General features: G+C 39.9%; 2 protein-coding genes, 1 long non-coding RNA gene, 1 other non-coding gene and 2 pseudogenes across 8 annotated transcripts in view; 2 read left to right on the forward strand and 4 right to left on the reverse strand.

The window, feature by feature from the left end:
• Window positions 1-22,577: 22,577 nt before the first annotated feature.
• On the reverse strand, window positions 22,578-22,681 carry LOC140515079 (U6 spliceosomal RNA). The gene has a single exon (XR_011970839.1). It is a non-coding gene; the product is annotated as a U6 spliceosomal RNA (small nuclear RNA).
• Window positions 22,682-41,524: 18,843 nt separating this feature from the next.
• Window positions 41,525-99,881, forward strand: BUB1B (BUB1 mitotic checkpoint serine/threonine kinase B). 2 transcript variants are annotated; one of them, XM_072624701.1, is made up of 24 exons: window positions 41,525-41,627; window positions 42,551-42,598; window positions 44,669-44,811; window positions 46,671-46,730; window positions 46,930-47,074; window positions 56,591-56,787; window positions 57,958-58,127; window positions 59,199-59,398; window positions 59,669-59,763; window positions 63,528-63,757; window positions 72,078-72,190; window positions 73,459-73,547; window positions 73,918-73,964; window positions 74,925-74,985; window positions 75,091-75,196; window positions 78,199-78,473; window positions 86,341-86,492; window positions 86,726-86,866; window positions 88,921-89,021; window positions 90,565-90,726; window positions 92,875-93,017; window positions 94,703-94,874; window positions 95,764-95,870; window positions 99,351-99,881. In XM_072624701.1, the coding sequence occupies exons 3-24, from the start codon at window positions 44,678-44,680 to the stop codon at window positions 99,583-99,585; spliced, it is 3,135 nt and encodes a 1,044-aa protein (XP_072480802.1). In that variant the 5' UTR covers window positions 41,525-41,627; window positions 42,551-42,598; window positions 44,669-44,677; the 3' UTR covers window positions 99,586-99,881. The 2 variants fall into 2 exon arrangements, with proteins under 2 accessions (XP_072480802.1, XP_072480803.1); XM_072624702.1 differs by having other exon boundaries at window positions 59,672-59,763.
• LOC140514399 (protein unc-50 homolog pseudogene) lies at window positions 79,765-80,506 on the reverse strand (annotated as a pseudogene).
• Window positions 99,882-110,759: 10,878 nt separating the features above from the next.
• On the reverse strand, window positions 110,760-137,899 carry LOC140514641 (cyclin-G1 pseudogene; annotated as a pseudogene).
• The window catches only part of PAK6 (p21 (RAC1) activated kinase 6), a 77,777-nt gene continuing 70,998 nt past the window's right edge, over window positions 137,401-144,179 (forward strand). For 2 of the 4 annotated variants that reach the window (XR_011970441.1, XM_072624138.1), the window contains exons 1-2: window positions 138,221-138,308; window positions 140,404-140,517. The gene's annotated coding sequence lies outside the window, so the exon portion shown is untranslated. Of the gene's footprint in view, window positions 137,505-137,973; window positions 138,061-138,220; window positions 138,309-140,403; window positions 140,518-144,179 lie in introns of those variants that run through there. The other 2 variants (XM_072624139.1, XM_072624140.1) reach the window with 2 other exon arrangements.
• LOC140514117 (uncharacterized) overlaps window positions 138,195-144,179 on the reverse strand; it is a 12,047-nt gene continuing 6,062 nt past the window's right edge. Inside the window, exon 4 of the long non-coding RNA XR_011970442.1 lies at window positions 138,195-138,269. This is a non-coding gene — a long non-coding RNA (uncharacterized lncRNA). The remainder of the gene's footprint in view (window positions 138,270-144,179) is intronic.

Here is a 144,179-nt window from a genome sequence, read left to right on the forward strand (position 1 = left end):
TCAGAGGTAATCTAATCCAATCCTTTCATTTTACAGATGAGGAAACTGAGGTCTAGAGAGGTTAAGCAACTTGTTCAAAGTCACATCTTTCCACTATCCCATGGTACTCCTCTAAAACTCACAACATCTCAGAGCTGGAAGCAGACATATATATTCTTACTGGCTCTCTAGAACTGATAAATTTTCAGTGTGAGCATTTACTCCTCAGAAATTAATAAAGGGTAGCCAGGTGGACAGTGGATAGAGTGCTGGGACTGAAGTCAGGAAGACTCATCTCCCTGCTTAGTAGTAGGACAGCTAGGTGGTGCAGTGGATAGAAGCCTTACCTATAGTCAGGAAAACCTGAGTTCAAATCCAACCTCAGACAGTTGCTAGTTGTGTGACCCTGGGCAAGTCATTGAATCCTGTTTACCTCGGTTTCCTCTTCTGTAAAATGAGCTAGGGAAGAGTCAGACATCACTGAAAAAACGACTGAACAACAAAAGCCTTTAGCACCATGCCTGGCACATAATAAGCACAAATTAAATGGCTAATGACTGACTGGCCCTTCTCCTGCTCCCTTCAAGGCAAGAATCATAGTCTCCCTTCAAGAGTACTTGATAAGCTTCCAGAGTTACCTATTAATACCTCCCCTAAAGCTGGGTATCTATGTATTTGGACATGTCATGTGGATATACGCATCTTATATAGAAAGCCCACACCTCACATATATGCACATATAAAAATACATGTATGTTGTCTCCCCCAATAAAAAGTTAGGTCCTTGAATTGTTTCACTATTGTCTGCATCCCGGAGTGCCTAGCATAGTGCCTACACCGTAAGCATTTTTTCAATGCCAGTGAATTGATTGAGCACACTGAACCTGGGGCCTCATCCTCAGGGGAATCAACCAAACCTGTGATTCCAAGTTGTAGAGGGGGTACCCAAAATGGCCTCGAACAACCCTCTCTTGCTGTATATACTTTTAATCATATTATGGAAAAACTTCTATTTCTATATTTCTCTATGCTTTTTATCATAAATGAGTAACTTTTCATGGAGCCTTTCATCACATCTCATCCCATGATCGTGCAGTGTCCGTTATCTTATTGTTTGAATAAGGTATTTTTAGTATGTCGATGATTTGATTTATATTAACCTGTGCTTGTACTCTACTTAGAAATACTACTTGGTCATGAAAGACTTGTTATGACTACTATATCATATTTTAAAGGCCTTCATTTGAAAATGGTAAGCTATGTACATTCATTTCATTAGTTCGTAGTTCTCTTTCTTAGTTTTGTCTGGTTTAGGAGTCAACATGGTATTGGTTTTGTAGAGAGAGCTGGTGGCTTACTATCTCTTTCTATGTTTAGAAACATTCTAGATAACACCGGGTTTACTTGTTCTTAGAATTCACTTGTAAATGAGGCCCCAGTGAGGTCAGGGAAACTCACAGGAAGGGACCGAGAAGCCAGGCACCCCCTGCTCTTCACACTGTCATCATCCTTGTGTCCTGGGAAGAGCCCAGTGTCTGGACCTGTTGTGGCTGTGGGACTGAAGTCACATCCAACAGGTACCAGGGAAGGATTATTAAATTTTCAGTGTGAGAGTTTACACTTAAGAAATCAGCAAATCCTACACACCAGGGCTTGACATATTGTTTGCTGACTGTTTAGATGTAAGTGATGAAGGGGAGCAGCTAGGTGGTGAAGTGGATAGAACATTGACCCTGGAGTCAGGAGGACCTGAGTTCAAATACAACCTCAGACACCTGCTAGGTGTGCGACCCTGGGCAAGTCACTTAATCGCAATTGCCTTGGGGGGAAAAAAGAAAGAAATGAAGGAAATGTTAACAATGCAGATTAAATTTAAAGGACACCCATATTTTTGTGTTTTTTCTAGCCTGTTGCTAAATATTTGCCAGCACACTCCTGGACTGGCATTACCTGATGGGCGCCCTGCTGCTGCTACTATTGTAACCTGATGCCCATCTGCATGCTGGGATGCCCTAGAGCCAACTTTGAGGCTTCATCCTCTCAGAAGAAAATCTAAGCCTCCTGAGCTGCTTTGCTGGGGGTGTTTTTCTGACCATCAGACTCCTGGCCTTGCTTCTGGATTACCCAGCTGCCACTCATGATGCCCTGACTGCCCTAGGAGTCTTGCTTCAGTTCCTGGCCACTGGCTTTTTTTTGGTCCCAGTGATAGAAATCATACTGACATAAAATGAGCAATCAGGACCCTTTTTGAAGGAATCAAGTCAACCAGCATGTGCCAGGCTCAGTGCCAAGTGCTGGGGATATAAAGAAAGGCACAAAACGGTCCCTACTCTCAAGGAATCTCAAACATTATAATGGGGAAAACTCAGGTACTCCTGGGCATAGTGGTAAGTGCATCTCTTCACTGGTGTAATGGGCCTATGGCAGGTGTGACCTTTCCTAGCCTCTTAGCCCTCAGAGCCCGCGGCCTGGACTCACTTTTCCTGACCTTGGTATCTGGGAAGCTCAAGAAACATGAGCGAGCCAGGACAATGAAGCTATACCTGGCAATGCTTCTGCCCGACAGAGTCCTCAATGTGGATCTGACCCTGTGGCTTCTGCAGAGCCAGTCAGCTTGGGGGCTGGGGTCATGGTCATTTGTGAAGTCTTTCTTCCTTCTTGATGCCATCAGGAGGATGAACTGGAGGCTGCACTAACAAGGTCAATCAAGCACAATTCATGCTGTCGGATATGGCAGCAGAGTCCTTCTGGGTCATTCTTTCAGAGCTCACACCCCAGGAGCTTGCTGCTTCCAAGCAGAGGATTCTCAAGTCATCCTACTTCTCTCTAGCTTTATTCTGGTCACCACCTTTTCCCCTTAAAAACATTTTTATTCTGAACTTAAACATCATAAAAAGAACATTTCCATATACCCAGCAGAACGCAAAAAGAGAATTCTATATGAACCAAAAATCTCTATTTCACATTGCTTGTTTTAAAGTATATAGTACATGTTATATATGTTCATATATGTAGAATATGTATATAATATGTTATATATACACATACATATATACTTTATCATACATTATATATATACATCCTATATACACATAATGTAAAGGTGGTATGTGCATGTATACACACACACAATTATATATGTTACATACATAGTACATATATCCTATGTGGATATACACATGAGTTATACATGCATTATACATCATATACATACTTTATATACACAGTGTATACCTACATAGCACATATGTGATGTGTAGATATACATACATATCACATATATGGTATGTGTATATATACACAGATTTTATGTATAGTTTACATACCTATGTAGTATGAATATATGATGCATATATATACAAATTCTGTATATTACTCTCTATACATAGCTATATAATTCATAGTATATGTGTAATATGTATATACATATACATATATTGTATAAAGTGAGTGTGTGTGTGTGTGTGTGTGTGTGTGTGTGTGTGTGTGGAGGAGAAAACTACTGGACAGGACCAAGGGACATGTGAACAAGTGACAAAGCACAAGGAATGCCAGATATTAAGCACAGATGGACAAAACATGGAAAGTCCAGGGGCAAGACAGGACCATCCCAGGGAGAGTATTGACATGGGTATCCTACGCTCTCTCTTACAGAGAGAGGTCTTCTCCTTCTCCCTTTGTCCAAGGTCATAGTGCCAGAAGATCTCTTCAGGCCAAGTTTCAGGTGGTCAGCTGTACTTCCATCCCTCCTAGACTTTAAAGTGCCAAATAACCTCCCCTCCCCCCACCCCAAATCTTGTCAGGTGGCTGATTTCCAGTGCTAAGGATGGGGGTGGGGAGGAGAGAAAGAGAAGTTTTTGCCTGGTTTGGGGGACAGAGAAGTGGAAAGTAAATTGACATAGCTTCAAATGCCTTGACCTTTCACCTTCCCTGGGACACATCTGGTCTAAGCCCTTGCCTGGGTGCCGTAGACTGAACTTTCTGGAAGAGGGAAGCAAGACCTAGAGAGCCTGTCTCTCAGGGACAATTTTAGAGAAAGGTAGATGGAGGTGAGGGGAGAGTGGAAAAGGAGAAGAAAAGGGCTAAGCTAAAATAACCGTTTTCTGATGAGGTTTCCAAATAAAAGGTTCTCCTATTTTAGAAAAAAAAAATTTACCTGAGAATCCCTCTGGACTCAGTGTCTTTTTGCAGGCTAGCTTTTTAATGGCCTACTTAATTTCCCCTTCCAAGACCCATTTCCTAAAGCTGTCCATCCCCTCTTTAGATATTTTATATTTTTGTTGATAATCATCCATTTCTTTTTTATTCTCAAATTTGTTAGGATGTAGGCAAGCAGAATAATCTGATAATTTTCTTGATTTCTTTTTCCCTTGTGATCAATTTCATTTCTACTTTAGTAGTTTCAGTCTGATGTCTTTGTAAAATTAGGCTTGCCAATTAACAATTTTACTGGGTTTTTTTTAAGCCCCTCATGAGTTGTTTCAATTATTTTCTTTCTCATGGTATTGACCTTTGTTATTTCTATTCTGTTTCCTGTTGATTTTTCAGCTTACTCCTTTGTTAAATTTTTGGTAATTTGTTTTGGCAACTTTGTCTCAATTTGTTAATTCTTTCTCCCTGCCTTTAACTACTGTAGACATTCAGGCCATGAATTTGCCTCTGAGCACTCCTTTAGCTGTATCCCATCATGATGATGATGATGATGGACAGAAGCACTGATATAACTTTAAGGTTTACAAAGAACTTTACGTATGTTGCTTTATTTGATCCTCAAAACAACTCTATAAGTTAGATGCTATTTCTAAAATAATCTGAATTTTGAAGAGGGGGAAACTGAAGTTGAAACAAGTTAAGTGACTTACCTAGAGTCACACTAATACAGGATTTGAGGTCTCCCAGCCCAGAACTCTATCAGTTATGTCACCCAAATTTTCATATATAATATCTTGTACAGCTTTGCTGTAATCTGGTGTTTTAAAAATTATTTGTTCCATTATTTATTAATTCACTTTAAAATTTACATTAGAGTCTAACCTTTTTATTCATTGTTTCACTGCGTATTACTTGTTTTAGTGAATGATGGTCTAGAAATATAGTGTATAGAATCCCTGCATTTCTCTCTCTACATATATCTCTATTCTTTGCACTAGGTGTCCCTTTTGCCTGGATTGCTTTACCTTGGCTTCCCTGGTTGATATCTCTGACTTCCTTCAAGACTCAACTCAAACTTAATCGCTGAATTGCCTCAGATAAACTGAGATAAACTGGGAAAGACAGCCTAAAAAGACCATGATCTCCCACTGCATCCATCTCCAGTCATCCTTATCTATGTCTTGCCACTGGATCCAGATGGCTCCGTAGGAGAGGGTGAGGCTGGTGACTTTGTTCAGCCCTGTCTCTCTTAAGTCCAATTCAAATCAAGGCAATCACCTTCCTAAAGACTTTGGCCCTCCTCCAGACTGAAGGACAAACAACACCTTCTGCAAGAGACCTCTCCCCTCCCATGCTCCACAGTCTATTAAAGGTCACTCTCCAAACTCGCAGACATTTAAGGTTAACTTTCTTCCCCTCTGTATTTACCTTGTATGGACCTATTTACCTGTTGACCTCATTAGAGCATAAGTTCCTTGAAATCAGGGACTGCTTTTTTGTGTTATCCTTTCTTTGTATCCTGAGCTTGGTCTAATGCCTGACACTTAGCATAAATAGAAGCTTGTTGATTCATTCATTCATTCATATTCATCTCTTTTGTGATCTAGCAGCTAATTTTGGTTTGGCAGCACTCAGTGTCAATAGCTATCCTATTCCCAGCATCCTTGTTAAGTACTTTTCCTTTAGGTGAGATTCTAGCCTTATCTGAGCCTCATTTAAGACATTTTTCTTGGAGCACTGGGGTGGGGGCCATGAGCCAGAGAGTACAAGAAAAACCTAATCCCTTCTCTTTGGGGTAAGGCACCTGGTTCATCTAAGCCCAGCACCAGAGCCATTTGTGAGAGGGGTGTATTCTCGGCCAGTATCATCTACTAAAAAGTTTACCTGCTGAGCTACAAGAGAAATACCTAGAAGATGCATAAGTGGCCATTAACAAGTACCTGAAAAGTGAAACAATAACCCATCTCTGATTATACTTTCCCCCAAAAGTAAAGACATTTTGTGGACTGTGGCGCAAATATTTCCCTTTCCCTTTGTTTTGTACAATGTGTATGACTCCTCAGTCTGTATCTCCTGACAAGCCAGAGCATGGCATGGGCTTTCTTGGTCCTTTTGGCTACAGTATCTTCCTGATGGTGGCAAACTTTTGAAATTCATGCAGTAGCTACCAAGGCTGGAAACATCCCTCTCTCAGGATCAATATTCAGGATCTTGGCCCAGGAAAAGGTCCAATCTCAGGCTCACCTAGGCAAGCACATATTCTTGCTGCTAAGTACCTCTAATTTACATGGCTGTGGGGGTTATGAAGGGAGTAGGAGAAGAAAAATTCCCTTCTTCTATCTCCCAACCCCCAGGCTGAAAGCCCAGGGCAAAGCTGGAAGAGAAAGAGGAAGCTGCTTCTCCTCAGTTCCTCTTACATTCTTTTGAACAGTCAGCTTGTCTTGTATCGGCCATCAGTCGTCTTTGACACAGATGAACCAACCAACTGAGAGCTCCTAGCTCTTTATATCCTTTAGCAAGGGGCCAAAACATTTTCCCCAATAGAAGAGGCCAGAGCACATGTCCAGGAAAATGTTCTAGTTATAACTTTGCTCTATATTTCCCTGAGTATTGAGGGGGAAAAATATATTCTTTGCTTGTCAGATTGAGTTCGCTCTATATAGTTCATTTATTAGCTTGAGTTAACTTAATGTTCTCTGAAGTTAGGTGATTACTCTCTTAGCAATGTTTTCATTGTATTTATCATATACTGATAATAGACTGAAATCTTCAATTACTTTTGTTTTTCAAATCTATTTCTTTTTGTGAGACTGTGAAGTTTTCGGCTATGGATTCTGTTCCCAAACTGTATATATGATACATATATACATATACACACACACTCATATATATATATATATATATATATATATATATGAGTGTGTGTGTGTGCGTGCTCACATACACACATTTAAGAATGATATCCTCTCCCTTTGTGCAGAGCATTTCATCACAGTTTAATGTTTTTTTATCTCTTTTAATACTGTAGCACTGGCCTCACATAACTCTGGAATTCCTTGTTATCTCAGGTTCAGTATGGGATGCTTAGGATAATTGTAGTTTTGCAGATACAGCTTAATCTTCTATCTTTTTCATTCTCTACCAACAGACCAAGTAGGAACCAACTGTCAAATAGCAAAGCATTTAATTAGGACAGAATAGTAAAGAAAATAACAAGTGAATCACATAGTAGAATCACTCTCTGCAGTTGATACACAGAGGACCACAATTTTTTTTTCAGATTCCCATACTGATAGGAGAGGAAACACTTCCCTAAAAAACTCACACTCTTAAGGTTGTTCTGGAATACTTCTCATGGCCCCATCTCTTGGCTGTGCATCACCATTTTTTCCCACTCTGCCTTAACAACCTCCAGTGACTACTTCTCCATTTGGCTGCTGCCATCTAATGGTACAACTTCTCTTCTAGTAAGCTGCTGCTACCACTTCCTGGAGTGCCGTCTGCTGCTGCAATTTCTTCCACACAGGGAGGTTCATTTTTGTGGAACTATGCCACCCCCCCCCAAAAAAAAATCAATGATTTTCAGGTTTATTGTATATCAGGTTCTCAAGCATGATCAACTAGCATGCAGAAAGGCTCTAAGCCTAAAACTAGAGCTGAGTCCCATGAGGAGAAGATATCCTCATCTCTGGACTAAATCTCAGACTGAGTTCAGTCATGGAAGAGCCTACACTTTAAAGAGATAGGTCCTTTTCTTGTCCTCCCTGGCTCTCTATACCTCCATCTCATCTCAGAAGATCCAAGGAAAATCATTTAACGAAAGTTAGGCTTGGTTCATACAAAGGTACCTCCAAAGGGAATAGGAGGATACTTACTGTATGATATAGATGAGGTATAGGACCATTATTTATTTCTTCCACACAAAAGAAATGCTTAAAGCACACAAAAAGCCCTCATAAATAATCATGGACAAACACTTAAAACATGATAGAGTTTCCTATACTCCTCTTATACTCTTCTGGGAGGTTGATACTTAAAATCTTAAAACATAAAGCACTAACTTCACCTCAGCTCTGTTCTGCTTGAATAATTCCCCCATGATTCATGTCTTCTAGCAATGCTGACCAGGGCTTGGGCTCCTCCTTCTATCTCTGGTTATCTTCTTTGAGGAGTATATAGTTACCAAAAGCTTCATACCAGTTAGCTCCAACTAAGAGATTCGGGATGTCTCAGACTCATGATGTTGCCTCTAACGCCAAAAATGTCCATCCCATGATTGCTATTCCAATCATCGATGCTCAGGGAAAGAAACACAACGTAAAAGAAGCATGCAGCCTCCTGAGGTCTACGTTCAGGCTTGTCTGGGCATTGCACGTATGTGCTTACTGGCCTGTGCAAGTACCTATGATATTTGCTGGGGATGGGAGAGAGGATGTCTCTCACAGAAAATCCTAGAGAAATATTTCCATGTCCACTTAGGAGAGAGGAAGAAAAGTAGAAGATGCCTATCTTTTAAAGTCTACTCAGAGGACACTTCTTGACTCAATGGACAATACTTTTTGAAAAAGCTTTCTCCTCCTTACCCACTGAGGGGGACCAAAGTATTTCTGTGTCATCCCAAAGTCCTTCAGTGCTAAGACTATGTCCCTGAAAATGACCAGGGGAACTCAACTCAGTTCTTTACATATATGTTTCAATGGGGGGAAGGAAAAACAAGAAAATAAGCATTTATTAAGAACTTATAATGTGAACTGATGCTCAGTGAAAGGAGCAGAACCAGGAGAATTTTGTACACAGCAACAACCACAGTGTGGGGGGAGGGAAGGGATAAAATTTACATGATGACTATTATATATTTAAAATAAATAGCAAGTTGTATACATGATAGACTTTCAGTTTCATGTGCAATCATCTTTTTTATTATATTATGTTATGAAATTGTTTGTTTTATTACATAAACAAAAATAAAATAAAGAAAAACTTTTAAAAACAAGAAAAGAAAAAAGATTCATCTCAATTGCCATCATTTTCTGCATGAAGCCTTTCTGATCCAACTGCCAATGCCCTGTCTCCTACACTAGCTTGAATTTAACCACTTTGGATATGTAACAAGGGATGGGCCCATGAGTCCAGTCTTTGTGATTATGTACAGAGTGCCACTGATGCAATACCCCACATAGAAGAGGCTAGGGAGCCTGCTTCTGAGAGAATTCTGATGACCTGTAATGGAACTTCTTTGGAGAGAGTTGGAGCATTTCAAGATTTCTGTAACTGTTTTCAGTCTACTAGCCACATCTGCTAACCCATGACCATTATATGGCCCATGAAGATGGACCTCAATCCTCTGCCTTTGCATTTTTCTTTAATTTCGATTAAGGATATTAGAAGCTTATGTATTTCACAACATCCAGGTGTCAAATCTGTACCTAGTTTTGTAAATAATCAGCCTAAACAAACTTTGGAACCCAGCCCATCAGTAGCTGAGATTGGGACTCATCCACCAGCCATTCTAAATTTGGACACAACCTGGGTGGGACAAATGCTGGGTTGATTTAAGATTGAGCCCATTCTCCCCAGAGACAGGTGGTATAGGGGAGAGTTTGTTCCTGAGGTGGGGGAGGAAGGAAGGATGTTTGTATCCTTGTTCTTGCTTTATCTTCAAATTAAATTAAATTTTAAACATATATTACATATGCAAATATAATATATATAAATATAATATGTAAATTATTTATATAGATTAAATTATCTTTAAATTAAATATCTCATTGTAAAAGTGAATTGATGTTCATTGGTTAAATGGAACTGGGACACTAGTCACTGTAGGCAACAGTGAAATAGACCATGCAAAAATGGAGTTAGATCATGAGAGAAAGATAGCAGATAGTATTAGTACCCCTAGAATCCTGAGTGTTAACTTAAATATTTGTGGAGTGAGTGATAATTTTTTCCTTTCCCTGTCATTACTTTGTTGTTTTTCAGTTGTGTCCAACTCTTTGTGACTCCCTTTTGGAGTTTTCTTGGCTAAGATACGAGTGGTTTGCCATTTCCTTCTCTAGCTCGTTTTACAGATGAGGAAACTGAGGAAAACAGGGTTAAGGGCCTTGTTCAGCTAGTGAGTGTCTGAGGCTGGATTTTTACTCAGGTCTTCTGACTCCAGACCCAGCAAGGACCTCAGGTTAAGAACTCCTGAATTAAATGGTCTCTGAAGTCCCTTCTAGGTTTGGGATCTGTGATACTATATGATCCCTTACTCTGCTATTTTCCCCTCCCCACACCCTCTCTTTGCCTCACAACAAAGATAGTGGGTTGGGGTTTGAAGGGTTTATTATTCATGCATCCTTTCCTTTCCTTTCCTTTCCTTTCCTTCTTTCCTTTCCTTTCCTTTCCTTTCCTTTCCTTCATTTCCTTTTTCCTTTCCTTTCCTTTTTCCTTTCCTTTCCTTTCCTTTTTCCTTTCCTTTCCTTTCCTTTTTCCTTTCCTTTTCTTCCCTTTTTCCTTTCCTTTCCTTTTTCCTTTCCTTTCCTTTTTCCTTTCCTTTCCTTTTCTTCCCTTTTTCCTTTCCTTTCCTTTTTCCTTTCCTTTCCTTTCCTTTTTCCTTTCCTTTCCTTTTTCCTTTCCTTTCCTTTTTCCTTTCCTTTCCTTTCCTTTTTCCTTTCCTTTCCTTTTTCCTTTCCTTTCCTTTTTCCTTTCCTTTCCTTTCCTTTCCTTTTTCCTTTCCTTTTCTTTCCTTTTTCCTTTCCTTTCCTTTCTTTTTTCCTTTCCTTTCCTTCTCTTTTCTTTTCTTTTTTCTTTTCTGTATCCACATAGGACACAGACTTCCAAATTTATTTGGCCTACTGTCCCCTTTTCTAAAAAATTACTCAGCGCCCCCCCATCTACTTCTTTTAACCTTTTAATGGGTTTTTTTTTTGAAATTTGCATCATTTCAAAATAAATGGGTTTTTTTTAATGATGCATCTTAAGTTTAATAATTTTTTGTAAACTTGTGAAGTTTTTTCCTGCACTGAAATTTTGATGATGCAATCTTGAGGTCATGTAACTATATAGTATCATACTGTAAACAAGTCATTATGTGCACATATTCCTGCCAACTACACACTCACCTGCCAACGCTTGCTTGTTAAGACCTGTCAGCTCAGCAGACTTGAACACTGATCAGTTAGAACTCGCATTTTGCATATTTATTTGGAAAATAATGTAGTCACTATGACTTTAACTCTGTTACACAACAGATGAAACATGTATGAAAGGTTTTTAACTTTTTTCTTCTCTTCTTTCCTTATGCTTATGCAGACCCCTTATTTTTATTCAATGCCCCCCAATTTTACCCAGGGATACTACCACCCAGACCACATCTCAAAGCAAAACTGCACAATCTGCTGCCTGCAGGCTGCCAAAGGATTTAGGGGGGGGCCATTGAAAAATGTAGAGGAAAACATCCACTAGAGGGAGCAGGTTGTGTGTATTAAACCCAGATCACTCTGGCTCTCATTGATTGACCAACAGTAGGTCCCAGGCTAAGCCCCACTTGATCATTATTTGGGCCCAGACTGGCTCAGAGTAAATGCAAATAACAATTGTTTCTGTTTCGGTCAGAAATCCTGAGTCTTCGCCTCCCAGATTGATTTTTTTTTTTTTGACTAGGTAAAAGAGGCCATTCTCCGCCTCATTTCTTATCTAGCCTTAATCACTGATTGGGCGTTGCCTCAGTCAAACTGAGACCTGGGCTTAGAAAGGTCAAGGTCTCCCACTGCCACCTAGGGCATCTCCAGTCATCCTGTTGAATATCTGGCCACTGGACCCAGATGGCTCTGGAGGGAAAAGGGAGGCTGGTGACTCTGCACAGCCCTCCCTCACTTAAATCTAATTCACTTGCATGCCATGGCATCACCTCCCTGATGTCCTGGACCCCTTTGAGAACAAAGGACAAGCAACATTCATGCAACTGTAGCTGGCTGGTGACAGAGGATTGTTACATTTTCTGTTCGAGCATTTACACCTTAGCAAACGCTGCAAATCAGGATTTGATTTATTGTTTTATTAACTGTTTTGACTTAAGGTATTAGTGAATAAGGCAGCTAAGTGGCAGAGTAGAGAGAGCACTGGCCTTGGAATTGAGAAGACTCATCTTCCTGAGTTCAAATCCAGCCTCAGACGCGTATTTGACCCTGGACAAATCACTTATATCTATTTGCCTCAGTTTCCTCATCTGTAAAATGAGCTCGAGAAAGAAAAGGCAAACCCCTATAGTATCTCTGACAAGAAAACCTCAGAAAGGGCCATGAAGAGTCAGACAAGACTAAAATGACTCAACTAAAACACCAAAGTATTAAATGATGCAAATTAAAATTTAAAATCTGTCATGGGCATTTTTTTTTTGGACAACTGGTTGTTAAATATTTATCATCACACCTTTGCTCATCATCTTTATCATTTTTCTCCTTGTTGAAAGAGTATCAAGAAGGGCCAAGAGAAACTTGACCTGTAGCCCAATTAGCGGAATTATACATAGGGCACCAGGGATCAAATAGGATAAGGTATTTATTCTTCTTACAAAGGCCCTACTAGAATGGCCAAGTCGAAAAAGGAAATGGTTAAGAAAACAAAAAAGAAAAATGATGAATGGTACATTATTCTAAAATGTGAATTATTTTAGGGAGGGGAGGGGCACACCCAATCCTATATCAAGCCAACTTTGAGGGTGGTGCTTTAATGTTCTGGAGGACACAACTTTAAGTTGTTTTGTTGATTTAATTATGTCCAACTCTTTGTGACGCCATTGGGGGGCTTTCTTGGCAAAGACACTGAGATCATTTGCCCTTTCATTCTCTAGCTCATTTTACAGATGAGGAAATTGGTGCAGAGTTAAAATGACTTGACCAGGGTCACACAGTAAGTGTCTAGGGTTGGATTCGAACTCAGATCTTCCTGATTCCAGATCCAATGCTCTAACTACTGTACTACCTAGCTGTCCCCCAACAAACTGTAAACATTACTCTAATCCCAACTAAAAGCCCTAGCCTTAAAGTTTGAGTGATTCTTTGTGAAGTGCTAGCTAATGCAGTTACAGTTACATGATCCAGAAGGAATCTTTTGGATCTTCTAGCATCATCTACCCATTTTATAAATAAAGAGACAGAGGTACAGTTAAGTTTCAGAGTAGGTGCTGATTTGCATTGGAAGAGAAAGTATCCTCATCGGGAGTTCTTCATGCCAATGAAATCGCAGGTTTGTACCCTCCCCCACCAAAAAAAAACCCAAAAGTAAATGCATCACTGGCTTTCTTAGTGCCTGGGGAGGAGATGGAGGGAAATCAAAGGACATTCTAAAGCAGCAGTCTCCAAATTCTAAAGCAGCAGTCTCCAAACTTTTTCGCATCCCAAAATTTTAAAAATACACATATGATCTTGAGATATATCCTGCAATATGTCTATATTTATAAAGTATATACATGTACTAATAATTGTTCACATTTTAAAACAAAAATAGCCATTTTTAAAAGAGTGACATAAGTGTAAAATAACGTTTGATTTTGGAGTTAATAGGCACTAGACTTTATAGAATAGAGGAATGGCATGACCCTGCCTGAGTTTTAGGAAAATCACTTTGGTACCTATATAAAGGATAGACTTTGAGGAAAGGAGACCAATTTGGAGATTGTTGCGGTAGATCAGATGGGAGGTAATGAGGATATTGGGTACAAGAATAAAGGGAAGAGAAGAGAGGTGAGAGGGCAGGGGTTGAACCCACAAGATATGGTGGCTGATTAGATATGGGCGTAGTAGATTAAATGGCGAGAGAGAAGGAGGAGAAAAGCTGGATCTAAGGTTATGAGAAACCTGGGTGTCTGGAAAGAATGGTGATGCCCTCAAAAATGACAGAGAAATTCAGAAAAGGAATGGTTTGAAGGAAAAGAAAATATAATGAAACCTACAATGCATATCCCAATCCATCTGTACCTCTACATCTTGTGTGACTCACTGTATCTCACCCAAAAGAAAAAGAAAATGGGGGGATGTGGGCCTCTTATTCACTGGTCACTGCCCCCAACAAAGATCCCATCAATCCTCTGTTGGCACCTGCTGCAGGCAGCCATGAGGTATGATAGGAAGGAGGGAATATGTCTTCCAGCAGCACTCTGCAGCTGCTGCTGTGGGTGGGTCCCTAGGACCCCTTAGGGGCTTACCCCTGGCTTAGAAGGGGAAATCAGAGGGAGGTGTGGGAGTAGGGGAAAGTTGAGGAGTAAAAGTAGGTGTGGGGTATGTTGGGGGCAAGCTTTCTTGATGGGTATGACAGTAGGCATTTTTACCTACACTTCATCCAAATAATTGATCATATAGCCCCTAGAATTCAGTTCACTGACTGCCTGGGAAAAGGCCAGGGCTAGGCATAAGAGCCCTCACTTTAGACACCATTGTTTGAAAGAACCACAGCACTAGAGATGATCTGAGAGGACAGGATGTGCAAATGATAACTCTGGGCTTTTGGAAATTTGCACGAGTTCTAAGAGAGACAAAGTGGCCTCATCCACAGCCAAAGAGCCATAACTCAGGTGGGTGATATGGGTTTTGTCTCAGAACACCAGAATTTAGAAAGGACTGCAACATTCCTTCAGAAGTGTTGAAACAATTAGCTTTAGATCATAAGTAGCAAGAATAATTAGTTAAAATAGGAACGTACCAAACGTCTGACTTTCTACAACTCCAAGTCACACAAACAGGTTGTTGTTGCATGTGGTTTGTCCTTCGTTCTCAAAGAGGGCTATGGCATCAGGCAAATGATGACAGGACCTGCAGTTGATTTGGATTTGAGTGAGGAAGGGCTGTGCATGGTCACCAACCTCACTCTCTCCTCCAGAGTCATCTGGGTCCAGCGGCCAGATATTCATCAGGATGACTGGAGATGGCCTGGATACAATGGGAGACCCTGGCCCTTTTAAGCTAAGGTCTTTTCAGTTCTCACTTTGAGTGAGGCAACATGAGCTTTGTCTAGATATGATACTGAATTACTGTACATACGAGGTAGGCGCTGCAGAGGCAACAAGGTGCTGCAGTGGTTAGAGGCTTAGTATCAGGAAGACTTGAATTCAAATTCCAGCCTCAGACATTTACTGGGAGCAAGTCACTTAACCTCTGTAAGCCTCAATTTCCTCACATGTAAAATGGAGAGAATAGCAACAACCTGAAGGATTATTGTGAGGATAAAATGAGATAATATCTGTAAAGTGTTTAGCATAGTACCTAGCACATAGTGGGTGCTTAATAAATATTTTCTTCCTTCCTTCTTTCCTTCCTTTCTTCTATCCATCTTTCTATCCTTCCTTCCTTCCTTCCCAACTACAGGCTTTACAACAACAGCTTCAAGATATTCCAAACTCCATTTCCTAACCATGGGGCAAAGTACCAAGTTCTTTCCTCCACTATATGCATAGGAATATGCATTAGATCTGAAAGAAATCTGAGAAGACATCATCTCCAACTTCTTCATCTTACAGATGGGGAAACAAGGCTCAAGGAGATCTATGATTTACCAAAGTTCGTGCAGCAGTGTTACAGCTAGAATTTGAACTCAGGTCTTCTGACTCGAAATCTAGTACTCTAGTACATGCCTCCTATGTAATTTAGATAGCCCACTCCTACCCACACCCGGGGCAGTTTCCTGAGGAACAGCCTGAAGATACTGTGCATACTGGAGGGGGAGGGGGGTTGACTCCTGATTGGATGAGAGATAACTGAGCCTGAGATGCTGTATAACCTACTTAAGTGGAAAAGAACCTTCTTCAGATTTGGAGGGATTGCTGGGATAAGGGAGGAGTTCAGGAAAAGCTTGCATGAACTTTTGAATGGTGAACAATAATAGATCCTAGGAGTCAGACTTGGGAAGCCAATCCCCTCTATGTGGCTTGCTTCTCATTGCCTGCAACCCTAGAGAGCTCATTTACTCTGATGTATTCTATTGTCTGCCCTAATCTACTTTCTCCAATTTCCATTCACTGTTTACTTTGATAAAGAGGCTTACTGGCTATTCTTAATTGTCTTTTGTGTAGCCAGCATAGTGGAAAGGAGCTAAGCTGGTGAGAATAAACTATTATCCTCTCTGTGAGAGTCAACAGGGAAAGTCGTATTTCTCCTGAGTCTCAACAAATCATATTCCTAGACTATCAGTACTTGGGGTATGGTAGACAGATACAAGTCTAGTTCAACACTTGTCTTGGAGAAAGGCAAGTATAGTGGGTGCCCAGCCTTGGCCACCCTCTTGTTCCTCACAAATGTAGGAGTTGGGGCTTCCTTTGAAGGCCTCCCTTGTCCAAGGTAGATCAGATACCATGCCACACATGGACCAGTCATCTGTCAAGCACACATACATGAAATTAGGAAATCCATGTTTCCTACTCTAGTTCCACCCTTTATAGAGCAATTTTCAGTCCTATTTGGAAGCAAAAAGGATTAAATAAAATGTGGTTCTTTCCTCATCATAAGAATAATAACAATTTATTTTTCCATAATGCTTTGAAGTTCATAAAACACTTACCAAAAATATCTTAAAAGTCTGATTTCATGGCTAACTAAAATATAATGGCTAAACAAATTCTACATGATTTTAATGGGCCCAAAGAAACTGTGAATATGAAAATTACAGAGAAATATGGAATTATAAGAACTTATTTAAGAATGCATTGGCAAAACCAAGAAAACTATATACTGCTAGACCCTACCTTCCAAACTACATTGTATTTAACCACTTTGTATCTATTTGCATATATTCATTTGTATAATTGCTGTTTTCCCCATTTGAATGTAAAATTATTGCCAATAGGGATTGTTTCATTCTTTGCATTTGTACCCCCCCACCCTTCCCCCCAAAACCTGAGTCATGGGAGGTGTTTAATGAATACTTCTTGATTTACTGAATAAATGGGAAAGAACCACAACAAAATAACAGAAATTTAATAGTATGAAATTATAATAACCAAGCTCAACCTCAAAGAAGAGAGGAGAAAATGAACCTTTTCCCCTTCTTTGAAGAAGAGTAGGGGTATGGATGAGGAACATGGCACATTCTGTCAGATTTAATTGACTCATTGGCTAGCTTTCCTGAACTAATTTTTTTATTTAAAAAAATTCTTTGTTCTAAAAGATGACCCTCTAGGGAGGAAAGAAGAGATCTATTTGGGAAAGAAAGTGCTATATACACAAAAGATATGGATAAAAATGTTAAGAAAAAAACGTTAAAGCTGATTTTAGAGAAGGTTTTATGTTGCTTATTTCTCAAGATGACCCTAGGAGTCCAAAGAACTGGTTATAGATCTATCCTCAGCTATTCTGGCAGATGACTTATGACCTTGAGGGGCCAATAGGTAAGACATAGGAGATGGCCTTGATCCGCTGCCCAGGAAGGACTTCTTTAAAAAGTATACCCTGGGAACTAGGCCAAGGGGTGTCATAGGTAAGACATAGGTGCTCTTGGTTCAGGACCAGGCATTTAGAGCTAGTGTTTACTGATTTTTCCCCTTTTTAATTGTTATTGATATCTTTTGTTTTTGCATCACCTTTACTTCCAAATATATCTTTCATCCTTCCCTACTCAGTTAACCTTCCTTTATAACAAAAAATAAAAAAGAAAGAAGGAAAGGAAGCAGTTTAAGAAAACTAGCCAACATTTCAACCATTTCTGACAGTGTTTGCCACATTCCATACCCATAGTTCTCCACCTTAGAGTTCTTTTTCAAAATCAGAAATTTTTTCTGACACATGGCACAAATGTTTCTAGTCAAGGAAGTTGCTTCTTTCTCCCCTCCCCCACTTTCAAGACCATTCATTGGGGTCTACATAGGGATAGTCCTGGGAGAAGAGCCATCTGGGCCGGGTGAATTGAAGTGGAATCTGGAATACAGACCACCTCTGGGGAATACACATGTCTCTGAGATAACTGACAGGAGCATCTGACGGGTACTAGAGGTAACAGAGAAGAGACCAGCAAATCTCACCTCATTAGCTCAGAGTATCTGCTTGGAAAGGCAGGGAGAAGCAGTAAGCAGAGCACCAGGCCCAGCGATCTAGCCCCTTTGAACTCTACCATTACTGAAACTTACCCAAAGTGAACTTCAGTCTCCTCATCTGCAAAATGGGAATGATAATCATGCTTATGTACCTTCACTGGTTAATGGGAAGGAAAGCTTCGTAAACTTCAAAGGGCTATATAAAGGTATAACATTATTGTTATTATTTTTATCCATCCCTCTTAGAGCTTTCCTTTTCTGATCCCTATGAAGCAGTACAGTTACCTCCACAAAGCCAGAATCTGTGCATCTGACTATCCCAGATATTTACTAGTTGTGTGATCATGGGCAAACATTTCAGAGCCTCAGTCTTAGGGGCAGCTAGGTGGTACAGGGGATATCACATGGGGCCTGGGATCTGAAATATCTGAATTCAAATCTGGCCTCAGACATTTACTAGCTGTGTGACCTGGGCAAGTCACTTAATCCTTGGTTGTCTCAGCTCCTCATCTGTAAAATGGGGACACACCGGAGAAGGAAATAGCGAAGCACTCTGGTATTTTTGCCAAGAAAATTTCAGGATGGACAAGTCCGTGGTATCAGGAAGAGTCTGACACAACTGAATAACAAAAGTGGGTATCACAATTGTACCAGGTTGTACCAGGATCACACGCAATAACATGTAATTATATGTAATAATATATAAACTATATTGCAGATCTCAGAGCACTATATACTGTGAGTTACTAGAGATGGTGCCGGATCTGGAGGGAAGTGGATGTGGAGGATTTACTCTGAAGTCCTTTCTGGCCCTATATCACATGATCTCTGAAGGAGCACAGGGAGGTGCAGGGTAGTCCCCAAGTCAGGTTCGATACTATTGATCTGGGGAGGACTCTGGAGCTGACTCAAGATTTGAGGTTATTCTAGGGTAGGCAGGTCTTTGGTGACCTCTGTCTTCACTGGCCCATACCCTGTCTTCTAAAGCAAACTCAGCTCTCCAGTGACAGGATAAAACAGAGCTTGGGGAACAAGGCAAAGTTCACGTGGGCATTCCCCACTATTCTATCTGCTTTCTGTTTGGTAACTGTTGTCTATGACCCTAGAAGTGAAGTCAGTGGAGTTTAGGAGCACCCCAGTCTGAGGGGCTGCAGGATGAGCTCCACTCCTCCTAAAGGCCCAGAAAATTAGAAAAATCTTGAGGATCCAGTGTTTACTGAGGCATCCAGAAGCTGTAACATATAATTCACACCAGATGACTTTTCATGATTCAGTCATCCTGATCAATATCTGGCCACTGGACCCAGATGGCTCTGGAGGAGAAAGTGAGGCTAGTGACCTTGCACAACCCTCCCTCCCTCAAATCCAAGTCAGCTATAAGTAATATCATCATCTCCCCAGTGTCATGGTCCTCTTTGAGAACAAAGAATAAACCATGACCTGTGAGTGGTCTGAGATGCCTGAATGGGGACCTAGCTGGCCAATTCCATATAGGCAACTCAGCTCATTCCCTTCCCTTCCCTCTTCTCCCCTCCCCTCTCTTTGACTCTCCTCTCCTTTACTTTCCTGTCTCTTTACCTGAGGGTAAATTTTGATGGCTGAAAGCTACTTAGTTCAGTTGGGATTTACTGGCTAGCTTTCTTTCTCAAAAACCAAGCTTTAAACTGAAATCACTCTGGATCTCATGGAACGGACAAAGAGATACCTGCCCAAGCACCAGTTAATGGCTGTATTTTGGGCCCACCTGGCTCAGAGTGAATGTCCATAATAACTGTTTCTCTTTTGACCAACAACCCTGAGGGTCTTCCCCTCCTAATTTGATTATTTTTTCTTTTTTTCTAATAAAAGGGGCCATCCTTTGACTCACTTCTTAAAGAGGCCTGTTCACTGAATGGGAGTTACCTCACTCAAAGTGAGAACCTGAAAAGGCCTTAGCCTAAAGGGGCCAGGGTCTCCCATTGCATCCTGGGCCATCTCCAGTAGTCCTGATGAATATCTGGTCACTAGATCCAGATGGTTCTGGAGGAGAAAGTGAGGCAGTAAGGTTGCACAGCCCTCCCTCAATCAAATCAAAGTCAATGTCATCATTTCCCTGACATCACGGTCCTGTTTCAGAATGAAGGACAAACCATAACCTGCTGTAAAGCAAGCCTTGGTACATCAAGGTACCATAAGCCTGGAGCTAATTGTATCCCTATATCTGTTTGCCTGTGACACTGATGCACAGATGTCAAGCGCGGGGAAAAATAGCACAGGCCTTCCCCAAACCCTTTCTTAAGCCCTGGGTAGACAGACAGAGAATCAAAATGCTGAGATGAGGCCACTATTTGGACTTAAAGAGAAAGTATAGGTTGGAAGGTGCTAACTTGAATCTTAACAACAGCCTGGAAGATATCCCTTCCCCAACACACACACACACACACACACACACACACACACACACTTACATACACACATACATACATATACACTCACACATTTGACACGAACTTCATTTTTTATGTGAAGCCTTTCAGGATCCCCTCCACCAGATGCTTGTGTACACACTCTCCTCTTCCACCCCCGTTACCTGGTATATATTGCATATATGTAGTGGAAAGGAGAATGAGCTCTTTTATCTCAGTCCTGTTCATGTAATTAATCATAGAAAGTAAGAAGCAGATAAGAGAAATGAGGCATTAATGTATTAAACTTGCAAAGATGTATCTCTAACCTGTTATCTCATTACAAAGTATGAGGAAATTTTCCTGTTGGAATTGGAGAGATAGCTTTCCAGCATCTGGCTAAAGACTGACACTGACCCTGATGGCTTTTGAGTAGCAACCTTTGCCAGCCATCAAGTCAGTTGAGAATCAGGAATCAGTATGGACTTTAGCACCTCTCTCTAATCTTTCTCTCCCTCCATCGGTCATGGAATCATGCAGCAAAGCTACTGGCCCAATAGAAAACAGAGCATTCATCAGAGATGAATCCAGAGATTTCAGGGGATGTAACTGCTAGTTCTGACAGTTAAAAGTTGAGCTAACGGCTGCAAAGGCCCAATTGAAAGATCCACCCAGCAGATATGCTGTGCTGGGGGTAAAGGATGAAGTTGGGAAAGAAAAGTAGTGTGTAGATACCATCATAACAGAAGAACATTATTGCCTTTAAGTGCCACAGGTTAGAATTGACTCAGTCATACGTGGCTCACGTGTGAAGGGTTCACCACCAGTGAACTTTAATTTTGTGTCCCCTGTGGACACCATGTGCATTTGTGGGACAGTTCATCCTAGGTTTGGGTGGGGAGATGTTTTAGAGCTATTTTCCTTACAATGGTCTTTGTTGTTCCTCAGTTGTGTTATCTCTTTGTGGCCCCATTTGGGGTTTTCTTGGCAAAGATATTGCAGTAGTTTGTCATTTCCTTCTCCAGCTCATCTGACAGATGAGGAAATTAAAGCAGAGTTAAGTAACTTGCCCAGGGTCACACAACTAGTAAGATTCTGAGGCTAGATTTGAACTCAGATCTTCATTTGAACTCAGATCTGGTGTGCTAGCCACTGCACCACCTATCTACTCAATTATCCTCTTACAGTCTTTGTAAATGCTTTTGCTTCGTGCTAGTTGTTTATTGGCTGACTATTAAAGGGAAGGCCCATGGGTGGGCCCTAATGAGCTATGGCTTTAAGCAAAAAGACAGAATATCTTTGAGCCTAATGGGGTAGTAGTCACTCCCTGGGGGCCCAAACCATGAATATAAGTGGCAAGTTAGAAGGAGTAAGGAGCTACCATATATACTGCACATATTATATATACAGAGCTCTTTCTGGATCACTGCCTTGTCCAGAGGTACTTGTGCAGCTCAGCAAAACTATTAACTATGGTGTGCAGGGTTAGCCAAGATGGACAGATCATAAGTGAGGAGTTCTGACAAAAGATGATCCACTGGAGAAGGAAAAGACAAACCATTCCAATATCAGTGTCCAATGGCCCTTCCAGCTCGACAAAAGAGTAGGAGGAAGTGTCTTCTCTTATCTCTTCTCTGGAATGGCAACATTTACTTTTGATTGTTTTATGATTGTTTTTTTTCATTTATATTGTTAATATAACATTATTGCCTATCTTGTTTTCTTGGCATCACTTTCACTTTGCATCAATTCATATAGATCTTTCCGTGCTTCTCTGTGTTGATCACACACATCATTTTGCAACATAGTAACATTTGATTATATCCATATACCACAATTTGTTTTGCCATTTCCTACTTGAAAGGCATCTACTTTGTTTCTGATTCTTTGCACAAAAAGTGCTACTAAAGTTTTTTGGTGTATCTGGGGATTTGCTTATTATTAATGACCTCTAATCTCAGTCCTAGAAATTCTATTAAATTTAAAAATTTTTTAAAGCACAGACTTTTTTAAGGGTTTTTTTTTTCAGCTCCAAATTCTCCCTTTCCTCCCCTATTCAATGAGAATGCCAGAAAAACACAAATTTGTGTGTTATCCTTGCTCAAGGGCCATGCTGATCTCTGTGTCATTCCAGTTTTAATCTATATGTTGCCAAAGAGAGCACAGTCCTTGAAATTCTGTCTGCGATCCAATTGGCATTACCCATGAGGCATCATGGCTCATAAAGGGCTCCCAGCATAGATGTAACAGAACTGGTACTAGAGACACAAGGTAGGTAACCTGTTATCCTGCCTCCTATTCTTGGAACAGAAAGGTGGAATTGGAATCACCATCATATCCTGTAAAGAGTACCTTATTTAAAGTCAGGAGGATAGAGGTTCAACTCCCGTTTATATAATGAATCTATTTTCAAACCATGTAATTCTAAACACGTCATTGGTAGCATGCACAATGCAAAGAGGTACTCTATATTTGGGGTCAGAAGACCTGAATGCAAAGTCCAGCTCTGCAACTTATGTATCTGCTTATCTACATGTCATCTCCTCAATTAGAATGGGAGCTCCTTGAGGACAGAGCTTGTTTTTGACTTTCTTTGAATACCCAGTCCTGGCACATAGTAGTATGCAGTTAGAATGTTTGTTGTTCAGATCATTTGTAGGATTTGGAACAAATTACTTAACCTCTGGGCCTTAGTTTCCTCATCTATAAAATGAGAGAGTGTGACTAGATGACCTTTAAGGTCCCTTCCACCTCCATGATCATTTTTCTTATTTATATGATGCAGATAAAATCCAGAAGTAATATAAACGTGAGTTGAGTACCCCCATGGCAGACCTGGAAAACCTATAGCAGATCTCTTTGTTTTGCTGTCCCATCCACCGCCTAGTTTGCCTCAAACTCTTGGCAAGTTGCCCACCCCATGCTAAGGGGGTGAGTAAGTGGGCCCCATAGCTCTTGCTAGTGGAAGAGGTGAGGTTGCCTATGGTGGGATCCCTTTGTAACAGACCTTGCCCTATGATGAACATTAGCCCCTGGTTCTCCCTATACTCTTTGAAAGGAGGAATCCAGGCCTTTTCTCTCTGTGTTCATTAACAAGAAAAAGTCTGGCTCTGAGCTCCTGCCCCAGTTTGAGGCCTATTTGCATCTGTGCCCCTGCCAGAGTCTCAACCTCTGTGGCATGCCCAGGTGGCTGGCGCTGGGTGGTGCCAGCAGAGTCTGGAGGGGGATGAGGTCCATGAGGCACATAAATAAATGAGAGGGATAGAAACAGCAGCTGGCAGCCCATCACCTCTCAGGCAGTCATGCGTACCTGAGGCCAATGGGGGGCACAGTGTCTGGGAACAAAATGGGCAATTAATTAAACAAACTGCTGGTAGGTAAGAAAGGCAGCAGAGCCAGGAATGGGCAGTGGATGGCAGAGCTTCTGGCCCGGGCCACAGATAAGTCCGAGGTGGGAGTGTCAAATGTAGCCTCTCTTTGTATCAGTACAATAAACATGAATAAACGAATGAATGAATGAATGAATGAATGAATGAATGAATGAAAAAATACTAAGTTGCTCACCACGTGCCAAGCACTGTGTTAAGTGCTAGAAATACAAAAACAAATACAAAAATAAAGACAGTCCTTACCCTTAAGGAGTTTATATTCTAATACAGGAAGACAATGTACATAATGAAGTTACAAGAAGATCCTTTTGATATAGAATGTTGTTGGGATGGTGATGGAGATCCAGCTCAAAACTGCTCCAGGAAGCTAGCTGTTAAACATTCAGGGCAAGCATTTACACCTTAGGAATCAGTGAACACTACAAATCAGGCCTTGATTGTTTATTGTCAATACTTTTCAAGGATGGAGGAAATGTTAAGAATACAGATTAAAGCATTTCTGGTGGAAAATGTCATTCACATCTACAGAAAGAACTGATGGAGTCTGAATGCAGATCAATGCATACTATTTTCATTTTGCTTATTTTTTTATAGTTCTTTTCTTTTGCTCCTTTCATTGTGAAACTCAAGTATCACAACATGACTAATATGGAAATGTGGTTTACATGATTACACATATAAAATCTATATCAAATTTCTTACTGTCTTAGGGAGGCAAGGAGAAAAATATGGAACTCAAAATCTTAAAAAAAATGGAGAAATGTTAAAAAAATAAAAATTTAAAAAAAGAATACAGATTAAACTTAAAAGGATATCATGTAAAAAAAAATTTCCCCAGAGAGCTGGTTATTAAATATTTACAAGCACAAAAAAAATGGAGAAATGTTAAAAAAATAAAAATTTAAAAAAAGAATACAGATTAAACTTAAAAGGATATCATGTAAAAAAAAATTTCCCCAGAGAGCTGGTTATTAAATATTTACAAGCACACCAATGGAGGGGAGTAGATTGACACCCTTACAGAAACAATGGCAGAGCTGATTTGATAATGATTTCAGAACTGGAGCATGAAAGTGGGTGGGATAGGGATGGAGGAGGAAAGAAGGAGAAATGTGTATTTCAACAATGTATCTCAATAGTGTAATTCAATAATTCAACAGTGTACAGCAGGGGAGGGGAGGAACAATCTTAAAAGCCAATGAACAATTGCATCCATTTTATCTTTGCCCCAAATGAAAAATGTTCCTACTTAGAACTCTTCATGTCACAGGCCTTTATTTAACAGATTTCGTCCTTCTGATGTGTCTGGCCTCAGTTACTTTAGGTAAAGGATCTGGATTAGACATGCCTTTAAGGTCCTGTCCAGCTTGAACATCTTGGGAATAGCTGGCTAAAGCCATGTTTCTATAGTGATCCAAGGGGTCCTCTTGAAAGGCCTGTCTCTTTCTCCAACCTTCCTCATCTCCAAAATACCTTCACTCTTCTGCAGAGCCTGAAATTTCCACCTTTGGAGGCCCTTCTTTAAATGACGTTGTAAAGTATTTCATCATGATCAAATGTGAAAGGCTTAGAGACTGATCAAAATAATGATCCAAGACAATTCCAAAGGACCCATAATGAACATGCTATCCACTTCCAGAGAGAAGGAACTGAGGAACTCTGAATGGAAATTGAAGCATACTTTTTTTACTTTATTTTTTGTGTGTGGAATGTTTATGTGTATCTGTGTTTTTGTTTGCAACATGGCTAATATGGAAATGTTTTGCAAGAATTCAGATGTATAGTGGATATCCTACTGCTTGCTTTCTCAATGGGCAGGAGAGGGGTAGGAGGAAGGGAGAGAATTTAGAACTCAAAATTTTAAAAAAGGAATGTTAAAAAAATTTGCGTGTAATTGGGAAATATTTAACAAGATATATAAAAATACTCAATCATACCAATATATGTTGGTTGATCGATTACAGTTATGTTCATCAATAAGGCACTGAATAAAACCTTAGAATTTTAAAATTCAAAAAGTATTTCGTCATCATTCCAAAGTCTTGCTACAATGCTTGTTTTTTTTTTCTTTTTAAACGTGGGAGGGCTTTATGTTAATAACCCAGTCAGCATGGATTTATTTGTCAAATTAGCTAGTCTCTCTGAAAGCAAAGTCATGAGGAAATTGGGTAAATTTGGACATGGGGAAGGGTGTGATGCTGGCTGCCTGGGGAGCTCAGGCTTGGAGGGATACAAGGGCCTTAAAGGAGAGGGTGTCAGGGAGGGTGATGGAACCTTAAGGGAATATGGAGGAGATACAAAAATTAAAATTAGCCTCTTTCATAGTTTTTGCCCAGGGCCAGCACTGCATATCAGGAAACTGACAGAAGAGTTGTTGAACGTGGACTGCTTGACTGTTCCAATTCTGAGGATAGACTTATTTTAGGAGAAAAGGAAGTTCCTCTGCTTTAGATGGACCAGAGATAGCTAGGAAGTCAGCTTCCTGGGGAGAAAAAGGTTATTCAGGTACACAGCTATAATCATAGAATCAGCGCCAGAAGGAATCACAGAAATCATTTAGTCAAACGCTCTCATTTTATGGATGAGGAAAATCATCCATAAAATAACCCAGTTCCTTTGACTCTGCATCCAATGTCCTTTCCACTGAGAAAGCTGTACCTTTCCCACTAGCCAGGACCTCATTCTATACCTGGCGACCTCCCATCATTGGGAATATTGATCTACAAGTCATCAGAGTCACCATGTGGTTGAATGAAGATAAAAGGGGAAATAGTTTCCTGATGCCCAGAGCCTAAGACAATATGACATTATAATAACAACCGACATTAACATAATACTTGAAAACTGCAAATTGCTTCACATACATTATCTCTTGCTTGGTCTTCCCCACAATCCTATAAGGGAATTGCTATAGGAATTATTATCATTCCCACTTTTACAGATGAAGAAACTGAGTCTGAGAGAGGTTAAGTAACTTGTTTAGTTAGGGTCAAACAGCTAATATTTGAAGCAAGATTTGAACTCATTCTCTTAGACTCAAAGCACAACCCTTTCTCCTCTATGCCATGTTGCTTCTCATAGTTGAGGCAGCCAAGTGGCATAGTGGATACAAGTTGGACCAGGTAATTAGGAAAGCCTGAGTTCAAATCCAGTCTCAGACATTTACTAGTTGTATGACCCTAGGCAAGACATTAACCTTTGCCTCAGTTTCCTCATCTATAAAATGGGGATGGTAATAATAGCACCTACATCCCAGGGTTTTTATGAGACTCAAATGAGATAATAACTATAAAGCCAAACCTGTTCTGCCACTTCCCTGGAAGATATTACAATGGTGTCTTATCTGAGCACTTAGAAAGCATAAAAAATTAATAATAAAATACAGTGCCTGACACATAGTAAGTGCTATATAAATGTTAGCTATTATTATTACTTACCTCTGTTTGCCTCAGTTTCCTCATCTGTAAAATGAAAATCAAAATAGCACGTACCTTACAGGGTTGTTGTAACCATCAAATAAGATAATATTTGGAAAGTGTTTAGCATAGTGCTTGGCACATAGTAGGTACTTAATAAATGTTTATTCACTTTTCTCTCCCTTTCTCTTCCCTATAGTTATACCTAGAATCCCTAAAGATGCTAAAGTCAAAACCCATTGTTCCTACCAGTTCTGCACGGTTATAATAACAGTAATAATACCTCCTTTATTTACCCTTTTAAAATCTCCAGTGCTTTGTTACATATGTGATATTTCAAAAGTTTGAGAGGCATAGTTTTTGGATAATTAATCATTTTATTGATAATGTTAGCATATTGTCAATAAAAGGAATGGTCATTTGGCCATCTCTTTTGGACCAAAGACATATCATAGTGGTAGGCTCACAGTTTATACGCTCTTGGAAGTGAGTGTCCGGAGGGTGGCAAACAACTCTGATTGGTTAATGACTAATAAGAGAGAGGCAATGTCACATCTTCTAATGAGAACTTGGGGGAATGTAACTTTGAACATGTCATTTACTTCCAAATCATTCTCTGCCTCAGGGGAAGTCTAGACATAGGGTCTATATCCCCCACCCAAAACTGAGCAGAACACTGGCCCAGGAGTTTCACTTTAATTTCCTTGTAGAGTTGGTAGGTTGACAATAACTAGACTGAGAAGAAGGCTAATCTTATCTGCTATCATCAATCCTGTCCTTCAGAGGCTGAGCCTTGAAATGAGGACTTTATAAAAAAGGGGCGAAACTCTAGATCTCCCCAAATCATTGGTTATTAGTAATAATTTTTCTCCCTTGGGCTAGCTAGGTGGCAAAGTGGATAGAGCACTGACCTAGAGTCAGGAAGACCTGAATTCAAATGTGGTTTCAGACACTTAGCTGTGCAACTCTGGGCAAGTCACTTAACCCTATTTCCTCCCCTGTAAAATGATCTGGAGAAGGAAATGACAAACAGCTCTACTATCTTTGCCAAGAAAACCCCAAATAGTGTCACAAAGAGTCATAGAAGACTGAAAAATGACCAAACAATTACATACATGTTCTCATTAAATCCTCACAATAACTCCATTTTTCAGGTTAGGAAACCAAGGCTCAGAGAGACTTACCCAGAGTCACACAGCTAGTATCAGAGGCAGAACTGAAACAAGGATTGGTTTGACCCTTTCAGAATCAGGAGGCTGGGCTGCTGGATCCTCTCAGACTGGAGATCCATGTGGCAAAGGAGCTAAAACCATGGCAACCTTGATGAAGGCCTGAGTATGAAGAACATGTCAGGGTGCTCAGAGAGGACCCTATTTTAATACCTTCTAGTAAGGTGACAGAACTGATTTGGCTGGCCCCCTTCTAACATTCCCACTGGACTGGGTCAGGATTAAGCAAATAAAGGGAAATGACTGTGAGGCATCAGAGGGTTCTGTCCGTTGTGAAGGATGACCTAAAATGGATTATCCTCTTGAGTGAGGTGACTTGGTCCTCCATTATCCTCCTTCCACACTGACTCACCCTGTCTTTCTCTCACTCATTAACTTACTGAGAGCCAGAGAGATGAGGGTGTAGAAAATGAATAGGGATAGATAAACATTTCCAGATTGCTTCTGGCCCACTGAGATTGGAGACCAGAGGATCTGTCCCCATAACCCAATACTTATCAGACAGAGAGAGCCAGGAAGTCTCCAAGGTTCTGCCTCCTGCTGTCAGCTGCCATCCAATCTAAATCTCTTTCTAGAGCATAAAACCCAATGAGGACAGAAAACTTCTCTTAAATGCTATGTATCTTCTAGTACCTTAGATCTACTGGGCACTTAAATATTATTCGAATGAATAAATGTTTTTCCTGCCACTGCTGCTCTTAGGAAGCTAAGTATGTTGGCTAAGGCAGCTGGCCCTAGAGTCAGAAAGATTTGAGTTCAAATCCAGCCTCAGACACTTACTAGGTGTGTGACTCTGGGCAAGTTACTTAACCCTGTTTGCCTCAGTTTCCTCAACTGTAAAATGGGAATAATAATAGCACCTACCTAGCAGGGTATTGTGGGGATCAAATGAGATAATTGTAAAAGCACTTACAACAGTGCTGGGTGCTACATACTTATTCCTTTTCCTTCCTTCCCCTGTGACCACTGACGATAGTCTCACAGTAAAAGTCAAGGCAGATTCTTCCACTAGAAGATGGGAGATGGTTTTCATGGCATCTTCTTTTGTGATCCCTTCCTAATGAGGAAATGAGATCTTGAGACCCCCTCCTAATTCTTGAGAGGTTTCAGTCTCTTCTAAGAAGTTGCTTCTAAGAAGTACTGCTAAATTCTAATTGTCTCTAGAAAAGCATAGGAGACAGTACACAGGGAAGGAAGCAAGCTTTGATTCTCCTTGAAGTTTTCTTCCTTGATTTGCCTTGAAGACTTTTATATTAGACAAAAGGAATTTTATTCTTTTAAAAATAAGAATGTTTTTAAAAAGTGTCTTTTATTTTTCTATCGCAGTCATTTGGGGATGTATCTATATATGCAGCACCCTTCCCCTGCCCTCCCTCCTACCATCCTTCACTTTCCCTCAAATGAGCTCTTCATGAGAAAAACAGTTCAGCAAAGTCAAACCACTGCCTTGAATTCCTCAGGCCTTAGCTCCTCATCTGTGGAATGAAAGAGTCTATGATCCCATCTTTAACTGTATGAGGTAGAATACGTAACATTATACACACACCGTTATGGTTGCTAAGTCATTTTCTTAGCAAAGATACTGGAGTGATTTGCCATTTTCTTCTCCACCTCATTTTACAGATGTGGAAACTGAGGCAAACAGGGTTAAGTAACTTGCCCAGAGTCACACACCTAGTAAGTATCCGAGGTTGGATTTGAACTCAGGAAAATGAACCTTCCTGACTCCAGGCCTGCCACTCTAGCCACTGTGCCACTCATAGCCCCTCATTAAGGAAGAACTAAGAAGGTACTTTCTTATCTCTTCTCCAGATCAAGACTGGTCATTACCCTTAATCTGTCTTCTTTATTTGAGTGTTTTTTATTGTATATTCTTTTCTTATTTCACTATGTATCAGTTCCATAAGTCTTCAAAAGAGATGAAAGAATTTGGAACATGGTCAAACCCCGTCCAAAGTCTGATGTGGAAAAGAAGGGAGGTGAAGTGTACCCCTGGAGGTCTGGTCCATTGCTTCCTGGCTTGAGAAGTACAAATCTGAATATAGCAGTGTTTCATTCCCAGTTATAGAAGGACCAGGAGGGCCATAGGGCCCTGGCTCTGCTCATGTTAGGGATTTGTAAGGCTAACCCAACCTGTCCTGAGACCAAAACCTCAGGGGCAGCCTTGAACTTGTCTCTTGATGGCCTTCGGACAAGAGATAAGACCCCTCAATGAACTCTACCTATGACCAACCTCCCCTCCCCATCACCCAGGGTTAGGTCAGAATTAGATCTGCTTTGAAGGATAGAGGGTAGGTAGGCTCACCAGTAGAGAATAAATGACTCTTCGCCGAATTGCATTTTTCTTTCAATTGTCTCATGACTCATGTTTCTGTCTCACCTTTTAACATTTCATTTGCTTAGCCACTGCATTCAGACAAGCATGATTTCTGCCCAGCCTGCCCCACCCCCTCTCAGCCTAGGGGCCCCTAACCTCAATGACCCTTCCTCCGGAAAGGGTGATGAAGGGCAGTACTGGGCCCCTTCCATGTCTATAGGGATGCCTCCTGCTGGGCCCCTCAGTCAGACACAAACACAGACTTCAAACCTCCCACTGTCTGTGGCCAAGCCTCAAGAGGCACAGAGGACCTGGGAGGGAAGGAAAAGCAGAGCCAGAGCCTAGTTTCAGGGAAGAAATGAGGACAATTGCCACATTGGCATTACCCTACCAGGGGGGTCCAGATCCTAGCTAAGTAGCACCTTGAGCTACTTAGAGATGCAATATGATATAGGAGCTTCCAATACCAAGAAAACAACAGATCTAGTCTTCTGCCTCTTATTTCAAGGATCTATATGGGTAACTCTACTGCCAATGTAAAGAATAGATGAATTTTGTAATTCCATTGCTGATACACAAATAATCTTTGTTCAGTGAATGGTTCCAGCATATAACCAGTGAGGAATATGATGAAGAATGCAAGTAAAACATGTTATCAATGAAAGGTATGATATGAAGAAAAAATGAGCTGTTCGAATGGTAAAAGGAAGATGGACAGCCAGATTAGTGTCTTCTCAATATTAGAAGAAAGCAGGTTGAATGGATCCCTTGTGGTGAGTTTCAAGGTGGACACAGAGAGGAGCCACACAGGATGGGCAGGTGAGAATTGGTTGTCCTCTACATTGTTGGAGGAAACATGCAACTCTGAGAGCACAGAACCATTTCAGTATTGAATGAATGAATCAAAGAATCAGTCAATCACCCAGTGGCCAACTCTTCGACAATGAGCCACTCTGAGTTTAGGTAATCTGGTCCTTGAATGACAGATACACAGCCTTCACTGCACCAGTATCTGAAGCTTTTCCTATTTGATAAAACTTGCCAAAGACTACACTTTCCCTTTTGCATAGCCTTTGAGAACCTAGGGTGGCTTCCACAGAGAACCAGAATTAGGTCAGGGGAATGGGGCTTGGCTCCAGGGTGCTGAAATTTAGAGGATGCTGACATTCTCTAAAATAGAAATAAAAACAACTGAACTTAGCACCTTGTTAGAATGAATAGTTCAGGGGTGGGGAACCTATAGCCTCGAGACCACATATGGCCTTCTAGATCCCTAAGTGTGGCTCTTTGACTGAATCTAAACTTCACGAAACAAATCCTTTTATTAAGGATCTGTGTTATTTTTATTTTTTAAAATTTATTTTATGTATTTTTAAAAAAATTTTATTAATCCCCTTTTATTAAGGGGATTTATTCTGTTAAGTTTGGATTCAGTCAAAGAGCCACACTGGAGGACCTAGAGGGCCACATGTGGACTTGAGGCCACAGTTTCCCCACTCCTGGATATTTAGTTAAAATAAGGAACTACAAATTGCCTCTTTCACATCCCAAAGGACCTCTTTTGACCCACCTCTGGGTGCCAAAATTGCACCCAGTTCTGCTTCCATACCAAGATAAGATATAGCAGTAAGATTTTTGTAGGGTCTTACAGTTTCGTAGATCCCACAATTGTTTCTGAGAGCCTATTAAGTTGGTTCTGCCCCTAGAGGCCATTAGAACTGGGAGCAACTTTAGAGCTGATCACAGATCACAGAATTTGAGAGTTGGAAGGGATCTTAGTGACATCTATAAAGTCCTGGCAGCTAGGTGGCACAGTGGATAGAGTACCAGGTCTGAAGTCAAAAGGAGTCATCTGCCTGAATTCAAACCTGGCCTCAGACACTTACTAGCTGTGTGATTCTGAGTTATCTCAGTTTCCTCATCTGTAAAAAAATGAGCTGGAGAAGGAAATGGCAAACCACTTCAGCATCTTTGCCAAGAAAAGCCCAAATGGGGTCATGAAAGTCAGATACAACTGAATGACAAAGAAATTCCTATACACAAAAGGAATCCACTATAACCTATGAGACAAGTACTTGTCCATCCTCTACTTGTATACCTCCAAGGAGGGGAAATAGATCTACCTCTTGAGATAGCCACATCATGCTTTTGGACAGCTCTAAATATTCATAATTTCTCCTAATGCCAAACCTTAATTTGTCTCTTTATACCTTGGAGCTTTACAGCTTCTGGTTCTGCCTTCTGGGGCCAAACAGAGCAGGTCTAATCTTTGTTCCACATGATAGCCCTCATTCCATGTTGGAAGAAACTGAGGCACCCAAAATCGACGTGCCCTTGATTGTGTCCTCTCCTGTCCTCTTTGGGAGATTATTCTCCCTAACCCTTCTCTCACATATTTTCAATTTCTTCCTTTCTGTTAGTTTCTTCCTTGATACCTACAAACATGCTCAGGTCTTCAAGATCCTTTTTAAAATAAAATCTCCTGTCACACCATCAAGCTTTGTTCTACACCTGCCCTCTCCAAAATTCCTAGAAAGAGTAGCTTATGTTTAATCATTACAGTAAACTCAAAAACCTCAGCATTTCAATGACTCCCTATTGCCTCTACTACTGACTAAAGCACGTGGTGGCAAACAATTGGAATTTGAGGGGATGCCCATCAAGTGGGGAATGACTGAACAAGTTGCGTTAAATGAATGTAATAGAATTCTGTTGTTCTATAAGAAATGACGAGAAGGTGGATTTCAGAAAAACTTGGAAAAACTTACATGAACTTATGCAAATAGTATGATACTATTTTTTAAAAAAGGAATAAAGCACAAATTTCTGTTAACTTGACATTTAAGGTCCTTCACAATCCAGTTTCCACCTAGATTTCTAGTTTTAATTCACCTTATTATTATAGTATTATATATAATAACTATTATATTAATTCACATTACTCCTTTTTTAGTCACTCCAATATGTTCCAGTCAAACTGGATTATTGCTTGTTCCCATGAACTAGACATGCTCCCTCCAGCCTCCACAGGCTTTCTTTGTAATACCTCTTTACCTCAGTCTTTCAACATGCTTTCTTCCTACAAAGCGCAGCCCATGTACCACTTCCTCCATGACCTCTTCCCTGATCTGAAAGGTTTCTCTCCCTCCTTAAATTTTCTTAGAACACTTTGTCTGGACCTCTCATTCACCCTCATTACAGCCTACTTCATATTATTCAACTCTGTTTTTGTGGTTTGTTGAGCCATTTCAGTCATGTCCAACCCTTTAGGATGTCATTTTAGGGTTTTCTTGATAGAGATACTGCAAGTTTGTCATTTCCTTCTCCAGCTCATTTTACAGAAGAAGAACTAAGGCAAACAGGGTTAAAGTAACTTGAAGATTTGAACTTAGGAAGATGAGTCTTCCTGATTCCAAGCCCAGCGCTCTAACCACTGCACCACCTAGCTGCCCATTTCAGAAATCTGAAACTAAAATAATGATGTCTCTGTCCTCAAGGAGTTGACATTCTCTTTAAATCAAATTGCCTACAATTTTAAAATTGCATTTATTGAGTTCTTCTGATTTCTAAAGTTCCTTCATTCCTCTCTCCTGTTATATAGCCCCAGGCTAGATATAGATATAGGTATAGATATACCTTAGTAACCACGAGAAACTTACCTCAGTCATGGCCAAATCAATGCTGTAACTAGGATCTTCATACTTGTATAACCTAACATACCCCTTTTCTTAGTGATTCTGCTGTTCAAGGGACTCTTGTTCAGCTTGCGGTATATTATGAGCCCTAGATCCCTCTCTAATACACACTACACAGGGTGAGAAAATACTGGAGATATATTTTCCCATTCTGTGTGTGTATGTGTGTGTGTGTGTGTGTGTGTGATATATGGTATGCAGTTTATGTTCTGAAAATATCTACCACTCAGAGAAGCTTCATGAAAGGCAAGGTGTCCTATATAGACAATCCTAAGTTTAAGGATACAAAGTTGACTACATTGAATAAAAAAAAAGATGAATTCACCTTCCTGGAGAATTCCTGCAGCCACTGTTGCCAGACACAACTGTGCAGCAGTCAGCAGCCCCCAGTCAGCAGCCCCCAGTCCTGAGTTAATGCATCTTTTCACCCTTCACCTCCCTTCCTTCTGGCAACACAAGTTGGTTTTTGCTTGTTATTCCTCTTTTTCATTGGCTCTTCCATTTCCCAACACCCCATCCTTGGTGAATTTGGGATGTAGCTCTTGTTCTGATTGGCTGATCTGTTGCTGGGGGAAAGTCCAGCATTGTGATGCTACTTTCCCAGATGTGAACTCCATCTGGCTCCCAATGAAACCCTCTCCCCTCCCCACTCTTGACCTATCTCCCCATCCTCCTCTCCCTGCCTCCCACTATTCCCTCCCACCTCTTGTAGTTGAACAGTAAACAAATGTTGAGAGAGCTCCCTGGAGACCCAAACAGAGGTTTTCATCTTTGGAAGATTTATCTTTTAAGAGCACTAGCATTTTCTATAATCCATGTTGATAAAGTTGAGAAATGGAAGTTTCCCAGTCCTCTCTTGAGGCCTGACTTTACACTTAGATAGAGTAGGTAGCTCCCCACCTATTTTGAAATAAAAGCCTCCTATTCCTATCAGCTTGACTCAGTACCTAAAGTACCTCTATTAGAGATCAAGTTCCTGAGATAAAGGCATTATGTTTCCTTCCTGAAGGAATCTCCTGTTAAAATAGGAATACCTCTGGAGGAGGGAAATGTGATATCTTTATCAGAAGGAATTTATTAGGTTGTTTTCTAATGTGACAACTAGCTGAAAATAAGAAACAAGGTGATTAAATTTTCATGGAATGAAATGCAAGAGTGGAGAGTGGCGGACTTGAAATTAGGAAGATCTGAGTTCAAATTCTCCCTTTGATACTGGATATCTGTGTGACTCTAGGTTAGTCACACAGATGCCCTGAGCTTCAGTTTTCTCCTCTGTGAAATGGAGGTAATACTAGCACCTACCTCAAAGGCAGTGGGGTGCTATCAGCAGGACTTACTGTTAAATCTGCAGTGTGAGCATTTATATCTCTGAAATGGAAATAGGAACTTGATTTATTTTGTTAAATATCTTGACTTAGGAAAGTGATGGAGAAAAATATTAATAATGCAGATTAAACTTACAAATGTGTCAAGTGTACTTCTCCCCCACCCTAGAGAGCTGATTGCTAAAACTTTACCAGCACACCCCGGTTGGTAGGGTTATTGTGAGGTTCAAGGGACACTATAAGAAAAGTACTTTGTAAACTTTAAAGTGCTACACGAATGTTACAAGGAAGATGACAATTTAGCAAATGACAATATCTATAGTACCTTCCTTATCTACCTGTTGTGAAGTTTAAGTGAGATGATCTATGTGAAATACTTTGTACACTTTAAAAAGCTATATAATTCTGTGTAAGAGAGAGGAGAGAGGAAAAGGGAGAGAGAAAGGAAAAAGGAGAGAGAAAGGGAGAGAAGGGAGAGAGAGGGAGAAGGGAGAGGAGAAGAGCAGAGAAAGAGAGGAGAGATACAGAAGACAGAGAAGACAAGAGAAGAAGAGAGAGAAACAAGAGATGAGAGAGGAGGGAGAGGAGAAAAGCAGAGAGAGACAAGAAAGAACAGAGAGGAGAAAGAAAGAGAGGAGAGAGAAAGAACAGAGAGGAGAGAGAAAAAACAGAGAGGAGTGAAAAAAGAGAGGAAAGAGAGATGACAGAGAAAGAGAAGAGAGAGAACAAAGAGGAGAGAGATGAGAGGAAAAGAGAAGAGGGAGAGGAGAGATGAAAAAAGAGAGATACAGAAGAGAAGAGAAGAGGGAGAAAGAAAGAACAAAGAGGAAAGAGAGAGAGAGAGAGAGAGAGAATCCCAGAATGGGCCACTAATGAGGGAAATGGTGGTACAGAGTGGGGAAGAGAGGAGAAACCTGGGAAATACAAGGAGGCCCAGGTAAAGAAAGACAGGGTAAATGATAAAGAACCAAAGGCAAACTTTATACATGTTACAATGTCACCCTTGGACCTTCTGGGCAAGAGTCCTGCATGCAACATCTAACATCAGGTAACCTTTAATATAAGGTAATGGCATGAATAGTTCTGGACTCTTATCACTGTCTCTGAATACCTATGAGACATCCATAGTGACCTAGACACTGAATTCATTCTATACGCCACCCTAGTAGGCCCTGACTGCTAAATTAGCAGTCTTCCAAATCTTCTTTCTCTTTGTTTTGTCTCGTCACTCCTCCACTTTTCCGGCAGGGATGGGGAGAGGGTTGGTCTGCCGATGCTACAGGAAGAACCATAATTTATTGGGTGCCTTGCTGAGTTGCAAGTAAGACCTAATATCAAGAGAAAAACTATCAGTGTCAGGCAGGTCTCCAGAGCAGCTAACTGAAATCCATAATGACGTGAATCTTCACTCTTAAGTTGCCTTTCCATCAGGACAGACTTTCCTCCTCCACATGATAGCATAGGGAAGGGAGGAATCTCTAGAACCCTGGACCATCTGTTAGAGGAAGGTGAGAAAAATGAACAGGTGTGTATGCCTTTCTGAACCTCAGAAAGATCTTGGATAAGACATTAACCAATGTGGAATCAGAGAGGGTTCTCCATAAAGGAGGAGATAAGAGGATATAAATTGGACAGGAAGGAATAATAAAGGCTGACATCTTTGTAACCTGTGTTGAGACTTGATACGTTATTTCATTTGATCCTGGCAACAATTGTGGGAGGTGGGAGCTTCGATTATTCCCATTTTAGAGATGATGATACTGAGAGGAAAAATTGCTTCTCACAGTCATTCAGCATTTCAGTTTCTGAGTTGGATTTTTGTACCATGTGACCAAGTTCTAGTCAAGTTACTTCATGACTAGTCCTCGGTCACAAGGTGCAGATAGCCAAACAGCCTCCCCAGGGGACCCTTTATGGATAGGGTGGGGCTTTGAATCTAAATAAGAAAGAACTGAAAGTTCAATGATTGTAAAGGTATTCTGATGCCCTAAAAGGTAAAAGAGCTTTAACTCAGTTGTGTGGTTTGTCTTTTGTACTCTAAGAGGACCATGACATCAGGAAGATGATGACATGACTTGCAGTTGACTTTAATTTAAGTGAGGGTGGGCTAAGCAAAGTCACCAGCCTCACTTTCTCCTCCAGAATCATCTGGGTCCAGTGGCCTGATATTCATCGGGATGACTAGAGATGGCCCAGGATGCAATGTAAGACCCTGGCCCTTTCAGGCTAAGGTCTTATCACATTCTCACTTTGAGTGAGATACACCCATTCAATGAATAGGCCTCTTTAAGGAGTCAAGGGATGTTAAAGATACCACTAGCTGGCTTCCAGGACTGGAGTCAAGAAGACTCATCTTCCTGAATTCAAATCTGGTCTCAGACACTTACTTAGCTGGGTGACCCTGGGCTAGTCACTTAACTATGTTTGCCTGAGTTTCCTCATCTGTAAAATGAGCCAGAGAAGGGAATGGCAAACCACTCCAATATTTTTGCCAAGAAAACCCCAAAAGGAGTCATGAAGAGTGAGACTCAGCAACAACAGGTGATATAGTATATGGTGTTTTGGACTTGGAGCCAAGAAGATTTGAGTTTGAATCTTACTTGTCAAGTTAACAAGTATTTATTAAATGCTTAGACATTGTGCTAAGTGCTTAGCCCAGAATCAGAGGGAAGGAGAAAGTACCCAATGGGAGTATGGAAGATGGGTGATGGAGAAGTCCACAGGAGTACAGCCTGGTGGGAAGTGAAAAGAGGATATTTGTGACACTGGGACATATAAGTTGCATTGCATGACTTTGAGCAAGTCACTTAATCTCTTAGCCTCAGGTCCCTCATTTGTAAAATGGGATTAATAATAATATTTGTCTCCAAGGTTGTGAGACTCAGATGAGATAATATACATAAAGCACTTTTCAAACCTTTAGCACTATATAAAATTTAGTTATTATTATCATTATTTTCAACTCCAACTCCCTCATTTTTCAAATGACAGACTTGGGACCTGGAGAGATTAATACAAAGTCACACAGGTAGTGAGGGGGTGATCCAGTTGGGATTTAGATCTGGGTCTTCTGATTCCAAAACTAATGCTCTTTCTACTCTCCTCAGACAAGATTCTTGAAGATAATACATGCTGTCATAGAAGGAATAGTCAGTGATATAGTGCCTTAAATATAGTTGGCACTCAATAAATGTTGAATTAAATATATATTGAATTGAGTTCTAATTTATTTTGATGGGGTTTTTTTTCGGGGGAAAGGATGTCTCAACACCCCTTTGAAACCGAACCTTTCTCAGGGAGCTACAGATCCAAACTGCAGATTCAAGATCTAAGATTAATGATGAAAGGGATATCAGCTTCCAGAACAGTGTAATTGGAAGTAAGGACAGGGGCTTTGGGATGGGTGGAGGAAGAGTGAGAAGATGGGTGGTAGGGCCGAGCTGGAATGAATAGGCAGAAACATCTCTCCAGAAGAGACTGCAGCTTTGACATAGGGCAGACCATGACAGGGGCAACAGGTCATGGTTGGGGGAAGGAGTGGTCCAGAGTCCACCCCTAGGCTCCTCATCTAACTGTGATTTACAGAAATGAACATTTATTCCAGTTCCAAAGATTCCAAGGCTTAACAGATATCTCAATTTAGTGAACTGGAAAGAACAGGAGATCTGAGGACTTAACTGTGAAAACTGTGAAATCCAACTCTAACATCCTAGGCAAAAAAACAACCTCTCCAGGCTGGTTTCTTCATTGATAAAATGGAGGAACAGGCAGGGAGAAGATAGATTAGATGATTTCTCAAGTCTCTTTCAGAGCTCAGTCTAGGATACTATAACTGCCTTATTTGATCATCATGACTTTTTGAGAAGTATCATCATCTCCTTTTAACAAATGAGGAAACTGAGTTAAATAAAGTGATCTGCATGATATCATTCAATTAGTACCTCCAATTTACCCTGTATATCTTTCATTTACATAGTTGTTTGCAAGCAACATTCCCCCACTAGAATGTAAGTGACTTGAGGTCTGTTGAGAACACTATGGAAGTGTTCAACCCATCTCTCTAGGATCAGGTCCTTATCACTAATCAATGTGGCTCCATCAGTACTGAATAGTTGTGATGCACTATAGGTTTTTGGTCCATAATAGCTTTCAGGGAATCATAAAAGCACTTTGGATTGTTACTATCAGCATAAAACTGAGTTTCATCTGCCTTCTTACTGAGCCAGGAATCCTGCATCTCTCTAAGCTTTGCTTGTACTTTGCTTTTGATGGAATTGAATGCTGCCTTCTTAGAGAGTTCTTCCATTTGAAAAGGCTACAAGCCAAGACCAAAGTGGAGGGAGTGCTGGTGAGTGATTTTCTGTTTGCAGATGATTGTGCACTCAATGCAGCCTCTGAAGCTGAGATGCAACAAAGCATGGATCAGTTCTCTGCTGCCTGTGCTAATTTTGGCCTAATAATTAACATCAAGAAAACACAGGTGTTTCATCAGCCACCACCACACCATCCATACATGGAACCATCAGTTACAACAAATGGAGAAGTTTTGAACGCTGTGGATAAGTTCACTTACCTTGGTAGTGTATTTTCCAGGGATGTACACATTGACAATGAGGTTGATGCACACGTTGCCAGAGCTAGCTCAGTGTTTGGGAGGTTGCAAGAAAAGTTTGGGACAGAAGAGGTATTAGACTGACTACCACACTGAAGGTCTACAGAGCTGTTGTGTTGACCTCATTGTTGTATGCCTGTGAAACATGGACAGTCTACCAGCTCCATGCCAGGAAACCAAATCGTTTCCATTTGAACTGTCTTAGGAAGATTCTGAGGATCACATGGCAAGGTAAAGTACCAGACACTGAGGTCCTTGCTCAAACTAAACTGCCAAGCATTCAGACCATGTTTCAGAGAGCATAACCGGATGGGCTGACTACGATGTTTGAATGCAAAATGTCTGCTTGCCAAAAAGACTATTTTATGGAGAACTTTCAAGTGGCAGGCAATCACACAGTGGTCAGAGGAAGCCATACAAGGACACTCTCAAGGTCTCTCTCAAGAACTTTGGGTTTGACTGTGCAACATGGGAGACATTGGCACAGGACCGCTCAGCATGCCCTGCCCACATCAGAAAGGGTGCTGTGCTCTTTGAGCAAAGCAGAATTGAGACAGCACAAAGGAAATGTAGGATGTGCAAATTTGGAGTAACCACCTCAAATATTCAAACGAACTATCTGTGCCCAACCTGTGGTAGAGCATTCCGAGCTCCATTGGTCTGATCATCCACAGTCGGACACACCGAAACTTGACTTTATCATGGTGATGTCATTTTGGTCCTCTTCCAAGACGAAGGACAACAACCCACCAATCAGCACTTAATACATCTTGAGACAGGATTTTAATCCATGTCTTCCTGATGCCGGCATTCTATCCACCACACCGCTAAGGGTCCTTCCAGCAAAAACGTATGTTCTTTAAATAAAGTCTCTTCTAATCCTCACTCCTGAAAGCAGAGCAGTCTCTGAAACCCAGAAGAGCCCTGGAAACTACAACTCCCATGACGCATCCCGCCACGAGTCAGCAGGTTGAGTTCGTAGGCCTGAACTCCCAAAGAAAACTACAAATCCCACAATGCCTCTGGAGTCAATGAGGCGTCGCGAGAGGACGGAAGGGGCGGGGCCTCGCCCACCGCGGGACCGTTGAATTTGAAACTTGGAGGACGCTTGAGTCTGGTCATCGCTGGTGGGTCCCTCACCCGGGAGGCTTGAGTGGAGGGACTAGACCCAGATTAGGAAGGGGGTCATTGGGCTGGGGGCAGGGGCACACCCTCTGAGTTGGCTGGTTGGAGCCTTGGGGCAAGGGGGAGGGACGGCGATAGTGGGGGAGGGGTGTTGTGTGGCGGAGGAGGCCCAGGAAGTTTGTGTGCTGCGTGTTGTGTGGGTGTGGGTGTGGTGTGGGTGTGGGTGTGGTGTACCCGGACTGTGAAGGCCCGACGCTGAGTGGGCCCTCAGGACTCTGGGTCTTCTCCTTCCCCCTCAGCTCTCTTCCTTTCTCCCACCTTAACTTCCCCTCTCCCCCCTTCTCACACACACACACACACACACACACACTCTCTCTCCCTCCCTCCCTCCCTCCCTCTCTCTCTCTCTCTCTCTCTCTCTCTCTCTCTCTCTCTCTCTCTCTCTCTCTCCCTCTCTCTCTCCCTCCCTCCCTCTCCCTCTCCCTCTCTCTCCCTCTCTCTCCTCCTCCATCCCTCCCTTCCTCCCTCCCTCTCTCTCTCTCTGTCCCTCTTTCTCCCTCCCTCCCTTTCTCTCCTCCTCCATCCCTCCCTTCCTCCCTCCCTCTCTCCCTCCCTCTCCCTCCCTCTCCCTCCCTCCCTCCCTCTCCTCCTCCATCCCTCCCTCCCTCCCTCCCTCCCTCTCCTTCTTTTCTCACCATCACCCCCTTGCCTGGACCTCCCCACCCAGTATTTCCTCAGGGGATGGGAAGGTGGGGAAGGCAGACATGCCATGCTTCTAGGTTGAATATGCCCCTGAGTCCCTCCTTGATTGACTAGGGAGAGGACAAACCAGATTTCGGAGTCTTAGCCTGCAGATCCGCCACAGATAGGGAAGACGGACTTGAGATAAGAAAATAAACATAATAAAATTTGCATTTTGTCACAGGTAGAGGAGGTATACTGAGGAATTCACGAATTGTCAATTATCCAAAAGGTACGGTATTATGTGATTCAAATGAACCTTGCACAGTTTTGTGGCAGTCCTTCCAGATTAGTGATTTTAAATTTTTAAAAAAGCTTAAGCATGTTTTTATGCATGGGTGTGTATGTATCATAATAATGATGACTAACATTTATAGGGCGCTTTAAAGCTGCAAAGCACTTTATATATTTCATTCATTGGAACCTCAAAAACCATGTGAAAAATAGTATGGCTGATATAATGCAGAACTTCTCAAATATTTTGTCTAGGGCCCCTTTGTTTACGCTTCTAAAAATTATTGAGGACCTCCCAAAGAACTTTTGTTTAAGATGGTTCTATCTCTTGGTATTTACTGTATTAGCAACTGGAACATCTTCTTGGTATTATTATGAAAATAGTTTTGACCTCAAAGACTTCCTGAAGGGTCTCTGGGATACCCAGTCCTTCAGTTTTTGAAGAATGGCCTTTTGATTCCAGTTTTGTGTTTTTTAATAGGTTTAGCCATGAATGGGTGGTTAATTAGTCTGGGTGCCTCTTCATTGGTTTTTGAGAGCTTTGAGATTCTGTCGGTGTAATGAATTATGACAGCAGTATGTTTTTAAACATATTGGTCTCAGGATTCTTTTAAACTCTGAAAAATTGTTGAGGACTTCCTCCCACCAAACTTTTGTTGGAATTATGTCTTGATATTTGTTTTATTAGACATTAAATATCTTAATATTATCATGAAAAGAGTTTTGACCTAGTGGAAACCCAGTGGACACCCTCTGTCTCCTAAGGGTTCCCAGACTTCTCAGAGAATGAACATATGGTAATTATCTTGTCACAAGACAAAATAAAATGGGCTTCCCTGAGTGGACTGAATGGGAATAACTTTGGTGGCCAGCTCTGTTAGCTGTGTTTTTCTGTTCATGGGCTATGGTTACTTTTATATATACCTTTTTAGTGAGCTCTTGGACTGTTCATATCTATGGCAGAGTACTGGCATATAACAAGTATTCATTTAAGACATGTTATGGCAAATTTAACAGAATTGATATTAAGTCATCAGGTGAAAGATCAGCTATTAATTGGCTACCACTGTTAATTTTTTTCGCTTTAAGTTTTAATTTATTTTTAGCATTCATTTTTTAAAATTTTGAGTCAAGCTCTGTTATCAATTATACCTATGAAGTCATGCAGAACATTTACATGTTAGCTATGTTGCAGAAAAAACTAAAAGCAAGAATAGAAAGAGAGCATGCATCAGTCTGCTCTCAATAGTTTATCAGTTCTGTTTCTGGAGTTGGATAGCATTTGTCATCATGGGTCCTTTGGACCATTTCCTTCATGAAAGTACCTAAGTCACAGTTGATCCTTATTGCAATGTCGCTGTTACTGTGTACAGTGTTTTCCTGGTTCTGCCCATTTCACTTTGCTTCAGCTCATACAAGTCTTCCAAGGTTTTTCTGAAACCATGTCATTTCTTATAGTATAGTAGTATTCCATCACATATACCACATCTTGTTCAGCATTCCCCGATTGATGAGCCTCTCCTCAATTTCCAGTTCTTTATCACCCCACAAAAAACTTCTATAACTATTTTTGTTCATATAGATCCTTTTCCCTTTTCTTGATTTCTTTGGGGTACAGTCCTAGTAGTGGTACTGCTGGGTCAAAGGCTATGTACAGTTTTATCGATGTTCATTCTTAATTAAACAATGTGATACTTTCAGGGATAGACATAGAAGTATTGTTTTATTGTCCATATATCAAAACATTAACTCACTTCACTTGCCTCTCCTCAACTGGTCCAATAGTTCTGGCTGATAATAATGCCTTTTGCCAGTCGCTCCATTAGGCTCCATAACAGGGGCTAACTCAAAGAGAAACTTTGCACTCCAGGAAGATGGTGGGCTTACATTAATGCCAGTTTGTCTGTACTTTTGTTCATCCAATGCAGCAAGAATAACTGCTTGAGTTAGAATTTTTAAAACAATCTACAAATTCATAACAAATTCTGCTACTACAATAAATGAAATTCTTCTGACAAGCGAATAACAGTTGTTAAAGAGGAATCTGATTTTGACTTTTTGTCTGTAGAAAAAAGCCATGGAGGGAGATGAGTGGGAGCTGAGTAAAGAAAATGTGCTGCCCTTGAGGCAAGGCCGGATCGTGTCCACACTGCAGGAAGCATTGGCACAGCAGGATACTGCCAGTCATACTGCTCTCCATCAGCAAAAACGGTGAGTGGGACTGTCAGAAGTCCATCCCTCAGCTTCTTTGTGGCTTCTATTTATCCTAAATTGTAATAAGCCAACGATTTGGGCAGTAATTTGTCAGGGGGCAGGAGTACAACTGATGATTATTAAAATCCTGTGTTTTGAGAACTGTAGTGTGTTGATGTGTTCTTCATCTCCTTAGCAGTATAATAAAAATCTAAGGCAGTGTCTTATCAGTGATGAAGATTTACTCCCTTCTGAGATTAAATGTGGTATCTTTTAATGTGTCCTCAGTTTGATTAGTTAATTGTCCATAATGATGTTTGAAGGACCTAGAAATGGGTCCTCCCTTCCTCCCTCAATAAATGGAATTTTAGTATGTTGTTATGGAAATTATTTTGGATTTCAGGTCAGAAGAAGGTTAGAATCTTGGCTCTGCCTATTAGACATCTTGAACTGAATGTCCCTATATACCTTAAATACAACATGTCTAAAACCAAATTTAGTCTTAATTCCCCCACAGCCCTCCCCCTTTTTAACTTTCCTATTCCTGTTGAAGGTCCCACCATCTTCCCAGTCAGCAGAGGCTCGATATTAATCTGTCGTCCTCAAGTTCTCATTTTCACCCTCCAGATCCAATTTGTTGCCAGGACCTGTTGATTCTATCTTTGTAAAATATCTGGCACTCCCCCTTCTCTTTGATATTGCCATTGCCCTGGTATAGGCTCTCATATCTCCTCAAACTTGGGTGGTTGCCACAGCCTACTGGTTGGTCTCCTTTCTCCACTGCCATGTCAAAGTGATGTTCCTAAAGCACAGGACTGACCTTATCACCCTCCCTCAGTCCTCTAACCTTCTACTCAAAAGTAGTTCCAGTGGTTCTCTATGACCTCCAGGATGAAATATAAAATCCTCAGTTTGACATTCATAGTCCTTAAACAACTCTCCCTGCCTCCCTCCTCACACTCACAATACTTGTCGTTCCTATGACACTAGCCTCTCTTCTGTTCTTCAAACAAGAAACTCTATCTCCTAGCTTCCTTTAAGAGGCCTAATTCCCCCTTAATACCAGTAACTTCGCTCTATTGATTACTTCCATTTTGTCATATATATAGCTTGTTTGTACATCCTCCCTCTCCAGTTGCACTAGCAGCTCTTTAAAGACAGGGCCTGCTTTTGTCTTTCATTGTATCCCCAGTTCGTAGCACAGTGCCTGGCACATAGTAGGCACTTAATAAATGTTGACTTATTGACTACTACTTATTAAGCTACATATGTGCTATTGGACAAAGCCACTAAATCTCTCTCAGCCTCAGCTGATCATGTGTAAGATAAGGAAGTTGTCCTATATAACCTGTAAGATCCTATCTCTAAATCTTCTCTGCTTCTCTAACTTCCAAGCTCCCTTCCAGAACCAAAATTGATACTAAAAAGTTTAACAGTGAATTAATTACAAGACTATCCAGTTATAGAAAAGTCAGGAAATACCCTTGAGACATTCAGATTCCATCTATGTGGGCTTGGAGTCCTTATCTATCCTGCTTCTTGAGCTTCTACTTTCTTAGGTTGCTGGTAACCTCTTCTCAGCCTGGTCAGTGATTTTTCTCAGTTCTCCTCAATGTCTATACTGTACATATATCTCTTGAATTGTATCTATAATAATCTCTTAACCCATGGCTTGAGTTTTCTTTGTACTTGCTGTCTAGCATAGACCATGCACATTTTGAAATTTAAAATCTTATAATATCTAGTACTAAGCTAGGCACACAATAGATAACCAATATAAACTTAATAAATGAAAATGGAGTTAAGATGTTTTTTGTTTTACTGTTTTTTTCTAATGTACTCAAATGTTAACAAGTCATTGCTTGTCTTTGTTGCAGAGCCTTTGAATCTGAAATTCGCTTTTATGCTGGAGATGATCCACTCGATGTTTGGGTGAGGTAGGTGCTCTTGTCACTTTCACTTGATCAGTGATCATCCAATGTAATAACTTGACAGATGGAGGCTTGGGAACTGCCCCTAGAAAAGTATTTCTGTTCTAAATTAGAATAACATCACTGTTCGGAATAGATATTGGAACAAAAAAAGCCTTCTTAGCTGAGAATTATTCAGTTTTTATCTCCCTTTGTACCAATTTAGATACATTAACTGGACAGAGCAGAACTTCCCTCAAGGTGGAAAGGAAAGTAATATGTCAACATTATTAGAAAGAGCTGTAGAGGCCCTTCAGGAGGAGAAACGATATTATAATGATCCCCGGTTTCTCAGTCTTTGGCTTAAATTGGTGAGTAATTGTCAAGAACCACCTTCTTTAAAATACTGTTTTACTCTTTAGAGATAGCTAACACATTATGAAAATGGTATAACCTGATTTGTGTGGAAAAAATGTGATTCATGCCGTTTACCATGGCAGTTAACATGATATGTGCTCATGGCAGATGCTCAATAAATAGTTGATGAATGACATTGTTAGATTAATTCTTTGAATTTGAAGTAAGTCTGAAGATTGATGGAATGAGTCCTAATATTACAAAGAACTTAAAAACTTTCAAAGACTTTGACTGTAGGTGTGTTATCTCATATGTTCAATGCTCGTGACTTCAGTTCTATTCAGCAAGCATTTGAGCCCCTATTGTGTTCTAGAATCTGGACTGGGTACGCAAAGACAAGATGAAAATGGCCTTGACCTCAAGGAACTTCTGGTTTGGGAGGGGACAGTATCTCGAGGGACATTATCCAAGGCACATACAATTAATAGACAATAATATTATAATATTTATAATATATGATATAAAATATATATTATAATATTATATATAATATAATAATAATGTTATTGTTAATAGACAATAATAGACAAAATAAAGAATGTGCCAGAGAATATTAACAACTAGGAGGACTGGGCAAAGCCTCTTCTAGGAAATGGACTGCATTATGCTTAAGGAACACAGGCCTTGCATAAGGTAGTGGTGAGGAGGGTAAAACATTCCAGTATAGGGGACCAGCAGCTTGTGGAAAGACAGGAGAGAGGAGCTGGAATGACTTTTGTTTATGGGGGAAAGCAAGGAAGCCAGTTGGTTTGGAATGAGAATCCATGAATAGTATGTACTGATGTATAATCTGATCAAAGCGATGGTAACATGAGGCCTTGGGGATACCTAAAAATACATAGATAATTGTAAGACTTAATTTTAATACTAGAAAGAGTGAATTTAAAAATACTTCTAAGGACCAAGCCAGCATCACTTGACACAGGGCATTTTTTTTAAAAACTCCCTCTGACAAAGAAAATAGAGAGTTGGATGAAACTTTTCATTTCAAAGTAAAATTATAATATTTTTGTGTCACTTGATGCACCTGGCCCTTTTAGTGTTAATTATACCTACCTTCTTTTCCACCAGTTTTTTAACTTGAATCTTTGTTTCCCTTGCTGGCCTAAAAGGAGTTAATTTATGAGTGGTGAAATGGTAAAAAGACAATCAGAAGAAAAATAAGAAATATAGGTCTCAGATGCACAAAATTGAATTATAAGCCCAGGGGTGAACTTGTGTTTTCAAGATCAACTTCTTATTTTTTGTTTGTTTTTATCTGGAAGGGGATATGGTAGGGATTGGATATGAGCAGCATATTCCCATTGTCACACACCTGTGGTGCCATCACTTTGCCAAAAAGGTTCCCAATAAGAACCTCACTACTGTTACAGCAGCCTGTTTTGTATTTGTTTTTCATGTTAAAGATTCTGTTCTTCTTGAGGAAGAGAAATTTGTTGCCAAAAGCAAGCGATACCTTCAGTCAAGGAAAGCTGTCAGCTCTCCTTTTACATCCTCTACTTAGGGGGTACTTCTACTACTCTGGTCCTAAAAGACCAATATTTATAAATTTGGGGTTTACTTAACTTTGAAAATTGTCACTGTATCAATTTCTATTCCCTTTAGGCATTCTTGGCCCAGTGGGGTTACTGATTAGTGCAAATGATCTATTCCCAGAGGAGTTGCATTAGAAGTTATAATCAGATGTAAAATGTGGCCATTAGTTCCAGGCCAATGAAAATATGTAATGAAATTTTTTAAAATAAGGTTTTAACTGTTTACTAATGTAATATAACAGCAAAGAATAAGAAAAATATATTTCCGATCAAATTTATTACAAAGTAATAGAGTAGTTACAAAAAAAGTTGTGAAAATTAAAAATATTACTGAATATTGTCCCTTAAGGTAAGCCTACACTCGCAAAAACCTTGTTGTTTTCTTTTAAAATATTTTATCAGTGAAGACTGAGCTATCTTCTCTTTCTTTAAACCCTCATTTAAACTCTTGTAGGTGCAGATTTCAGTGTAGCCACGTCTCAGTAGATTTGCACGCTCACATGATCACACAATGAACCCAGTGTAGTGGGATGACTTGAGGCATTATCTAAGATCAGTAATGCTTTAAATGTGATATTGTTGTCTTTGCAGTGTTTTCCAGTAGCTGGGATTAAAAAAAGACCCTTGGAAACCAATCTTCAGAATCAGTTTTTAGTCACTAATGCTTTCATATTTAACTGCTAAAGAACTGGTAGGACTGATTGTTATAGCCTTTTAGGGCCCAAGAATTTTGGGACAGACCAAGCATTGATTCTAGTTTAAAATCCCAGGTTGAATGTTTTTCTTTCTAAGTTCTGGAAGAAATCTCATCTACACCAAAAATGTATAAATCCTAAATTATTTTCTTCAGGTCATTGGGATATTTAACTGTGTCCTCATCTGCAACCAGCCACCTCTGAGACATTTTATAACTCATTCTAAATCAAATTTTGTATTTTTCAAACACATATTAATCATGACCTGTTTTTCTCATGAGTTTATTCTCTTAAAGTGGGCTAGTTGAGAACTCTGGAATAACCGTGTTCTTGTTGGGTAACCTATGCTACAGGAACTCTCAGAAGCCTGTGTGTGAGTGAATTCAAAGAGGGGCTTTAATTTTTTGTTTTCAAAATTCACTTGATGGCCTGTGTCCATGACTAGAGCTAATGCTAACAGCCGATAGAGGGCAGCACCTTTTCCAAAGAAAATATATGCATATACTGAATTTCACTAATTTGGATAAATGAAACAGAAAACCCAGCCTGAGTGATAAAACATATTTGTTTTTTTAAATGGCAGTTGTTGAAAAAAATTTCAATTGCATTGCCTTCTAGCTCACAGAGTAACTAGTCCTCTCTCTTTCTTGTGGTACTTAAGAAACTTGCTTTAATTGATGTCATTAGGTTGTTAACTATATGCAATGCTTGTTTTTACAGTACCTCACCTCTATTGAAAATCTTTTGGGTTAAGTAGTATACGAGCATGAATAAAATTGCTAGGGATATTTTTAATTTGTCTAGCAAACTGTTAGTACATATGTATATGTATATGTATATATGTATTAGAAAAATAAGCCCTTTTGTTAGTTCCACAGACTAGATGACCTCCTTTTAGAGGCCTGTGCCACCACAGTCTGTGGAGCTGCTGTTTTCCACATTTGCGTTCTCTGGGTATTCTGCTGGTTTTAGCCTTTGTTGCCAGGAGACACATCTTCTATGCCAACTCTGAGCATGGTTCTGTTGCTCTCACTCTGTTCGTGTGTCTCTGTATGTACTGTCATCTTCTATAACTATAAATGCCACTCTTTTGATACCTTCTGCTTTTCCCATACAAATGTGTTATAAGTCAGTCAACAGGCATTTACTCAGTATCTGCTTTGAGCCAGGAGGTGCCTTTTGAAGAATATTCTTAGTAAGCAAAATAGAAACTTGAAGTTTTAGCTCAGACAAGGCTATCTTTATAATTTCTATGAAAAATGATATCTTTGTGTACTTCTGTTAACATCTAAAATGAATGTTGTAAGTGTAGAACTGAGATTAATTTTGTTTTTTAAAGTTTCCTAAAAATCATTACAGGTATAAAAGCATAGTTTCCTGGAGATAGCAATGTTTGTAGAATTGAACAGTAAATCTCTTTAATCAGTAGTTTTAGAGAAAGAAAAACTTAACCACTTGTGTTCTAGAAACAATATTAATAAAGGAAGTTTTAGACCCATCTCTCTTGTGAACTTTAAGAGTAAAATATAAATCCAATGATAGGGATGGTTATAGGTGATGAATTAAAACATTTCAGTAGGGAGAGCATTATTTTCAATAGTGGGACCATACTCAGAAACTTCTCCACTTAGAGATACATTGTTAGCCATTTGTTAGAAGTTTTGTTTTGGGGAGGGTTTTTTTTTTTTTCCACTGAGGAAAAAAAGGGGAGAAAAAACTCTGGATAATAAAAAAAATACATTTCTGTGTTAGCTTTAGCAATAAGAGAAAAAAATAGAAGAACTTAAAATAGGCAAAGAAGAAGCTAAATTATCACTCTTCTAGAGAATCAAGTAAAAACTACTTGAAACAATTACTTTAGCAGTTTCAGGATACAAAATAAACCCATATAAATCATCTGCATTTCTGGATTTTACTAACAAAGCCCAACAGCAAAAGGTAGAAAAAGAAATCCCATTTAAAGTTACTGTAGACACTATGAAATATTTGGAAGTCTACCTGCCAAAACAAACCCAGGGACTACATGAACACAATTACAAAACACTTTTCACACAAATAAGTCTGATCTAAATAATTGGAAAAACATCAGTTGCTCATGGGTAGGCCAAACTAATATAATGAAATTGACAATGCTACCTAAATTAATTCACTCATTCAGTGCCATACCAATCAAACTACCAAAAAATTATTTTCTAGAGCTAGAAAAAATAATATAAAAATTCATCTGAAAGAACAAAAGGTCCAGAATATCAAGGAAATTAATGAAAAAAAATGCTAGGGAAGGTGGCATTGCCATACCACTTATTAAATTGTGTTATAAAGCAGCAATCATCAAAACCACTTGGTACTGGCTAAGAAATAGAGGTGTAGATCAGTGGAATAGGTTAGCTACACAAGACAGTTAATGACTATAGTGGTCTACTGTTACATAAACCCAAGGATGCTAGCTTCTGGGATAAGAACTCATTGTTTGACAAAAACTGCTGGGAAGACTGGAAAATAGTGTGGTGGAAACAGGGCATAGACCAATGTGTGACCTATATATTAGAATAAAGTCCAAATGGGTACACCATGTGGGTATAAAGGCTGATACTATAAACACACTAGAGGAGCAAGGAATAGTTTGTCAGATTTATGGAGAAAGGAGGAATTTATGACCAAACAAGAGATGGGAGAACATTATGAAATAACAATGGATAATTTTGATCACATAAAATTGAAAAGTTTTTGCACAAACAAAGCCAATACAACCAAGATTAGGAGGGAAGCAGAAAACTGGGAAAGAATTTTAACAACTAGTGTCTGTGATAAAGGCCTCATTTATAAAGTATATAGAGAACTGAGTCAAATTTAGAAGAATATAAGCCATTCTCCAGCTGATAAATGGTCAAAGGATATGAACAGGCAGTTTTCAGAGGAAGAAATTAAAGCTGTCTATAGTCATATGAAAAAAATGCTGTAAATCACTATTGATTAGAAAGATGAAAATCAAAATAACTCTGAGGTACTACATCACACCTATCAGATTGGCTAAGGTGACAAAACAGGAAAATGATATATGTTGGAGAAGATGTGGAGAGTTGGAACTAATTCATTGTTAGTGGAGCTGTGAGCTGATCTAATCATTCTGGAAAGCAATTTGGAATTATGCCCAGAGGGCTACAAGTATTTGCATACCCTTTGATCCAGCAATATTGCTTCTAGGACTATATCCCAAAGAGATCATAAAAATGGGAAAAGAACCCACATGTACAAAAATATTTATAGAAGCTTTTCTTGTGGTGACCAAGAACTAGAAATTGAGGGGATGCCCATCAATTGGGGAATGGCTGAACAAATTGTAGTATATGAATGTAATGGAGTACTACTATGCTATAAGAAAATGATGAACAGGAGGACTTCAGAAAAACCTGGAAAGACATATATGAACTGATGCTGAGTGAAGTGAGCAGAGCCAAGAGAACATTGTACACAGTAATAGCCACAGTGTGTGAGGACTGTTTTTGATAGAGACTTAGCCCTTTACAGCAATGCAAGGACCTAAAACGTTTCCAAAGGACTTGTTGCAAAATACCATCCACATCCAAAGAAAGAACTATTGGAGTTGGAACGCAGAATGAAGCAGAATATTTTTTCCTTTGTTATGTTTTATTTTGTTTTTCTTATGGTTTCTCCCATTCTTTTTAATTTTTTTTTTTTAGCAATAAGTTGCTTATTATAAAGTATGGTTGTGCCACAGAACACACAGTATCAACAGATATTATTTCCACAATAGTAACAATAGAAGCTGACTTTTCTATTAATACAAATAATCCATGTTACCTCCCTCTAAGAAAATTGCACTGAAATTCTTTTCCTCAAACTGATGATGTTTCCGATGTAGTTTTTTTTTTTCCAGTAATTCGTAGAGTAGCAGGCAGGTGCCTCAATTGGTTGTATGTTGTGTTAACATCATTTTGAAACATATAAGTACCTTATTCCATATAGACATATATCTAGTAACAGGCAGATGATGAGGCCAAATATCCTTTTACTAAGTTGTTTAAGGGTATCAAAAGGAATATAATCTTAGGCTGAATAGTTCAGATGTTAAACACACACTTTAACGTAGTAACTCAAATGTATCCCAGCCTTAGTCTATGGAATAAAGATTCAACATTGTGTTTGTACATTCATTTCACAAACTTCTTTTCCCTTTTATTATTATTTTATTATATTATTCAGAGAGAATGTTCTCTTTCAAGGATTTAATCTTTCACATGCCTATGCAGAAGTACTAATTTACCCAACTGGGGTATAGAATAACTACCCATTCAGATTGACCACTTGCTCTGATTACAGAAGTTTGCCATAAAAAAGGAAAAGCAAGGACATGACTAGATAAAACATCACAGTTTTGCAAGCACGCAATGTCAATTCCACCTCACAGCCAGACTCAGGAATATTCAGATGGGAAACATTCCTTTCAAAGGAACACAATGGGGAAACTGAGCCAGGAGGATCCCATTCTAGGCAGAGGCTAGAGTTGTCCTCTTAGGTGTTCCAGAGGGAGATCTCCACCTGTAATGGTCACATCTTCTCTAAGTAGCTTGTGGCATTTCTCTCAGATGGTGGGTTGACTATTGGTGGATTTTTATGATCCATCAGATAACTCAAAACATAGTTCGTTATAATCCCAAGAGCTTTTACCTCAGATGGCAAGTTTCACTAATCAAAAATTTACCAGGATTCACATTTCAAATTTTAAATTTGTCCTGGTGCAAAAGCTAATTACTAGAGATCATTTCTATATATTTCCAAATTCTCAGCAAAACAAGTTCCTTCTTTAGGAACTCCATGACTTCTCAGTAGGAATTCTGCTACACAGAAGACTATACAGGCTTGATAAGAATTTATGACTAGATGGTTCCAAAAATCCTTGTTTTAGTTAACAACCTCATTATCTAACAACATCTAGATTATAAGAGAAATTGCTTTTCTGATAACATAGGTAATGCAAAATTACACAATGTAAGAAAATTCAGAAATATAACTATACCACAAGCAAATATATTTTTAAAACTTGAAACAGAACCAATTAATTACCAATCAGGTAACTTAGTTGAATGAGCAAATCAAATATGGATTCATAATCACTAGTGGTAACATTTTAATTTCTGAGGCCCAGTACTTTAGCACATTTTTGCTAACCTAGGGGCAACTCGCAGGGACTTCCTGCTGAGTCCAGCTGCAAGGATCTGGTGGCCAATAGGCCAGGAGAGAAGGGTGATCCTGTAGGCATGGGTGTGGGGACAGGGAGTATTGGGGTGCAGAGGGAAGGGAGCACCCACAACCCAGTTCCCTAGTGATGAGAGAAATGAGGGAATTGGACTTACCCTTCCAGATAGCACTTTGGAAGGTGCACCCAGGTCCATGGCCTCCAACCACTGGACCCAGAGATTGGTGGGAAAGGAGCTGTAGTTCCTTGTCTCTTTTACCTTTGAGACTTAGCAGACTAGAAAATGCATACTCCACAGTGGAGGGGAAGAACAGGATAGGGACAGAGAGAAGGTTTACATCTAGGCAGTTTTTTCAGGCTCAGAGGCTCGCTGGGCACAAAGACTCTAAAACCAGGGTGCAGGAACCCCCAAAGAAAACCAGGCGCAGAGGCACACGTACTGCCTCTCCCCAATGTCCCACAGGGGAGGGGAAGGAACATCATAGGGTAAACCAAGGTGCTGGGGAAACAACACAGGGTAAAAAGTCTGCTCAAGCAGAGCAAGGTGCCTTTTCTTTAAGTTTTAGAGACCAAATTTCTTACTAAGCTTGTCTTGTTTAGAAACCCCCTTCACAAATTACTTTTCTAGATTATATTGGGGTCAGGCTGTGTTACAATGAAACACTAGCTGCTTTTCCTTAAGATTTCCTCCCTGAATTCCCCTCCCAGCAGTCTCCAGGAAGCCTCTTGCCACTTTTCCCAGCGTCCCAGGAAGAGGGGAGAAAAAAATGTGACCGACCCAGCGCAAGGGCATCCTCTTATAGGAGGGTCCACAGTCCAACTGGCTGCCCAGAAGTCAGTGGAGCTACGGACGCCACTGGTGGTGTCTGGCCACCTCAGGGTTCTGGCTGCTAGGGAGAAGTAGGAGCAGAAAGGTCTGCGGAAGAAGACAAAGAAAAGGGCACTTACCTCTTGTCCCAGTAGCTATGAGAAGATCATTGGAGGCCAGTTATTATTTGGACTCCCAGGTTTCAGCACCATTATGTTGAAGAGAGAGATGGGAGAGTTGGTTCAAAATGTAATGAATTCACTTAGACCTTCTCTGGGAGCTTTATTGCCGCAAAAGCAGCGGGCCTGAGATTTAGCATGGAGCTAAACAAAGGCCCATTCGTTTTAACTCTTCTATGCAACATGACTAATGTGAAAATGTGTTTAATTAGAATGTATGTGTAGAATCCACATAAGATTGCATACCATCTTGGGGAGGGAGGGGGAGAAAATTTGGAACTTACGGAAGTGGTTGTTGAAAAATGAAAACAAATTAATAAATTTGGGGAAAAAATACATTTCTGAAATGAGACAAAATGGAGAATGGATTTTTACAGAGGAACATAGTAGATAGCAAGGTGTGAAGTACGAGATACCCATGAGCCTTGGATTCTCTGGATAAGTGGGCCAATTGTGTATTTCTGTGGTTGGCTGAAAAGTAGTTTTGCTTAGAGCCAGGTGATGGAATAGTAATGCCGTAGAGCACTGCTCAGAAACCAAGACTTGTCTGAGTCTCACTGCTGCCATTTGGTAGTGTTTGAGTTGCCTCACTTTGCTCAGTTATCCTAAGGAAATAATAGTATTTTTACTACCTGCCTACTGAGGAAAGTACTTACTCCTCCCTCCCTCTTACACCATTTATAATAAACAAAAATTACCTTGGGTTACTTTCTTCTCCCCTGCCCTGTGTCTTTAGAAGTTTACTTAAATCGGATAAACCAGCAACTCCCCTGTGCCCTGTCCAATCCAGCCTTTCTTTGTGTTCTGAGGGATAAAAGTGGGTAGTGGCAGGATACTCCAAGGCTTTCTACCTTTCCTACCTTTCTCCAATCTTACCTTCTTAAATCCGAGATGTGTATGGGCCTAACCCTAATTCTTGGTTTAGCCTAATTACTTGCCTACTGTCTGATATCTGAATTTTTCTGGGTAAGTTTTTGGCTGTGTGTCTTTGGCTTGATGCATTATTAAAACCTGACTACTTTGCAATTATTGCAGGGACGTTTATGCAATGAACCTTTGGATATGTATAGTTACTTACATAGCCAAGGGATCGGCATTTCTCTCGCCCAGTTCTACATTTCATGGGCTGAAGAATATGAGGCCAGAGAAAACTATAAGAAAGCAGATCTGATATTCCAAGAAGGATTTCAGTGCAAGGCTGAGCCTCTGGACAAGCTGCAGTCACATCACCGGTAAGCTACTTTCTTGGATAAAATGGAGATGACCTGTGTAAAAATTATATAAAGTAATGGTAGGGAGCTTCTGTCTTTTGCTTTTGAATACAAGCAAATCCCTGGTGGAGAGCATCTTTGACAAATGTTTAATGTGCATACTTTGGGTGACTTCTCTTTGTGATCTCCACTGTGGTTGTAGCAACACAATCCAAAGCAACAAATATTATTTAATATTTACTATGTGCAAAGCACTGTATTGGAGACCAGGGATCCAAAAGCAAAATGAAAAATAACCCTTGCTCTCAAGGATCTTACTTTCTACTGGGAGATAGAACATATAAACAGAAGCAGGTATACCTCATAATTTGAGGAGGAAGGAGAGAACGCTAATAACTAAGGAAATTAGGAAAGGCTTCCTCTAGCTGAAGGCAGCTAGGTGGCACAGTGGATTGAGTGCAGGTCCTGGAGTCAGGAAGACTCATCTTCCTGAGTTTGAATCTGGCTTCAGAAATTTTCTAGTTGTGTGACCTTGGACAAGTCACTTCACCCTGTTTGCCTCAGTTTCCTCATCTGTCAAGTGAACTGGAGAAGGAATGCCAAACTACTCCAGTATCTTTGTCAAGAAAATCCAAATGGGGTCATGAAGAATCGAACACAACTGAAAAATGAGTAAAAATTCCTCTAGGTGAACCTTGCAGAAACCTAGGGATTCCAAGGCAGAGATGAGGAAGTCATCCAGTCATGGAGGAGCTTGTGAAAAGGCACAAAGGTAGAAGATGGAGTATCACAGTTGGGGAGCCCAGGACCTAAGTGCAGACTCTACCTTCACCACTTAACTGCTTTGTGAACTGGAATTCCAGTGGCTCTGTAGGCCTCAATTTCATTATCTGTATGTAAATGGGAGGTTTAGATCAGATCTTGTCAGTTTAAAGTTTCTTGTCCTTATTCTTGAAGCTGGGCCAGAAATCTAAAGATCACTGATTTAGAATTAGAGAGGGCCTTAGGCCTTATTCAATCTAATCTCCCAGTTTGAAGATCCAAAGAGAGGGAGTGGCTCTGCCAGGGTCACACAGGTCACACAAACGCCTGTGGCACAGGTGACACTCAGATTGTAGCTTGGTCAACTCCAGAGCCTGCACTTTTCCTATAGTACTACATACTACTTCAACCATTGTCCATTCTTTTCAGGCAGTTCCAGTTTCGTGTTTCTCGACACACTCTGTTGGCCCTTGAAAAAGAGGAGGAAGAAGATGTCCCTGAGGCTTCTGGACCTCAGCGAAGCACCTTGGCTGATCTGAAAAGCAAAGGAAAAAAAATAGCAAAAGTCCCCATTAACCGTGTAGGAGGTGCTCTTAAAGGTAAGAGCACAAGGGCATCAACGAGTCTTATAAATAATGCTTAATATGTATAAGTAGAAACAGGTAAGGGCAACTGGACTTAGGAAGAGAGTCTGATTGCAAAAATACAAAATTGGGACTTGATGGTCACGTTAGGACTGTATTGCATTTGGGGGCAAAGGGAGGGCATAGTGGCCTGTCATAATTCTAAAAGATCAGGCATTTTGTGCTATTGCAAAGTTCTGGGCTTGAAGCTGATAGCAGTGGTTCATTAGTGTCTCCTTGCTTGGCATTGGCAAAGGCAGTAGACCTACAGAATAGTCATATTCATTTGGTTCTGAGATTTCTAATTTGAGGGGTATAAAGAGCAGAGCTCATAAGGAATTCAGGAGAAAATCATGAGAATCCGTGAAAGACCTGGAAAATTAGTGAATGTCAATAGGTTAAAAGAACTGAGCTTTTTTTTTTTTTAATCTAGAGAGAAAAAAAGTAAAAACTGATTTAGAGTCTTGAACAGATGAAAAATAACTATACAAGACTTCTTTGTCTTCATAGACAGAAAATTGGCTTAGATTGAAACTCTGGGCCCTAGGTGAGCATAAAAGAGGAGTTGACATGGTACCTTGAGGGAGTGTATAATTTCTTTGTGGAAGCTGATAAGTTTTGGATAGGACTGCTAAAAAAGTGATAAATTAATTAGTAGATTGGTAGAAAACCCTTTCCATCTTTGATTCTATGCTGTCTTCAGTTTCAAGAATATTTATTTTACCTGATTTGTAAGAGCAAATAATAGTTTTTATTCAAAAGGTTGCTTTTCTGAAAAGTAACTTTACCAGAATCAGAATAACTATACATGCTAAATCTATGACTATTAGAAACAGCCCATAAAAGAGTTTTGTAAGCAGATGGGTGGAAGAGATCAGCACAGGACAAAAACAAGTAAATCATTGTTCCTTTGTTAACAGATCCACAGCTGTAGTTAATCAGACGGAAAGTATGGTTTGAGGTGAAAATTCATAATCTTTGTTTAATTGTAATTGTTATGAAGTTTACAATTATTGGAAACATACAAGTGACTTTTCTTTTTCTTAGCTACAAACCAGGTCCGAGGGCTTCCAAATCCAGTCAATCAGCAGATATTAAGTGGCTCCAAATTTGCTGTTTTTGATGAAAATGCTGATGGAGCCTCCAGAGCGGAGCTGCCTATGGTTACAGCTGAAGCATGGAAAGCACCACCTGTTCGTAGGGCCAAGGAGAATGAACTACAGGCAGGACCTTGGACTAAAGGCCGAGTAAGGACACAGACATACACACACACACACACACACACACGCTCTCTCTCTCTCTCTCTCTCTCTCTCTCTCACTCACTCACTCTGCATTTGCTTGTGGGCTAGTAGAGGGTTAGGATTGGGGAAATGAATGGAAAAACCCTATAGCATTTACATTTTATGGTATCTTCTCAATAGGCCAGTAGGCAGAAATATTTAGAAATATCTTGGATGAAAGTGCTACTGCCATTATGTCTGTTCATTTTAAATCTTTTCCTGCTTTACCCTCCAGCAGCTTCATAGTAACCCAGCTTCTGTGTCCACTGTGCCAACTATGCTACCAAATTTTATCCCATATGTGGAAGAGTCTGCACAACAACAAATCATGTGAGTCTTGCTCTAAAGTAGGAATTAGTAAGTAATGGGGACTGCTCATATTCTAGGGGTGAGGGTCATCAGCCTAACCTAGTTTGGGTATCCTCTGTATACCTGCACATACTCTAGAAACACCAACCAATATCCTCAGTGGGGAGGAACCATTATTAAAGGAATTGAGCTCTCTTTACACAGGATAGTCATTTTATTTTAAGATAAATTTTAAATAAATGTTCTGCTTTCATTAAAGTAATTAGTGGCTATCAGAATTCTGTTGTAACTTCTCAGGTAGGTTCCGAATTGTACAGGTCTGCCTTTTTTGAGGAGACAGTGGACTCGTTTTAGGATACACTGCTATGGATTTTCCTTCCTCTTGGTTTCTCTTTGGGGGCAGGGAGGAGGAGGGAGGGACTCACAACAGCGATGCCGTAGAAAAGAACCATTGAGAAGAGAGAAGTTCAGAAGGAAGCTCAAGCAGGACAGTTTCGAAAGTCTTGTGTGGAATTTATTATATGCTTTTAAAAAAACAGACAGGGACAGCTCGGTGGCACAGTGGATAGAGCACTGGCCCTGGAGTCTGGATGACCTGAGTTCAAATGTAGCCTCAGACACTTGTCACTAACTGTGTGACCTTGGGCAAGTCACTTAACCCTGATTGCCTCACCAAAAAAAGCCAAGCAAAATGAAATCAGAGATTGATAGTTTCATATACAAGCCTCTTTTGTGTTACACTGTGTATATGGAAATGCTTTTCATGTATATGTGAATTCAGAATAAAAAATTTAAATTAAAAGGAAACTTAAAGAGGAAAAGAGTATCCAGGAAGAGACTTTCAGTAATGTCATGCTGTGGAGAGGTCTAAGTGTAGACTAGACCTTTCCTGATCCCTTAACAATTAGCGACCTTCTCTGCAGTTATTTTGTATGCGCTCTAATTTACTAGGTTATAGGTGTTACTCCCTTCCCACTTAAAATACAAGCTTGTAGGTGGTGACTGTTTAGTTTCTTTCTATCTCACAGTGCCTGGCACATAGTAGATGCTTACTGATTGATTGTCGGTTGTTTGCAAAGCGTTGCTACTATGCAACGGAAAGTTGCTACAAATTATATCTGTATAGATGGAACCTTTCCATCTGTTGTTGACCTTTGGTGTTTATGCTTAGTAGGGATATCATTGAGTCAAAAGGTACGTACATTTTTGTGATGTTTCTAGTATAATATAAAATTATTTTACCAAGTAATTGAACTACTCCACAATTTCACCACCAATGTGTTGATGTAGCTGTCTTTTTGTAGATGCTCCACTATTTAACCGTTTTCATCTTCTGTCAGGGAAATTTGTCAGGAAATTATATGGCAAAATAAAGGGCAGTTGGGAGGTGTGGAGAATTCTGTTAAGAGCAAATCTTTGTATTATGTACGTGGGAGAGAGCAAAAGAAGATTTCTTCATTTAAAAGAATGTGAGTGTGTGTACATACATATATATATATATACACACATATATGCTGTTTTGGTCATGAAAAAATACTTTCACTAATAATTAGACAAATGCCAATTATAACAACTCTCAGGGACCCCTGGAGTTAGGACAAATGCTGGAGGGGATGTGGGAAAATGTGTACACTAGTGCATTATTGGTGAAGCTGTGAATTAGTCCAGATATTCTGTAAAGTAACTTGGAACTATGTCCAAAAAGCTATTAAAGAAATTGTATATATAGCAACCTTTTTAATAGTGGCAAAGAATTGAAAACTGAGGTGATACCCATCAGTTGAGGAATGGCTAAACAAGTTGTGGTATATAAATGTTACTGAGTGGGATGGTTTTAGAAAGACTTGGGAGCAAGTGAAGTGAGCCGAACCAGGAGAATGATTTGTACTGTAACAGTAACATGTGCAGTGAGAATCAGCAGTAAAAGCTTTGTAACTGATCAGTAACTGACTCGCTACGGTTGCGAAGGATTCCTTGGGCAAATGCTGTCTGCCTCTGCAGACTGAAGCATATTTCCATCTCTCTCTCTCATTGCTAACGTGGAAATTTGTTTTGTATAACTCCATATTTGTAATGAGATTGTATTCCTCTCACCAGATAGGGGGAAGGAGAGACTCTGAAATTGAATTTTAAAAAAGGCATAGGCTATCTTTAGAAATACAGCCTGTCATTTTTGCCATTCTGATCGTTGTGAGGTAAAACCTCAGTTTTAATTTGCCTTTTTCTTATTAGTGATTTGGAAAGTTCTTTCATCTGATTGTTATAAATTTGTAATTTCTTTTTTGGAAAACTTCCTGTTATTGCTTTTACCTCTTAATCTATTGGGAAATGGCTCTTTTTCTTATGTGTTTGTACCAATCCTCTGTATATTCTGGATATCTAACCACTATTATAGATATTTGCTACAAAGATTTTTTCCCCCAACTTTACCAGAAAGATTTTTTTCATTTTAGATGCATTGGTTTTGGTAGTGAAAAAACTTTGTGATTTTATGTGTTTGAAATTGCCTATTTTATCTTTTAGGGTCATCATTATCCCTTGTTAATAACACTCTTCCCCAGTCATGTCTGTTCAATATATGTCCTCCCATTCTTCTCTAATTTTTTAAGCCTTATATTTAGTTCACATCCATTTGGAGGCTATTGTCAAATATAGTATGTTATTTGTTGGTCTAAACCTAATTTCTTCCAAATTGTTTCCCAGTTTTTCCAGTTGTTCTTATCAAATAGGGAGGCCTTACTGAAGTAGTTTGTATTTAGGAATTTGTTGAGCCCTAGACATCTAAATATCATTTTACAAATCGGAAACTGAGAGCCAGAGAAGTTAATTAACTTAGGTCACATAGGTAGTGACAGATCTGGGGTTATTAATGATTTGTATTTCTTATTTTGTAAACTTTGTGTGTCTGTCCTTTGACCATTGCTCCATTTCTGAGTATGCATTTTTAGTCTTATATAAATGTGAATCATTTACTCATATTCATTGTTATTTTAAAAAATCTTTTTCTTTTGGTAAAGACTATAATGGATTTCCTTCACAGATTTGAGTGCAGAATTATTAGATGCTTATACTTTTAGCATTGATATATTATCATTTTGTATAGAATCTTTCAATTTAATATAGTGTCATTTTTCTCTTTAAATTTTGGAGTTGGAATTTATTTGTCCAGAGTCATTATCGCTCAAGATCCTTCAGTGGCTCTCTATGAATCTGATATAAACTGCTTGGTTTTCAGACTTCTCCAGCAAATCACTTCTCACCTGTCTCACATTGTTAGTCTCTGCTGTATATCCTCTAGTTTTATGTTTGTTTCTTTTTATTGAGTTGGTTTTAAAAATTATCTTTGAAATCTTTATATGTCCTGTTTTTGTAAATCAGTTGTCTAATTTTTGGCGTAAAGCAAGATTTTTATACATTGGGTTAGATTAAAGGAAAGAACCATCTGGGCCTCAACGTTGTGTAACATAACCTATCTTAGAAAACTCCGTGAGTATAAAAGGGAATTCCTTGAGGGAAGGGTATCTTTTCTCCCCAGTGAAGAACCTAATGCAGTTCTCAGTGATGGTTGTTTCTAGACTTTAAAAAATGTTTTAATTTCTTCACTAGAATCTTGATTATATGGTTAGATATTTTTATTTTCTTGGTGACAATTATGGGCATACTGAGCATATTATTTGTGGTATCATGTACAGTAATAATAACATAGTGTTTGATAATTAAACTGTGAACTATTCCACGATCTTTTTCAAACTGTGGTCAATAGTAACTATTTTGCCTCTTTTTAGGACTCCTTGTAAAATTGAACCCAGCATAAATCATATCCTCAGTACTAGAAAACCTGGAAAGGAAGAAGAAGATCCCCTGCAACGTGTACAAAGTCATCAGCAAGAGTCTCAGGAGAAGAAAGAGAAGATGATGTGTTGTAAAGAGAAGATTTATGCTGGAGTTGGGGAGTTCTCCTTTGAGGAAATCCGAGCTGAAGTTTTCTGGAAGAAATTGAAGGAAAAAAGGGAAGGTGTGTATCAGTCTCATCATTTCATGTTTGCTGTGTATTACTAGAAATCTGAACAGCCCTTCCCAATGACAACTTCTAATAAAATATTTTTCTATTGCTGGAAGTTCTCCCACTTGTTATAACTACCTAAAATTCAATTATTTAAGAGATTAATTTGAGTTAACTAGCATCCTCTTTTAAAAATGCAAATATATCTAGGAGATTACATTAGTAATTTAATCAGTTTGTTTTTAATATGTAGCAGAAAACTGACTCATTGAGGGAATCAGGGTACTGACTTAAGGGACTAGGTAGGTGAGTTTTAGCGTGTAGAATGAGGGGAAATAGAACAAGTCTATCTCTTTCCTCTCTCCTTGCCCCACTCTTACAATGGAGTCTTCAGTACAATGTGAAAGAAGAATGCTGTGAGGTTGGGGAAAAATCCAAAAATCAAAGTGAAAGTCAAAAATTTTCTTAACAGTGGTCCCATATCAGGAAAGCAAGAGGAACTCCTACTGTTTCCTTCCTCTTCTGCCACATGGCACCCTGTTCCTAGGACTTAGAATAATAATTCATTAGTTAAGCCACATTATAGATCAAAGAAGCTTTTGTACAATGGCTAACTACCTACCTATGTAGTTTTGTACAATGGCTAACCTAACTACCACTGGTAATATTGTTGCTTTGGAAAAATGCATTTCAAGTTCCTACCAGATTATGTCCTCAAATTCCATTAGTACTTTGATTTTTAAAAGGTTCAACACTTTTTTCCAGGGCCAAAGTTAGTCATATTTTCATAGCTTTTGGTTTCTTTTCTTTCTTTTTTGGTCCATTTATGGCATTGTAGTCTTTTACCTATTAACTTTCCTGGTTCCACTTATCTCATCCTGCGCCAGTTCATGTGTCTTTCCATCCTTCTCTGAATTCTTTATTTTTTATGTCATGGCGGTATCCTATTATACCCAAGTGACACAATTTGTTTACCCATTCCCCATTGGATGGACTACCTGCATTTTTTTTTTTACTTTTGCTTTTTAATTTTTTTTATCATGAACTTGATAGTCATCAGTACACAAAGAACAAGTAAGAGGAATGAATAAACTTGTGTTAGTTTCTTTTTAAGGATATATTAGTATAAAAATGTTGATACCAGCTCTTTTCCTGGTATTCAAAAATTGAAAAATAATAGGGTATCCTATTGGGAATGGCTAAATGAATTGTGTTATATAAATGTGATAAAATATTCTGGGGCCTTAAGAAATGATGAAATGGACAATTTCAGAAGGAAACTGGGAAGATATCTCTGAACTAATGCAGAACAATGTGACCAGAAATGAGAGGACAAATTGTGTATAACAATTGTAGAGAAAACAACTTTGAAAAACTCTAGAACTCTAATCAATGCAGTGATAAACTACGAGTCCAAAGGAAGATGAAACATGCCATTCACCTTCTGACAGGTGATGAACTTAAAATGCAGAAAGATTTTCAAACATAACTAAACTAAAGTGGCAAATTGTTTTACCAATCTATGCAACTATGGTGTTGAGAGCTTTGTTTTTCAGATTTGTTGTTTTCGTTTGTTCAGTAGGAAATGGGGAGGGAGAACTAGTTAAGGAGGTGGGGGGAGCAATTTCTTTTAATGCTTGTTAATTGAAAAACATAACTTTCAAAGGATATATATAATACTTAATAGGATGGTAACAAAATTGGCCTTCTGACTATTGAGTGTGTGTGTCTTTTATTGATAGAGGGTTTTTGGTTTTGTTTTGCCTCTCTATATCTTCCTGCTAACTCACAACCTCAATAGAAGTGGTTTTCCTCGTGACAAATAAGTATAGTCAAACAGCCCTGTCTGAAATTTCCCTCATTCTCCACCCCTACCTCATCAGCTCTGCCCAGAGGCAGGAAGCGTGCTTTGTCATCAGTCTTCTGAAGCCATCATTGGTCAAAGTTGTTTTACTTGTCTTTGTTTTGTGGTGTAACTTGTATTTGTTAAGAATTAACCGGTGATAGGTACCACCAGTCAAGAGAGATAAGACTCTAGGCTCTAGCTTAAAGTAAAGCAGAACTCAGATATCTCACTAGCAGGCAGAAAATAGGAAACAAATGAGTTAGAGTGAGTCTTATGAGAAGCCAGGGACAGAAATAGGCCCACTATAGAAGTGTAGGATTTTGCCAGGGAAATAGATTAGCTTGAAAGATAGAAGGTACTAAGTAATATACCATTTTAGGCATATATTGTACAGAATGGAATTGCTCTAGGTATGGAAAGTTTTTGCCAACATTATGAGAACTACGAACACCTTAAAGAGAAGTAAGAACAGCAATTCCTAATTGTTCAGTCTTTGACATAGGTTGGTGAGTACTCCATAAACGCCACCTAATTTTTTTTTTTTATAATTAAATTTATTTATTTAACTTTTAACATTCATTTTCACAAAATTTTGGGTTACAAATTTTCTCCCCTTTTATCCCCTCCCCCCCCAAACACCAAGCATTCTAATTGCCCCTATGACCAATCTGCTCTCTCTTCTATCATCCCTCTCTGCCCTTGTCTCCATCTTCTCTTTTGTCCTGTAGGGGCAGATAGCTTTCTATACCCCTTTACCTGTATTTCTTATTTCCTAGTGGCAAGAACATTACTCGACAGTTGATCCTAACACTTTGAGTTCCAACTTCTCTTCCTCCCTCCCTCCCCACCCCTTCCCTTTGGAAGGCAAGCAATTCAATATAGGCCATATCTGTGTAGTTTTGCAAATGACTTCCATAATAGTTGTGTTGTATAGGACTAACTATATTTCCCTCCATCCTATCCTGTCCCCCATTACTTCTATTCTCTTTTGATCCTATCCCTCCCCATGAGTGTCGACCTCGAATTGCACTCTCCTCCCCATGCCCTCCCTTCTATCATCCCCCCCACCCTGCTTGTCCCCTTATCCCCCACTTTCCTGTATTGTGAGATAGGTTTTCCTACCAAAATGAGTGTGCATTTTATTCTTTCCTTTAGTGGAATGTGATGAGAGTAGACTTCATGTTTTTCTCTCACCTCCCCTCTTTATCCCTCCACTAATGAGTCTTTTGATTGCCTCTTTTATGAGAGATAATTTGCCCCATTCAATTTCTCCCTTTCTCCTCCCAATATATTTCTCTCTCACTGCTTGATTTCATTTTTTTTTTTAAGATATGATCCCATCCTATTCAATTCACTCTGTGCACTCTGTCTCTATGTATGTGAGCGTGTGTGCATGTGTAATCCCACCCAGTACCCAGATACTGAAATGTTTCAAGAGTTACAAATATTGTCTTTCCATGTAGTAATGTAAACAGTTCAGCTTTAGTAAGTCCCTTATGACTTCACTTTGCTGTTCACCTTTTCATGGTTCTCTTCATTCTTGTGTTTGAAAGTCAAATTTTCTTTTCAGCTCTGGTCTTTTCATCAAGAATACTTGAAAATCCTCTATTTCATTGAAAGACCATTTTTTCCCCTGAAGTATTATAGTCAGTTTTGCTGGGTAGGTGATTCTTGGTTTTAGTCCTAGTTCCTTTGACTTCTGGAATATCCTATTCCATGCCCTTCGATCCCTTAATGTAGAGGCTGCTAGATCTTGTGTTATCCTGATTGTATTTCCATAATACTTGAATTGTTTCTTTCTAGCTGCCTGCAGTATTTTCTCCTTGACCTGGGAACTCTGGAATTTGGCCACAATGTTCCTAGGAGTTTCTCTTTTTGGATCTCTTTCAGGCGGTGTTCTGTGGATTCCTTGAATATTTATTTTGCCCTGTGGTTCTAGAATCTCAGGGCAGTTTTCCTTGATAATTTCATGAAAGATGATGTCTAGGCTCTTCTTTTGATCATGGCTTTCAGGTAGTCCCATAATTTTTAAATTGTCTCTCCTGGATCTATTTTCCAGGTCTGTTGTTTTTCCAATGAGATATTTCACATTATCTTCCATTTTTCCATTCTTCTCTCTTTGTTCTGTGATTTCTTGGTTTTGCATAAAGTCATTAGCCTCCATCTGTGCCATTCTAATTTTGAAAGAACTATTTTCTTCAGTGAGCTTTTGAATCTCCTTTTCCATTTGGCTAATTCTGCTTTTGAAAGCATTCTTCTCCTCATTGGCTTTTTGAACCTCTTTTGCCAATTGAGTTAGGCTAGTTTTCAAGGTGTTAATTTCTGCAACATTTTTTTGGGTCTCCCTTAGCAGGGAGCTGATCTGCTGTTCATGCTTGACTTCATGTCTCTCATTTCTCTTCCCAGCTTTTCCTCCACCTCTCTAACTTGATTTTCAAAATTCTTTTTGAGCTCTTCCATGGCCTGAGCCCATTGGGTGGGCTGGGACACAGAAGCCTTGATTTCTGTGTCTTTGCCTGATGGTAAGCATTGTTCTTCCTCATCAGAAAGGAAGGGAGGAAATGCCTGTTCGCCAAGAAAGTAACCTTCTATAGTCTTATTTCTTTTCCCTTTTCTGGGCATTTTCCCAGCCAGTGACTTGACCTCTGAATATTCTCCTCACACCCACCTCAGCGTTTTGGGTGTGAGATTCAAATGCTGCTTCCAGTCTCAGGGCTTTTGGCGGGGGCAGGGCTGCTATTCAGTATGAGATTATGTTCTGGTGCTGAGGTCGGGGCAGGGCCACCTCTCAGGCTCAGTTCCCTCAGGGGGTTTATGCACAGACCTTCCACAATGGATTCAGGCTCCCGCCCGCTTGGGGAGCCCCTGTCTGCAGCCGCCTCTCAGCTTCTACCTCCCGGGGGGGGCCTGAATTATGGGGGCACCCCACTCCCCTCTCGACCCGCCAAAGAGACTCTCTCACCCACCCCTGTTACCTGTGGGTGGAGAGACTTGTGTGGCCGCTGGAGATCCTGTCTGTGAAGCCTGCTCGGATCTTTTCCTCTCGGTGCCGTGGCCGCTGCAGGGCTGCACTCAGCTCCCAGTCCCGGCGCCCAGTCCGCAGCGCGAAAGACCCCCCGCGAGAGGTTTGCAGGTCTCTCTGGAACCGAAATCTCCCTCGCTCCAATGTTCCGTGGCCTCTGGGTGCGGAATTCGCCGTGAGTTACTTCCCTGTAGCCATTCTATGGGTTGTGGGTCTTTCTACTCCGCCATCTTGGCTCCGCCCCCCAACGCCACCTAATTTTAAAATATTTGTCTGTGGTTTCTCACTATGACTGTTATAGTAAAACTGTATTGTAAAAATGTCTAAGCTAATTGTAGAACAATGAGATCCCAGGTTCTACTTTCCATGATGACACTTTGTACAGTGTAATAATACACACAGTAGATGTTTGATAATTATTTGTTGACTGACAAATTATTGGATTAATTCTTTGACAATGGAAATTTATCACAGTCCTTTAACTTTTAACTTCAAATACTCTTGTTAACCTTTTCATCTGTTCTCTGTTCCTGAACATGACAACTTAGCTATATTGGATCTGGTTATCTTTTTCAAAACAAAAATTATGTTCTCAAAGCCATGACTATTTTCTATGAAAGAGGTAGTTGCTTTGATGAACTTGTTCCTTAAATAAGTTCTGCATCTTTCTACCTCCATACCTTTGCACAGACTGTTCCTTGTGCCTGGGATCTCCTGTGCTTTCTCTTGCTATGCTTTGAGTTTCTCCTTTTCTGTACCTCTATGAACCGGCCAGTTCCTCTTCTGCTTCCCACCTACCCCAAGTCAATAACTGCCTCTAGTCACTACTTCATAAAGCACTTGGAATTGTACTTCTTCAGTGGACTTGTCATATAGTATTCTGTTAAGTATTTATCCCCAAATAGCCTTAGATAAACTTTGTATTTTTAGATGGCACTCCTTTTCTAAACTTTGTATTCTTTCCTAGAGCCTAGCAGAGTGTTTGGTGTGTAGTGAACACCTAATGTGTATTTGATGAAATTGAAATGATAAATTGCTGTTTCCTTAGTGGCTAGGGGATGCTTAGAAAACGTCTGAACTGGACTGTGGTTATAGAAGCCACCTAGAATTTGAATTTTGGTCTTCTCAGCTATGAAGAAAGTGACCTAGGTTTGGGATTGGGGAGCAGGCTGAATTTGATAACCAGCTGAAAGATACAGACTTATGCCCTATATTAGACTTTATATGTAATCTATACTTCATTTCCCCCTTTATATAGTTTCTATCCTTGTAAATCCTGCGGTAAAGTAATTTTTTTAGTTTGTTGTAGACAACTATTCAACTCGACTATTGGTAGTTGTTTATTATAATTTTTAATATAAAGACATCAGTCAAAAAACATTTATTAAGCATTTACTTTGTACCTGGTACTGTGCTAAGCAATGGCTACACAAGGAAAAAGCAAAAATCCTTGCCTTCAAGGAGTTTACATTCTTCTGAGGACACAACACATGTATAAATCTATCCATAAAAGATAAGTACAAGAGAGATGGAGGGGAGGGCAGCCTTATGAAGAAGATGCTGTAAGTGCTGGAGAGTTGGAAAAAGCCTCCTAGAGAAGGTGGTATCTGAGCTGAATCTTCAAGGAAGCCAGGGATTTTAAAGGGTAGAGTTTAAGAGAATATTCCAGGTATGTTGGAAAACCCATGCAGAAACACAAAGAAGGTAAAGCTTTGTGAGGTATAGTAAGTGGTATGGGTGGGCCTTTAAATACGTGGCAGGGAGTTCTGCATTAAGAGATTGGAAAGATGGGAAGGGGGACGTTGTGAAGAGCTTTAAATTCTGAATAAAACCTGAACCATTGGGGTTCACTGAATAGAAGAGAGTGACACTGACAGACCAATGCTTTAGGAAAATTACTTTGGCTGTTAAGTGGTAGAAAGATTGGAGAAGGAGTACCTTGAAACAGGGAATCTTATTAGAAGGCTATTGAAATAGCCTCAAAGAGGACATATGAAAAGATAAATCTCCCCAGCTCACCACCACTGTCATCTCTTTGGTGGGGATTCCATGAGTGCAGAACATTGCATTTATTATCAGATTTTTTTTTTTTTGATGTGTTGATTTTGCTGCTTTTTTTCTTTTCCTCTTTATAACAATTTTGTTGTGGGGTGATTCTTTGGGAGGGGTGAGAGGAAAGGAGGCAGGAAGAAATTTAGTTGATACAAAAACAAAAGATCAATTAAAAAAAGAAGACCACTGCAAAGAATGATAAAGACCCCAGTGAGGATGATAGCTATGTGAATAGGAAGAAGAGAATATAGATGTGAGAGAGAGAACCAGGGCAGGACATGACAAGATTTGGCAACTGACTGTGTGTCTGTGTTTATCCTTCGTTGCCGAAGAAGACCATGCCATCAGAGGCATGAGGACATGGCTTGCACTTGACTTTGTTCTGAGGGAGGGAGGGCTGTGCAGGTCACCAGCCTCACTTCTCCTCCAGAGCCATCTGAATCTAGTGACCAGATATTCATCAGGATGACTGGAGATGGCCCAGGATGAGGCAATTGGGGTTAAGTGACTTGCCCAAGGTCACACAGCTAGTGAGTGTCAAGTGTTTGAGGTGGGATTTGAACTCAGGTCCTCCTGACTCCTGCACTGGTGCCCTATCCACTGTACCACCTAGTTGCTTGGCAGCTTATTGTATATGTGGGGGGGAAAGAGAGGAATCTAGGATGACACAGAGATTTCAGGTCTGGGTGAGGAAAGAGATGATGGTGCCCTTGACAGTAACAGGAGTATTTGGAAAGGGGGAAAGTAAAGACAATGAGTTCTGTTATGAAGGTAATAATTTAAAGAAGCCTATGGGATGTGTGAAGTTCAAAGCATCCAACAGGCCCTTGGTGATGCTGGGTTAGATATATGAAGAATACATGAGACTAGGGCCACAAGAAGGAGTTATGTAAAAACAGAAAAGGCAGTATTTCTTATTACATGTTCCTTCTCATGTACTTTAACCTTCTAGGCACCTGGACTTGTTGATGTCACACATGGCACACTCTCCCTCCTCCTCAGAATGTGCTTCCTCTTCACCTCTACCTCTTAGATTCTCTAGTCTTCTTCAAGATTCAATTCAAGTATCACCTTCTGTATGAAGCCTTTCCTAGTTATTTCCAGCTGCTAGTGTCTTTCCCCACAAATTACCTTGCATTTATTTTGTATGTGTGTGGTATATATGCCCCATTTTCCCCCAAAAGAAGATAATCTCCTTTAGAGCAAGGATTGTTTCATTTTTGTCTTTGTGCCTCCCACCCAAGTTCCTACCACAGTCTCTGGAACATAGGAAGTCCTTAATGAATGCATGTTGATTGGTTGATATAATATTGGAATCAAACTAGAATGGTGAGTTTAAAGACAGTTTAAGGGTGAAAGAACATGGGGGTTGTTAAGAGGTGTTATGTCTCATGAGACTTCCTTGTCTCCAGCTGAGCTGCTAACTGGGGCACAGAAAAGAGCAGAAATGCGGAAGCAGATCGAGGAGATGGAGAAGATGCTAAAGGAAATCCAGACAAGCCAACAAGGAAGGCCGTGTGATCAGGTGAATTTCTTGGATACCAGCAGTAGCAGATTGGTTCAGACATTGAGTTTGAAGGGGTGCTGACATTTTGCCTTTTGGGATCATTAGTTTTCACATAGTTAAGAATGCATTATTGAAGAGGAAAAGCTAAGGGACATCGAGTATGTAGTATGAGTTGATATTCCAGGTGAACTCAGAGCCATTATTTTGGTGTTTGATTTTGGCATAGGCTCTCACTGTACTTTATTCACATTCTAGTAAAATAAGATTTTCTGAAAAAGTTCAGCCTGCTGTAATCTGGATTTCTAAGCATTTTTGGTTGTTTATGCTAGTATTAGTAGAACTTGTGACTTCATCACCAATAGAAATGATAGATATTTTCATATCATACTGCAGTTGTTGCAGATTTTAACAAGCCTTTTTTAAACATGTTTACAGTGGCCTGCCCATAGTAAATATGTAGGCACACAATAAAAAAGAAAGGAGCTCACATTTGAATAGAAGACAAAATACAAATAGCTGTGTCCATACAATATACACATGGCAGATTAGTGGTGATCTCAGGTGGAAGGCACTAGCATCAGGAGGGACCAGAAAGACTTCCTGAAGAAGATAGGATTTGAGCCAGACTTGAAAGAAGTCAGGGAAATCATGAGGCAGAGATAATGGGGAACAGATGGTAAAAAGGAACTAAATGGGGAAATGGAGGTTTATGTTTGAGGAACAGCAAGGAGAGACCAGGGTTTCTGGATTATAGAGTGAGTATTCAGAGGACACATCCTATAAGAAGACTGGAAAGGTAGGAAGGGGCTCAAGTTGTGAAGGGTGGCCGTAGCTGGAAATAGTATTTCTGCTTATCACTACTCTGAAATTACTTATACCTTGCTGACATCCCTGTTGCTAAATGGCTTGTGATCCCAGCTTTCCAGTCAGTTTGTATTCTAATACAAGTGGTCTCCTTGGTTAGACTATGTATTTTATTTTGTGCATTTTAAAACATTTTTCTGAGGAGTCTGTAGTTTTCATCCAACTAACAGAAGGGGTCCCTGATAAAAAAAGGTAAAGAACCCCTGTTGTATAGCATGTGCATGGCCATCTACAAAGGAAAAGAGGTAGTAAGATGATGTAACATGAGAGCTGGTTACATTTCAGCAGGGTAACAGCAGAGAACTCAGAACTTTTAATTCTTCTCAAGACTGCTTTTCAAGAAAACACGAATTTCTGAAAGTACATAGTGTATGTTCCTAGAGTGTGGTGACTCGTTGATGTCATTTGTTTAATGTTGACAGCCTGAAGAAAGTATGCCTACAAGAGAGATAGCTGATGGAGGATGTGCGTCCAGGCTTCAGGACGTACCAAGAGAGGAGGTTCTTTTCAGGTCTGTGTTCACTGAGCTCTTATTTTAGGTAGGACCAATGCTTCCTTAATGGAAAGGGGGACACAGAAGAGCATTTTGAAATATAAGTGGCTCTCTACTCATGACTTAATATCTGCATTTTTTTCCCTAGAACAGGTTAGTGTTTTTTATGTATTTCCAGTATCTTGAATGTAGAGTAGATCTGAGGGGAGGAAAGGGTACACTCCTACTTTTTTGAAGGGCTTGGAGGGTCACAGATTTAGAATAGTTTCATTGTCTTGGAAATTAGATAAACTAAGGAGGAATTCGTATAACTTTTTGAGCCTCATAAAAAGCACAGTTCTATTTTAAAGTCTAAGTATGGTGTTTTAAAATGTAAACTTCTTAACAGGGAAACTTCACTTGTAGAAAACACTTGGAAGGAACTATCTTCTAAAGGTAAGCACTGTTCAGAAATTAATAAAAAGGACATTTTGTGGGCAAGGGGGAAAATGCATGAATAGTAATGAATAGTTAACATAAAGGTTCTTGATTATGATACAAGGAGTGGAAAAGAAGCCCTTTTATATTGGCTTGATGCCCCTGGAAGCCTCTAAAATCTTGTTGTTTAAAGGGAGTGTATTAATGGTTTAACCTTCACATAGATTTTCTATGAGGTCAACAGTGTGCATTACTTTTCTTCCTACATTTGTTGCCCTCTTTACAAAATGAAAACCTTTTTGGTCTTGAGGAAAAAGTAGTTGAGAATATGGTAAAGAAGTTAGAATAATAGCTAGGAGGGAAAAATCCAACTACTCTTTTGCAAGGACATTGCTTCTCTGGTCATCCGGGATCTCTCTCATGTTTGCCCTGTGTGTTCTAATCACATCAGGCTCATTGATGTGGATAACCAAGGCTATACTGTAGGAGTTCCTATATTTCTGTCTGTCAATATTTGTAACTGATTGGGGGGGAGGGGAGGAGAGATGAATGTCCTCATGGCAGCTTTGGAATATAGTACCAGATAGAGCAGAGCAGAGTGAAGGATCTGGAGCCACAGGTTTGGCATGTTATGGGTGCACCCAAACTTTCATTAAAGTAAACCTGATTTAATTCCAAAAAAGCATCTGCCAAGAGAGTTGCTAGATAGTTGAGCTGGAGCCTTCAGTGGTGTTCAGCAGTCCAGGTCATAGGTGGGATTTGGAGTGCTTTACAAGAAAACAGAGGAAAAACAAAGATATAATTTGACTTGGTGCTTTTGCTTATTGTAACTTATATAAAAATTACATTTCATTTTCAAATTGTGTTAAAGGAGTACTAAAGAAATTATGAACCAAATTCTTGTGGGATGCTGACTTAAGAGAAGAATTATGTTTATGTTAAAAATTAGTTTGTGACTCAATCTGTCTTGTTCTATAGGTCCTGTCCTACCATTCTCCATTTTTGATGAATCTGTTCCTTCAGAAAACCAGAACATCAGGTTTGATTTGCTTCAAAAATAGTCATACTTATGTGACACTCAATTGGGGGTAAGTGTTACAACTCTGAAAGAAATATACTGAACAGAGAGTGTGTTTCTCTTAAGTCTTCCTGCAGAACCTCTGCGGGCATCAGGCCAACGAAGAGCCTTTGCTGTTCTAACATCCTCAGAAGACATGACCCCAAAGGAAGAGATTCCTCTAGAAGTTGGTGTAAGTAGCATTATCCTTAAATAAACGACCAAAAATGCTGACTAGACTTGAAAATGTATGAGATTGGATTCACACCACATTATGAACCCCAGGTAAAATGGGGTATGAACTGTACATCCATCTATCTCTCCATACATACATACGTGTGTGTGTGTGTGTGTGTGTGTGTGTGTGTGTGTGTGTGTGTGTGTGTGTGTGTGTGTAGTAGAGAATGGGTGACATAATCAGTATCTTCAAATATTTGAACTTCTGTCATCTGGAAAAAATTATTATTCTTTGGTCTTCCTGAGGGCAGAAGCGGAGCAATGATCACCTAAGGCAGGTATCAGATAGAGAGGAAATGAATAGGATTTGAGAGCTGGAAGGTACTTCAGCATCACCTAATCTAATGTAGAAAGAATTCTTCGTCTTTGTGAAGACTCCTGCACTATGGACGTTCTCATTGTCAGGAAGCTTTTCACGATATCAAACTTAAATTCCCTTCTTGCCATTGCCATCCATTGCACCTGGTTTGGCCCATCCCTTCTTCACCTGACAGCCTTTCAAATACTTTGAATGCAGCTCTCTCCCCCCCCTTCCCCCCCTCATCATTTTCTCCAGGCTGACTATCCCCATTTTCTTGTATGGCATGGACTCCAGGTCCATTTGTCAACTTTGTTGCCCTCTTCTCGACAGATTCTCTAGCTTATCAATGACCTTTTAAACTGTGTCACCCAGAACTGAACATAATACTCCAAGTGAGGTCTGTCAAGGACAGAGGACAATGGGCCTATTACCTTCCTATTCCTAGAAACCATGCTTCTATTAATGTGGCTCAAAATTGCATTTTTTTTTTTTGCTACCACATTACACTGCTTTTGCATTATTTCGTATTGTAGTTCAGTAAAATCTTTATCAGAACATGCTATTTAACCATATATATTTCGATTCTGTATTTGTGAAGTGGATTTTTTTGTTATCCAGCTATAAGATTTTACCTTTATCCCTTCTGAATTTCATCTTACTAGATTCAGTTTAGGGCTTTAGCCTGTCAAGATCTCCAGCCTAGTTGGGATTTGCAGCCTTAGTTTTTTGTTTTTATGATTTTAAATTATTTGTGGTTGGTTACCTCAACCCTAAATACCTAGTTAAAAAGTTATAGTCAATTATCTCCTCTTAATAGCTTAATAACCCCACTCAATTTCCTTTCCTTAGACTCTCCAGCTCCACAGCCACACTCCTTTTCCCCTTCTGCCTTTCACCAACTCCCTGTGTTTCCTCAGTTTACCCCACCCCAATAATCCAGCCTATCCATTTCCTTTATTCTCCATTTGTTCCACATACCTTTTCTTACTTAATTTGCCTCATTTTGCTAAATACCTTTTCCTTCTTCATCTTCCTCTTTAGGAAGATGTCCTCTTCCCGAGTCCTCTTAAATTCTGCTTAATCTTTTAGTAACTTCTTTTAACCCAGAAATAGAGTCTGGAGCAGTGTCCAGGCCTGGAGATTATAGTCCTAAAATTCTCTGATTTATCCTCTGACCTGCCTGTCTAGACCAAGCCTTTTTAAAGTCACCTACCTGATTTCTTTCTCCTTATTTAGCTCAAGGAGGTTCTTCTGCTCCTTTTCTCATTGAAGCCCAAAATTGAGTTGAAGTTATGAGAAGGGAAAATAAAGAACTTTCTAATGAAGAGCCATCTAACAGTAAGGCTGCAGTGTATCAATTAGTCTGCTCTTAGATGTATATATTCAAACAAAAGGCTAAGTGACTACTTAGCGGGGGAGGTTAATCTAGAAAAGCGTCCTGCAATTGAGTAGGAGTAGGAATAAAAGCAGGTGATCCCTAAAGTGCCTTCTAACTTCACACTATCTTTTCCTTCCCATTTTGATGGACTTGGCTCTCCTATCAAAGTCTGTTTCTGTCTGACAACCTCCTAAAAGTGTCTTCAGTGAAGGCTTATACACTGGTACAGTAACAGCTGTCTCAGATGGATAAAGAAGAAGGTAATTGGATTAAAAATGAATAAGACGCTAGAAGAAGATTAGCAATTCTCTTCTAGATAGCTTTGCTAGAGACGTAGGATATATTCAAAAAGACATTTATCCCAAGTGAATTGGGATGGGTAAAAGATGGAGAGGATTCTTTTTCATCTATTTTTCTATCTTTTTTCATAACTTCTGCATGTTTGATTTTGATTTAAATATCCATTCACATTTTTCCCACAAATCACATTTAAGTTTATAAAGTAATTGCATAAAACATACATACATCTACAAAGATTGTAGATCTTTTCTTTGTTACTTTTAAAATCCTAGTTTAGTAATCCTTAGTGTCACTACTACTAGACTTCTCCGCCTCCCCTCCCACATTCCCTTTCCGTTTGATTTTATTGAACCAAACTTACTGCACCAGAAGTGCATTGCAGAGGAAGAGGAAGGCTTACGTAGCAGTGGAGGATGATTAGGTTTACCAGAAACCTTTTTTAGGCGAGTTAATTATAATGCTTCAGGGTTCTGTGATTTCTTTGGTATAGGTAAAAAAGGACCTCCCTCACTGAGAGCCATCAGTGATACCATCACCTGTCTATGCATTGGTAAATAGTTTTTGTGAGTTGTTATGATTAAAATATCTGGTCATTTGGTGATGCCTAAGTGAATTTAGCTGAGCCTGAGATGTGTTTATGGTTCATTGCTAGATTTATTTTTGAAGGCTTTTTAGCAAGGTTGACCCTGTCAAAGCTTGTGCTCTAACCAGGTTAGCCTTTAAAAACTCAGGGATACTTTTGTATAACGAGATGCCAGGCTTGGCATTTCATTTATATAATGCTTCAAGTTTTATGATGACCAACAAACCACAATCTGGAGGGTGCTAATAATAGTCTTCTTAGATTATGCACATAGGATAAGCACAATTTAATGACACAAGTTCTTCAAGGAGTTTACTATTCATGTCCAAGGCCTTTAAAAAAATTTTATGGACTGATTAATATATTTCTCATAAAAATCTCTCTTAAATATTTCAGGATGAGTTCATTGGAATTGAGCCCCTGAGTGAAGATGCCATTATCACAGGTTTTAGAAATATGCCTATATGTCCCAACCCAGAAGACACTTGTGACTTTGTTAGGGCAGCTCACTTTGTATCAACTCCTTTTCATGGAATAATAACACAGAAGCACCTCTGTGCCAATCCTGAGAGAATTCTACAGGAAGACCTACAGTTGAAGACAACTTCTATAAACCAGCAAACTGTTTGTGAGGTTACTTACAGACAAGCTCTTGGCACTAAGAAATTGAGGTAATTGTGGATTTTAATATACAAGAATTTGCTCATTTATGCCTTTCCTTCCTCTCTATGTATACTTGTCATTTTCCCAAGAATATGGCTTATCTTGAGAGTGCCAGGTATACCAGGTACACATTCTAACTTTTTTGTGGTTCTAAATTACATTCAGAATTTGACTTTTAATTTGTTTTTTATATGACTGTCTAGACTGTTGTAACGTTGTCATAACGTTAAGCCCAAAGTGTTAGAGGGACCAGTTTGGTCTGGAATAACTATTGAAATAGAGATTCTCTTCCATTTTTCCAAACAATATTAAACGGTCACTATTTTATTATGATTTCAACCTTTAAATGAACTAGCATTACCCAGAAATTATTAACAAAATAATTTCCCTAAAGTTATACTTATTTTGTTCGATTTCAAATGCCTGTGGTTTAAAATAGTGAAGTCTAATGGAAAGGACACTGGACAGAGAACTGAAGTGGTTAGATGATTATTGATTATGTAGTGTGTATAAGTTTTTCCTCACTGTAGCCCGTGTGTATCATCTGCTCAGATTAATGATATTTACCTTAGACAAATCACTTAAGCTCTCTGGGCCTCGGTTTTCTCCTCTTAAAAATGAAGTGGGTATGCTGAATGGCCTCTGTCTGTGATCTCATTGTGGATGCTCCATCGAACAGTGTGCAAATCCATATTTGGTTGTCCTAATTCTTATCTGTGCTCCCCTCTGCATCCTTCACAGGGGCTGTATCAGACCCCATGGCAGGGTCCTTTCTCTTGATCTCATTTTCTGGGTAAGCTCCATACTCCACTCCCCTTCCTGTAGGACTCAGCTGACATCTCTCTCCTGAGCTCTCCTTTATGCTGCTTCTCCTGAGAAGAGTTCCTCATAGGTTACGTGTTCTCACCTGTCCTGGGCTTTTTCCTTAACTTTGAGTGAACAGCAGCTTTAATTCTTTGAAGACTAGTATTCTGTGACTTGTAGGTGACTGGGTATATGGCGCCAACGTAAGAGTACTGGTGTTAAAAAGGTACGTCCTTGTTTCAGGGAGAAGCTTGGCATCAGTAAAAACATGGTGCAGTTTGTTTGTTTGTTTGTTTAAAAATATTTTTTACACAAATGCACATTTTATGGTTTTAAAGAATGTACTATGTGGAATCAACATGAAGTTGTAAATATTTCCAAAAATTCACAAAAACTTTACTTTTAAAAGATATCTGCAATTAAAATTTATTTACACTTTTTACAAGAAATTTCAGCCGCTTTAACAATCCTGTTGACAGCTGATAGTCACATTTTTTATTTCACTCCATAACTGTAGAAAGCACGGTGTGTAGTGAAGTTCCATCCCACAATCCATAGAGTGGAATGAGAGGTGCACATGGATACAAAAGAATTACTGTGTTTTTCAAGAGTGGCAGTGCCCTGTATCCTAGGAATGTTACATAGATATAATAACCAACGGCAATCAACCATAATGTATTTCCAACAAAGTAGCCAATAAATGTATCTGTCATGATAACATTGTTAATGAAAAGAAGCTGGATAAAATGCAAAATAGCTAGTGGAGGATAGAAAGCATTCAAATGAACATCAGAGGCGTATCCCCATTCTCCATCATAGTCCCTGTTCTGTCGCTTCACTAAGTACTGCTAGAGACAAACCACATCAGAGAGCTGATATTGAAAGGCCAACACCTACACAGTCTGTAAACACAACCTGAAGGAGAAGGTTTATGGTTTCAAAAGATCCCATAACCAGGACAAATCCAAATCCTAGAGTAGACACACAGGCCAGATACTCAGCAACACCAAGAAAGCAGGATCATCTTGTGCCCGCTGATCCTTTGTTTGTTTTCAGTAAGGAAAGCGTCTGTAAACTTTTTGTGGGGAAGTGAAAAGATAGAGCATCTGCCAGGCACCAAACTGAAAGTCCGTCTGCCTGAATCAGAAAAGCCTCCAGCTGTGTGCCTTGCTGCATCTCTGAAATTCAAGGCACCATTCCCCTGTAATCAGGAATTCAGTGAGGTGACTGGTAACATCTTTCTTTAAAAAAGCCATTTCCTTCTGTTTCTAGCTGTTGACAGTTACTTCACAATAATAAAGCTCCCTCCTCTGCAGGCCGAGGCCCCATCAGGCTGACTACCATGCCCGAGGACCCCAGTCGCTTCTTCATTATTAGTGACACCTTCAGAGCCTCCTTGAGGGTGGCCATGACCCTGCCCCACCTTCCCGCCAGCCTCAAGGAGTCTTGGGGAGGGGGCGCAGCAGGCGTGGGGGATCCTCATGATGTTTCGAGACCAGGAGCCCTGTGCACTTCCTTAAATGCAGTCCAGCCCCCATCTCCTCTTACTCACTTCCAGGTCTAGTTCTTTGTCCTTCCACAATGCCTGTCCGAGATAAAGATGTAATGATACATCTTCCTGACTCCAAGGCCAGCCCCACCCACTGCACCAGGCTGCCCCTCCGTAAGATTCTGGGAGCAAATTATGTTCAAAACTGACGTTGCTCCTTAGCTTCAGTGTCTTTTAATCTGATGATGACTTCAAGTGTTTATTGGCTAGGATAGTTTCTGGATTCTTTTCTTCTCCTTTTGACACTTGATATCTATCTCGCACTTAGGACGTGGTGGTCGTGGTACTGGTGTCTGCTTTTTTTTTTTATTAATTCCTCATTTTGAGGGCATTAAAAGCTTTTTTAAGTAAGCCAGGTTGGCATTACCTCAATTACATGTCCTATCTCCTTATTGTCATTCTAATTTGATAATGATTTAGATCCGTGCTCTAAATAGTCAGTGGAATGGAGTCCTACATTGGTATGTGGTCGTTTCTTCCGAGAACATACTTAGCTTCATTTCTGGTGATGATGTTCAGTGTTCACTGTGTTTAGCATTTCCCAATTCCCTTCATTCTGTGCGGGTGTGATCTAAGGCTTTTGTAGTCATCCATCATTTGGTCCCTCTTGTTTCTCAGGGATGATGTCAGTAAATGAAATTATGTATGTTGGGACTTTGAATTGTTAAAGGAAAAGTTATGTAATCAAAATTTTAGTCTTTCATTTACTTAGTAAACATCAAGATTAGCCATTAAGTGGGAAAAACAAGAGAAAGAGACCCTGGAAAACAGCTTCTCTTATCAACTGTCTTCATTTAACCTCATCCTTTTCTTCTGCATTTCCTACCTTTGGATGCACATATGCTTTATGCCTTACCTATCTCTTCCTCTGTTCTGAAGGTCACTAGCCCATGCATTTTAATGACCCACTGGGCCTCTTGAATCCCTAGTTTGCCAATTTCAAGTCCTCTGACTTTACATTTTTCACTGTGTCTCAGACCTGCAAAGAAGAGGTCATATCTTAGACCTCACCATCACCCGTAATCATCACCTCCGTGATCGTGACCTCTGATCCTGAAGTCTGAATTCCCTTCTCTCCTGTCCTTTGATCCTTCCTCTCCCTAACCTGTTCTTCATCCTCCCCAGGACCTCTGATTTCTCCATCTTTCTCTGTTCTCTCATATCTCTGGCTGCACTTACCTCATTTCATAGTTTTAGTAGAGGAAGGCATATATTAGTAATAGCTGAACAAATGCTTATTTTATAAACAAAGACTGCTAAAGACCGGTGGTATAGTTTGAGCAGCATTGAAGACTAAGACCCACCTACCACCTTGAGCTTACCCACTAAGATAGTGGGGTAGGTAGCATTATATGGGATATGAAGAAAACTCAATTTAAAAAACCTTTATTTGTATGTGTCTGGTGTGTGCACTCTGTATCTTTGGCCTAGCTGCCTCCTGTGTACCCTTTTAAATGACTGCTTTCTAATAACTAGAGTAATTGTCCTGAGTTAAGTACCAAAGAGTAATCATCAAGTAGCTAGGAGAGATTGGTGCATTGCTAGTACTTAGTACTTCGGTATCAGGGTAAGACTGAATTCGGTTAATTTAATGAAACGTTCTGTGGTAGACAGAGACTACCTTGTTTGTACCTGTTCTTTAGAGTCAGAGAAACTAGGAGACTAAAGCTGGATAAACCTGAAGCAGGAGAAGGAACTAGAGAAGTAGGCAGTAGATTTCCTTGGTGGTCATGGGAGCTTAGGGGAAAGTTAAACTTTCAGTTCAGCAGTTAGACTGGTTATATAAATAGAGTGAAGGGCGACTGCTCAGTGTGGTAGAATGCGTGGGACTAGAACAGCCCAGTTCTCCCACAAGTACTCCAACAAGGAGTTTTAAAAAGATTAAGGAAATTATAAAGATATCTAAGGAAAAAGTAAGCACATTTTGCCAGCCCGCATCTGTACAGAGAGACAGTCAGCAGCTAAGTACTAGGGAAGGTGTCCAGAGAGAAAAAGCTGGCTTAGAGTGGGGCGCCTTGTAGTCTTCTTGTCTAGGAGCTAGGGGCAAGTTAGGGAACCTTGAAGCTGTGGTAAGAGGCCATACTAATGTGAGATACTGAAAAACAGTTGTCACCCTCGACTGAAGGTAAGGTAGGTCAATAGCAAAGAAGGTGACACCAGCCTCCCAGAGCGCTCAGCACAGCTTGGCCCTGAGCTGGGGTGTGATAAATGTTTATTGATTGTCTGAGTAATTGCCATTAGTAGAAGGAGTTTCCTCATCACATTTTCTCTGTACCAGGAGCAGATCTGGGGGGAAGGCAGCACTTTGACACTGGAATAGGCGTTCCTCTAAGGTACTAGAAAGAAAACGTTACCAAGGCGGGGAGAAAGGGAAAACAGGAATCAAAGCCTTGAGCCAGGGGAGCTGAATAGGTTTGAGGTTCTGAGAAATCAGGCATTATTCATTCAACAAACATTTATTAAGTTCCTAATTAAAGGTCCATTGGGGAGCAGTCAACAGATGGTGAGGGTGTCGCTGGCTGGGTCTGAAGTTGATGCATGTGGTTGGCTGTCCAGAGCCAGCTAAGAGATGAAGTGAGCTCAGGATGTCCAAGTCAGCAGCAAAAGGAGGAGGGAATAAGTTGGAGACACAGAGAACAGCAGTGGCGTGGAGAAGAGGGTGACAGGACATGTTCTTGGAGAAAGGATAATCCAGCTGGACTGGAATGCAGAGTGAGCAGAGGGGAGGAATGTGGCTGAACAGGTGGGAGCAGAACCAGACTGTGGAGGACGTGGAATGTCAGGCCAGAGTTTGGGTGTTACTTAAGATCATGTATTTAAAGTATATGCAAATTTAACGCCTTAGTTTTTAAAACTGTCCTGCCTACCCTGGGGGGTATTTTTTCTGATCTTCCTTTAGTTCATTTTAAAAAATGCTTCAATGACATTTCTTTTTTTTTTTTAACTTTTTTGCATGACTATATTATTACCATTCTCACTTTCCCCCCAAGTCTTATGTCTACCCCCAACCCTTCCTCTGTTACAAAAAATATAATCAAACAAAACAAATCTACACATTAGCCCTGTCTGAAAATGTGTATCTTTAGTCCATCTGTACCTTTAGTCCATCACCTTTCAGGAAATGAGTAGGTCCCCTGGAGACGTGATTGGCCATTGTATTTATCAGGGGACTTATTTTGTCTTTCAGAGTTATTTTTTTAGCAATGTTTCAGTGGCTGCATACATTGTTTTCTTCTGGTTCTGTTTACTTCACTTTGCATCATTTTTATATTAGTTCTTTCAGGTTTATCTGAATCTATCCCTTTCGTCATTAGTGCAGTGTAATCTATTACGTCTATATGCCATTTTTTATTTAACCATTTTCTAATTGATGGGCACCTTCTTACTTCTCAATTTTTTTCTACAACAAAAAGTGTTGCCATGTTGTCTTTTATCTCTTTGAGAACATATGCTTAGTGTAGTGCCATGGCTGGATCAAAGGGTTTGCATAGTTTAGCAACATCTGGGGTGTAGTTCCCAATTGCTTTCTAAAATGGTTGGATCATTTCAGAGCTCCAATAGTGCATTACTGTGTCTGTCTTCTAATATTCAGTGCTTTTTCTAGTGAGCAGAGGGGTGATGTGATTATGTCTGTTTATGTTTAGTCTGACAATGGCATGATGAATGCATTAGAGTAAAAACTAGGAAGACTTCTTACAGGTCTGTTGAAATAGTTTGGGAAAGTAATGAGGAACTGTGTTAGGATGTTTGCAGTGAGAATAGAGAGGAGAGGGTGGATGAGAGATGCTGTGCAAGTAAAACAAACAGGACTTGGTTATCAGTTGGACATAAGAAGTGAGAAACAGAAAAGAGTCAAAAGGGTAAGATTTCATAAGGTGATAAGAATATTGAAGTCAGAAAAGTACAATTCTGGACTTGCTGAGTTAGAGACACCAGGTGGCCATCAGGGTGATGTTCTGTAGACAGTTGGAGGTGCAGAAGTAATAACTGAAGCCGTCAGAGTGAAGGAGATTGCTTAGGAGTAGAATAGGGAGAAAAGAAAATCAAGGACAGACCTGTGAGGGGCTATTTCTCTTTAAGAGAAGATAAAGTATACAGTTTAAGGACTTGGTCAACATATCAGAACCTAAGGAAAAGTCAGGAAGGAGGAGATGGAAAACTTGCTGTATACAGCAATGAGGTAGTAACTTAACTTTAGAAAGAGCAGTTTTAGTGAAAGAGATGGAACTGAAAGTCACATTGCAGGAAGCTGATCAGAGAGTGGGCAACAAAGGACATGTTATCCTTCCCTGTCACTTGTTTTTGATCTCTCTGTCTAGGGCTTCTTCCCTTCTGCCTCCAACATGCCCATGGTTATCCCAGCCTCAAAAAACCCTTACTTGATCCTTCCATCTCCACTAACGATTGCCTTATGTTATATCTCTTCTGCCCTTGTAGCTGAACTGCTTCAGAAGGCTTACTGCAATAAAGGCCTTCACCTTCTGACCTCCTAACCCCTAAAAGAGTGAGAAATCAAATGAGGAGAAAGAGCAGAAGAAAAAAGAGTCTGAGCAGTCACACATGATAGAAGCAGATATATGGTTCAGTGCAGTGTTTTATATCAGCAAGATCCATAAATGCAGTTGAATGCTTCAAAAACCCAGTTTGCTTGTCATGTTAAAATGACTAAGTGATGCTGTTCATTCAGAATCCAACTACAAGTCAGTTGGATTGGGCCTTAAGAAGTTAAGATTATGAGGCATTGAGAGAAAAATGGGAAGATTTGTGTAAGTGGATACAGAGTGAAGTAAACACAATTGGAAAAACAGCACCTACAGCTCCAATAATGTAAAAAGAAATTCCTACTAAAGTATAGCTGGATGATGTGTAAACTTAGTCTGAGATAAAGGATGTGAAGTCCCTTTCTCTTCCCCTGCAGAGGTTAGGGGTTAGGTGCTAAGGGTTGGTTGCTTTGTTAGTTGGTTTTTCTTAGCTATTTTTCTTTGTCATAAGGGAAGTTTCACTGGAAGAGGATATAGAGGGTTTATATCTGGAAATTATTTATGTTGCTAAAAAAAACAATAATAACTTGTTGTGTGTTCATCCTTCGTCGCCAAAGAAGGCCATGCTATCAGGGAAATAATGATATGACTTGCACTTGACTTTGTTCTGAGTGAGGGAGGGCTGTGCAGGTCACCAACCTCACTTCTCCTCCAGAGCCATCTGAATCCAGTGACCAGATATTCATCAGGATGACTGGAGATGACCCAGGATGAGGCAGTTGGGGTTAAGTGACTTTCTCAAGGTCTCATAGCTAGTGAGTGTCAAGTGTCTGAAGTGAGATTTGAAGACAGGTCCTCCTGACTCTTGCACTGGTGCTCTATCCACTGCACCATCTAGCTGCTGGGATAGTGTTGAAAAACAACAATTTGAACTTACAGCTTAATCCTTCCCTCTGTTTTAGCTAATGAATTTCAGTTAGATGAAAAAGAATTAACATTCATTGCTTTTGCTGGAGGTTGACTCACCTATGGTTCTTTCAGCCCAATTGTGGAAAACAGTCAAGAAAATACCTGCTCTTCTGGGTTCTCAGGCTCTTCTGCCACCTCAATTACAAGTATTTCCTCAACTAAATACCTTCAGATTCCTGAGAAACTGGAACTTACTAATGATGAGAGCATCATTCATTCTTTGAGTAAGTGATTCTTGTGCCTAGTAAAAACTTACCTATCTCAGTCAGTTCTGGCATATGTTTTGGAGAAATAACCATGAACCCGGAAACATCTAACGTATATAGAATGGCCCTGATTTAATCTTGAAAATGACTTTGTTAAATAAGTATGGGTCACATACTGTTAGGTTCTTCATTTGAAATTTCTCTTTTAAGTTCAGGTTTATTGGGTAACACTTTCACTTCTGCCCCTGCAGATAATTCTTCTCTCTCACCCTGGTGCTTACAGCAGCGCAGGCAACTGCTGGACTCACTGCCAGAGTTAAAAACCTCTCCAGAATTCTATTTAGAAGAGAGATCCATGCCTGAGTTAGAAGTGGAAAAAGAGATTGAGTTAGGTAAGTGCCATTGAAAGCATCCATCCCTTTTTAACACTTGGAGGTGGTTAGGTATCTAAACACTTGGGTGCTGTGGCAAATAGCTTAAAAGTTCCTGGGCAGGAAAAAGACTGTTACAGAGATATAAGTATTGGTGAACCAGGGCTTTGTCAACAACATGAAGTCATTTGTTCAATGAGCTTTTTTTGATTAAAACAAATTATTTTGATGAATTAATCAGAAACTATGTCTCTTGGACTTTCGGGAGCCAAGATGGCAGAGTAAATAGTGAATCACCGTAATTCTCCCATATTCATCTCCAAACAAGCATAAAACAGTCCCCCAAAACAAATCCCGGAACCACAGAATCAGCAAAAAGATGGGCAAAAAACAAAAAATCAGCAAAAACAGTCTTTTAGCCCAAGAAACTTGGAAGATCGGCAGGAAAGGTCTGTCTCACTTGGATAAAAGGGGAACACGGTCCAGGACAGGAAGTGTCCCAGCAAACCAGCGAGAGATCCTGAGCCCCAGTGAGGTAGAGCAGGCAAACGCCAACACCAGGAACCTCCATGTGCCTCAACAAGCCAAGGAATAGGTAGAGCCTTTAGCCCCAGAGAAATGCAGAAACACCCCACCCCCCTCACCACATGCCAGACACCAGGATCCCCAGTTCAGCTGCCAGATCCCTATGACCTCCAGAAGTTCCAGCCACCCATGCCACCCACCCCCTCAGCACAGCACCAGACATGAGGGTCCCCTGTGGGCCTCAGGGCAACATCAGTGCAGGACCAGGTAAACATCTAGGGCCTGTAACCCCTGGCACAAGAAACCTGAGACAGTGCCCCTTCCACCCAGGGAGCAGAGCTCAAATTTAAAAGAAAGGAATAAAGCCAAAAAAGGTGAGTCACACACACACATACACACACACACACAAGCAGGAACAATAGACTGACCATAGAAACTTTTTATGGTGACAGGAAGATCAGGACACAAACTCAGAAGAGGACAGCACTGTCAACACCAATAGGCAAAACTGCAAAGAAAAATAGGAAGTGCTCTCAAGCCCATAAAGAACTCATGGAAGAGCTCAAATAGCAGCTTAAAAGTCATATAAGAGAAGCAGAAGAAAAACTGGGGAAAGTAATGAGAGTGATGTAAGAGAATTATGAAAAGAGTCCACAGCTTGGAAAAAGAAAACTGCTTAAAAAGTAGAATTAAATGGAAAAGGAGATACAAAAATCCACCGAAGAAAACAACTCCTTAAAAAGTACAATTGATCAAATGGAAAAGGAAGTACAAAAGCCAACTGAGGAAAACAACTGCTTAAAAGTTAGAATTGGGCAAGTGGAAACTAATGACTCTGTGAGACATCAAGAATCAAAACAAATTTAAAAGTGTGAAAAAATAGAAGAAAATTTTAAAAACCTCATTGGAAAAAGAACTGACCTGGGGAATAGATCAGGAGACACAATATCAGAATCATTAGATTACCTGAAAGCTATAATCAAGAGGATTGCATCTTACAAGACATTTTCAAGGAAAACTGTCCTGATATCCTGTAACCAGAGAAGAGGGCAAAATAGGCATCGAAAGAATCTACCAGTCACCTTAGGAAAGAGATCCTAAAATAAAAACTCTAAGGAACTTCATAGCCAACTTACAGAACTATCAGGTCAAAACACAAAAAAGAATAAAGTAAATGAAAAAATATGCTTCAATCTGTGTGGTTTTTTTCTCTTGATCTGTTTCTTCTTTCACAACTGTGACAAATATGGAAATGTTTTACATGATAGTACATGTGTAACCTGTATCAAACTGCCTACAATCTTAGGAAGAGGGAGGGAAGGGAGAAAAATGTGGTACTCAAAATCTTGTAAAAATGAATGCTAAAAATTGTCTTAACATGTAATTGTGTAAAAAACACTATTAAAAATTATTTTGAAAGTTATTCTAAATGCCATTTGATGTGAATGTGGTAATATTTCATGCTCTTAAGCCAGGAATTAAGACTAAGTGTAGGAATTCATAAAAGTAAAATTTCATAATTCATAAGAGTAAAAAAAATTTCTTAACAGGTAATGAGGATTACTGCATCAAACAGGAAAATTTAATTGGTGAAGATTACAGGATATTTTGGGTAGTTCCAAGTGACTCTGAGAAGTTAACTGCAATAAAGGTAGGAATAAAATAAATGTATTCTCAGCTTCATCTTAAATATTTTATGTGGATCAATTTATCTGACATCAGTGACCATATAGGTACTTGATACTTTTAAGTTCTCCAGAAATCTGCACAATTCCCTTTCCTGGAAGTCCATGGATAGGACAATCAGTCATTAGTTTAGGCCAGGTTCAAATAACAGGAATTAAGAGATTCATGGGTAGGCGTCAGGAACTGAGTATAGGTGAGTAGCAGGAACTAGACATAAAGTGAAATTCATCAGACTAATATAGGCCTCTCTGCTGCAAGTCATCAAATTTGGAACTGGCAATGGCAGAGACTCTTGTGAGCTTGAAAAAATTCTTATAACTAGCCCAGGAAGTAGAGAACAAGACAGAAACTCTGTCTTTACCTGATCTAAAGAAGAAAATTTGCAAGAATTTAGCTCAGATCTGTATTTCAGAAGAGGTTCACTACAATTATAGGAGTGATAAAGGAGGAAATGCCATTTAGTAATCCAGCCACGGGCTAAATTGGGTAAAAGACCAATTTATAAGGAAATCAAATTTCCCTTTTCATACCAAGGAAAAGGAAAGCTGTAGGAGTGTTTCCTCTACCCTTCCATCCACCCCCAGCACACCCAGAAGTACGAGGGTTATGGACTAAGAAGTAAAGATAGCTAGGATGCCCCTGCACCCTTTGGTTTTTTGTTGACTCTGCCAATAATTACAATTCATCCATACAAACATGTGACTATTTTTGTTGTTCAGTTGTTTTTAGTCATATCCAACTCTTTGTGATCCCTTCTTAGTATTTTCTTGGCAAAGATACTAGAGTGGTTTGCCCTTTCCTTCTCCAGCTCATTTGAAAGATGAGGAAACTGAAACAAACAGGGTTAAGTGACTTGCTCAGGGTCACAAGCTAGTGAGTTTCTGAGCCAGATTTGAATTCAGATCTTCCTGACTCCAGGCTTGTCTCTCCACATTTTGTCACCAAGCTGCCTCTGTGTAGCTTTATAGACATAGAAGTGTTCAAATAATAGATTTTTGTGTATGAACAGGACTTGTGTGGTTAAAATGCCAAGTTTTTATAATTAGCATTAGAATTTTAAAAGATTTCACTTGACCAGCTTTTTAGTCTGCCTTTCCAAATGAATCTGCAAAATTTAATCCATTTTAAAAGTGAAACTGTCATAGATGTGACTTAGCCAAGTCACCTCTTTGTTGCAGCTGTTCGTAGAGCTTGAGAAAATTGTTGCAATTGAATCCATTAAGGCAGACTGATTTGTTTGTATTTCAAATAAATTTGGTTGATATCTTTTGTTTTTATACCTCTCTTCACTCTCCCAAAACTTGTAGCAATCCCTTATAACAGAATAAAAGGGGGGCAATAAATAGTTCATCAAAACTAACCAGTGTTGGGAAAAGTTTGACATCTGAAGTGTTCCCTGTTCTTACTCACCATTCTGTAGAGAAAGAGGGCAAAGGGAAAGATCAGGGACAATGAATTTAATTTAATTAATACAATCAGGGTTTTTATTTTTAAATAATCATTTTCAGGTATATTCTCAGCCTGTGCCATGGGATTATTATGTCATGCTCAAGTTAAGAGAGCGTCTGGATGGAGAATTTGATCACAATTTCAGTAATGACTGCAGCTGTTATGTGTACCAAGATGGCTGTATTATTTTGCACCAGAATATAAACTGCTTCACACTTTGGGTTTGTTGAAATACTTTCTTTAAAAGTGTAATATGACTATATTTCTCAAGTAGTGAAATATGACCTGCTGAGGTTTTGATAATGGTTCTTGGATGTCTAACATTGGGTTAGCTTCTCTGTTTGGCATGTACATTCTTCAGAAAAGCATGAGTGACTGAAATGATTGATATAAAGGTTTCATTCAATTCAACTAATACTTGTTTAGCACTTATTGTACATATAACTACTACTGGACTAGGTGCTGCCAAGGATTCAGAGACGAGTATAATGTTCCTCTGGAGTTTATAGTCTAGTATGGAGGGATAACTTCTTGTGTCAGACAGAAATTGTGGGAGCCCTAAGAAAGATGGGGTTGAGAGAGTGACTGAAAGGGGATGGTGGATCAAGGAGAATTGATAAAGGATATGGCATTAATGCTGAACCTCAAGAATGGGGCAGGATCTTATCAGCCCAGTGGGGTTGTGGAACAACATTCAGAGTTGAGAAAACAGGACAAGTCAAAGTTCTTGGGGTATATTTGGCATTGAGTGATTTACAAAACCATAAGATTCGAAATCAGAAAAGATGTTAAAGATAATCCATTCCAACTTCCTCATTTTATAGGCAGGGAAATTAAGGCCCAAGAAGGTTAAATAACCTGTACAAGATTATACAGGTAGTGAGCAGCACAACTGGGATTTGTATCCATGGCTACAGACTCCAAGTTTAGCTTTTATCCCCATTATACAACACTGCTACTTTACTATTCTCCAGTTTGCCTGAACCATAGAATACTTATAAGGGAGTAATACAAGATAAAACTGAAAGATAGGTTAGGGTCATATTTTAGAGAACTTTAAATGCCAAAATGAGGAGTCGGAATTTATTCTTTACATAGTGGTGAAATCTCTGAAGTTTTGAACAGAGAAAAGATTATCAAAGTTTACTTTAGAAATATGAATCTGACAGTGTTGTTTAGCATGGATCAGAAAGGATAGAGATTGGAATAGAGAAACTACATAGGCGATTGTAATAGTTCAAAAAATTAATTTCTAACCTAGAATGATGGAAGTAGATATAGAAAAGAGGGTAAGGATAGGACTGACAACCAGGCTAGACATAGTAGGACTTGGCAGCTAGCTGTATGTGGAGAATGAGGGGAAGGAAAAGTGAATGACTAAGAATTTGAACTTTGTTTTCTTTGGAAATGGTTATAAGAAAAATAAGACACTCGAGGAGATGATGATTTCAGGACGGTGAAGGGTGATGTGGGAATGTTAAGTTTGGTGTTGAGCATGAGTTTGAAGCATGGGACTTTAAAAACTGTTCAGCAGGTAGTTGGAAATTCAGGCTGGATCTTGGGAGAAAAGTTAGAACTAGAGCTGTCATTTTAGAAGTGATTGTTGAAGCCAGTAGGAGTAGGTGAGATTGCAAAGAAGAGTGGTGAGAAGAGAGAAGGCTAAAGATAGAACCTTGGGGAAGACACATAGAGATGATGGGAGAAGAGCAAGCCCACCAAAGAAAGGAGTGGGCAGAAAGAAAGAACCAGTGTAGTTCAGTGTCACAAGAATGAATGGAGGAAAGTATTTCAAGAAGATTAGGTTCAGATGTTTCAGAAGGGTTGAAAAAGAAGTACCAAGAAAACTGTTGGATTAGGTCATTAGGAAATCCTGACCCCTCAAGAAATTAGTTTCATAGAGTTGTTGGGATTGAAATCAATTGAAAATTGCAGGAGGTTGAAAGAGGAACTTGTCATGAAGGCACTCAGATTCAATCCAGCTCAGACTCTGTCTAGTTGAGATGCTGTCTGGCCCGCTTGTGAATACAAGTGTTACAAATGCTTAGGCTCCTTAAGAGTCAACCCAGTATGGCAAATCTTTAATAAACTTTGTCTTTCTTTGACTTTGAAAAAAGAAAGAAAGAGGGACTTGGTGCTGAGGGGAGAAAGGACTTAGGAGTTTTTATGAGTGGAAAAACCTGAGTCCTTGTAGATAAGGAAAGATGGAAGGTAGAGGCTGATGGACAGATGTCCTCGGAACTGAAGTTTTGTTCAAATCCTGATCTTATTAGAAATACTGATATAATGTTCTCTTTAAGTTCTGCCTGGTACAAGCTATCTGAAACAAAGGTGCTTACGACATTGGTTTCCTGTCTGTCTTCTGTTTCCAGGATCTCCTCCAGCACAGTGAATCCATTGACCCTGGAGTAGCAGTCTTGCTCATTCACAGCCTCTTGGCATTAGTGGAGAAGCTGCACAGAGCAGAGATAGTCCATGGAGACTTGGGTCCAAGGAGTCTGATACTTGGAAACAGGTTGGGCATTGTCTTTCCTTGTGTTCTACTTCTGCTGTCTTCATACTTGGAATTCTTGCTACTTTCTCATGTCTTTTGGTGAACACGAATGCATTTAAAAATGACATTTCTGTTTCCTAAGTTTTGGTGATGATTGGGAACAACTAAGAAAAGGAATTTAGAGAAGAGTCTCTTTGGAACTACCTGTAGTTTTTCTATTTTATTTTTCTGTTTGAGGTTAACATTTTGAGTCTCCCATCAAAAAGAGAAACACAAAGAAATGTGGCCTTATCCCCAAACAAATAAGGTATACCACTATCTAGCAATCAATAGGACCCTCATCTATGAGAAGGATGTTGATCTTGATGGTCTTGGACTACATGATTGTAACCATAGAGGGGAAAGGGGGCTTAAAGAACCTTTAGTGATGTGCCTGTATCCATAAGCTGGAAATTTAAAGAAACATTGCTCTAGACAGCAAAACCCTAGAAAGTAGTAGGCAATGTGTGCTCATCCTCCATGGCCCTGCAAGTCAGCCAGGGCTGCAGTGCAAAGCTACAATGACAGTGTGGCTCCCTACAGCTCTTGTTGTGTATGTGGCATTTGAACTTAGCCAGGTAAAGGAAATTCTTCCTCAAGCCACCAGGGGGCATCGGTAAAATACATAGATCTATGGATCCATAAGGAAACTAATAATTAACGTAAAGCCTTTTCCAGACCCCTTTCTCAATTCCAAAACTGTTTGGGAATTCCACTCTAATAATAAAAAATTTTTGAGGTGCTATGCTAAAGAAAAGCATACGCAATTATTAGCTTTAAAGTGAGAGGGCCTGTCTGGTTTAAGTGAAATGAAATAATGAAATTGGATCAATTACAAATGCAAATTATTTGAGAGTGCAGTGTTTCCTAGCTGCATAAAGAGAAGAAAGCAAATCGGACATGAAGCGTAGATGGAGTTCATTTGTTTCTATCGAGTTAATAGCTGCTTTTGAGTTTTCATGAAAGCTTCTCTGTTTGGAGAGAAGCTGTATGCCTTAAGGTTAATAAGTCCCAGGGACATAATTATTAATTAGTTGAGTGTTGGGGAGTCATTATAATAAATATTTCTAGGAAAATGTGTTAAGATTCTCCACTTGAGGATAAAGTAGGATATATAGTGTCAATTGATAGAAAATTCAGGAAGTTTCACAATGTGAGCATATGGAACTTTTATTCCATCTACTCATTGTTTAAAAAAAAAGCATCATTCTATTGTTTCTGGATAATTTCAAGAAGGAAGAATGTGAACAATTCTTAAAGAACAAGATCTGATTGCTGCAAACACAGTTATGGCTTCCCTTCCACACACATTTTCATTTCTTCCTTTATCACAACTTTTAGTGCATGTTAAAGTCCATTGGAAAGCTAAGGTCCATGTACTTTCCCCTTGCCTACTGTACTGTAGCAGCTCAGTAAAAATGTTTCCAGATAACTGTGAAGTGGTCTAAATGATTTCCCTAGTGTCCCCTTCATCCAAGGAACGTTTTGCTCTTTGTTGGAGCACTCTTGCAGATGTGTTTTCTGAACTAACCATTGGAGGGGGCCATAGGCATGGCTAAGTAACTGCAATAGAGGTTTTATTATGTTCTGTTCTGTGTTTTGTCCCCAAGACAACTTGGGGATGCTGTAACTTAGCAGTTTTTCTTCCTTCTGAAATCTGTGCTCAGGATTAGTGATGCCTGTGTCTGTAATGAAAATGACCAGGCTTTGAAGATAGTGGACTTCTCCTACAGTGTAGACCTGAAGGCACAGCCAGAAGTTCCTACCCTACATGGCTTTCGGACTGTACAGATCCTAGAAGGACAAAAAATCCTTGCCAACTGTGTTTCTCCTTACCATGTAAGTGTATAAAACAACCATGGGTTTCTTAGGTTCTTCTTCTTCTTAGCATGCATGTAGAAGTTAGGTGACCTAGTATAGTATTCATCTCTGTCCTTGTATCCTGCTTTTTTAGTAAATCTTCTAAATAAAGTAAAGTATTCCATGGCTGTGTCATTATTTTACTAAGGGATACAACTCTACAGATTCCTTTCCCACCTTGCCAACAACACACACATTAAAGTGAGTTCCTCTCTTGATGCCAGTTAATAGTCATGTGACTATGGTCAAGGCACAGCTTCTGAACCTTCATTCCCTTTCCTATAAAATGAAAATAATCTTTGTTCTTACCTCAGAGGATTGCTGAGAGGTCCTAGTGAGCACGAGAAAGTACCTTGGAAACAGGATAATAAGACTAAAATGATGTAGAAATTAAGGCATTATTGCTATTATACTAAAGTTTATGCTAGCCTTGCCATGAGTGTTCATAATTAATGGACTGACTTGTACCCTAGAAATGGTGTCATATAAGTTATCTGGAATAGGAAATTCTAGATTTGACAGTTTAACTATTTGTCCTTGTTTCTGAAGTCAGTTCCTGGAGTTGTTTCTGCTGGTCAGTTCTGTCAATAAAGTATTTCTTAAGTACCTACTATGTACCAGGCACTATGCACACCAGTGGCAATACAAGGACAAAGAATGAAACAATCTTTACTTGCCAGGAACTCAAGTTCTAATGAGAGAGACCAGTACCTGTTGTTTTAAAAAATAGCTTAAATGTAAAGTGATTAAATAGAAGGGGGGGGGGGGAGACTAACCTTAGACTATTGAAATATCAATCTTCAAACCTTTCCTTTGATTAGCTATCATAGTAATTGCTTTAGCTGATAGATCTTTTTGGTAATTTCAGGTTGACTTGATTGGTATTGCCGATTTAGCGCATTTGTTGTTGTTTAAGGAGCACCTACAAGTTGACTGGGATGGTTCCCACTGGAAACTTCTCCAGAGCCTTTCCAAGTAAGTATTACCAAATAAACTTGTCTCTCTTTCTAAACCAGCTCTTTCACTCCCTTGGATATATGATCTCAGGCAAGGTACCTAACCTCTTTGAGCCCAGTCTTCTTTTTTAAAACAAACCTCATAGGGTTGTCATAAGGATTACATGAGATAATATGTGAAAAAATATTTATAACAAACATGAACATTTCAGTATATAAAAGTACAGAAGGAGAACATTCAGTAAACATTAAGTGCCTACAATGGCCTGAGAAAATGCCCACAGTTGAGACTTGGAGTATATTGTTCATGGAACAGCCAGGAAACCATCGTTACTGGATCATAGTGTATATGGTGGGGCATTAAGGTATAAGGAGATTGGAAAGGTAAGAGGGGTCTAGGTTAGGAAGGGCTTGGAATGCCAAGTAGTGATCCTAGAGGTACTGGAAAGCCACTGGAGTTAATGTTGAGTAGTGACATGGTCAGACCTGTACTTTAGGAAAATTACTTTAATGGCCGTATGAATGAGGAATTGCAGTGGGGAGAGAATTGAGGCAGGCAGACTCATCAGCAGGCTATTTCAGTGGTCCGGGCATGAAGTGACAAGGGCTTGTGTTGGGGTAATGGCAGGATCAGAGGAGAGAAGGGGGCATATTTCTTTGAGAGAGATGTTGCAAAAGAGAAATTGACAGGCATTGGCAATTGACTGGATATATGAGGTGAGAGATAGGGTAGAGTCAAAGATGACACCTAGTTTGCAGGCTTGAGGGATTTGGGAGGGTGGTGTTGTCCTCCACAGTAATAGAGAGGTTAAGAGGCAGGGAGGACTTAGAGAGAAAGACATTAGGATCTGGCGAGGAGGAGATCACTGGGAACTTTGGAGAGAGTAGTTTGTAGAATGGTCAGATCCGAAGACAGATCATAAGGTGTTGAGAAGAGAGGAGGTGGAGGTGTCTATTGTAGATGACCTTTTTAAGGAGCTCCAAAGGGCAGAAGAGAGAGGATTTTTCTTGTTGACTCAGAACAAAGGCATTTATGAGCAAATGGTATAGAATTGTCTGCCCTCTTTCCCCACCATTCTTCAGCCTTCATTGCGGAAGTAGAAGGGGGCAGGCCATGTAAGACTGAGGACTGTTTCATATTTTTCTTGGTTTTATGAGCGATGAGCTTTTGTATGCTTAGCTAAATTGGGCCTAGGAAAGCAGACACTGCTTGTTGCCAGTATTGTACTTGAAGCTTTTCCAGAATGCTCCACTGGCAAAGCTTCAAGGGACCCACAGTCACCTCTTTATTGTCATGAGGCATGAAAGAAGGACTTGAAAAGCAAAATTCCTTTAAAAAAAAAAAAAGTCATCTCTGGCTTGCTTCTCAAGCCTTTGTACTCTATCACTCTACTGAAATGCCTCTAGTATTTTCTGATTATATATTTATTATATATAATGTATTATTATATTCTCTTTCTCTCTCCTCTCTCTCCCACCTGTCCTTCCGGTACACTCTCTCTTCCTTCAGCTTCTATAATCCTGGCTTCTTCTCATTCTTATATCTGCTCCCCTTTTTTAAAAATCTCCTTTACTGGATCATCATCCATCTCCTACCTTCTAGGAATGACTGCCTTTCCCCTAAACTTTCTTCCCCTACCCCAAATTGTCTTTTCTCTCTCGACCCTCTCTTGATGTTGTTAGTAGCTCCCATAGGTTTAACTATCATTTCCAAGCAGATGACTCCCAAATCTATATATTCAGGCTTTATTTCTCTCCTAAGTTCCAGTCTTGCATTACTGATTGCCTCCTGGACATTTCCATATGGGTGTCCCACGGTCATCTCAGCCTCAGCACATCCAAATCGGAACTGATTATCTTCCTCCTTAACCTAGGCTTCTTTGCCTCTTGCTGGTGAGGCCATCACTAGCCTCCCAGTCACCTGGACTTGAATCATCTTTGATTCTTTCCTCTCCTTTGCTGCAAATATCCTGTCAGTTGCCGATTCTTGTTCTCCCTTCACAGTATCTCATGTGTCCATCTCCTTTTCTCTACCTGTATAACTTCTCATCACCTCACCTCTCGCCTGCATTATTCCAGTGACCTCCTATCTGATCTCCTAGCTTCCATTTTCTCTCTTCTCCAATTCTTCCTTCACACAGCTCACCAAACGGTCTTCCTAAGGCACAGGACTCCCCTGCTCAAGATTCTTCTGTGATTTCCTTTTCCCTTTTTGCTTCTAGCTTGTTTCTAGACCTAGTCATCTTTTTCCCCTTCATATACTCTTTTTTGTGGTCAAACATGCCTAATTTCTGTATCTTCTAACTTAGCTTTCAATCTCCTGCCTCAACACGTTGGCAAAAGCTGCCTCCTATACACTGAATGCACTCCCTTCTCACCAGCTGAAAGCTGCTGACTTTCTTCAGGATGGAGCTTGGTGCCACTTGGTTGGGAAGTTTTTCCCTGATCTTTCTCTAGTTGTATCTGTATCTGTTTACTTGCTGCATGGCGCAGTAGAAGGTAAGCTCTTTTGAGAGCAGGAACTGGGTTTGTCTTTGTATTCCCAACACCTGGCAAAGTGTCTTATACTTAGTAAACAAGAAAAGCTTGTTGAATTTAAATTTCTAAAGATTTAAATGAAAGCGTTTAATGAAAAGAATTCTTTATAGCTGGCCAGTGTCGCTATGTTTTTTGATAACTGACCGGTATTGCATTCTCAAGTCCTTTAGAGCCCTCTTGCTTTAAGGTTTGACCATTTGTGATTCCTTTTAGGATACAGGTAAAAATATTTAAGATATATGGGTTTGGTCTCTCAGTTTTGGATTCTATTCCAGTCTTTGCTAACTAGTTAGAAATGATGAAGTCATCTTTTATTTTTTTCTATTTTTGAGATTCCAGTGATTTTCAGGTTCATTGCTGACCCAGCTAACACAACCAGAGACAAGTAGGGTCAGTCTGTGTCTTCTGACGGCCCAATTTTATACAACAGTAGGATGGATTTCCTCTAGTGATAGATCATATGGTAGTTCCTCTGTTTCTGCCCAAGTTGTGGATGCAGAGATGGTAAAACAAAAGCAGCTTTCAGCACTCTTTTGCCTGGGCTCAAAGAAAAGAGGAAACAAACATCATTTTCTTACGTTTGGCCCATCATAACGTAGCCAAGATGTAGCGTAGATCCCATCTGAGTGACCAGGAAGGGGGTTATAGACTCAGAGGAAAGGATTTCTTTCTCTTTACATACATTAAGGTTCTTTCTTCCTGTTGTCTCTTCAAGTTTATGTATGCCTATGGAGAAAGGGGCTCTTTTAATTATTCTCTGTGGGTGGGCCTATTGTAGCTAAAGACAGGATTTTAGCACTTGACAAACCTTTATTTTGTTTCTTCCCCCCCTCATTTTTGGCATCCAACCTCGTTGTACGTACTCTCTTCCATCTTAGTGCAGAAAAGTTCGGTTGGCTAAACACAAAAAGAATCTTGATTGAATCTGACCCTAGCTGAAAATGGCTTTGTGTGTTTTCAGACTAAGAGATGAAGATTTGTGGAGCAGATTCTTTGGGCGGATTCTAAATGCCAGTGATGAGTCCACCCTCTCTGTTCTTCGAGAGCTTAAAGAAGAAACAAGTAAGGCGTTTGATGAGGCTTTTCAAAGTCACCTGAATACAGCTTTATGGAAAGTGGGAAAATTGATCAGCTCAGGGGCTTTGCTCTCCCAGCCTGGTGGACAGTCACCATGTCTCTCTCATTCTTCTCCCTAGAGACAAAAGTTGACTTTGCTGTGGAAAATATGAATGTGATTTACTTTAGGGCATACTCTGCTGCACTGGTAACAGTTTGGGCCTTTTTTTTTTTTGGTAGAAGTACGTTCCTAGGTATTTTGGGATACAATAATGTCACCAGTATTGGCCTTTTTTAGAACTTTTTAAAAGACCTTCTTTGTTCTAAAACTACATGTGGATACTATTTACCTGACTTTCACTCGAGGTTTTTCTGTCACTTTTACTAATGATCATTGTTTGTTTTGTAAAAAATAAAATTACATTTGGTACTTCTATGCCTTAGAAGTTTTAATTTGCTGTTACTGGATAAGAAAATCTATGCCATAGTTATGAAAGTAACTGGTACTTTGACCCCTACAAATTATACATCTGTAAAGTAAAAGTCAACATGGAAAACATTGGTCTTGAAGTCAACAGACCTCGATTGAGTACTAGCTCTGACATGCAAGGCACTTACTCTCTCTGTTTTCTCATCTCCAAAACAGGAGTAATAATGCCAGCACTGCCTCCTTCACACGGTTCTTGTGAGGAAGTGCTTTGTAAAAGTTAAAACACTCATAAAAGTGCACTATCATTATATCTATCCCAAGCTCTGAAAGTTTTTCTGACAGGATCAATGAGAACCTGTTTCTGCTTTAGGTATTAGGAAGTGTTTAGACTGCTGTACTGAAGTATGGATAACAAACATTTTGCTTAAAGCTCAGCTCCTTAAATTCATAGTAGAATCCCCTTAATTTACGCCTCTGGCCATCTCAATACCGATTTCAGTTTTCATTGGTGTAAAATCCAGCAATGTTGCTGCAATGAGGCCTGTGGTTTAGGGATGTGATATAAATAGTTGATTTAAAGGAAAAAATCAGCAACTTTGTAGAAATGTCTCATTTTTTTATGGGGTGGGTGAGTGAGTGGGTGGCCTTGGAATGCGAATTTTCAGTGGGAGAGAAAGGATAATTGTAGCTCATGGACTATTATGTAGGTAGGACAGGTATAAGTGGGGCCCATTGGGTTTTCTCCTTTCTTATCCCCAATGCCTTCCACTGGGATAGGTAGTTAATGTTTGCTGAGTTGAAGATGTAATGTGTGTTTGGCTCCCCTGCCTAGGCTGGGCACAACCCATCAAAGGTTCACAAAGCTTGGATGAGATGGGAATATGAAGAGTATTCCCTCCAGCTGATTCCGGAGTAGGAGACCCCAGCAGTGCGTGCACGCACACACACACACACACACACACCCATGAGAATAGGGACTGTCTTGTTTTTTCTATTATGTATCCCCAGGATTTAGCACAGTGCTTGCAATATAGTTAAGTAATTAATATTTTTTCTTTCTTTGCATTGGGACTTTAGGTTTTGGCCATCCAAAAGGCAGCATGGAGGCATCCATCAGTGGCAAAGAGGGAGGGCAGGGGTTTTTGCCAACTTTGCAGTTTTGCCAAGGCCCTAATAAAATCTCATATACCACTATGGTTGGTATTTGGAAAAATATCTGACAACTCTTATATAGATATAATTAGTAGAAAAGTCAGAATTTTTATATCTATTTGAACTAGAAATAATTCAAAAATGAGTTCATATAAATATATTTATACAGATTAGGTACTAAAAAAGGTCTTGAAGTTGTTAGTAAACAAGGAAAGTTCAATTTCTTATCCAAATGCATATATTTTGTCACATTTACTTTATGAATAAAATTTACATTTGCATAGAATTATTTCAGTATTCCCTAATGAAACCTTTTTTTTTTCCCTTCTTTATACCTTGATCAACTAGTATCATGGGAAGAATGCTGAATTTGCAAACAGAAGGGGTTAAGTCTCAGCTTTGCCACTTACTCCTTGTGTACTGATGGACTTTAACACTTTTACCTTCTCTGGGCCCCACTTCCCTCATCTGTAGATTGAAAGGCTTGAATTACATTTCTGAGACTCCTTCCAGTTGTAAATCCTATTATGGTCCTATGAACTGCTTTGACATGTAAAGTTATTGCTCTACTGTTGTAAAAAGCAAATATAAATTACCTCCTGAAATAAATTTAGCTGCCATCTGGTGAATTTTTTTAAAATAATTACATTTTTATTCTGAACTTAAATACCAAAAAAAGAGCATTTCGGTATACACAGCAGAACACAAGAAGATTCTATATGAAATAGTGAATCTCCATACTACTTGCTTTTTTCTTTTTTTGTTAAGCATATAATAAATTTTACACGTTACTTTTAAAACTGTTCTACTTAGATGCACAATGAGAGCAAGATTTTTGGACATGGCCAATATGGAAATTTGTTTTGCTTGACTATGCATATTTGTTAGCTTTTTATTTGGTTTTGTTTTTTCATTAAGAAAAGTGGGAAACAAAATAAATTTGTTAGTTAAATATACATATATATATATATATATATATATACATATATATATATATATATAAAACCACTCCTGTTTGTAACTTCCTTCTGAACCTCCATCTGTTCTTCCTTGAAGTTTAAAAAAAATGACTTTTTCTCTCCCTCCCTCCCCACCCCCCATCACTATTGTTAACCCTCAGACCAATTGATTGGCTGTCCTTTGTTCTCGAAGAGGACCAAAATGACTTCACTGTGCTAGAGTTAAGTTTCAATGTGTCCAGCTGTGGCTGACCAGACCAATATGTGCTCGGAGTGCTCTACTATAGGTCGAGCATACATGGTCTGTGAACATTTGGGGTGGATACTCCAAATTTGTGCATCCTGCGTTTTCTTTGAGCTCTCTCCACTCGGCTTTGCCCATAGAGCGCAGTACCTTCTCTGATATTGGCATGCCATGCTGAGTGGTCCTGTGCCATTGTCTCCCATGTCACACAACCAATTCTGGAGTTCTTAAGAGAGACCTTGAGAGTATCCCTGTGTTGCTTCTTCTGACCACCATGTGAATGCTTGCACTGTGTGAGTTCTCCATAAAATAGTCTTTTTAACAAGTGTATGTTTTGCCTTCAAACAACATGACCAACCCATCAGAGCTGCACCCTCTGAAGCAGAGTTTGAATGCTTGACAGTTTAGTTTGAGTAAGTCAGGAGTTCAAGGATGCCTCCATTGTCCATCTCTATAAAGGTAAAGGGAATAGATTGTTCTGTGATAATCACAGGGGGGTCTCTCTTAGTCATTGCTGGCAAGATTCTTGGCAGAGTCCCTCCTTAATAGGCTAATCTTCACCTGGAAGATAGTCATCTACCTAAGAGCCAGCGTGGCTTCAGAAAGTGTCAAGGAACAGTCAACGATGGTGTTTGCTGCCCAACAACTCCAAGAGAAATGCCAGGAGCGGAACAGAGGTCTATACACTGACCAAGGCCTTTGATACTGTTAGTCATGGGAGCTTATGGAAAATTATGTCAAAATGTGATTATCCAGAGAAGTTCATCATCATTGTACATCAGTTTCATGATGGCATGCTTGACTGGGTTCTGGATAATGGACAATGCTCTCGTGCTTTCCCAGTCACCAGTGGAATGAAACAAGGCTGTGTGCTTGCTTCCGTGTTTTCAGCCATGTTGTCAAATTGAGGATGAACACATCATCAAGGTCAGCTACCATACTGAAAATAAAATTCTTCAACTTGGAAAGACTAAGCCAAGACCAAAGTGGAGGAATGTTGGTGCATGATTTACTGTTTGTAGATGATCGTACACTCAATGCAGCTTCTGAAGCTGATGCAATGAAGTATGAATCAATTCTCTGCTACCTGTGCTAATTTTGGCCTAACAACATCAACAAAACACAGGTGCTCCAACAGCCACCACCATGTTGTATGTGGAACCATTGGTTGCAACAAATGGAGAAGTTTTGAAAGGCGTAGTTAAGTTCACTTACCTTACACATCAATAATGAGGTTGATGCATGCATTGCCAGAGCTAGCTAAGTGTTTGGGAGGCTCCTAAGGAAAATATAGGAGAGGAGAGGTATTAGATTATTGAACTTTTGTACTGACCTCGTTGTATGCCTGCGAAACTTGGACAGTATAACAGCACTATGCCAGGAAACAGAATCACTTCCATTTGAACTGTCTTAGGAAAATTCTGAAGATCACCTGGCAGAATAACTTACCAGACACTGAGGTCTTTAGTTGAACTAAACTGTCAACCCAATTAAAAGCCAAGGGAAATGGTGGGGGAAACAATTTTTGTAACAAATAAGGACAGTCAAGCAAAATGAATCCACCCAGTAAGTCATGACCAAAAATGTACCTTTTGTCTAATCCCATGGAGACAGTGAGCACCATGTTTCATCATTAGTTCCTCTGGAGACATAGTAGGTCATGGCATTGAAAAGCATTCTCAAGTTTTTAAAAGTTGCCTTTCTTTACAGTGTTTCTGTTCTTTTGTAAATTGCTCTGGTTCTGTTCATTTCACCCTGCATCAGTCACAATTGTTAAAATTGTCTCTTTTGTCATTGCTTATGGCGTAATAACATTCCATTGCATTCGTATGCCAGGGAGACAGCTAAGGACATAGCGGATAAACCCCTGGACTGGGAGTTGGGAAAACTTAAGTTTAAATCCAGTCTCAGATATTTTCTGTGTGACCCTAGGGAAATCACCCTCTGCCTCGGTTTCTTCAACTATAAAATGGGGGATAATAACACCTGCTTCACAAAGGTTGTCATGAGGATCAAATGAGATATTTTTTTAACTTAGTTACTTATTTTAAGTTTTCAACATTCATTTCCACAAAATTTTGAGTTCCAAATTTTCTCCCCATCTCTCCCCTCCCCCCACCCCAAAACCCCAAGCATTCTAATTACCACTATCACCAATCTGCCCTCCCTTCTAACATCCCTCCCTTCCCTTATCCCAATCTTCTCTTTTGTCCTGTAGGGCAAGATAAATTTCTATACCCCATTACCTATATTTCTTATTTCCCAGTTGTATACAAGAACAATACTTAACAGTTGTTCCTAAAACTTTGAGTTCCAACTTCTCTTCCTTCCTCTCTCCCCACTCATCCCCACTGAGAAGGCAAGCAATTCAATATAGGCTACATATGTGTAGTTTTGCAAATGACTTCCATAATAGTCATGTTGCATAAGACTGACTACATTTCCCTCTATCCTATCCTGCCCCCCATTTCTTCTATTCTCTCTTTTGACTTTGTCCCTCCCCAAGAGTGTTGACTTCTAATTGCTCCCTCCTCCCATTGCCCTCCTTTCCACCATCCCCCCCACCCTGCTTATCCCCTTCTCCCCCACTTTCCTGTATTGTAAGATAGGATTTCATACCAAAATGAGTGTGCATTTTATTCCTTCCTTGAGCCAAATGTGATGAGAGTAAGCCTCACTTTTTCCCTTTCACCTCCCCTCTTTTTCCCTCCATTGAAAAGTCTTTTTCTTGCCTCTTTTATGAGAATTTGCCCCATTCCATTTCTCCCTTTCTCCTCTCAATGTATTCCTCTCTCACCCCTTATTTTTACTTTTTTAGATATGATCCCTTCCTATTCAACTCACCCTGTGCTGTGCTGTGTGTGTGTGTGTGTGTGTGTGTATAATCCCACCAACTACCCAGATATTGAAAAATGTTTCAAGAGTTACAAATATTGTCTTTCCATGTAGGAATGTAAACAGTTCAACTTTAGTAAGTCCCTTATGATTTCTCTTTCCTGTTTACCTTTTCATTCTTCTCTTGATTCTTGTGTTTGAAAGTCAAATTTTCTTTTCAGCTCTGGTCTTTTCATCAAGAATGCTTGAAAGTCTTCTATTTCATTGAAAGATCATTTTCCCCCTAAAGTATTATACTCATTTTTGCTGGTAGGTGATTCTTGGTTTTAATCCTAGTTCCATTGACTTCTGGAATATCATATTCCACTCCCTTCGATCCCTTAATGTAGAAGCTGCTAGATCTTGTGTTATCCTGATTGTATTTCCACAATACCCAAATTATTTCTTTCTAACTGTTTGCAATATTTTCTCCTTGAGCTGGTAACTTTGGAATTTGGTTACAATATTCCTAGGAGTTACTCTTTTTGGATTTCTTTCAGGAGGTGATTGTGAATTCTTTCAATATTTATTTTGCCCTCTGGTTCTAGAATATCAGGGCAGTTTTTCTTGATAATTTCATGAAAGATGATGGCTAGGCTCTTTTTTTGATCATGGCTTTCAGGTAGTCCCATAATTTTTAAATTGTCTCTCCTAGATCTATTCCAGGTCACTTGTTTTTCCAACGAGATATTTCACATTATCTTCCATTTTTTCATTCTTTTGGTTGTGTTTTTGATTTTGATTTCTTGATTTCTCATAAAGTCATTGGCCTCCATCTGTTCCATTCTAATTTTTAAAGAACCATTTTCTTCAGTGAGCTTTTGAACCTCCTTTTCCATTTGGCTAATTCTGCTTTTTAAAGCCTTCTTCTCCTCATTGGCTTTTTGAACCTCTTTTGCCAATTACCTATTTTTCAAGGTGTTATTTTCTTCAGCATTTTTTTGGGTGTCCTTTAGCAGGTTGTTGACTGACTTTTCATGATTTTCTTGCATCTCTCTCATTTCTCTTCCCAATTTTTCCTCCACCTCTCTTGCTTGATTGTCAAAATCCTTTTTGAGATCTTCCATGGCCTGAGACCATTGAATATTTATTTTGGATGTTTGGGATACAGAAGCCTTGACCTTTATGTCTTTCCCTGATGGTAAAACATTGTTGTTCCTCATCTGAAAGGATGGGAGAAGATATCTGTTCCCCAAGAAAGTATAGTCTTATTTTTTTTCCCTTTTTTGGGCATTTTCCCAACCAGTTACTTGACTTTTGGTTCCTGTGTCAAGACTAGAGTATACTCTGGGGATCTGTAAGATCTCAGTTCCTCCAAGGTGGCACAATCAAGCCTGCACACTGGTCTGGGAGCAACCAGAAACTTTTGTGCCCAGAACCTGTGAGTAGTAGAGTTTCCTCTCCATAACCACCTGGCCTCCAGTTCCACCAAGCCAGCACTGGGGGCTGAGATTCAGATCAGCTGCTCAATTCCCCTAGGGGCTTTAGATGGGGGCTGGGCTGCCATTCAGTGTGAGATTAAGATCAGCCGCTCAATGCCCCCAGGAGCTTTAGATGGGGCAGGGCCGCCACACAGGGCTCAATTCCCCCAGGGGCTTTACGATGAGGCCTTCAACAATGAATGTGGGCTGCTGCTTGCCTAGGGAGCCCCTGCCCACTGCTACCTCTGCTGCCACCACCTGAAGCCAGAACTATAGGAACACCCTGCTCCCTTCTCAGCCAGCTGAAAAAACCCTCTCACAGATCTTTGGTGCCTGTGGGTTGAGGGATCTGCACTGTAGCTGGGAATTCTGTCCCTGAAGCCTGCTTGGTCCTGCTCCTCCTGGTGCCACACAGCCAAGGCTGAACTGGCCTTTGCTCCATGTCTGGTGCGACCTTTCCCGTCAGCTTTTCAGGTCACCCTAGGCTAGAAATTTCCTCCACTTCGTTGTTCTATGGCTTCTGCTGCAGTAGAATTTGTTGAGAGTCTTTCTTTACAGGTATTTTGTGGGCTGTGGGGGAAGAGCTAGGGTATGTGCATCTTTCTACTCCACCATCTTGGCTCCACCCCCATCCCCAAGATAAAAATTATAAAGTGCTTAGTATAGTACCTGGCCCATAGTTGGTATTTAATGAATGTTTTTTTCCTTCCTACTCTAATTTGTTCAGCCATTCCCCAGTTGTCTTAAAATACAATTTAAAGAACCCCCCCCCAAAAAAAATTCCGATCGCTCTTCTTTTTCTCCTCCCTTCTCAGAATTTTGACATTTATTTGCAAATCTTCCATTAGAGGCAGCTAGGGAGTACAGTGAGTAGAGCACTGGCCAAGATTTGAATTTGAGTTCAGATCTAATCTCACTCACTAGTATGTGATCCTGGACAAGCCACATAACCTCAGTTTGCCTTAGTTTTCTCAACTGCAAAATGGGGATAACAGCTCCTACCTTCCAGAGCAAATGAGATAATAATTGTAAAAGCACTTAGCACAATGTCTGCCACATAATAGGTGCTTAATAGATTATTTTCGCCTCTTTCTTAGTTGTCTGTCTTCATCTCCCACACCTGCTTGTTTCCTTGTTGACACTGATGTATTTCTGCACAACTCTGAGTATACATTTGGCTCCCTTTGCCCATTTCAGATAAGAGATTTATTGGATGCCCATTCCTCTGACACCTTCCTCCATATTTGTATGTCCTTTTCACACTCAACATTTATGAGAAATTACAAAATCCCCTTCCCTTCTTCCTATGCTGCTGTATTCCTTCTTTTACTGTCTTCTTTTGTCCTCTCAGAATCAAACCAATACCCCTATGACCTCTGTTTCTTAATTCTCCCATTATCCTTTGAAAAGATTAATTTCTTCTCCCTTCATTAGAATGTTAGCACTACATCATACAGTTTCTAATTGTTCAAATAAATTTACCCTTCTAGATTTCTCTTAAGTGTTTGTATTTCAAAGTTTTATTCTTTATCCCTTGCTTCCTTCCAGGTATTGATGTAGTCCTTGTGGAAAATCCATTCCTTCTGCTTTAGGTCTCTACTTACAGTCATTATAGAGTTATTCTCCCCTTTGGGGGTGGGGGAGGCAGAGGAATCTCTTGTATCTACAACAGCTTTTTATGCTGGTCTAGGTCTTCCTTGGTTTGCCCATCTCTTTAGTTTTAATGCTTGCTTTTAGGCTTTGTGCCAAGACCAGGCTCCATGTTTGGGTTGTTATTAGTTTTACTTGGTCTTACCTTGTATCACCTGGGTTCATGTGCTGACCCCAACATCCTTGTGTTAGGCCTCCCTGGATCTTTGAGATTCAGAGCACTACATCTTCTATGCTCTCCAAAGCATCTCAGGACAAAGAGATAGGGATCTCAGAGCCCCTGAATGTGGGGTCTGGGGGCTGAGTTTGAGTACCTGTTTACCATCGTGGCCAATCCCTGTCTGTCCCTACCCCTTCCAAGGTCCCAGGCTACTTATGTCTCTGCTTGCCTTGGGAGGTTACCAATTTGGTTGCCTGTACTGGGGCTGGCTTTGTTTGTGGCCGCCTTTTCCCATCTGGTAAATTGTTCAGTACTTATTCTTGGCCAAGATACTGCTAAAATCAAATCTGTTCTTCCTATGGGGGAATTTAGTTCATGAAACAATGTAGGAAAAAATATCTAAAGAAATGACTTGATTTGGAATCTTTGACCTTGGCTCCCCATCCTTCTCTTAGTGGTGGAAATAAGAACACTTGACCTGTTCATATCTTAGTAGAGAGTGGTTTCTTTGGCTCAGGTTAACTCCCAGGTTTTGCCAGAGTTAAATTGTTTAAGCCTTATTTTCCATTGTAAAGTTTAGTTGCTTCTTTCACTGTCTTATTGAGTGGGTGTTGCAAGAGTGGGTGATGCAAGAATGGGTCCCCTCAGAAAAGCTAAAAAAGATAGGATCATATTTTTGGGCCTGGAAGGGATCTTAGAGGCATCTAAGGTCTCATGTTATAGATGATCTCATTTTATAAATGAGAAAAATGAAATGGAGAGGTTAAGACTGGCCCATGGTCACAGCAAGTGTCAGGCACATTTTACTTAGATTTTTCTGATTAAAACTAGTACCCAGCTATATATAAGAATTATTCGTTTCTTTCCCACAGTCCTTTTGTGTTTGTGCGTGTGTGTGTGTGTGTGTGTGTGTACATATTTCATTGGTGTAGACAACAACTTTGCTTTACCATAGCAAATCTGCATCAATTCTGGTACCTAGTCTTAGGTAGCAAGAGGTTGAATGTTTACACAGCCAGTTTGTATCAAAGTGGGACCCAGAAAGGATTTTCTGGAATCAAATTTGGTTCTCTGTCCACTATGTCACACTGTCTTTCACCACAAACATTTTTCAGTCTTCACTAGAGGTGAATCAGAAAATAGTAACAGATTGCAGTATCAGGAACCAATCATTACAAACTCACCTGCTGTTAGATACTCACTATACAAAACTATTATTTCTACCCATATAACTAAATGCATGGTTCCTTTGGGACAAATGTGACTCTGAAAAGTGAAGATGTTTATTTTTTAATTAAGACTGCATTGGACTGTTTCTAGGTTGCCCACCAGAAGGATGTAGAAAAGCTTAACATGAGGCTTTCACATGGTTACAGGTGAAATGGTCTTTAAGCTGTCACCTGGATTTAGCAAAGCTGGGAAGAAAGCGGTTCTTTCTTATCCTGTTGAATATAAGAGGGAAGAATTCCAGCTTGATTCTAGTAATTCTAATGTAATTAGAGCTTATCTGAGACTCCTCTGTCCTGAGGAAGTTGTCCCAGAAAGACACTTCATCTGAGCAAATTAATGGCCTGCTTTTTTTTTTTTTAACCACAAGGTCAGCTGACCAAAAGAAGTATTCCTAGAATTCAGTACATGATTGTTTCATAATCTCTTAGACCTTAGTTTTCCCAATTAATAAAAGTGAAGGACATCAACAGGCAGTTTTTATAGGAAGAAATCCAAACTTTGAATATCCATATGGAAAAATGCTCTGAGTCACTAATTAGAGAAATGGAAACTAAAGCAAGCCTGAGGTTCCACTTCAAGACAAAATTAACAAAAAAAAGAAAAAAAATAAATGTTGGAGGGGCTGCAGGAAAACAGGCACATTAATGTTTTGTTGATAGAGCTATAAATTGGTACAGCCATTCTGGAAAGTAATATGGAACTATGAACAAAAGTTTACTAAACTGTACTTTAGTGAACGTTCACTCATCGTTATTAGGTTCATACCCCAAAGAAATCAAAGAAAGAGGAAAAATAATCATAGCAGCTCTTTCTGTCATGCCAAAAAATTGGAAAGTGAGGGGATGCCCATTGCTTGGACAGTGGCTGAACAGGGTATGGAATATGTAATAGAATGCTACTGTACCATAAAAAAATGAGAAGGGGAACAATATCAGAGACATCTGGGAAGACTTGTATGAACTGATGCAGAATGTAATGAGCAGAGCTAGCAGGAACAGATGTTAGAGCAGTAGACCTAGAGTCGGGAGGACCTGAGTTCTAGTCTTACCTCAGATACTTACTAGCTGTTTGAGCCCGAGCAAGTCAAAAACCTCTCTGTGCTTCAGTTTCCTCTTCTGTAAAATGAAGATAATAATAGCACCTACCTCCCAGGGTTATTACGAGAATCAAATGAGATAACAGATATAGTTTGCAAATTTTTTTTTAATCCTGAAGTTCCTACGATGTATCTATCAGGCACAAAGATAAAAATAACTTTGTTATTCAGACAGAGGCTAAAATCAAAATTCAGGCATCTACTCAAAATTAATCCTAGGTAATTTGGGAGTTAAGGTACTAGGCAATCAAGAAAAGCCTCATGTAGAAATGGGTGTTTGACCTATAGTATTCCTGGGAGTTTTCATTTGGTGGATTCTTTTGATTTCTGTTTTACCTTTTGGATCCAAGACATAATGGTAGTTTTCCTTTCTAATTTCTTGAAATATGATATCTAGGTTCTTTTTTAAAATCGATATTTCTTAAATCATCTCTCAGTCTTTTTTCAGGTCAGTTGTTTTTCCAATGAGATGTTTCACTTCTATTTTTTTCCTTCTTTTGACTTTGTTTCTTGAAGTCTCATAGAGTTAACATCTTCGATTTGCCCAATTCTAATTTTAAAGGAATTTTTCTTCAGTGAGCTTTTGTACCTCTTTTTCCATCTGACCAGTTCTGGTTTTTTGTTTGATTGATTTATTTGAGTTTTGGGGTTATTTTTGCATTTCAGTAGACTTATTGAAAGATCACTTTCTAAGTACTAGAACATAATGGGAATGTGTTAAGTTACTTCAGCCAACTTAAGTTCAAATTGATGAGTTAGAAAGGAAATTCTTTAGTGAATCAGGTATTTAGAAGTAACTGAAGAGTGCATCTACAAAATGCTTTACAGAAATGAGACATACTATGGTTCTTTGGTTTATCCTTAAATGGAACATTGTGTTTATTTTCCCCACAACATGATGTCAAAGGGAAATTTGAACTAGTTATTGTGGAAGTTAAGCTATATATTGCATTGATTAACTATATGCTTTCCAACTAGCCTTAAGTGCTCCAGCTACCATGTAATTAGTCAACTAAATTGCTACTTACTTGAATCTGAATAGACAACTCACTTTAGTCTCTCTAAGTTGAATTGCTACAGGAGCATTATGACAATAACATATCCCATATGTAATACTTTTAAATACAAAGCTCCATACTAACAGTCCAGTTTCATACTAACAGTAATCCTTATTTAAAAGCTAAAGAGTATTAGCATCAGAATATATTGCTTTAGAAGGACATAACTGAGGTTTCAGATTGGCAAACTATGAGAGTTGTACAATAGAAATTAATTTTTTCTAAGGAACTAAGTATTGAGACAAAAATCATTCTGTATACAACTTTTTATATCATATCACTTGTTCCCTAGGATAATGTTGAAGATCACTTAAATTTAAGATGTCTGTCTATAACTTTAAGAGAATTTATAGTCAAATGTAAATGAAAAAATAATACCAAACAAAAATAAATCTGTATAATTATTGAATTATCTAGTTGTGTAAGGCTCTAACAAGGTTGTTTATATTGCCTCCAAGACTAGTAACCCTGACTATACTAAAGTGCATCATATCATTTTTCTGAAGTTGATCTGTTTTGATGTGAACTTGCATCACAATTCAATTATCAATTAAAGTCAATCAGACCTTGCCATCCATACTATCTATAACTGGTATAGTGATCCCGATGCTACTAGATTGAATCAATATTGACCATCAATTCACAGTATAGTCCCCATCCTTATTCTACATTAGGGTTTCATATTTGAGTTTTAGTTTTTACAAACATGCTTCAAAGAGGATCATAATTTAGTCCTGAACACATTTCCAATTGCAGCACTCATAATCAATTTCCAACTATAGCCTGTTTTCCCCTCAAGTCTGAAAAACATCAATGCTAACCTAGTTGCTGTGTTTCAGGCGTCATAGCTTAAATTCATTCTAATATTGGAGTCCACAGTTCTGATGTGAAATAAGCCTTCAAAATAGTTGAATTTCTTCACCATAAGAATCCTATTAAGACCCAGCTTCAGGGATTGTTGGTAGATAAGCAATTTTGTAATAACTGTGCTTCAACTGACATGCAGTCCTCCCAGACACAGTCCACTTCAACTTCTGAACATTTGGTTTAGAGCACTTGTTTGATGAGTAGTCAGTCAGGCACTTGGCCCTAAGTTCGTTCCACAAGATCAGATCTCTGCAATTTATCTTGGAATGTTTCTGAAGACATTCTACTCCTGCCAATTCTATAAATTTCTAAAAATTCTATAGATTTCTGTGCTTGAATTTCCAGTACAATTATAGGCAATGCCAATACAGAAGGTTTTGCTTTAAAAAACAATCCTAAAGAGGAATGCCTTCCGGTTTTTCAAAACTCAGATTCCTTAAGTTTTCATGAATGAGGGAATAATAAGAGCTGTAGAAACTGAAAGGCAGCCATAGCATATCTTCTCTCATACAATCTTTTCCATTCCCATCAGATCAGAAACTGAATTTTTATTGGTTTATTTGAACCAAATCAGTAACTGATGGGACGTTGTTCTCTTCCCATGTTGATTTCACAGCCATATAGAAGCAACTTAATCCCACACATCTGAGATGTTTGGGCTGTACCTTCATTCTGGACTGAAATCTGTCCATTAAATTCACTGCTTGAGAAAAAGTCTGTGTCAAAACCAAAGAACTGAGTTAGACTAAGAAGGTCTTTCACTTCCAAGTTGCTCAGTCTTGCACAGTCATCTGTATGCCATTATCATGAGCAAATTCAATTAGTCTCAAGCCACAGAACTTTGGCTGACATCTGGACTCCTGTTCCAACAGAACATTCAGCTGGTGCAGCAGTTTCTGAGCTTTTATTACCAGTTCCTCTATCAACTTGAGCTCCTCTTGATGGCTCTTCCTTGGGAACAAGCCTCCACTCTGGGGCCTGTACACTCCTCATCCTGACAAATTAGTCCCAATGTCCCAGACAACTAAGGAACTATGTGGGGGAGAGGAGAGGGACCTGGAATGGAAAGTGGGGGCGGAGAGAAGATGATGGAGAAGATGTTTCTCCCAATGCTGTTTCTAAAAGAGTTCTTTTCTATGGTAAATTTTTGTACCTCTTTTACCGCTAGACCCATTTTGTTTTTCAAGATGCTATTTTCTTCAGTATTTTTGGCGCCTCTTACCAAACTGTTGATTCTCTTTTCTTAATTTCCTTGTGTCATTCTCATTTCTTTTCCCAATTTTTCTACTATCTACTATTTTTATCTGTTTCTTTAACTCTTCCCGGAATTCTTGCGTCCAATGATCATTTTTTCTTTGAGGTTTTACTTGGAGCCGTTTTCACGTTCTCTTCTTCTACGTTTATATCTTGGTCTTCTCTGCCACTGTAGTAGCTTTTTATGGTCAAATTCTTTTTCTGTTGTTTACTCATTTCCCCAGCCTATTTCTTGACTTTGAACTGTAATATGTCAAATTGGGCTCTGATCACCTGGAGTAGGGAGATATTATGCCAAGCTTCAGGCTTTTTTGTGCTGCTGTTTTCAGAGCTAGTCCGTGGGGTTTGCAAGTTTTCAATGTTTTTAAGGTGGTGTGATCATGGGAGAGGTGTGGTCACTGTTTTCCTGGTTCTGGTCTTTACAGCCGGGAAAGGCCCGTGTTCCCCTGCAGCCACAAGCTCCAGTGCTCCTTTCTGCCCTGCAATTTTGACAGCAACTGTTTATGCAGTGCGGTTGCCAATCAGCACCAGCTGCACCTAATACCAATAAAGGATCCCCTGTAATCTCTCACTTTGCAAACCTTATAGTGCTATGTAAATACTGTCGTTATTATTATCACTATAATAACATTATAAAGACAACTGTGAAAAGTTTTAAAAATTTTGTGACCAACCGCTATTCCAAGAAGTCCATTGATGAAGCAAGTTGCCTCCTGACTCGATGCAGAAAAGACATGAATTTTCAAGCAAGGCCATTAGGGAAATTTGTTTGCTTATCTGCATATTGATCACAAAGATTTTGTGATTTATTTTTCAGTGTGTGGGATTGAGGAGGGAATAGAAAGTTGGGAAGAAGAGAAATGCTTTTTAGTTGAAAAAATATTTTTTCCAAGGAAAAAATTAAAACTACCATGACAAACTAAACTTAAAAAAAATTAGAGTGACCAATTCCTCATCAATTCAATGGTCAACCTAGCATTCAAAATCCTCCTTAATCTGACTCTCACCTCCCCTTTTATGTATTTTCCATTACAGCCAAATTAGTTTAGGAGTTATCCTTCTGTATAAACAGCATTCCAACTCACCTCTTTCCCTTTGTACAAGTGGTCACCACATCTGAAATACCTTCATACCTCTTTTGTAAATTCTTAACTTCCTTTAAAGCACAGCTCTGGGACCATCTTCTATAGGAAGACCTTGATACTCTCCTAACCCCACCTTCCATTGATTAGCCCTCTCTCCCTCCTGAAATTACTCCATATATATGTCTGTACGTGCTTTATCCCCCTAGTATAAAGTGAGGATTTTTTATCTGCATGTTCTCGTTGCCTAGCACAGTGCCTTGAACAAAGTGGGCACTTAATAAATACTTCTTATTATTAAATGAGGGAATCCTGATATAAACTTTGTATTTAACTGTTTTAACATTCAGAATCACCTAGTTAAGTAGGAGATATATATTCATACAGTTTTATGTTCAGCTCATGAATTTGTTTTGCTCCTGCCTTCTGTCTGATATGACAGGAGTTGCTGCCACACCCTCACATGGCATGGCTCCACTGTATCTGGTTGTTACCTATGGTTTTGTAATTGGGGCTGAAGGCTTTAAGAATGATGGCAAATGGGAGAAAGGAAGATTCAGAGAAATGAAGACTAATAGTCTACAGAATATAAAATAATATAAAGAGTCCAGTGGAATTTAAGTGGGGAAGAGATTGAATTTTAAATCTGCCTAAAATAAACTCAAACAAGAATTTTGAGTTAAGTTTAAAGGAACACCAGAATAAAACCACACCCAGAATATGGAAATAGATTCCAGCAACTAGAACAGCCTCAGGCAAATTTACCTAGTGTAACTGAATTCTAAGCAGGCATGCAGCTTTTAAAGAAGAATGCAGACTTTGGCTGTTACTATTCATTTATCTCTACAATTAAATTGTTTGGAGAAAGAATATTAAAACTTATTTTGGCTTTTGCATGACTAAGAAAAATGCAGTGAGGAAAAGATGGAAAACATTTTGCTGGGGAAAAAATATTTGTATCAAATATGTCTGATAAGGACCTAATTATTAGGAATTATGGGGACATAAATATAAGCCCAAGATCCATTGTCCAATTGATCGAAAGACATGAGCAAATCATTCTCAAAAAAACTACAAACTGGGAATGATTATATAGAAAACATGTTTTTCTAACATTATCCTTGTTTCTGTCAAGGTTAGCATCATTATTCCATGTTCACAGTCCCAGAATGATCCCCCAACTCTTCACTCTCCCTCCACTTCCATGTCCAATTAATTATCAAGTCTTGTGGATTCGATCTCTATAACATCTTATAAATCTAGCCTCTTTCTCCACTCATTCAACAGCTTATCATCTTATCCCCCTTATTACTTCTCGTCTGTGTTATTGTGGTCACTTCCTGTTGGTCTCCCTGGCTCCATCACTCTCCATTCCAATTTATCCTACAGTCAGCTACGAAAGGCAGATCTGACTGTGCCTTTTATCTGCTCACAAAACTCAGACTCTCTTTTCCCTCTAGGATCAAATGCAAATTCTTGTTTGGCTTTTGAAGTCCCTCCCCCTCTGACTTCAACCTACTTTTCCAGCTTTATTACACATTATTCTTCATCTGTGGACTCTATGGTCCAATCAAACATCTTTCACCCATGCAATAATCCAATTCCCATCTTTGTCCTTGCACAGGCTATTCCTAGGACCTAGAATGCACTCCCTCCTCACCCCCATCAGACTGTGTGTTCCATGAAAACACAGACTGACTTTGCCTTTCTTTGTATCCACAGTACTTAGCACAGTGCCTGTCACTGTGTCATGCTTTACTAAATGCTGGTTGATTTCACTTAACGTCTACCTCTTAAAATCTTTAGCTTTCCTAAAAGCTCAGTTCAAGCACCACCTCCTCAAGACTTTTCCTAATTCCCACATCTGCTAGAGTCTCTCCCTGACTCAAAATTACATGTACTTTCTATATAGATTGTATTTACTCTTGTCTCCTTTGCTAGATCTTCATCTAGTTCATAGCTGTCCTGCAAAGTTCTGTCCTGAGCCCTCTTCTCTTCTGCCTCTATACTATTTCCCTTGGTGATCTCATCAAGTGATCCCATTCATTTAGTGATTCCATGGTTTCAATCATCTTCTCTACGCAGATCCAGTCTTAACTTCTCCAACTGCCTATTGGATATCTCAACATCTTAAACAGTATGGCTAAAAGCAAACATTATCTTTTCCCCCCAAACCTTCCCATCTTCCTTCTCTGTTATGGTTGAGAGTGCCACCATCTTCCCAGTCCCATAGGTACCAGTCATTCCTGTCATTTCTGCCTTCATGAGATGGCTCATATACACCCTCTTCTCTCCTCTGAGAACCGCCACCACTCTTGCAGGCCCCCATCACTTCACACCTGCAGTGGCCTGCTGATTGGCCTCCCTGCCTCAAGTCTATCCCCACTCAAATCCATCCTCCACTCAACTGTCAAATTGATCTTCCTAAAGCACAGGTAATGTCACACCACCTTCTTCCATTCAATAAACTTCACTGTCTCCCTATTAACTCCAAGATCAAATATAAAATCCTCCATTTGTCTTTTAAAAACCTTTCATAACTTTGACCATTCTTGCCTTTCCAGTCTTCTTACATGTCATTCTTCCCCACAGACTCTGTGATCCGAGGACACGGGTCACCTTCCTGTTCCTGTCACAGGATGTTTCATCTCCAGACTCCATGCTTTTTCACTGTCTATCTCCCCTACCTGGAACACTCTCCTTCTTCATTTCTACCTTTTCAAATCTCTGACTTCCTTCCAGTCTCCCTATAAAGTTCCATCTACAAGAAACTTTTCCAAGTCTTCCTTAATCCTTCCTTCTGAGACTACCCCCAATACAACCTTTACATACCTTATTTGTACAAACTGTGAACTCTTAAAAAGGCAGGAACTGGTTTTTGTCCTTTGTGTATCTCCAGAATTTAGAAGAGAACTTGACACATAATAGATGCTTTAAAAATGCTAATTGATTGATTTTTTATATGTGTATATGTTGTTTTCTTGGATAGAATGTAAGCTCCTTGAGCATATTATTTTGATACTGTTTTGGTTTTGTCTTTGTTTCAAAAGTATTTAGCACAGTTCTTTGCACATAGTAAGTCTCTTACTAAAAAATTTAAAAGTATAATGTAGCGAGTTCTAGCCTTGAAGCCAGAAAGTCGTTGGCTCAAGCTACACTTCTGACTCAAAACAAATCACTTAACCTGTCAATGCTTGAGGCCCAAGGTATCAAACACAGCCATCAGCTGAAAGCAGCCCACAACGCTCTGGACAGATACCCAACCACATTATTAAAATATAATTGGGATGTATTTAACAATTAAATAAAAATACAGTAAAACATAGATAATGCATGCTTTTCTAAGACAATATGTGGCCCATAGAGATCCTTAGGTACAGTTCAGTGGACTTGTTTCTGATTGACTTTGACACCACTGTTAGGCTACTCCTGGATTCTAAATTGCAGAGGTGGTGACCTGCATTGTAGAAAGAGTTTCTCACCAGGTAGCTCTTTTATCAATGAAATCACAGGTTCGGTCTCTCTCCCTATTCCTAATAAATGCTTCTGCCTGAATGAATCACTAATAATAGAAGCCAAATCAAAATAACTCTGAGGCTTCACACTCACACCCAGGAAATTGGCAAAGATGGCAGAAGAGACAAATGGCCTGTGCTGGAGGCATGTCAGAGAGATGGACACTCTAATACTATTTAGTGGAGCTGTGAATTGGTCGACCACTGAAAGGCAATTTGGAATTACACTTTTTAAAAAATGACCAAAATGTATATATACCCTTGATCCAGAGATCCCACTCCTAGGCATATATACCTCTTCTCAGTAGATAGTCTTCATGAGTTTCTATGGGCAAAAAAAAAGAAAATCCTCACCTCCTGGCCAACCTTCTGATGATGTGCCTTTAAAAATAAAGTCAGACTGGTCCTCAGATGACAGTATGTCTTTGGAACCCTTGACAAAACCTTTTCACCCTTCCAGAACCTGCTATTGGTCTCCACTGGCACAATCTTCAAGAATGCAAGGTTGTCTCCATACAATAATAAAGCATCAAAGTAGGACTTTAGGGAAGGATTGTGTATGTATATGTGTATATGTGAATATACACATGTATATAAATCTTGTGTCCCATTGGAATTAATTTTTTCACCAATAATATATAAAGGGCAGCTAGTGTGGGAAAGACTCCTTCTCATGATTTCAGATTCAGCCTCAGACACTTACTAGCTATGTGACCCTGGGCAAGTCACTTGTTTGCCTCAGTTTCCTCATCTGTAAAATGAACTGGAGAAGGAAATGGCAAACCACTGCAGCATTTTTGCTAAGAAAACCCCAAATGGATTCATGAAGGGTCGAACAATAACATTTTATATAAGTTCCCATGGTTATCTTAAGTGTTGAGTCTGGAGATGTTTTGTTTTAGTAAACTCCATGAAATTTAGTTCCAGTGCCTTGCACATAGTAGGCACTCAAATATTTAAATGAAGCAAAACAAACACCAGCTACAGAGTCATGAATTCTGAATTCAATCCCCAATCTCGCATTCTTGTTAACAAGGTCACTTGTTTTCTCCATATCCTTTCAGCCTATCAATAGGAGACCTGCTGTAGTAGTACTGCCAGGTTAAGTGTCCCTTCCACCTTGTGTTTTACCCTTAGAAACAAAGAAAAGAAACTCTACTTGTTATAGCTGGCTAGTGACAAAAACCAGAACTCATACCCAGGCTTCCTGCCTGATTCCGATTACATAGCTCATCTCACCATGCTGGTGATGACCACATATCCCACACCCTACAATGTGACCTTACACTGCTTGTCATAGTGGATGTTGTTTCAGTTTATACAGAGACTCTTTCTAAGTAGCTTCCTTCTTCCCCTCCCTCTATATGTACATTGGATGGAAACACTAAGCACCTATTATCGTTAACACACTTTATTAAACCATTTGATATGATAGTTTCATTATGTAGCTGAAGTGAACTTTGCCCTAAATAATTGTTCCTGCCCTGTGATGCAAAAATATCCAGCTGGCCTTTCAAAAACAAAAAACAGAAAGCAAGCACCCAGTAAAAAGAGTGAATGTTAAAATAAGCATACAGTTTAGAGAGAAAAAAATAGCAAGGGAGTCTGGTAACTGGTGAAATTCAGGAAATAAGAGACTTGTTAACAAGCATTTCTTAAGCATTCCTGGGGATACAAAGAAAGGTGAGAGACAGTCTCTGTCCTCAGGGTTTCTCCCAATGGGGAAAAATAGTGGGCACCTAAAGGTTGCCTGAAAGGCATTTATTTGTAGGTGCTTCTGTGGTATAAGATCAAAAATGTATTCCTGAAGCAAAGAATGGAACCATGGTCAGACTTGTAGAAAGAACTATGCATTGTTTGTAGAACTATGAATTGGTCCAGGAGTGGAGAACCTGTGGCCCTGAGGCCACATGTGACCCTCTAGGTCCTCAAATGCAGCTCTCTAGGTCCTCAAGTGCAACCCTTTAACTGGTGTGGCCTCGGGATCACAGGTTCCCCACGCCTGATAATCCAACCATGGTAGGAAAACCATTGGAATTATGCAAAGAAAATGACAAAACCTCTCACATGTTTTGACCTAGAGATTCTACTTCTAGGCAATATACCCCAAGGAAGTCAATGTTAAAAAACAAAGGCCCCCTACAGACCAAAATGTTTACAGCAGCACTTTTTGTAGCAAAGAAATGGGAGCAAAGCTTATTTACGCTCTTCTGTTGAAGAATGACTCAGCAGGCTATGGTACATGAACTTCATAGAACATTGCTATGCTATAAGAAGGGAGTGTGATGACAAGAGAATCACGAGAAGATGTATATGGACCAAGGCAGAGCGAAGTAAGCAGAACCAGGGGAACAATGGACACAATGACTGCCGTAATGGTAACTGTTAGAAAAGCGATAAATTAAAACAGAAAGTATAATAAACAAGCTTGTCTCCACAAAGAATAGATAGAAGGGACTCCCACCTGTTTCTTGGCAGAGCTGGGGGACTATGTAGGTGGGCAATGCATATAATGTCATTTTCTATATGTTTCTTAATTTTGCTAAACTGCTTTTTAATTCTTTTATTGGATGGGAGGGCAATGGGGCAGATATTGCAAAATGTAGATGAGAGATTAGAGATGAGAACTGGATCTGTCATTTAATTGTTGATACGGACAACTTGCAGATGAAGAAATTTTCTCTACCAGTTCAGTCTGGCATCTTCTCAGAAATTTATAGTCTTAGAGAGCTGCCTAAAAAACTGAGAATTTAAGTGACCTGTCCAGGGTCCCCTGGTATATTTGTCTTGGAATTGAAATCAGGTCTTTCTAACTCCAAGACTGGTTCTCTATCCACCATGTCCTGATGTATTTATGCTACAGTTACTCTAAAACAAACACAGCCAACACCCATAGAAACCGAATGTACAATAAAGAATCCAATCTATTAGATAATGGCCGTTGAAAGAATAGCCATTGATTCCTGGGGCCTAAAGATCAGTTATTTTGGGTAAAGGAGAAGAATCTACAAAGGCCACCTCCTAAGAATCAAAAAGATTTGGACTTTAAAAGTTAATTACCAAGATCAATCACTTCTCTCAGAAGATTTCTTTACTTAGTTTTCTATTTAATCCATCTCATTTTAAAAATGAAGTTGTTTACAAAGCAAACTTCCTTTCCACAAATAACTTTTGGCATCTCACTTACTGTAAACAGTGAGACTGGCTTCTGGTCTGGTTATCCTGGATCATATCCTCTCTGATTTCAGTAACTTTATATGCTTTTTGAGGAAGGTTATTCTTTCTCCCTTCCCAAAAAAACCTCTAAAAAGAGTTTATTTATATTTCACATTTATATTTCAGGTCTTGTCCTAAACAACTGAGATAACAAGACCATTTATCTTCACTCAATTCCATGGTCCAGAAGGCACCCTACTCCCAAACAGCCATCCTACACATTTTTCTCTTTCTCCCTTTCCCTCTCTCCCCTCTCCCTCTTCTTCTCTCCCTTCCTCATCAATTTATAGATAGTTTAAACAGGATAATAGCTGTTGTTCAGTCATTTTTCCAGTCACATCTGACTCTTTGTGACCCCATTTGGAATTTTCTTGGCAAAGATACTAGAATGATTTGCCATTTCCCTCTCCAGCTTATTTTACAGATTAGGTAACTGAGGCAAACAGGGTTAAGGGACTTGCCCACCGTCACACAGCTAGTATATGTCTGAGGCCAGATTTGAACTCAGGAACAGGAGTACTTCCTGATTCCAAGCCCAGTGCTTTGTCCACTGAGTGACCTATCTGCCCCAGAATAATAGCTATTCCCTAAGGTTTACAAAGCACTCTACTCATGGGATGTCATTTGATGAAACTATTAGGTAGGTGCTATCACTATTATTATCCCCATTTAGATATCAAAGAGGTTAAATGACTTGCCCAGTATGACATAGCTAATAAGTGTTTCAGGGAGAATTTGAACTCAGATCTTCCAGACTCCAGGTCTAGCACTCTTCTCATTATATTACCTAACTCAATGGAATGAGAGACTAGACAAATCAACATAAATATCCCCTGTGTTTAAAAAAAACAAACAAAACCTGAAAGTGCTTATTATTCTGCTGGGGAAATGGCATTAATTTGTGAATTTAATGTTATAGAGGTCACTTTCATTTTATAAAATGACAAATATCTCTAGAGAGAGATAAGACTTTTCCTCTTTTACATACTCAAATTCTAAAGCATGCTTGTTTTTTTTAAATCTTGAAAGAAGCTAAAGGCTGCAGTTGGGTTGGATTTGCCTGATAATATTCTAAACAAGCCTTAAGGCAAGAAGTTAGTTTTGATATATGGCTTACCATACCATACAAATCTACACCCACCCACCTTAATTCTGTTTGGGAACAAACATGTCTAGTGGATTTGGGGAGTCAATTCTAGTCTCTCTTCTCTCTGATCCATCCTACACACACACACACACACACACACACACACACACACACACACACACACACACACACACGCACGCACACACACATGCACATGCATACACGCACACACCAAAATCTACCTAATGTACCAGCCTGACCCTATCAGTCCCCTCTTCAAGAAACTTGAGTGGATCTTTGGATAAGGAACCTATCCTAGTGCCTCTAGGATAAAATTTCAACCTTTCAGTTTCCCTCTCCAGTCCTGTCTTTCCCAGTCTGGCTCTAGTCTGTTTCACTTTTGAGTCATTTGGTCTTATCTGTAGCACCTTCTGTCCCAAACTAGATGACTTGGCTTCTCGTTTTCCTAAAATTCCATTCATCCTGATTATACCCCTTCTATAAGATGAGTGATGTCCTTAGTTACTTGGGATCTAGCTTTATACCCTTGGTCTAAATCCACTCCCGACAGTAAATAACATCTCAGAATATTTTTAAAAAATATTTTGGGAAGCGGTGAGAAGGCTCTGAATCTGCGATTTCATTAAGTGATTTTCCCAGCTTGGGAAACTTGGCATATCATCTGTAGGTTACTGTCTTAGAGAGCTGCCCAGGGCACTGACAGTGACTCGTACCCAGCCAGTATGTATCAGGGGCAGAGCTTCAAGCCAGATTATTCTGAATCCAAAGCCAGACCTGTGTCTGTTATACTAGGCTGCCTCCCTTGGAATATAGCCAAACAAAATAAAGCAATGAAATATTTTTGAGCCTCTATCATGTTCAGGGCAATCTGGTAGATAAGCTCTGTGTGTGTTTGTGTGCATGTGTGTGCGTGTGTGTGTGCATGTGAGACAAAGAAATATGATTCTTTCCCATGAATCAATCTTTTGAACTATAGTCAATCCATTAGATTGACTATAGTTCAATAGATTGATTATAGTTCAGTCGAGTAGATGAGACATAAACACTTGAACATATAAATAATGAATCAAATAGTTTGGCAAATGTCGTAAGGCAGTACATAACAGTACCAAGTGACTAATGTATTCCTTGCACCCAAAGCAGGCTCAGAAAGAGAGGAGGGGTTGGACTTGGTGGGCAGGTGTGGGCCCCTTCGGACGTCTGCCAAAGTCAAAAGTCTCCAAGAGACAGCTGGTGATCCAGTGGATAGAGCACTGCTCCTGGAAGCAGGAAGCCCTGAGTTCAAATCTGGCCTCAGACACTAATTATTTCATCCTGGGCAAGTCGCTTAATCTCTGTTTACCTCAGTTTCCTCATCTGTAAAATGGAAATAATAATAGCATTTACTTCCTGGAATGCTATGAGATCAAATGAGATATTTACAAAGTACTAGAATAGTGTCTAACACACAGTAGGTGCTTAATAAATGCATATTCCCTTCTTCTTCCATGAGACCTTAAACCAGGGGTATCTTGATGGAAATCTTTGTCCCTATCTACCACAGTGCCTTGTTCATCGTAGAGACTCAAAAAAGCAGTTTACTCAACAAAGGAGAGATCACTGTGAAATGAGGTCATATCTGGGAGACCTTCATGGAGGAGGGAAAAGAGAAGGAAGATGAATAATGAACAATTTAAGCCCACTAGAATTTGGGGGGAAATGGACAAGAGAAACATTGGGGGCCTTCTAAATAGTTTCTCAGTCTCTGTGGGAAAGAACCTGAGAACTGCCTTATTTTTTTCGGACAGCCTCCCCATAAACATTTACTGAATACCTTTAGAGATAAAACTGAGATGGTAAGATCACAGGGTTAGATCTGGAAGGTCATCCCATCCATTTTGCAGATGAGGAAACTGAGGCCTAGCAATGTGAAATGACTTGTACAAGGTCACACAGGCAGTAAATAACAAAGCCAGAATTTTGAAATCAGGTTCTCTGACTAGAATGAAAGCTTGTTCCACTGGACCATGGTGAGCTATGGCAAGAAGGGACAGGTTCCTATAAACCCAGGGCTAAAGGCAAGCACAGGTGCTTATTCTTCAGTAGAAAAGACTCACACTGGCATTTGACATCTCTGGTTTAACTAGTTTCTGAGAATTTGCTTACATTGGTCTTTATAATCTAGAGTAGTTCCTGGATCAGGGGTGGGGAACCTGCAGCCTCGAGGCCACATGTGGCCCGCTTAGGTCCTCAGGTGCTAATCTTTCCATCAAAGGTCCTGATTTTAGGACCTAGAGGGTCACCTATGGCCTCAAGGCCACAGATTCCCCACCTCTGCTGTAGAATAAGGGTGCTTCTTCGTTATTTTTGTCATGGACCCTTCTAGCTGTCTGTAAATTCTTTGAACCCCATCTCTGAATCATGTTTTCAAATGCATGGAATCAAAAACATAGGATTACAACAGAAACCAAATATATCAAAATAAAGATGTAATTTTTTTCTATGTACATCTATCTGGTGGTACTTGAACCCCAGATCAAAAGCCCCTGCTTTAGACTAAAACTAACTAAAACACAACCTTGGCATTTTATCAAATCTTTGCTCAAAGGAACCTCTCTGCTTTCTCTCTCCTTCTTTCTTTCTTGCATGAAGTATACGGTTCCGTTTGGAGCATTGTAATTGTACCCACCAAAGTCTCATCTCATCTTGAAGCATCAGACCAGGTTGTCTTGTTCATGGAATACACAGCACTAACTGAAACTTTTAGAGCTGTGGCAAACCTTAGACATCATCTGATCTAAACTCATTTTCTAGAAGACAAACCAAGGCCTAAAGTCAAGCCAGGACTAGACAAGGTTCAATAAAATCTACCCTTGGCCAAACTACCCCATCCACTAGGGTTTACATAATCAAAGCAACATGACCAAAAAAGACACCATGACATGTTAATAAGAGTAACCTTAGGCCTCTCTGGCAAAATGCTGGCACAGTTGGTCAAATACAGGCCAGTTGGCAACCCTATCCACTGTTGTTCATAATGTTCCAATTAAGCAGATTTCTTAGGTTTCCCCTCCAAACACATATGCAAATATATGTATGTGTGTATGCACATATGTACATGAACATGTATGTACATATATACATATGTGCACATATACACATATGTATATATCTCAATATCTCAAAGACAAGAATTATTTAATTCCCTTCATCTAGCACAGTGTCTTGCATATAATCATGACTTGATAAATGCTGAATCAAATTTAACTAGTCCAAAAGGATCTTTTCCCCAATTCTTACTAATTTATAAGTTGAGAGGATGGGAAAGAGAGGGTTAGGGTTGTTGTTGTTGAGTCATGTCCAACTTTCTGTGACCCCATTTGAGATTTTCTTGGCAAAGATATTGGAGTGGTTTGCTATTTCCTTCTCTAGTTTATTTTATAGATGAGGAAACTGAGGCAAACAGGGTTGTGACTTGCCCAGGGTCACACAGCTAGGAAGTGTCTGAGGCTGGATTTGAACTCAGGGAGATTAGTCTTCCTGAATCCAGGCCCAATGCTCTATACTCTATGGTGCCACCTAGCTGCCCAGGGGAGATGGAACATGTCACAAGATAACAGAACTAGGAAAAAACCCTCAGAAGTCATCTAGGTCACCTCCCCAACTCACACACTAGACTGGGAAACTAAGGCACAGGAGATTAAGTGATTTGCCCCAGGTCATAAATGTCAGAGACAGGATTTGAACTCATGTCCTCCAACTAGAGAAAACAGTACAAAGATTCTTTTCCCTAAACTACATTGCCTTTCAAAAAAAGAGCCTCCTGTGCATCCCCCATAGCTCTCAGAACTGTGCTGGGGAAACCATAGGCGCTTAATAAATATTTATTTAAAAAATGAATGAAAAAACAAACAATTGAATTAACTCATCTCTGCTGAAAGGAGCTTATTTACTTGGTGAGGTATCAGAGGATCTGACAGTCATTAATAGGAAGGATTGGAAAGTAAAGCAGCTAGGTGGTACAGTGGATGGGGCACTGGGCCTGAAGTCAGGAGTTCAAATCCAGCCTCAAACACTTATGATCTGTGTGATCCTGGGCAAGTCACTTAGCCCTGTTTGCCTCAGTTTCCTCCTTTGTAAAAAGAGCGGGAGAAGGAAGTGGCAAACCACTCCAGTATCTTTGTCAAGAAAACCCCAGAAGGAGTCACAAAGAGTTGAACATGACTGAAAAACTACTGAACGATAGGACGGTAAGAAGACAGAAAAAATCAGCCATCTTTTTGAGCAAGTGCCTTAATTCCCCAGTTCTTTTCCTGCAAGAATATGCAGAAGAGAAGCTTAGGTACCTGGAGTACCTCTAACCTTACTGGATCCAGCTGCAAGAGGCAGATAAGCTGAGAGAAAGCAGTCATGTTGGTGCAGGTCCCAGAGACCTCCTGCCCAACCACACCCTACGTTCAGCAAGGTAGTACATGGCAGCTCTCTAGTGTCTCTAGTTCATGGTTCCCAGCTGAAAATGAAGCAAAAACCTATCTAAGTTCCCTATTTCAATACGTTCCATTCTCATCTACACCTTATAAAACTCTGCAAGTGTAATCATTATTCCACATGTTGGAATGCCCCCTTTCACCCAGAAGGCCTTAGGAAATGGTGAGATTAGCCCGGTGAAATGAAAAGAGGGTTAGACTTGGTCAGAGGACCTTGGTTTAAATTCCCTTCTCTGACAGTATCTATATGGCTATGAACAAATAATTTAAACTCTCTGGGCCTCAGTTTCTGAGGGAGTTGGATTAATTGACCTCTAAGGTGTTTCAGGGGTGGAAAACCTTTGGCCTAGAGGTCACCTGCGGCCCTTGAGGTTCTCAAGTGCAGCCCTTTGACTGAGTCCACATTTTACAGAATAAATCCTTTTATTAGAGGGATTTTTTTCTGTGAAGTTTGGATTCAGTGAAAGGGTTGCACTTGAGGACCTAGAGGGTCACATGTGGCCTCGAGGCTGCAGGTTCCCCACCCTGTTTCAGTACTAATTCTATGATCTCTCAGAGGAATTCTAATTTCACTTAAAAACTCAAATTATCCCTGAAGGGAAAATTCACAGAATTCCAGAATTTTAAGATTTAGAAGACACTCCAGGAGTCATCTAGTCCAGCCCATCCATGAAAGGAATCCCCACTGTAACCTACACAACACGTAGACATCAGTCCTCCTCTTGAAGAGCTCTGAGGAGGAGAAATTCACCATTTCTCCAGGCATTCCATTTGAGGACAACTGAACTACTGGGGCGTTTTTCAATCCTAAATCTGTCTTTGCAATTTCTACATGTGGTTGCTGGTTCTGGCCTCTGGGACCAAATAGAACAAGTGTCATCCTTCTAACTTTTCAAATATTTGAAGGCAGCTATCAGCTCCGCCTCCCACCCCCACCCCCAAGAAAAAGAAGGTCATCATCACTGAGGTCTTAGTTATGACCATACATGTGGGTTACCTTTAGGATTTGAGGTTGTGTTCATCTCCCTGAATCACTGATCTCATATTCAACTAAGTAATTCAGCTTCAGCAGGGTTGAAAATCTTATCCTTAAAAGATTATGGTTTCATGGGATCCTAGATGCAGAAGGCACTTAGAGAGGGTTCTACGTATTACAAATGAGGAAACTTAGGCACTGAGAAGTTAAGTGAATTACCCAGGGTTACACAGTTTGGAAATATCTAAAGGGGAATTCAAACTCAAGTCTGACTCCAGGTCCATATTGGGATAGCCATATCAACTCCACCTGTAGCCTCAAGAGCACAAGCTCTGATGGACAGGTGATTTGCCCAGAGGCCCCCAGCTGCTAAGTCTCTGAGATAGGATTCATAGAAGACCTCTGAGACTATACAGTTCAACCACATTTCATTTTACAGATAAGGAAACTGAGTCTCAGAGAGGTTAATTCACTTGCCCAAGAACACACAGTTAGCAAACATCAGGGGAGAGATTTGCATCCATCCCTACTGGACTCCAAAGTTCTACACTGATATTTTTGATGAGCAAGGGCTGTTTTCAAAGGAATTCCCTCGCTGACACTAGTCCAGCAACAAGCTAATTATGGCCATCACAGCTTTTTTTTTTAAGTGTAATCAGACCCAGGGTCACACAACTAGAAAGTGTCTGAGATCAGATTTGAACTCAGGTCCTCCTGACTCCAGGACCAGTGCTCTCGTCTCCCTGCTGGGAAATCTTTGCCATACAGGTGGACTATTGCAAGTCTTCTGGTTGGTCTCCCTGCCTCAAGTCTTTCCCTGCTCCAGCCCTTCTTATATTCAGCTGTCAAATCTATCTTAATAAACCAAGGTCTGATCTTGTTACTCCCCCAATCCCTTATTCAATAAATTATAGTACTTCCCTATTTTCCAGGATCAAGCATAAATTCCTCTGTTTGACATCTAAAGTCCTTTATAACCCAGTCCTTTTTTTCAACCTTTCTAGTCTTCTCATACATTATTTTCCTCCATGTAACATGCAATCCAGGCTCTTTGTTGTTCCTTGAACACATGGCACTCCGTCTCTTGTCTCTAAGGATTTTCATTGGTGGTCCCTCATCTGCCTGGACTGCTCTTACTCCCCACCTCCATCTCCTGACTTCCTTCAAGTTCCAAATAAAATCCCATTCTCGACATGAAGCATTTCCCAGTCCCCCTTCATGCTACCACCTTCCTCTGTTGATTATCTCAAATTTATCCCATATATAGCTTGTTTGTATATAGTTGTTCACATCTTGTATTCCCAATTAAATTGTGAGCACCTTAGAGAGCAGGGACCATCTTTTGCCTTTCATTGTATCTCCAGAGCTTAGTACCACACCTGGTATATAGTAGGTGCTTAATAAGTGTTTGTTGACAGCTTTGATTTGACAACTGCCTCACTTACCACAAGGGGAAAGAAATTCCAGATGTGAGGGGAAGCATTTTTGCCTCTGGCACAGACTTTCATTAAGTTGGTATGGGTTGAGCAGAGCCTTGGGGGATGCCTGGTCTATATAAATGTCCTGGTTAAGAATCTCTTATGGAGACTTCTGACTTTGACAGACATCCAATGGTGAACATACGTCCATCAAATCTAATCCCTTCCTTTCTTTCTGAGGCTGCCCTGGGGGAAAGGAGAATCTACTTATTTCTTCTTAGACAAGCAGATGAAAACATGGGCAAGTATAGTCAGGCTGAGTACAGAAGTCATTCCAGAGAACAAAACAATGGAAAAAAACTTCCCCCTCTTCCCTCCTGCCCCCAAACACATAGAATTCCTACTCACAACCCGACTTTGCAGAATCGTTTGGACAAGATCTCCATCTCTGAAGGGAAAGCTGCTTGGAGTACAGCTCTAAATGCTTGCGGGGAAAAAAATGGAAACAAAAATAAAAAGCTTTCTCTTTTTCCCTCCCCCACCGCTAACTTCATTTTTCCCTTAAAAAAAGGAAAGACTTGAAATTTTTCATTTTTTCTAGATTGATGAATAAAATATTTAAAATAAGGTATTCCTGTAGGGGTCCCTATCTTTTGCCCCTCCCTTCCATTTCCCACTCCTAATATAAAATTCAATAGGAAAGTGTCAATATAAAACTTTCTATAGTAATCAGGATATCTGGACCAGACTTTACTTCCATTGTCCAAAGTTACAAAATGGCTCAGGTAAAATAAACTATTTGAGAATTTAAGCCGATTACCACTTCTAAGTACAGAAAAAGAAAGATACAATACTTTAATAAGAAAACAATAACGTTTATATATAGCATTTACTATATATGTGTGTATACATACGTATATATTATAAATATACATATATATAAAAACATACATATATACTATATATAAGCACTGGCAAGCACTGTGCTAAGCACTTTACAAATATTCTCTCATTTGATCCTCATAACAACCGTGGGAGGTAGGTGTGGTTATCATCCTCATTTTACAGATGAGGAAATTGATGCAGGTGGAGATTAAGTGATTTGGCCAAGTTCATAAAGCTAGTAAATGTTTGAGACTGGATTTGAACTCGAGTCTTCCTGAATCCAGGTCCAGTGCTCTATCCAGTGCCATCTAGCTGCCTATGAGAATGCCTATAAGAAATGGGAATCATTTTGTGGTCAGTCATTTAGTTTGCTGCAAATCTGGGCCAGAAAACTATCAGCATAATTGACCATATCAATAACAAAACCAACAGAAATCATATGATTATCTCAATAGATGCAGAAAAAGCATTTGACAAAATTCAGCACCCATTCTTATTAAAAACACTAGAGCACACAGAAATAAATGGAGCTTACCTGGAAATAAGTAATATTTATCTAAAATCATCAGCAAACATTATCTGTAATGGGAATAAACTAGAAGCTCTCTCAATACAACCGGGGTGAAGCAAGGATGCCTATTATTACCTCTATTATTGAATATTGTACTAGAAATATTAGCTATGGCAATAAGAGAAGAAAAAGAAATTAAAGGAATCAGAATAGGCAATGAGGACACAAAACTATCATTCTGCACAGATGATATGATGTTATATCTTAGATATAAGATCATCTTAGAAAATCCTAGAGAAACATCTAAAACATTACTTGAAATTATTAACAATTTTAGCAGAGTTGCAGGATATAAAATAAACTCACATAAATCATCAACATTTCTATATATTACCAACAAAGTCCAGCAGCAAGAGATAAAAAGAGAAATTCCATTTAAAACAACTGTAAATATAATACTTGAGAGTATACCTGCCAAGACAAACCCAGGAACTATATGAACATAGCTGTAAAACACTTTTCATACAAATAAAGTCAGATCTAAATAACTGGAAATATGAATTGCTGATGGGTAGACTCAGACAACATAATAAAAATGACAATTCTACCTAAATTAAATCTATTTCTTCAGTGCCAAACAAACTATCAAAAATTATTGTATAGAGCTAGAAAAAGTAATAAAATTTATCTGGAAGAGCAAAAGCTTAAGGACATCAAGGGAATAAATGAAAAAAATGCAAAAGAAGGTGGTCTAGACATAACAGACCTTAAATTGTATTATAAAATGATAATTATCAAAACAATCTGGTACTGGTTAAGAAATAGAACAGTGGATCAATGGAATAGATTAGGTACAAATTACTGTATAGTAGAAGACCATAGTAATCTACTATATGATAAACCAAATAGCCAAGCTTTTGGAAGAAAACTCATTCTTTCACAAAAATTACTGGGAAAACTGGAAAACAGTATGGCAGAAACTAGGTATAGACCAATATTTCACACTATAAACCAAGCTAAGGTCAAACAGGTACATGATTTACACATAGAAGGTGATACCATAAGCAAATAAGAGGGCATAGAATAGTTTCTCTGTGAGATTTATGAATAAGGGAAGAATGGGGGACCAAATAGGAGATAGTGAGCATTACAAAATGTAAAATTTTTTATTGTATTTTTTTGTATAAAAATGAAATTCTTTTGTATAAAAATTTTTATACTATAAAAATGAGACAGTTCTTTGCATAAACAAAAGCAATGCAACCAATGTTATAAAGAAAGTAGAAAACTTGGGGGAAGGGATTTGCAACAAGAATCTCTGGCAAAGGTCTCATTTCCAAATATATAGAGAACTGAGTCAAATATATATATATATATATATATAATTATAAAAATGCAAATCATTTTCCAATTGATGATTGAACAGGCAGTTTTCAGACAAAGAAATCAAAGCTATCTATAGCTATATGAAAAAGTGCTCTAAGTCACTATTAATTATAGAAATGCAAATTAAAGCAGCTCTGAGGTACCACATCATACCTAATATGATAAAAAAGAAAAATGTTGAATGTTGGAGAGGATATGAGGAAACTGGGACACTGATGCACTGTTGGTGGAGTTGTGAACTGATCCCACCATTCTGGAGAGCAATTTGGAGCTATATTCAAAGGACTATAAAAATATGTATACCCTTTGATTCAGTAATACCCTGGTAGATCTATATCCCAAAGGCATCCAAAAACAGGGAGAAAAGACCTATTTGTACAAAAATATTTATAGCAACTCTTTTTGTAGTAGCTAAAAATTAAAAATCAAAGGGATGCCCATCAATTGGAAAATGGCTAAACAAGATGTGGTATATGATTGTAACAGAATATTATTCTGCTATAAGAAATGACAAGCAGGATGATTTCAGAAAAACCTGGAAAGATTTACATGAACTAATGCATAGCGATTCAAGACAATCCTAAAAGACTAATGATGAAGCATACTATCCACTTCCAGAGAAAGAGCTGATATTGACTAAATAGAGTACTTTCTTTTATTTTTTCTCTCATTCAAGTCTTCCTGTACAAAATGACTAATTTAGAGATGTTTTACACAAATGTATGTGTATAACCTATATCTGATTGCTTACTGTCTCAGGCAAAGTAGAGAGGAAGGGATAGAATTTGAAACTCAAAATTTTAAATAAAAATGTTTTAAAATAAAAACATTTTAAAAATTATCTCATTTGCTAGGACCTTGTAGATCATCTATTCCAGAAATGGGGAACCTACAGCCTGAAGACCACATGTGGTCCTCTAAGTCCTCAAGTGTGCCCCTTTGATTGAATCTGAACTTCACAGAACAAATCTCCTTAATAAAAGGATTTGTTCTGGAAGACTTGGACTCACTCAAAAGGACCAAGAAGGCCACATGTGGCCTCAAGACCACAAGTTACCCCCCGATAAGGTTACAGCAAGAAGAGGGAGCTGAACAGAGACAACAATATGTACTGCTTTGAGAATCTGATCCTGGTGACCTGAGAAGTGACTCTTAATACACTCCAGAGACCTCGGTATCCTTTCTTTCCTACAAAGTGCATGTACCACATATGCTTTGTGGCAACTACCAATACTTGTGGGACAGTAAAAAGGAGTCTGTTGAAAATGAATGGTCAAAATTACAAAAAACCAGCATGGCCCTAAAGACGAAATATAAAATGATACCTCCCCACCATTCCTTAATAGAGGTGAAGGTCCAAGGGTATGGACCATTGCATATATTGTCAGATGTTTATCTTTGCATTCCTCATTTTTGCTAATTGTTTTTCTTTTCTTAAGAAAAATTATGATATAGAATAACTCTTTGGAATAGAGAGAATGAGAGGAGGAAATTATGCGATGTAAAACAAAAAGAGTATCAATAAACATTTATTTTTTAAAAAGAAAGAAAAGATCCCCATGCCCATAAGTCAGAAGACCTGGTTCAGATTCCTGGCTCGGCTCGTGTTGCTGATAAGTGACCAAGGAAGGATTTGAACTCTAGTCCTCTGACTCCAAATCCAGGACTTTTCCCACTGTGATCCACTATATTCACATTGGTTAGTAGTGAACATATTCATCTAAGATTCCAAAAACAACATGTTGCATCATAGAGATAATATTTGTAAAATGCTTTGCAAGTATAGTTATTATATTATATATTATAATATATAACATTATGTTATGTATTATACATTCTAGTTATTATTATAGAATCAATGGATCAGGGCAAAAAGCCCAATACTATATAAATACTTTTGGGACCTATCTGACACTTCTTTGTGTTTTATAATCTTTATATTTATTCTCCATTTATATTCGCACATGTCCTTGTTCTCTACATTATATCTTTTTGTACATCTTGTTAGATGTGAATTTCATTTATCATATGTGCATCCTCAAGGTCTAGAACAGCATCTGGCACATAGTAAGTACTTAATAAATGCTTGTTGATTTTTTAATGAAGATTTGAACTCATTTCACAGGATAAGGTAAAAAAAAGGCTTATTTCAATTATGACCAAAATGCCCACTTCCTCCCCTCCAGCCCCTGACTCCCCCAAGGAGAAACTACTGTGTCTCTAAAAGGAAAGGCGGAGCTGAGCAATGGTGGATTGGGCCATGTCAACTGACCAGTCAGTAAAAGTTAACAGCATCCTTTCTGTCCCTGGCATGAGACAAGGTGCCTTGGGCTACGAAAGAAATATAAATGTAACTGTATAAAACAACTAAGGAAATACATGCATACACATGTGCATGCATGTGTGTATATGTATGTATGTATTTTTCAACGTTGTTTGTGTTTGGATATGATAAAGGAATCAGGAAGCTGTATGTTGGGCATGGTGCCAAAGGCAGGTTTCCAAGGAAGGGCAGTTTTGCCCTAAAGAAGTAGAAACCTATTCCCTAAAGAGCTCTTCCTGAGCCCCTACAGTCTCTGCCTTCTCATCTCCCCTAATCCCAGGAGTTAGAGTAAAGGGAAGTGGGAGGCAATGGATGTGGGAATATGATGGTTGGAGAAGACAGAACCAGAAAGAGGTGTGACCCAGACATCAGACTTTGAAAGTGTCAGTCTAGGGCTGGGGAAGAAAGGGTGATCTGGTGAGGAAAATAGAAAGGGGGAATCCTTTATGTTGTAGATGATCTTTAAAACTAGGTAGAGGGATTTTGGTTCAGCACAATAGGCAATAGGGAAATATTATGGGACCTTAAGTAGGGGAGTAAAATCATAAAAATGATATTTTATAAAGATTCCTCCTAGTGTGTAAGATTGGAGGAGAGACTGGAATCAGGAATACCTGTGGTGAGCGTTGGGAGGCAGTCAGGATAGACCATGTGTGTGATGAGAACAGTGGCTAAAGGAATGGAGAAAGATAAAATAAAGTGATATTTCGAAGGAGGCATCAACCAGAGATGTTAATTACTTGGATATAGGGAGTAAATGAAAAAGAGTCAAAGATGGCTCTGAGTCTTCAATCCTTGAAAATTAGGAGGAGGATAATAGGGTCAACAATGGATTTGCGGAGGTTGGGAAAAGAAGCTGGCTTTGGTGGGGAAGATGAGTTCTGTTTTAAATACACTGTTTTCTCAGTTGGCTAAACATCCAAATGGAAAAGTCCCCCAGGCAGGAAATGTGAAGTTACAACATCCTGGATAAGAGATGGAAACTGGAGGTGCAGATTTACCAACATAAAGGAAATTCTCAAAGTCCCCAGCAAGAACATACTTATGAAGCACCTACTATGTGCAAAATACTCTGCTCAGAAAAAAAGACAAAATTCAGACAGTCTCTCATCTCATGGAGTTTGTATTTATTCTATTGCTTGAATTCTACATATGCAGAAGAGAAAATGCAAGATTTTTTGAGAAGGAAGAGAAAGAACAGCTAATAACATGGAAATTCAGAAAGGCTTCATGGAGGAGGTGACTCCTGAGTTGAGTTTCAAAGAAAAATAAGGATTCTGAGAGGTGAAAGGTTATACTCCTGAGCAAATACTTGGAATTGAGGGATGAAATGTCTAGTTCTGGGAATAGTTATTGGTTTAGCGTGGATGGCATGATGAGTGTATGAAGGGGAAGACTGTAAAAGATACAGTGAAGCCAGACTGCAAGAAACCTTAAATGCTAGGCTGAGAAGTCTCTTCATCCTGGAAATAATGAGGCTTCTCAGCCGTGGAATTACACAGTCAGATCTGTTTTAGGAAGATGATTTTGACCCTTGTGTTGAAGACCGTGTGGAGAAGGTAAGAGAGACAAGAAGCTAGGACAGACTAGTTGGAAAGTTAGTAGAGAATCTTAAGTGAGAGATGATCAAAGCTTGAACTCTAGAGTAGGGATCATGAGAGGGGAGGGGTATGGAAAATGTCATTAAGGCAGAATCTACCAAACTCAATAACTGGACATGAAGGTAAGGAAGAAGGAAAAATCAAGGATGCCACTGAGGTTAAAATCCTGGGTGGATAGTGGGACCCTTCATAGAACTAAGAAATGTGAAGGAGAAGATTTAAGGGGTTAGGGCAGGATGGGGGGAGAAGATGATAACAGTTTTCATAGGCTCATGGATCTCAATGAGAAGAGACCTTAATGGCCATCTAGTTTAATTTTCTTTTTACAGTTGAGGAAATTGAGGCTAGGGAGATTAAATGATTTGCTGGAGATCACACAGAGATAAGTGTCAGGGGTGAGAGTTGAACCCAGGTCCTCTGGCTTCAACACTAGTGCTCTTTCTTTTGTAAGGTCATTAGAAAGGTTTTGTTTTGTTTTGTTTTGAGAGAGAGGAAGACAAAGGACCAAAGCTAGAATCTTGGGATATCCTATAGTTAGAAGGTATGATACATGGAAGGAAGGAAGGTGGGATTAGAGGAAGGCAGTGTGGCACAATGGATGGAGCACTTATTCTAGAGTGAGGATCTAGGCTCAAATTCTGCCTCTGATGATGTGTGATTCTGAGCATGTCACAATCTCCCTGGGCCTCAGTTTTCTCATCCATAAAGTGATGACGTCTGACCTTCCTTCTGGCAATCCTGTGATAAAAAGGGTGGTTTCTAATCTGAGCTTCTAAAATACAGATTACATACATTTAAGATCATAGAGCTAGAAGGCATCTTAGTGTTACCTCTTTTTTTTATGATGAGGAAATATTTTACAATTTTTGTACATTTTACAGATGTGGAAACTGAGGTTCAGAGGTTACTCGCTTTCCAATTAAGGATCTCAGGGCGATTTACACACACATAGGAGTCCTGAATCAGGAATTCAGAAACAGAGGGGTGGAGAGAACAGTTTCTCATCCTTGAGAGAGCTGAAGATAGAACCCCAGACTACCTGATTCCCAGCCTACCTGGAGCTCCACCTCTCGCCACTTCATGGGGAAAAACCACAATAAGCCAGTGAGAGGAATTCAAGCCAAGCTCTCTGGATTGCATCCTGCGAAGTCTAAACCGGGCAGCTCCAAAGAGCCAGGTGTGTGGGACCAGAGCACCCATTTCTGGAGGCTGGCAGTGGGGGGTGGGGAGTGGGGGGTGGAGTCCCTGAGCAAGGGAGCCCTCCCTTCCCTCCTCCGACAAAGAAAGGGAGAGGGGTTTAAAATAAATTAATTAATGAAACACACGGGCTTTTTATAAATAGCTTCAGCCCCGGCATATTTGTAAATTCAGTGGGGTTTTTTTGTGTCAATGACATCACCATTCTCCCCATGGCAACTCCCGACGATATCGAAATTGCCAGGCAACGTTGGAGAGACTTGGTGCCCCCAAAACGAGCCCGATGATTTGACTGAGAGAGCCAAGGGTGCCTGGGTGTTCTGGGGAAACATGGGGAGAGCCGTGACGGGGACTCTGGCAGGCGGTAGCATCCATCGGCTGGAGAGCCTGGGGTGTCTGAGATGAGGGCTTTGTGAAGCCTCACCTCTTCTGCTGGCTCTCCCTTTTTTAAGTCAAAAGCGGGAAGGAGAAGGAGGGAGGCTGGGGAGAAGTGGGGGGCAGGGCGCTCTCCTTCCCATCCCTAACGTGCAATCCAGGTGACTAAGCAAGGGAACAGGGACTGACTCACGCCTAGGTTATGTACCTCCGTTTTTTTAGTCTTCATTTGAATTGCTTTTTTCACTTGGGAAACTTGGAGCGATTATCTCAGCTCTCCCCTTCCTTCTTCCCGCTCTCCTTCCCCCCTTGGGTCCTAAGAGGATGGAATGACCAGTGGGGCTCTCCTGGGTCGGTGGTTCCGGACGTGCTGTGTGGCCAGAAAAGAAGAAACAGAGTCAAATGGCAGGTATGGTGACTTTCTCTTTCTGTCCCTTTGAAAGCTGCCGGGAGAAGGAGAGGGGGCGGGGTGTGTGGATTTCAATTAATTCTAATTCTGGGGCAAGAAGGGCAATCTCCATCCGATCTGGCAAGCAGCTCTGGACGTTTCATCTCCTTTTCCAACGGGCTGTTTTTCTTATGAACCGGATTCTATGGAGAAAGGCAGTGTGGTACTGGGAATAGGGTGCTGGGCTTAGAGTCAGGAAGTCTCAGATTTGAAAACCGTCTCAATTGCATACTTGTTGTATGACCGTGACAAGTCAACCTCCCTGAGCTCTAGTCTCTATCTGTAAAATGGGTAGATGTTACATACCCTCACAACCAGGGGTGTGAAACAAGAGCACCTATTTCTGGAGGGTGGGGGTGGGGAGTGGGGTGTGGATACACACATAGGAAGAGAGAGATGTGTGTGGAGAGAGAGAGAGAGAGAGAGAGAGAGAGAGAGAGAGAGAGAGAGAGAGAGAGAGAGAGAGAGATCCATATCTGTCAATCTGTATCTATATATATCTTTGCAAAACTTTAAAGTGGTGTATAAATGCCAGCTAATATTATGAGAAGCATTTGTCTAGAAGGGACTAGATTGTCTTGGCCTGCTCTAACTATGGAATTGCCAGGTTGGTCAGGTGAATAATGGGGTCTTCCAGAAGGGCTCTATCCCAGTAAACGCTGGGATATCACAGTTCTCTGGGACTAACAGTGGAAGGCGAGGTTAGGGGCCAGTATGGCTGCTGGGTGGATGACTTCTATCAAGAATAAAGGCTCATTGATTTAAAGCTGAAAGAATAATAGGGTGACAGAGTTAGATTTAGCTTAGAGGTCATTGAATCCAACCTCCTCATTTTATAGATGAGGCATCAAGAAGTTAAATGACTTGCCTGTGGTCACACAGCTATTAAGTGTTTGAGATGGGATCTGAACCCAGGTCTATTTGGATATTAATTCCAGTGCCCTGTCTGCAACTCCATGCTGCCTCTCCTAGGGAACCATAGTGGTCATCTAGACAAACTTCCCCAATTTTACAGAGGAGGAAACTGAGACCCATGGAAGCTGAGGCTTGACTAAAACTGAACAAGTAGGCAGGATTTGAACCTAGACCAGCTAAGGGACACAGTGGATAGAGTGCCAGGCTTGGAGTCAGGAAGACCTAAGTTCAAATTCAGCCTCAGATACTAACTGTGTGACCCTGGGCAATTCACTTAACCCTGTTCGCCTCAGTTTCCTCATCTGTAAAATGAATAATAAAGAAACGACAAATCACTCCAATATCTTTGCCAAGAAAACCTCAGATGGGGTCATGACTGACCAACAACAGCATTTCACTCCAGAGCCACTGGTCTTTCCACTGTGCTGCACTAGACTTGGGGAGAAAAAAACCCCACAAAACAAAAGCCAAAACAACACCTGCCTTCCCAGGGCCCAGACGCATTCTGGGCTAAAGAGGCATTGAACCGTTCTCAAGTTGATAGTGGCTCCGGACAGCATATTTCCAGCAGGGAGCATTAATGTGGGAAGCCCCAGGGTATGTTCCTCACAGGGGAAATAGTACACTGGGTACTTTCACTGAACACGGTCAGTCCAAGGCACCTGGAAAAAAAACCCCCACAACATTTTCTCAGCTGGAATCTTGACTTCCTGAGTGTCAGTCAGCATCTATAATCTTATCCTCTCTACCAGAGACATTAGCCATCATGAAATTAATGAGGTCCCAAGGAGCATCTCTCACTTACTGTAACCCCCAGCTAGTGAGCCATCCTTCTCACCTGAGAGTAAGAGGCCAGAACTTTATTTAGGTCTAGCAGTAAGTCACATTTCTGCCCTCTACCTGCTGTCAGAGTATTCAGCCCCCAAGGTAACTCCTCCTGGCATGTGCCAGGGAGAGGGGGCGCCAACCCCCTTCCTTCCCTCCTCCACAGCAGCTGGCAGCAAGCTAGTGCCGGTGAGTAAGCAGCTGGAGGGAGGATATGCATATGGAAACAGGATTACAGCAAACCAGGAGCTTTAGAAAGAAGCTGGGAAAGGAAAGGACTGAGATTCTTTTTTTTTCTTTTTCTTTTTGCCTGAAGGGAGGGCTGTTTCCTGGGTTGAAGACATGCAGCAGCCTGCAGACAGAGAGCTGTAAGGGCCCCAGCTGCTGAGAAAGAAAGAAGCCAAGAAAACCCGACCGGACAGTGTCCCAGGTAAGCTTCTCTCCAGGAACCTGGCATCCTGGGCCCAGGGGCAGGAAGCACAGTCCAGCCTCCACATCCAGACTAGGAGGAAAGGCCCTTCTGGAGAGATTAGAGAGGGAGATCTCTGAAGGATCCTGAACTCGGGAGTTTGAACTCAGCTACTATATTCACTTGGATCCCTGCCACTCCCTTTCCGAGCTAGGGTTTAAACCTTGGCCAATCAGAACTGGCCTCTCAGTCCTAAACTTGAAAGGGCAAGATCTGACAGAGCCGTCTTAACCCTTGAAAAGCCTGTACAGGACCATTGGCTGCAGCCTTCCCATACATGGAGGTGGGTTCCTGAAGCAGGATGGGGATTTGTTCCCAGCCCCCAGCTGAGGGGTGAGTGCTAGGATTTGAGGGAAGGTGGGTGCTCCCCCAACTGCTCAGGTGTTTAGGACCTTAAAGACACTGGATCGGGGTTACTGATTAAAGTGCGCCGTGAGAAGCATTTAGTAAACACGTGTTCTAGGTCCATATTGTCTTCCTTCCAGAATGTAAGCTCTTTTGGTTCAGAATCTATTTCATTTATGCTGTGGTATCTGGACCACCACACCCATAATCAGTACTTAATAAATGCTTGTTGATTATTAGCTATTTAATGGACTTACAAAGTACCAAGCATCGTGCTAAGCCCTGGGAAAATACAAAAGCAAGGTAATGCAAAGAGCCTGGAGTAGAACAGGAGTGAGAATTCTATCCTGATTCTTCCTTGGGCTGACTGTGTGACCTTGGGCAAGTCATTTAACTTCTCTTGGCCTCAGTTTCCTCCTTTATAAAACTCAGAGGCTACAAATGGAACACTATATAACCCTGCAAATCTCTCGTGATGCTAATACTCTATGATTAAAGGGACGTTTGTGGCATCTTAGAAGCCAGGGAATTGGAGGGGATAAAGGCTGGTGTCCACTTTTCTTGGGCTAGCTTTCTTGTTCCCATAATGCCAAAGCAGGCAGCACCTGGTCCCTTTCTAGAAATGCTCCCCTTTGGGGCAGGTAAAGCATTTCCCCCTCCCTGACAGGTCCCCATCTGTCCTTCTCTGGAGAAAAAGTGCTTCTCCTTCCATCCTGAGTCTACTGGGTTATGCAAGGAAGGCAGCTTTACCTAGTTAATACTGAGCTGTGATGGGAGGCTGGATACCTGGGTTCTAGTCCACACTGCAGTGGGAGTTTGAGTACATCCCATCCCCATTTGTGTCTCTGGCTTTGTCTCTGACGTTGTGTTAATGACCCAGGCTTCTCCCAGGGGTTTTGTAAGCACCAATGACCTCATGTTTACAGTGTTTGGAGCTCAGCAGAGGAGTGAGACTACAGCAATGCAGTCAACATCATTATCTGTCCTGGGTCTAAAATACCTGGGTACAGTGTTCTTGCTTAGGGTCCACGCATCCTGCCACTAAGGGCCAGGGGAACTTGCTGGGGAAGTCAGCTCTTCAGCTCTGCCGGAAAACCTCAGGAATAGGATTCAGAGCCAGGGTTCTAGTGCTTATGATGAGTTAGGATATATTTCCTTAAATGCAAGATCCCAGAAGTAGGAAGGATCATGCTTTTCTCCTGACATCCTAGCGCTTGGCACAAAGCAACTGTTCAATGAATGTTTTTCATTCATTCATTCCTTCATAGTACTCTCTAGTTTACAAAGTACTTTCTTTGTGAGAAGCATATGAAGTAGATATGACAAATTCATCCCAGTTTTACCAATGAGGAAATTGGGGATCTGAGCAGCCAAGCAACTTTCTTACAATCCAAAATAGGTGCTTCAAATATGTTTGGCTATTGATTAATCATCAAGCATTTATTATGTCCTGATAAAGGACGATACAGCTACATGAAAGAAAGAAGTCTCTGAACTGAAAGATCTTATATTCCATAGGGGAAACAACATGGACACATAAAAGAATCTATAAAATGATATAAGTAATATAATATGTAAATATAAAATGAATGCGAGATAATTTCAGGGATGGGGTGGGACTCAGTAGCAGCTGGGATGATAGGAAAAGCCTCATTTAGGATATAGCTTTTGTGTGGAGCTTTGATGGAAAGTAGGGGGTCTTAAAGGCAGAGGTGGAGAGGGAGTTCATTTCTAACGTGGGATCTGGATGAAGACACAAATAAGAGAGGGAATTTGTGTATGAGGAACAGTGAGATTTCAGTGTTCAGAGAGGAGAGTAATGTATATTAATGCAAGAAAGGTAGGGTGGGGCCAGATTGGGAAAATCTGCTAGGATGGGGAATCTACAGCCTCAAAGCCACATGTGGCCTTCTAGGTCCTTGGGTGAGGCCTTTTGACTGAGTCCAAGTTTTACAGAACAAATCCTTTTAGTAAAGGGATTTGTTCTATGAAGTCTGGATTCAGTCAAAAGGCTGCGCTTGAGGACTTAGAGGTCCACATGTGACCTTGAAGCAGCGGGTTCCCCACCCCTGATCTAGAAGGTCAAACAAAGAAGTTTGCATTTAATTTCAAATCAACTGGTATTTATTGAGTTGGAGGGGGAAAGGGAGCAAATACAGCAAGACCTATGCATGAAATAGCTAAAGACCTGGGTTCTAATCCCATCTCATAATATTAGCTTTGTGACCCTACCCAAGTCATTTAACTTCTCTGGAGCGGTATGTAGTCTGTGAAATGAGGGATTCGTACTTGACTTCCAAAGCCAGTTTCTTCTAAGATCCTGTGACCATGAGGTGTCAGAGCCAGATTCTAACCTAAGTGCCTTGAATCCAAGTTCATCTCTCCTTGAGATCATCATAGGAGATCTAGACATTTGAGGCTAAGATTGGTATATCCCTGTCAGCTATCCCCTGGTGCAGGATATTCACCTTCCCCCACCCCATACTCTGGTCCTGGAAAAAGGCCTTGGGAAGTCCATCAGTCAGACAATAGGCACATATCAGAGTGCCTACTACGTATAAGGCATTGTGTCATGTTTGGAGATAACAAAAACTCTGGATTGCTGATGTCTGCAATAGCCAGAATTAGGCAAGAGGCCACTTTGACAGAAAGGACTTTCTTCAGCAAGGCTAATGAGTCCTCATGTCCATTTTTCCAAGATGAAAGAAGGTTATGACACCATAGAGCATTGTACCAGGTCTGTGGAGCTCTTTGGTCATGATGAGCCGGGCTCATGTTAGAAATTCTTATTTCCACCTGCTAAAATTTCTGTGGTAGCCAGATGTCACACTAGCATATGGATTCCTCTGGTCAGATAGGTCTTTTCCAAGTTCTTTGGGAGAGGCAGCCTTAGTGAGCTGGAGGGAGACCTGAATTCTGTTTCTGGCCAAGCCAATAACTCATTCTGTGGAGTCAAATTGTCACCGTCTTTGAGTCTGAATTTCCTCTTTATAAAATGAGGAGGCTGGAAGGGATGAGTCAATTCAATTCAACGCACATTTATTAAGCATTTAATATGGGCCAGGCACTGGGCTATAAGCTCGGAGAAATATAAATTCAAAAACTAAATAGCCTGTCCTCCAGGAACCTGTATCTTAGGGGAGAGAAGGGGAGAAACAACATGTACATACCGTACCGTACATACCGTATGTACATATGTATGTACCGTGCATACATGATACCGTAGAGAGAGCTATGGATTTGGAGTCCAAGGACCTGGGCTCAAATCTAAGCTTTGC

Source organism: Notamacropus eugenii, chromosome 7 (genome assembly GCF_028372415.1).
Source record: "Notamacropus eugenii isolate mMacEug1 chromosome 7, mMacEug1.pri_v2, whole genome shotgun sequence".
Classification (NCBI taxonomy): Eukaryota; Metazoa; Chordata; class Mammalia; order Diprotodontia; family Macropodidae; genus Notamacropus; species Notamacropus eugenii.

What these genes read in the sequence shown, in the direction of transcription:
- BUB1B (XM_072624701.1), top strand. Translation starts at nt 44,678, where the DNA reads ATGGAGGGAGATGAGTGGGAGCTGAGTAAAGAAAATGTGCTGCCCTTG. An exon ending in GAAGGAACTATCTTCTAAAG is followed by an intron (nt 73,965 to 74,924) that starts GTAAGCACTGTT and finishes CTTGTTCTATAG; the next exon opens with GTCCTGTCCTACCATTCTCC. An exon ending in AGATTCCTCTAGAAGTTGGT is followed by an intron (nt 75,197 to 78,198) that starts GTAAGTAGCATT and finishes TAAATATTTCAG; the next exon opens with GATGAGTTCATTGGAATTGA.